This window comes from Nyctibius grandis, chromosome 2 (genome assembly GCF_013368605.1).
Source record: "Nyctibius grandis isolate bNycGra1 chromosome 2, bNycGra1.pri, whole genome shotgun sequence".
NCBI lineage: Eukaryota > Metazoa > Chordata > Aves > Nyctibiiformes > Nyctibiidae > Nyctibius > Nyctibius grandis.
The window spans coordinates 24243988-24388166 of NC_090659.1; the positions used below are offsets into that span (position 1 = coordinate 24243988).

At 43.0% G+C, this 144179-nt stretch overlaps 3 protein-coding genes and 1 long non-coding RNA gene across 4 annotated transcripts in view; 3 read left to right on the top strand and 1 right to left on the bottom strand.

Annotated features, from left to right (window-relative positions):
- Positions 1-660: 660 nt before the first annotated feature.
- Positions 661-25455, bottom strand: ZBTB21 (zinc finger and BTB domain containing 21). The gene is made up of 2 exons (XM_068395180.1): positions 25345-25455; positions 661-8922 (listed from the first exon to the last, which is right to left on the bottom strand). Exons 1-2 carry the CDS (start codon positions 25437-25439, stop codon positions 5733-5735), a joined length of 3285 nt encoding a protein of 1094 aa, XP_068251281.1. The 5' UTR covers positions 25440-25455; the 3' UTR covers positions 661-5732.
- A 52-nt stretch (positions 25456-25507) lies between these two features.
- LOC137660350 (uncharacterized) lies at positions 25508-26380 on the top strand. Its single transcript, XR_011047672.1, has 2 exons — positions 25508-25619; positions 26079-26380. It is a non-coding gene; the product is annotated as an uncharacterized lncRNA (long non-coding RNA).
- A 24708-nt stretch (positions 26381-51088) lies between these two features.
- Positions 51089-106055, top strand: UMODL1 (uromodulin like 1). Its single transcript, XM_068425499.1, is given in 21 exon segments — positions 51089-51164; positions 56011-56253; positions 63827-63988; positions 64389-64495; positions 66507-66696; positions 67631-67771; positions 68566-68685; positions 70440-70694; positions 72130-72242; positions 74374-74593; positions 79763-79900; positions 80456-81190; positions 83641-83753; positions 90978-91191; positions 92731-92868; positions 94508-94965; positions 95685-95827; positions 96979-97215; positions 98076-98235; positions 100907-100991; positions 105868-106055. Coding segments are annotated over 21 exon segments (4236 nt in total).
- Positions 106056-143769: 37714 nt separating this feature from the next.
- The window catches only part of LOC137675645 (pneumococcal serine-rich repeat protein-like), a 17405-nt gene continuing 16995 nt past the window's right edge, over positions 143770-144179 (top strand). Inside the window, exon 1 of the mRNA XM_068421831.1 lies at positions 143770-144179. This exon is cut by the window's right edge and continues 16766 nt beyond it. Coding sequence (XP_068277932.1) covers positions 143770-144179 — 410 coding nt within the window.

Here is a 144179-nt window from a genome sequence, read left to right on the forward strand (position 1 = left end):
TGTGAGTGAAATTGGTCAATGGGTTCAACCAAACTGCACAAATTAAAAATGTCAAAGGACATCAAGTGTGGTCCAAGAAGCTGAGAAAACTGACCTAAGAGTTTTCAAAGATAGGTCTTATCTACTTTGAAAAGAGGACCCTAGTAAACCCTGTTCCCAAAAGACAGATCATTTTCTGCATCATGGGAATCCACACACTACATTTCCACACAAGGGTTTTTGAGGAGGGAAATACACGCAGCAAAACTGCTTTTGATGAGAGCACTGCAAAATACCATAAACATTCCTGACAGTGTATTTTCAAACATCTGGTTCAACCCAGTTTTAGATGAAAGAGATACTCGGTTGATGTAGCCTTGCTTTCACTGAGTCCCATTTTTAATCACCGATGGCACAGAAAGCAGAATGTGGGCTGTGCTCAAGTTTTTAAGAGATTGTCTAGAGCAGTTGGTTTTCTTGTATTTTCCTGTAAAAGATTCAGTGCGGCACTTAATAAAACCAACCAAAAGCCATTATTTTGGTAATGTAAAAACTATCATTTACATCCAACAAATAGATCAAAAGATGATCTTTTATAAACAAAATTCCCATCCCACAGACACAACGGTATGTACAATAACATCACACTTTGCCAAGAGATTCTAGTATAAGACACAGTAATTCAAAAGAAACAAAGTATAAGTTTATTGGACGCCAACATTTCTTAGTCAAGATCTAAGTAAAGAAAACACACAGTAGAAAAAGTTGTACAAAGCAGCAACAGATTTACATTACATTAAAGAAGCCTAAGCTATTAAGTCTCAGTCCTAAAAAAAAGTAAAAACCCATCCTTAATCAAAATTCAGCACAGGTGTATTGAACTGATATACAATGACTATAAGGTATACAGGATTATAAAACCAGCTTCTTTTGTCTTACCTCTATAATCCTTTAAAATGACAAGTGATTTTGTGTAACTAATTGGAAAATTCTATAGCAAATAATTGGATAATTCCAATTTCTAGAAACTGTAGGAAACTATTCCCCTCTACCGAAGCACTAAATGTGATCCCATTTTCCTGCTTTTTAAAAAGGGACACTGTCAAGAATAAGCCTTAAAATGTGTACTTTATATGTATTTTGCATGTTACATTGCAAAAGATAGTTTGTTCTGGTTTTATGTACATAAAGCTTGTCTTTAAAAGGTAATGACTATGGCTGAGAAACTGGAAAAGAAGAAATGGATTGAGTCCTTTATTCTGGAATAGTGAGAGAAAAAGCAACATGAAAAGTAAGCTCAGCCCACATCAGATACGTTTTCCAGACATCCTTGTGACAATTGAGGATGCCCTTAATAGGTATTTTCATGCCCAAGCAGCTCAAGTGTTGTGACTCAATTCATGTTTTTAAATTCTTTGATTTTATTAATATCAAGTATTCTTAATACAGATAAGTACATTTACTGTATGCAACCTTTCTCTTGATAGTGTCCCTTTATGTACAACAGTTAATAGTACAGTTTTTCACAAGTCATTTTAAACAAACAAGAATCAATGACATTAAAAAATACTATCAGGCTGTGTTCAACAAAAACAAAAAGAAGAGTTTAATACTGATTCATTAACAGCAACATTAAAAAAAAAAAACAACAAACCCTAAGCTTGCTTTGATTTTAATCTAAATCTTCTGGTAGGAAAATGTAAACAATTTTACTGAACAGTATAGGCACATGCCAGATTACAGGCTCATGCCATGTATTTGCACCCTCACTGTTAGTGCCAAGAAGGTAGGCATAGTCCGTTCTTATCCCATGTGAGGAACTTCTAGTTTTGTCACTGGAAGCTTGGAACAAAAACAGAGCACATGCAGCTTCAGACCAAACCCGCATGCCCTACTTGGGAGGAAAACAAACAACATCAGAGAAAAAAATCTGCTGGATGTCACTAGAAGGCCTGCCTAAATAGGAAATGCAGGAACAAGTCTCTTACAGCTGTGTTTTGGTTCACGGAGAAGGCTACATCTCCAATCTGAAATATGCAAGACAAACTCTAGTGTCACCTACTGCTCCAGCAGGTTATATCTGCTCAATTAACTGTCACAGGGTGTTTCACTCCCCCTTATCAGAAAAAAAAAAGCGCAGATACAAGAAGTAGAGACGGTATTATTACTGCTTCTCGTCCTTTGTTTTCGTAAAACCACAGAATTATACCCTAGCTGTATATGCAGTTTTTAGGTAGAGGAAAATTAATTTTAACTTTTGGTTCTGGGACTTAAAAAAAAAAATCTGTATGTATTTTTCTGCCATTGCTCACTTTCAAGGTTGATCATGGTCCCAATTTAGCAAAGAACTTAAGCACATGTTTAAAAAAAATTAAGGCTGGTCTTAATGGAACTTAACCATAGGCTTAGACGCTTTGCCAACACAGTGCCCGAAAGGAAAAAAAGTCCCAAAACAAAATACATTACATGGCTCAACCCTGATCCTCTTAAATGGAACAGAAGTGTATTTCCACTGAAGCAGGATAGTTCTCTGAGGTTTATCTGACAGATCATAAAAATAGCAAAAAAAAGAAAGAATTAAAGATTCTAATCTATATATTAAAACATCTGCACATTCCTGTCACAAATTTTCAGAAAAAAAATGCAAAACACTTTTTATATTTTAACAAGACCTCTAACTTTAGTACACAGCTACAAAATTAAACAAAATATCATGAAGACAGGCTTTTGTATCAATAAATTTGCCTTTTATTTTGGCTGTGGCCAAACTAGACACTCTTCAAAAAGACCTTTATTTATAAACAAGCAACTAACATTTTTTCCATAATTTAACTTTTTAAACATATATTAAAGTTATATAAGTGGAAGCATATTTATTCCGTATCCTCCAAAATAAACACCTCTATCAAAGGCTTTTTAAGATACTGTATAAAAGCTAATAGAAAACCAGCACTGCTATATAAACATCTCATATTTAAACTTCAGAGATCCTGAATTCCCTTACTAAACAACAGGAACTAAATTTTTTAAAAAAAAAAACACAGAACACACTCAAAGTTAAAAACAAAACTTAACTTAAAAAAACCCAAAAACAACTAAAGAAAAACTTAGAAGGCGGCTATTTAGACCAAAAATATTTTATGGATTTTTTATAATACATAGTATACTAGGAAAAAGGTCAAGGTTTCTTCAAAGATGTTGCACAAAGTTTTGAGTGTGGAATTTGTCATCGTATCACATAGCAGAATCCCAGTTGGAAGTTAGATGACTATGACATAGCTGAACTAGTTGCCGTCTTCCTTTAGAAAGCACACCGATTTTTAAAAAGCTACAGATGAACTTTCAGACTGTTGCGTAGAGGTATCATTGGTGAAAACTTAGGAAACATTTTACAAAAAGATGTTCATATTTTATACGTACAGATTTCGTAAATAGTTTTAAAGGATACTTAGCGAAGCTTTATGTTTTTCTGATTTTGCTAAACCAGGTTAAGTGCAATAACCATTTTATTTTTAAGTTGTTTCTGGTAAGAAAGAAATCTAGTCTTATTAGGTGGAATAAAAAAGTCAGTAACTAGAAAAGACACTATTAAAACAAGTACCTTGTTTTAATTGCAATGTCACCAAAAGAGTTTAACTGATATTCTAACCAATTAGCATAATCACATTCAGCTACAATTTGCCTGAAAGAGGACAAAAAAACCCCACATGTTACTATCAGAAGTGTTTAGTAACAATTTTAGGTTTGAATCAAAAATGAAACAGAAGAGGCTTGAAACTAACATTGCAATTTTTTTTGGTAGCTGAAAAAAAGTCTGGGGTCCAACCTGAGCCAATTCTTTTAAACTTAACTTACAGGAAAAATAATTAAAAAAAAAAATCTGTTGGAAAAAAATGGTGGCACACCTGGGCTTTCACTGAGAAAAATCTATTCCTGCGTGTACCTAACTAAGGATGCCCATCCTCAGATTCTTAGGAGTTACACTTGTGCTTAATTTTGCCAAATCTCGGTGTCAGCTTGCAATTCTTCTTACTTTTGAGTTTGGGATGCTGGAAAAAAAATCATGGTTACATACAGAATTAAAACCTCGCTCCTGCTCCCCCTGAAATTGGTGACCAAACTCCTGTTGCTTTCAGTGAACACAGACTGGGCTCTGACTACGTAGTGTGGAATGCAATCCTCCTCTCCCAACCCACACAGGGTAAAGTTGGTCAGGATCATAAATACTGTTTGCATCATTTACGTTCACTTTAATCCATCACCACTCTATTAAGTTTAAATTCTAGCAGAAGAATTTTTCACTGTTAGTTTACAACCTTCTTCTGGGTAAATATTTCTTTTAGCTACAGGATAATTTTGGACCCTTACCATAGCTTCTGGTAAATATCTATGATCCTACTTACGCTAAATGCTCCAGTTGTGATTTGAGGTGAAATAACGGAACCGCACAGAATATCTGCAGCCCGTTACTACCACAATTTTCAAGAAATTAGAAAATTGCAACACAGTATCACATATGACAGAAAGCAGCAGAAAGAAATACTCTGTGCATCATATTCAGAAAATGCAGTGATTGTAGTGTGATGTTTTTTCCTCTGCTTTGAGCTGGATATGTATGCTTAATACAAATTTCAAATACATACTTCTTCATTTATACAGGTGTCTATATAAATATTTACATTTTTAGTTTTTGTTAAAATGTATCTTTGTACTCATGGCCAAGCTTATTTCTGTGTGTAGGAACACAACTCATCTTCTGTCCCTTAATGAGCTCTCTTTTGATTTAATAGTTATACATTCCTTTGTAGTTAGAATTACAAACAGTTGTACAAATAGTGGAAACAAAATTACGAAACTTGTCTGACATCCATTCAGTCTTAGTTCATATTATAAACAGTACCATTTGCATTATGATGGCTGTTAATACAATGACTTTAGCTACTGAAGTATCTATAGTAAATTAGTCTTTGGGACATTATATAAAGCAAAGTACCCTCTCCCCCAATTTTCCTTAGAAACTTATAATTAAATGGCTGAAAGCAGGCTTGCTGCTACTTTTCATATAAAATCTTAGTAATAATATTGCTGACTTTAGATTCTATTTTAATTTGCACAAGAGTTCCATATAACAACAAAACAATTCTATGTTCCCTTAAAATATCAAACATTCGTATCCAATAACATCAGGATTACTCAAACTTGAGGTTTATTTGTTATTGCTAAAGGTTTTCAAGACCTAAGTCAATACAGCAAGACACTCCATCCACTTCCTTCCTAACTGCAAGTGCATGGCAACTATTCATATGGAGCTTCTGTGTTGGTTCTTTTAAAAAAAAAATTAATGAAGTTGGTTACAGTATTTCACTACTATAAACTCACAGTTAGAATCCAAATTGTTGTTGCTCTTTCATTTAATATATAACTTTATATATAATACACACACACACACCAACATCACAGGATGAAGATCCATGCATACAATCCAGATGTGATCGTATTTCAGTGTTAAACGAAATAAAAATTACTCTGTTACTATTAGATCCCAGACCACAGTATTTTAAATTACTCTGCTTTCCACCTACTAACCAAGTTAGTTTACCTTAATCTTCAAATCCAAGCAGCATCACAAATTCCAAATTTGTCATCATCGTCATCATTGTTTTGATCCTCTTAGATTTCTAGTTTATATGGCATACATCTGAGACCCTGAACACAGCCTCCACTGAACCAGCTTTTTAAGGTATCTGTTAAAGCTAATTGTGTGTCTGTTCATGGCTCCAAAGACTAAAAGCTGTCTTGAAAGTCCTATGACAGAGTTTACACATATATTGTCTCTTGAATGTGATTGCTGAGAGTGGTGGAGCATGATAGAAAAGTGTATCTGACTCCTGTGGTACAAATAATTTTTCAGTAGTAGTGGAGCTTTCAGACAAGCCTGTCGGACTATCTGGCTCCAAAGGCTGGATTTTGGGGAGGGGTGGGGGTGGAGGTAAGGGTGGTGGAGATGGGGAATTAGCTGGTGGACATATCTCAGGCTCCTTATTTGTGGACTCCTCTGCAGCCTGTGACATATGAGACTGGAAGTGACTCCACAGCCGGAAATTGGTTCGGAAAGCCTTGTTACACACATGACAAATAAATGGCTTCACAGAGCATAAGAGCTCTTGGTGACGCTCCAGCTGTTTGCGTAGGGTGAAAATCTTCCCACACTTTTCACAGGGCCACAAACCAGCATCTTTGTTGGAGACTACTTCCTTAGGTTCTCTGCTCGTTTCAGTGACCTCATCCTCTATATCATCTGCGGGCTCTTCTTTGATCTGAACTTTAAACTGCTTGGAAACACTTAAGTCTTCAGGTAAGCATGAGGAATCTTCAGAATCAAAATTTATTTGTTCTGATGAATCACTGAATACACCATCTTCCTTTGAAGCAACAAAATTGTTCATTTTATTGGATTCTGACTGAGAAGGCAATCTTGACGAACTAGTTATTTCTCCGTTGTGATCCACGATAGGTAAAGAAAAGTCCTCTGATGGAGCCATTGTGTTTTGATTGTGAACTTCCACTTGATGACGCCAAATACTAAAGGATGATTTAAAGGTACGCATACACTCAAGACAAGTAAGCTTCTTGTATTCACACTTGCTTTCATGCTCATGCGTGAGCTCTGGAGAAGAAAATCTAAGGCTGCAGTAAGGACAGAGAGTAGCCTTTCTACAGAGTCGCTCATGATTTCCCTGTTCAATAAGTGAAGAGAGCTTAGCATTGCAGAGACGGCACTGATAAACCTCTTTGTTTTCTACTGGACTTTCAATATGAATATGATCTTTCTGCTTAGGAGCCTTATTTCCTCCAATTGGTTTCTCCCCTGGGTGCATTTTTATATGCTGTTTAAATTGCGAGAGGAAACGATAAGCTTTCCCACAGTAAGTACAAATATAGGCTCCTTTGGTTCTCGATCTTAAGTTCCTTTTGATGGCTTGTTGTGCTTGTGAAGCGGACTGTCCCTGAAAAACCTGCTTGCCACGTCTTAGTTTAACAATTAGAGCTTTTTTAATTTCTCTCTCTCTCACTATATCGATCAGTTTTCTTTGGAATTTTTCATCCAAAACAGCATGCGAACTGGAGGCTGGTGAGGGATTCTTCACAATTCCATGTTGTGTCTGGCAGTGCGTCCACACTTTGAAATTTGTGTGAAATCTCTTGTGGCATATGTCACAAGCATAGGGCTTCTCTGGATTATGATACATGTTAACATGACGATGAAGACCTGCTGTTGATCTGAAAATTTTAAGGCAGTGTTTGCATTTAAATTTTTTATTTGGTCTTGCTTCTTCCATCTCGCTGTATTCATCTTTACTGACATCAGAATCAGGAAAATCACCATCAAAGTGCGTAGGGCTTGAGCCTTCCTCAAAGTTGTCTTCTGACCCAGGTGAACCCTGCTCATCGGCCTTCAGTTTCTTAAATGGTAGTCTTCTGTCAGCTTGAAATTTCCTTTTTGCTGGAAGTCTATTTGGCTCCTTATGATCATCCTCAGTTTTAAAAGGAAAGTCTTTATTTGTCGACGCTGAAGCATCACCCACTGTAACTCTTATTATTTCGGCAGGATCTGAAAGTGGACTGCTAGGTTCAGTTTTTATTCGCACCTCTGTGAGAGGGGAAGCAACCTCCCTATCAGTTGACTGAGAGGCACTGAAAGACCTAAGGCGATGTGGGTGTATTACCTGTGGTTTTTCATCTAAGACTAACTTCTCTGATGACTCTTTCAAGGATGACTTCTGAGATACAACATTAAATGTCTTCTGGGAATCATTAGTTCCCGATGAAGAGGATGATGATACCTGTGAAGGTTTTAGGTCAACAGAAGGTGAGTAAATAGGAACCTGGCTGTCCATGGACAGTGACCTTCGAAGGAGACTTTTTACAAGTGGCCCACTTCTGTCAATACTTTGGTTTTCCGGACCAGATCCACTAGATGGGATTACTAGCCCTAACTTTGAGTAGTATAGCAAATTCCTGTCTTCACCTTGACCATTTCCTTTTCCTGCCTCTTGCAACAAAAATGTAGATTCTGATGTGCCATGCAGAGACAAGACTGGTGGACGCGGTCTTTTTAATGACATCTCTACGGCCTTTCCTCTTAAAAGCTGACCACTGCTTCCTGGTTCATCACTTGCAATTTCTTTCTCTGCTAAAGGCATTTGAGGCAGTACTGTGTTCCTTTTCACTAAACCACCTCTGCTCTGATCCTCCACAGTTCCAGAAGTTTCATGAACCTTGGTATAGCTTACAGGGCTTTCTTTCAGCCATCTCCTTTCAGTCAGTGGTAAGTTGTGAAGGGTTTCAGTTGGTTTTGTTACTTGTGGTCTACTGCTAGTTTTGACAGCAACAGAGGGTGAAGGTTTAGAAGTATGGCTTAAATCATGTTGTGTTTGATTTACACTTTTCGCTTGTGCTTCAATTCTGTTCTGACAGACAATGACACTTCTCTTCTGAGAACTACTTTCGTCTTCATCTTGATACAGTATTTTCTTAATAGGGCAAGCTGGAAAAGGAGCCTGAGGACTCTTAGAAACAATGTTTGTAAGAAAGGATATTCCAAGACTGTAGCCCAGTTCTTGCACAGCTGCAAGACTGCCTTTCTCAATGAACAAGGATGAAGAATAAATGTAGTTTAACACATTATCAAAAGCATCTGGCTCACAAAAGTCGAGTTGAAACACTGACTGAGACTCATTCTCCTTATTCGTGAACAGCGTCTGGAAGTATTCACTGCTGGCAGCCAGAATGTTTTTATGAGCTCGAAATTTCTGATCTCCTACTATAAGAACAACGTCACACAGCTGTCCCTTTAGACGCTCCTCATTCAGTGCGCTTAGAAGTGAAATGGCATGTGCTGGATTTATGTAATGCAAGAGCCCCTCCATGATTCTGATGTTTCTGAAAAAGAACAACAACAACAAAAAGTTGTAGGTTGCCTTATGTGAACTGTTGTTAGAGATAAAGTAAACACACCTAATCCCTCTGTACTCCATAAACTGGCTAAACCACCATCAACTGTGCTGAAGAAAACAGCTTGTTTGGAGGAATGGTATGGGAATTAAAACAACACTGTCAGCTACAACAGATGCACAGGCATGAGAAGAACCCGCTCATGTGTCTACTTTCAAATACACTGTTAATCGCTGATTTTACACCAAGAATATTACACATAACTAACGAGGTGCGTGGGGGCTGTGTTTTCTTCCTGCAATACACCTGTCCACATGAAGGAACAGTTCAGTCATTTTACTCTTGATCATCCTTTTTCTCAGCTTTATCTTTATGAAGATCTATCTTGACAACTGCATTGATAAACTTTTGAATCAGATATCAAAAGCTTAGTTATGCCAAGTCACCTTTCTGAGGGTAAGCAACCCTGGCAGTTTCCTGCTGACTAAACAAATTAACAGTTTTGTTGTCATTTTTAATAGGATGATGGAAAGGGCATTAATACTGAGAAGGGAGAAGGAAGCAGGATTATTGTCTGTAACCTAGATTAATTCACCATGTTTGCTTATGCTCAGTAAGTGCTGTTAATATATACTTCTAGCTATCAAATATATGTCACTTATAACTGCACTGACAGGATCTGGTTTCTTGGAAATGTCACAATTATAACTGAAGTATCCCTGCATTGCTTTGTTCTAGCTTAAAAGCAATCAGAGAACTGAACTCCCCATTTTACTCATTAGCATAAGAGCACTTTATGCTCACAACCCATATACTTGAGGAACAGTTACCCTCGGATGCATCCAAGAGTACAATAAGCACAAATTAAACTGCAGTGCAGAAATCTCCCATGTTCCATATGCTTCAACACAGAGCCCGCTCTGTACCGCAGGATGTCTCAATAACTCAATAGGCTGCTCCTGATCAGATCTTAACAAAATAAGAGAATCAGGTTTTAAGTTAGTTTAAACAAAGAACTTCTGTGGCATGAATTGAAATGTATACATCTGTGCACATGCACACACACAGAGAAATCAGCAATATCCGATTTTCTTCTTTTTCATGGACACTCTTACAATTTTGTTCCAAGTTAACCTGTAAGAATTTTACACTACCTTCCTCCATGGTGGTAGTCAAACAAGTCAATGATGTGTCTGTTAAAAGCAATTGTCTTCTTTTCACAGCTGATTTAAGAAACTACTCTTTAGTTTATAATTCATACATGATGTATGCTACTACAACAAAAAGGTTTCTTTATTGTTGTGGTTTAACCCGGCAGGCAGCTAAAAACCACTGGCTCGATTCACCTTCTCCTTGAGCAGTTTCTGCAACTTGTTGTATAGGACTCCATACAGCAGCCTTCCAGCTCCGATGCTTTCCTACGATACGACAGGACCATCAGTGAACAGGGTTTGTTCTTATTATTGTTTCTTATTTTCTGGTAGTTTATTATATAGTGGGGCCTCTTCAGCACGCGCCACCTCCTCCTCTGGCGATAGTCCGAAATCTTTGCCTTCTGGCCAGTCCATGATCACTTCCAAGGTTCCTGGATGAGTGGGGTTTCCTGTTCGAGCCTGTTGTGTGATCAGTGCCACCCACTTACTCCACATAGTATCAGTTGCATGATGCGTAGAGGGGACCCTTTGTTTGAACATCCAGCCTAGTACTGGTAATTGGGGTGCCAAGAGGAGCTGTGCTTCAGTACCAACCACTTCCGAAGCAGCTCTAACTCCTCCATATGCCACCAATATCTCTTTTTCAGTTGGAGTATAGCAGGCCTCAGAAGGATTTGGACAATTTTCTTCCCTTTCTCAAAAACCTCTTCTGCTGTGTTGCCCCATACGATGATGTCATCAATGCATTGCAGGTGTTGTGGAGCTCCACCCCTCTCCAGTGCAGTCTGGATCAGTCCATGGCAAATGGTAGGGCTGGGTTTCCACCCCTGGGGCGGTTGATTCCAGGGGTACTGGACATCCCTCCAAGTAAAAGCAAACTGTGGCCTGCACTCTGCTGCCAAAGGGACTGAGAAAAACACATTAGCGATATCATTTGTGGTGTACCACTCGGCTGCCTTTGACTCCAGTTCATATTGAAGTTCTATCACGTCCAGCATTGCAGCACTCAGGGCCAGCGTGACTTCATTCAGGCCACAATAGTCTACTGAATCTCCACTCCCCATCAGACTTTTGCACTGGCCATATGGGACTATTAAAGGGTGAGTGAGTCTTGCTGATCACTCCTTGGCTCTCCAGTTGATGAATCAGCTTATGGATGGGAATCAAGGAGTCTCGGTTGGTGTGATATTGCCATAAGTGCACCGTTGTGGTAGTGATTGGCACCCATTGTTCTTTGACCCTCAGCAACCCCACAACAGAAGGGTCCTCCAAGAGACCAGGCAAGGCAGACAGCTGTTTAATTTCCTCTGTCTTTAAAGCAGCTATACCAAAAGCCCACCGGTACTTCAAATACCCTCTCCTGAGGTAGTCTATGCCAAGGATGCAGGGAGCCTCTGGGCCAGTCACAATGGGGTGCTTCTGCCACTCATTCCTAGTTAGGCTCACTCTGGCCTCCAATATAGTTAGCTGTTGGGATCCCCCTGTCGCTCCAGAAATACAGATGGGTTCTGCTCCTTTATAGCTTGATGGCACTAGGGTACACTGCACCAGTGTCCACTAGCGCCTTATACTCCTGTGGGTCTGATGTGCCCGGCCATCGAATTTACAAAGTCCAATAAACCCATTGTCTCCTTCCTCCCCTGGCTAGAGGCAGGGCGCCTCTAGTCCTGGTCATAGTATTCGTTACTCACTTCCTGTAAATATGAATCAGAAGTCCCTTTATTAAGATCAGAAGTAAGATCAGCCCTTCTACTCTATCTGGGGAACTGCCCACTGGAAACTGGGGCAGCAATTTTCCTGGAAGAACCCCCTTTTGTGATTGTTTTTCCTTGTAACTCACATACCCATGCCTCTAGGGTCGAGGTAGATTTTTCCATCCCACTTCCTGATGTCTCTCTGTGGTCATGCAGGTAAAACCACAGGGGGTACGCACTACATCCTCTCTCTTGAGCAGAGGAACGCTTACTCCTAATAGCTGAGATACTGGTCCGTTCAGGCGGGGAGTTGGACATATCCTCTTTGAATTGCTGAAACTCCCGGGACAGTTTCTCCACAGCCGAGACATAGGCCTGTAGGGAGGAAGAGAGACTTTCTTCATATTGCCGGAGTTAGTCAGCCAATTCATCCACTGTTTGTCCCTCTCTGTCTTTCCGGGACATTACTGCCAATGAGTTGGCATACGACGATAGCGCACTCCATACAAACTTCCACCACATGGGTGATGTGCACTTGACTTCATCTGATCTTTGCATAATTGCTCGTTGTCCAGGTCATCATAAATCACCTCCAGCACGGCTAATTCCCTCAGGTACTGGATACCTCTCTCCGTGGTGGTCCACTTGCCTGCGTGACATATAACATCTTCCTTGAAGGGATACCTTTCCTTCATGCCTGACAGGAGTCACCTCCAGAGGCTGATGGCTTGTGCCCCTTTTCCAATCGCTTTATCAATGCCCCCTTCCCTAGAAAGGGATCCCAGCTGCTTGGCTTCCCTATCCTCTAATTCCAGGCTACTGGCCTGGTTATCCCAGCATCGGAGCAGCCAGGTGACAATGTGCTCGCCTGGGCAACCGCTGAAATCTTCTCGCATATCTTGCAGCTCACTCAGGGATAGGGATCAAGTGGTTACCACCTCGTTTATGAGTTCTGTCTCTTCCTCCTCCTCTTCTCGTGATGGCCCTGCTTTGGAGTAGCCTGCCTCATCCACTCCTTCCTCCTTCCCCTTCCTAGTACGAGTTTCTTCCCTTACTAAACAAGCTGACTTTCACATCCAATATTTCTTCTTGTGTATAGGGGTGACCAGCAAGTTGAGAGAGGTGATTCTGCCCCTCCGCTATCGTGAGACTCCACCTGGAGTACTGCATGCAGCTCTGGGGCCCCCAACATAGGAAGGACATGGAGCTGTTGGAACGAGTCCAGAGGAGGGCCACGAAGATAGGAAGGACATGGAGCTTTTGGAACGAGTCCAGAGGAGGGCCACGAAGATGATCAGAGGGCTGGAGCACCTCTCCTATGAAGACAGACTGAGAGAGTTGGGGCTGTTCAGTCTGGAGAAGAGAAGGCTCCGGGGAGACCTTCTAGCAGCCTTCCAGTACCTGAAGGGGGCCTACAGGAAAGCTGGAGAGGGACTTTGTACAAGGGTATGTAGTGACAGGACGAGGGGGAATGGTTTTAAACTGAAAGAGGGTAGATTTAGATTAGATCTTAGGAAGAAATTCTTTACTGTGAGAGTGGTGAGACACTGGCACAGATTGCCCAGAGAAGTTGCGGCTGCCCCCTCCCTGGCGGTGTTTAAGGCCAGGTTGGATGGGGCTTTGAGCAACCTGGTCTAGTGGAAAGGTGTCCCTGTTTATGGCAGGGGGGTTGGAACTAGATGATCTTTAAGGTCCCTTCCAACCCAAACCATTCTATGATTCTATGATGACTGATACCAGCACAGGTTGGTTCTCTGGTTCAGCTGCAGTGCCTGTTGCAGAGGTTGGAGTAGCCACAGTTCCTGTCACTGGGGCTGGTATAGCCGCAGTGCCTATCGCCAGGGTTGGCGTAGCCGCAGTGCCTGTCATTTTGTCGTCAGATCCAGAGACTTTCTCTTCCCCTTGAGGGTACTGAATTGTGTTGAACAGGGCTCGGTTAGGCACGGGCTAGGCCCCGGCACATTGCAGTGATTTGTGTATCTCTGGAATTGCCAGGGTGACACCATACTTTTTCCAAATATTTTACTAGTTCTTCACGATTCTGCACTTTTTCAGGGGTGAAGTTCCATTGGAGGTGCCCACTGTCCTAGGTACTTGCCCATACTATCCCACACACCCTACCACTCATAACTGTCCAGCTTCAGGGCAGATCTCTGGGTATTATTCTTAAATAGCTGTTTAAATTTAAACAAGACCTGAAACACATTCAGGAGACATACCAATAGGAATATGATGGTTTGGACATCCCAAGGATATTCAAAATTCTCAAGACCTATTGTAACTAGCCTGGAGGAGAAGGGGAAGGGGAAGGAGTGGGAGAAAGTGTCCCCTCTTGACTTCTCCATAGACTGTCTCTCCGAGGAGAAAAGATAAAGAGTAATTATTAATAGTTTCCAAGATACGGTTCCCGAAGTACGGAGATAACAGCGGTGCTGAGTACAAATACCAGATTAGCCTCACAACCAGTAATTTTATCAGATCATAAGCCAGTGTTACACAGTACAGCAAAATGATAACCTTAATCCAGCCCCCAGAGGTGATGAACAGCGCAGCAGGGAGCACATACAGCAAGTAAGGCATTACACAGCACAACTCTGAGAGCAAGCACAACAACTCTGAGAGCGAATAAATCAACACTGTGACCAGCGACTATTAAACTAATATAATGAATGCTTATAACAAATTTGTTTTAACACGCTCTGGTCAGATCTGTCATTATCTCAACCCTTCATGCCCCACGTTGGACACCAAAAGGACTGTTGTGGTTTAACCTGGCAGCTAAACACCACACAGCTGTTTGCTCACTCGCCCCAAGTGGGATGTGGGACAGAATCGGAAAAAAGGTAAAAACTTGTGAGTTGAGATAAAGACATTTTAATAGGACAGAAAAGGAAGGGAAAATAATAATAATGATAAAAGATTATACAAAACAAGTGATGCACAATGTAATTGCTCACCATCTGCTGACCAATGCCCAGCCAGTCCCCGAGCAGCCACCGCTGCCCCCCAGCCAACTCCCCCCAGTTTTGTTGTTCAGCGTGATGTTGTGTGGTATGGAATATCCCTTTGACCAGTTTGGATCAGCTGTTCTGGCTGTGTCCCCTCCCAGCTTCTTGTGTACCCCGGCCCCCTCACTGGTGGGGTGGTGCGAGAACCTGAAAAGTCCTTGACTTAGTGTAAGCACTGCTGGGCAACAACTAAAACATCAGTGTGTTATCAACATTATTCTCATTCTAAATCCAAACCACAGTATTATACCAGCTACTAGGAAGAAAATTAATTCTATTCCAGCCAAAACCAGGACAACTATTCATCAGCTTACAGGCAAAACTGAAAAGCTTATAAAAAAACCCACCAATATTAAGAAGCTGTAACCCCATGATTAATAAATGAGGGTAGTAAATCTTACAACTAATGGATACAAATAAGTAATCAAACTCTAAACTGGTATTATTGAGAAATGACTTAAGGGGTGCCGCATACAGTGTCTCAGGGCATTGATCATATCATAGGACTGAGCTACCACTTCTACATCTGAAACTACCAAATGAATTAATAGTGTCATGGCAATAGTAAAAGCAGAATTCTGTTTCCTCACCAGATCCGTCTTTACTGAGTGTTTCAGTGTCTTGCAGTGTCGTTTCATAAACACTAACTTATCCTTAATTCACCTCAGATAGTTATAATTCATAATCCCCCTACACCTCCATCTAAAAAGAACAAAGCAGTCAAGCTTCTATGAATTTGAGAAACGAATCTGTTTTGGTTTGATTTCTATGTTTTGCTTAAAAGTACTGTCTGGGATCGGGGGGCGGGGGCACGCTACCCATCTCCTTTGTGGATGCCACTGCAATTTAAAGTGGTGGAGATGAACTGGCCCTATTCCAGTCTTGTGGTCTGAGCACCCATTAACACTTGGAGTGTTATTTGAACAAGTGTTCCAGGAATTCATCTTTTCCTTTAGCTTTATCTGAAGGAATTTCAGTTTGCAAACTCAAGTGATTCATCTGAGATACAAGTTGCAGCATGGTATTTGGAGGTAACAGATCCAACAATGTGCTTATGAAGGAAACTTGAACTATAAGAGTGTTGTAGAGACACCCAACAGAAGTTGCTGCAGAACTCATACTTCAAGGACACAGTGGGAAAGGAGTATATTAGTCAAATATTTTGAAATATTTTCAAAGCTTTCATTTTATCCTGCTTTACCCAGGCCTTGTGTTTTGTGTAAGTCACTCACAAAATAAACACCATGTAATTACTATGTGTTCCTTTGTCCATCGTAACACAGTAACGCTGTTAGTAGAGATGGGTGTAAAATCCTCACAGCTAAAGCAAAACCCAATAGGCACTCATCCTTCTTTCCAAGTTCTCCTTTTTAATTCATAGAACACCATCAATTTATTACATTAAACAAAACAGAGATAAGCATCCCACTACAATCATCCCTTTCATTCTCAGAGCAGAGTCTCCTCTGCAGTGACAGAGGCAAAGCTCTTTGGTGCAATGTAACTCTGTCACTTTAACAGTAACCAAGGCTGCAACATACACAAAGGGCAAGAGACCAAATTAATCCTGCAGAGGCAGCTTTAATCCTCGTATTTCCTAATTCAAGTGCTTGACTTCCAGCTTAATAGCCTTTAAACACAACAGTCAGAAACAAAACAAGCTATGATACATTAAGACACAAAACCAGAACTGCTTTGCAGAACCATTTTAAGACATTTGCACAGATCATCCGAAAGCCTGAAATACTTAGATGTCAAAAACCCCCAAAGATTACCAGAGTAAATGTACAATGCATTAAAATTTCACTACATGAACACTTTTCAGTATCAAAGTTGATCCAAGACATTCCTGCTCTCTTTTGTTTATTTTATCTGCACACTGCAGTTCACTCCTCCTTTAGCTGTGCCAGTACAAATATTTGCAGGCCTGTGTTACACAGATAAGACAATAAGTAAAAAACAAGTAATATTTTCTCTTCAAATGCTGGTCAGTTTTTATACTAAACCACAGTCTCAAGAATGATTGCATTGGCATAACTGAAGAGGCAGCAATCGGTGGCAGCAGAGCAGCTGTAAGACAAGAACTCCTTACAACAGTTTGTCATCAAAGCCAACGCTTGGCTCACCGTGCTCAGCCCTGACACAAAAGGTGTGCCCAGCTACTGCGCAGATAACAGAACTATGTCAGTCTCTTGTAATATTAGATTTGATTTCAAGTGTTTGAGGACTCATACTTCCTCAGCTGAAGATTATTTTGCCTTTAACTACCTAAGCTCTTTCCTCCAGATAAGCTGCTTCTATTCTCTCCATTTTTCCCAGACATCTTCACTACTGACTGGAAATAAAACTCTTTCCTCTTTTCTTCCATGATGTTTGGGTGACATAGTAGGAGCATACCAGAAAACCTCCCATTGTCTGTGTTCAGGTGCCACATGCTATAGCAGCTGCGGGTCCTCAGGAGGAACAGTGACAGCAAGACTCCAGACCCAGGAAGGGCAAGTGCAGCTAGAGCACCTGCAGCCTTCCTTCAGGAGGCCAGGAAGAGATTTTAGTGTCAATCTTCAACAGCCCTCTACTGATCTCAGCAAACTAGATTTCAGAAACCTAAGTACCATATTTGGTACAAGATTTATTTTATTTTATTTTTAAACAAGGATAGGAAAAAACACCTCTACTATTTCAAAATTACTTTCTGCAAAAAGGAAATCTCTACTCAGGAAAGCTCTTCACTAGGAAAAGGTGAAAAAGCTTAATCTTTGGCCCAGCAGTTTATTAATCTTCAACAGTTACCTGCCTTTGAAGTGGTAGTTCCCCTTCCTTTCCTCTGTCCCCTCCTCTCACATCTCCTCCTCCCAGCCCTGTGGTACCCTCCTCTTCCTTTCACCTGTTCTGCTGCTCATTTGACCTCCCAGTAAGTTGATTCAGCTCCCTAAAGTGAAGCAGGAAACAAACAAACAAACAAAATCAATCCAGCTTTTTACATCTCTTTGCTATTTTGTAGGTTAGGAGCTTGATCAGCTCACCGAGAGGTCAGATGAGCATGAGTTGCAGCAAGAGAAGCCATGAAACTACCCATTCTTTGTCAGCAAGTTGTTCAATTGGCTTTGCACACCTGAAACTTCACCTTCAGAAACAAGTCACTGATGCTGAAACTTTACAAATAGAATCAGGCAGATATTTGCGTGAACAATTTCAGCAAAACAGTTTACGCTTGCAAATACACAAACAACTATAATAAGATGTTGATGTTGCCTGCTGACTTCCATTATGAAGATATAGCTGTCAGCTAAAGCTATGTTAATATCACGTTGGGGGTGGCAGTGGGAAAGATGATGTTCTGAAACACTTAATGAGATGCAATGTTGCAGCAAGGAGGCGCCAAGGCTGTGAGAAACTGCAGTTAGAAGCAGAGAATACAAGGGAGGAGGAGGAAACACACACAGAGGAGACGGGCAACAAGGGAGACTAAACAGGGGTTTCAACAGGCAAAACATATGTAAGACGTGGTGAGGGCAAACCCAATAAAAAAAAAAACAAAGAAACATGGATTATAAGACTCAGCCAAGAAATACAAGTGACTTCCTTGGGTATCCCCAGGTAAATCCAGGAATGTTGTACTCCTGCTTTACAAAGGATTTGATGACTCTGATAATTCCTGAGCTGTTTTAGACACACGGAGGGAAAAAGGTCCCATTACTCATCAAGAGTCCAGATGCAAAAGAAACCTACACTGATTAAACTTCTACTCGAGGATCCTACGCTGGATTTTATTATTTGAGTTTGACAACAGTTTATCAAATGCCTCTTCTCCCATCAATAGCTTTTGCAATATAGATACTCTCCTACAGTCCATATATATTTACACACACACACCCCTACACACCCCCAAAAGCTACATGTAAAAGCTCTAAACCTGCAGAGCAACATTGTTTGCACTTCTATAATATTTTCCTAACTAGATATTCGAGTAACCTCTTGCTGCAAGCTTGGGGATTCTGTCTTCCTGGATTTAACAAGATGCAATTTCAACTGCTATTGCTGGTTTTCCACTGCAGACAATACTGAAAACTTTCTCCATGAAGACAATTGTTTTTCATTTCTAATAGGTCAGCAGCAAGTAGAGACTCACTGGTATGAAGACAGGCATAAAATCAGATAAATAATATATTTGCTAGTGTGTGAAATTGATGTATTAATTTCCAACTGTTTATCCTCCACAGGTTATACAGAATATACAGGATATACAAAAGCAGAAATTTAGGCAGAGGAAAATAAGGAATTTATAATATTGTGCAGTCTCTCGATTTTGCCCTCCACTAGACACAAATAACTAGCAGTTATCCTGATACAGACTAGAAATTCTCTTAGAAACTATAGGCTATTTTTCACATTCAGATCATACCCGTAGTTTTGCCAATTGACACTCAAAATAGCTCCTCCCGACTTGCAGCAAACTACAAAATGTCAGAGTAACACCACAAAGCTCCACTTGTCCTTCTCATTCTTGTTTACAAACAAGAAGCAGCTAAGGGTGCAACTTCATCTTACTCTCAGTCCAATCTAACTAGGGATTGCTCCTGCAAGGAGCAGTCCACGTCTCCTCCCCCACTAAGGAAGGACTAGCTGGCTGTCAGATCAGTGAACTGATCCAGCTGAGCATGGGATTGCACAACTCTGGGATGTAAGGGAGAGGGCAGGAATGTGCGCTGGCTGTGAGCTGTTCTGATTCTTCTTGAAAGAGTTCATGAAGATTAAAACACATCAAACACAGTTTGATAAAATTTTTGTTCTGGCCTCAATGCTTCGACTGAAAGGTGTGTAACTCATCAACCAAATTGCTGTAAACTAAATCAAGAGACTAAAAAGTTTAAAAATCCCTTTCCCTAAGGCGTTCCTCAGTTTTCATTCTTTTGAGTTTTGTAAAATTGCCATTAAACTCTCTGATGGGACAAGACTCAAAGGCTTGATGGCCATACAATTTAAACACCTACAAAAAACGTCATCCCCAGAAATATTTCGCATGATTTTTGGTACGAGATGCATGAAATCCAGAATCTGAAGAAGATGAGTGTCCTGGTTTCATTGGAATTTTGTTTCATTTTGTGGCCAGCCATGGTGATCAAGGCCCTTAGCAGTTAAATTCAGTGCAGCTGACCCAGGCTGGCCCACAGGTGTATTCTATACCATTGACGTCAAGTTCACTATAAGAGAGGGTTTGCTGAGAAGAGGTGGGGCTCTTTTTGCTCTTCTCTCCTTTTTCCCCCCCCTCTTCCTCATTTCCAATGATTGTAATTCCTGGAGCAATTTGCCAGTGCTCTGTAGACAAGTATAGTTTTGTCTCTTTTTTTGTTGTCATTTATATTGATTTCTTTATTTCATTAAATCGGTTTAACTTCAACATACAAGTCTCCCTCCTTTTCCCAATTCCCTTCCTCATTTGGGGAAAGCGACACTGGGTGATAGAAAAACTGTTTATTGTTTAGCCCTGGGTGCAGGCTAAATGAGGACAGTGAGACACACACCAAATGTGTACACCTGTACTCTTTCTACAGGTTGACTTTATTTCATTGGTAATGCTGAATGCACTTACCAAATCTAATAATATTCAGTCATCTGCTTTACTATATGAGCCACTCTTTCTTTGTTTAACTGGCCCAATTCACAATAAAATCTCATCTACATACTGCTTTGAATTTTGCTAGTATAGTGAAAATGACAAACCCTAATTGTGGGCATATCTCTATTAAAATAAAGGTGCTTTTTACAGGCATAGTACATTTTAGATGGGAAAAGAAGACAATTATACCCATACAGGGTACTTTTCTATCAATAGAACTGTGTTTACACTAAGGTTTCTACAAGAAAACGAGAGATGGGGGAAAAAGTCATGCACTTAATCTAAAACATGCAAAACTAACATAAAAGCTGAGCCTAAAAAATTGCCAAGTGAGAAACTTATGATTCAGGGAATGCAGGTATCTTCTACCCACTGAAGGGATCCAAAGAAAATGCCATTCAGCCATCATTAATTATGGGCAAGGTACTGGGAAGACAATAGAGGATACCATAAAAGGGGAAAGACAATGGCAATTTTACATGAGTTTTACGTAAGAGATTTACAAGGTCATGAATAGCATGTGGAAGATTTTCAGCTTACTCAAAGTCCATGTGCATTTGGAGGTAGGCAATGTCTCACACACTTTTAAAAAAAGAATTTTAAAATCCTCCTCCATGAACAAGAACACTATGTATTTTTAATTTATTCCTTAAAAGGATTTATGAGAAAGGAGCTGGTCCTATTCTTACTGAACTTCCAGGGAATTTGGCCACTGACCTCAATAGCTGAAGGACCGTACTCAAAGTTATGTCCTGGCACAAAATAAACTAATTCCTTTTAGTTGTGACAGGTAGACAAAGTTGTGACAAACAGCAATTGGAAATCACTGTAATTCTGCTGCTTTTCCTTCTGTGTTTCTTAATTTACTTTAAAAGGATTTTTGTGAGGCACATTTACTGTACCAAGTACACTATTTTTGAAAAATTCTTGTAAGATACTCACAAATGTATTCAGACCAGAATGCCAAGTAGTTCACCCCAAAGTAGCTCTAATGTTTTTTAGGTGGTGGGCGCCCACTCCAGTGGGACTACTGGCACGGTCCTAGTTCCAGTGTATTGTGGTGTCAGGCCTGGTGCTGGCCCATGCATGAGTCAGACAGTGCTGGAGAGAAATCAGGGAGTCGGAGGGATGGGGGACGAGGGCGTGGCGGGGACATTCACTGTCCCCAGTATAAGAACTGTCCCTGAGCTAACCACAACTTATCAAAGGGATTACTGAGAATGAATTGCAACCTAAAGATTACTCACACCGTTAAGTGCTGATGTAGGATAAGCCATGGATAAGGAGATTAATGCTCCGAGACAAAGAAGGAAAAAATATTTCTTCCTTTCCTGAAGAATGCAATTTAATTGTTTGCGAATTACTATGAAAGGACAAGTTTCACAACATCATTTGAAATTATCTGGCCAAACAAATGTTTCATGCCTTTTCATTACAGATTGCATGGAAAGATTTTCCACAACAAAGGTGTGGCATTTCACTAAATCTCAGATTGAAAACCCCCTCAACAATCAGGACTATGTGATTTTAAAACTTTATTAGTTTTGATGGGCTGTAAGATTGCTGAACTGATGGTGATAGTGGTGGAGGTGGAATTAGTTTAGGAGGGTAGAAGAGCTGCTCAACACTTTCTTTTCTTGTTCATAAAATATGCCTGAAGTATTCTAGAACAGCATAATACATAAAGCAGCCAAAAATCAAAGACAACAGATGATTTTTTTTTTTATTTCACTGCTGAATGAAAGAAAATATAAGAGAATTGCTGTCTTAAATACTATCATTAAGGAAAAAAATGGAAAAAAGTTTACAGGACATAGACTAATATTAAATCTACAGCATAAGTATTTGGGGAAAGGAACTCCCTCTGCACATAGTATCTATTTTAAAGGAGGGCATATTGCAGTCTTTCTACTTGCAACAAATGATTTTGCTGCCTTTAAAGTTTTTTTTTTTACTTTCCGGGGATCTCAGATCATTAAATGTAGCAGAGTTCATTATGAAACAGCTCACTTGCTCAAAAGTTAAGAATTCCTTTTAATGAGAGCTGGAAACAGCTGCAACTGTAGTGTGTGACTCACAGCATAGTACCTCCCAGTGCAGTACAAACCATTCGGTGGTTACAGCCCAACTTCCTCTCCCCAGCTCCTCCTTCCTCTACCCTGTAAGTCTATACTTGTTTATAGACAGTAGTTATCACTATTTTGCAGATAAACCAACTTTCAAAACCTTGAAAACTATAACATCAAATTATTTGATGTTTTTTACAGTAACCACTTCACAACTACTGAAGTTAAAAAATAACTTCAATACGGTATGAAAGCTCACAGCTTTCTGTAAAATTGTCCTTTTAAACCTAAATGTTGGCATGCCCCTAACTAATTTTAAAGAAAGCATAGTCAGCCATTGCTATGAAGATGATCAGAGCACCAACTATTTAATTCTCTGTGTATCAGTACTCTCTAGCATTACACACAAAAACCATGAGCTCACAAAACCCGATCTCATAGTGATATCAAGCTTCTAGTGATCTGGAGGGTTCTCAGTCTGAGAATGTTGAATTTGAGTCAGCTGACAGATCACCCTGCCACTTGGAACCTACACAGTAGGGGAAAAGGAAGCACAAATGTTATTACACTTGTGTACTGTTAAATGTACAGCGCAAAGAGGACTTTAGGAACTTCTTACAAGCTATCGCCTCTTTTTCTATTAAATAAGAGTGCTAATATGTACTAAAGGATAAGTTACCTTAAGCATTAAAAAACCACCCAACTCATTATGACTTCAATCCTGTTTTGGATCACAGGGAAACACTGAAATTAATGAAGGAGCGAGAGCACCACAGAGAGCAAGAGACATGGTCACCCGCTGTCAGTTCTGATCCCCAGGGGTGATCTTGGCTCCAGCAGGCTCAGAGGAGCTCACAGCTGGAGAAACCCCTGATAAATCCTGGTCTGGCACACATCATTGTAGCTGAAAAACTCCAGAGGTTGTAATCTGTGACATCTCCCTGCGCGTCCCTACTGAGAACATGCAAATGACAGTTCTTTAAATGTCCACAACCCAGTCAGGTTGGGTGGATTTTCTACAGGTAAACCAATGTTCTTAAGAGATTACAACTGTATAGGATGAGGGTAATAAAATCTCTGAGAGAAAGGGATGTCAGATCTGTTCCAGCCAAGAGATGGCCACATAATTTGTTTTTTGCAAACATGGTTTATAAAAACAGTTGCTAAAGTTTGCTCAAAACTTCCCATCAAGAACATCAGCATAACCCCAGTGGAAAATTTTAGTCAAAGCAGTTAGTTTGTCAGTTTGCGCAAAGTCAGAGCAAAACACTGTAACTGGCAGTGTTCAGGCAATAAAGCAGTACTAGGTTTACCTGTAATACATATGTACTACTCCCAATTTAATATCAAAAGCCTTGTTGTAAAAAAATACATTAAAAAAATCTATTTTCATATTAACATTTATCTTAGGATAAAAATATTATCTATAGCTTAACTACAAGATCTTCACTGTATTCATAAAAAGATGTGTGATTATGTAATTCATCACAATCTCTTCTTATACCTACAGCCTACCTACCTCTTACTTCCACTGTGAATCCAACAACAAAGAAACTGAATCACTTTTAAAACAAGTGCCACTTAATTATTAAGAAGAGCTTACTCAGTACACAATGAAATTCCACAGTATTTCCTGTCTCATAATAACTCTTTAGATTAGGTTTCCTGCGGTTCGATACCTTACATGAGCCGCATTCGATCTGGACAAATAATGACAGTTTGGACTTTAAAGAGCATTAAAGTAAAATTCTGACAGCTGTGACGAGGTAAAATACCTTCCACAGCTTTCTGTGAATGCATAGCACATGCTGGTACACAGCACAGAGGATTTTTCCACTAGACTATGAGATGTACTTTTTCCTACTCATGAATAATACAGCCAAAGAGCGCTTGGACCAGTAAAGCTACACTTTAACACGTGCACGTACTTATACGCCGCAGGAACCTTGCTGGATTGCTTTCCGCCCTGAAATCTGCACGCTAGCGCGGCTCTCCCTTCAAGACACACCGGGGAAGGCCCGTGACACTAAGGCACAGCCCTCCCGCATCCTCTGCCGTGTTTCACGGTTCGGATCAGGGCCGGTGTCTGCCCGGGGACCGCTGTGAGCCGCAGCTCCCGCGGAAATAGCCGGTGTCTGCCCAGGGAGAGCCGTGGGCCGCAGCTCCCGCCGCGGGGGAAGCGCCGGTAGCACCGGGGCGCCCCGTCCCTCACGCGGCCGCTGGGGCGGGGCGGGGCGGGGTAACGGCCTCCGGAGGCGGCGCTGTCCCCCCGCCGGGCGCGGCGCAGGTAGGCGCCCACCTGCACGCGGGCGGGCGCGCGCTCCTCCCTGCCACCCCACCCCACCTCGCCCCGCCCGGGGGGGGCTCCGCTCCCCTCCGTCTCCACGCGACGCCGCTCCTGTCCCCGCCCGGCAACGGCGCCGCTCCGCATGCGCCGTGAAGGAGAGCGGCGACAGGCGCTGCCCCCTCCCCGCTCCGGCCGCCGCGCAGGCGCAGTTCGGCGGGATCCCAGGCGGAGGCGGGGGGGGGGCGGGCCACACGCGCACGAAGGACAGCTGAAGCGGCGTGCGGGAGCGGAGCATGCGCAGAAGGCGGCCCGGCAGGTCTATGTGGCGGGTGTGTGGCGGCGCAAGGCGCAGCAGCCATTTCCTCAAAGCAAAGGGAGCATGCGCGGAGGCGAGGGAGACGGGGGTTTCGTAACGGGCGCAGGCGCACTGCGCTGCTCGGGGACCGCAGCCCCGCTCGGTGAGGGGAGGGGAAAAAAAAAAAAACACCTCAGAGTTACGTCAGGAAAAGACGCCTTTGTACACGGGGAGACCCGTACGGCGCGGGCGGCCCCCGAAACGGGCGCGAGACGCGGCCGTTACTCACCGTCTCCGCCGCCAGCCGCGCCCCCCCTGCTGCCCCCCTCGGCGCCTCCTCTCACGGTTCGCCCGCGCGCGCTGCTGCCACCGCCGTGATTCCATCCATCTTGAATTTGACGTCATCCCACACCAGGGATGAGGTCATCGAAGGGAACGCTCGTCACGTGCGCAGCGCTCCGATTGGCCGGCGGGGGAGCGGGGGGCGAGGCGCTGGCGCGGCAGGGCGGGTAGCGGTTAGGGACGGTTACGGGGGATCCCCCACCCGCCGCCCCTCCCCCACAGGTAGCGCGGCGGGCGGGAGCCTCAGGCGCGCGCGGGCTTTCCTCCCGCGCCCGGCGCCGCGTGGCGGGGAGGGCGACACACGGCGGATTCCCCCGACAGGTCCCCGGCTGCCACCCTCACCCCGCCCCCGCCCGTTAACGGCTTGGCGCGCGCGGGAGGGAAACTGAGGCAGCCGCGGGAGGGGGGGGCGGCAGGCAGCTCCCCGTGTCACCCTCCCCGCGCCGAGCACCCCAGCGCTTTGGGGCGGTGTCACCTTGGGGCCGGTGACAGCGGCAGTGGGATTTGTGAGGGTGCCGCTGTGGTAACCCGCACCCCCTCCCTGGCCTGGGCCCCGCGTGCGGCGGGTGGGGGCCTGTGGGGGGTGACCTCTGCAGGCAGCGTTGATCTGCAGTTCTAATCTAATAGCATGTTTTGTTATATATTTTTTTTTATTTTAATCTATGTTTTTTCACAATGTAGGGGGGAAGGTCCAGTGAGGTTGCGAAGAAACTGGGTTTCTAGTGGCATGCACGCCGCATCTTCGCAAGCCAGTCCACCGTTCCCCGGTGTTAGCAGGGAGGCACATGCCCAGGCACTGGTGGAGTTTGGCTCAGACCCTTTGTAACTGCTGTACTCATTCATCTTCATGTGATTTGAAAAATTGTAATGGACGTTATCACTGCTTTAGGCTTGCTTGTCACTGAAATTATCCACTTTGAATTAATACCTGAATAGGACTTTATCTGTCGAAATACAAGTATTAAAATAGAAATTGGAATTATGAGATTTCTCTTGTTTTTGTTGAAAGCTAATCTGGCCCATTATCTTTTCATTAAGGACAGCTCCAATTCTAGAGATTAACATCTAATCCGCATACATGTTTTCCAACACTGCTTTGAGATATTCCACATAAGTCACAAATACTCTGAAGCAACTACTAGAATCTCTCTATCGTGTTCAGTGCTGTGTTTAAACCTTTTTGTCAAGGATTTGTTGCAAATGGGCTAAACCTCGTGTAAGAAAAATGGCAATATGCCTCACTGGGCCCAGCTCCTCTCTCATCTCTCCAAATAGATACTTTTTTTTTGCCATTGTTGGCTCTTTTGGTGGTTTTGCAAACGTGCTAAGCTGCCTGTAAAAGTACTGTTTTATTTTTTTCGTTCACAGACTTGTGCCACTGCCTCTTCTGTCCCAACATGAGTGTGGCTGTGTGATGAGTTGGCACGAAAACCAAACAAGCTGCTTGGTTTCAGCTGAAATGGTTCCCTGATCTGGTTTGTTGCACCAGTATGCAGACAACTGCTCTGGCACAATAGTGGGCCTAGTGTGGTAATGGGAACAAACTAGGAAAGCAGTTGGATCTGTTCGCATGAACCAGTTTATGCAGTGACACGGGCTGTGCTGCCAGGGAAGCATTTGTGAAACTAACCTGAGCTCATAAATCTAGCAAGGCCCTGCTAACTTTTTTCATATGTACTGAGTTATTACTCAGCCAAGCAGAAAAAAACTGGTCTTGTGTGATTATTTTCTCGTCCACAGTTCTCCAGAAGGGCCTGTGTCACAGATGGAGAACCTCCATGTTGGAATTACCCTGCTGAAAAAATTGTGTTTATTAAGGTGCACGCACACACACATATAAGTATGTCTTACTGGGCAGGTATTTATTATTAGTGGTTTTAATTTCTCAGTTTCCCTAGTGAAAGTGCAGCCCGTAGACTAGAGCCTGTGTGGTGGCTTGTATAATATTGGCACCAGACAGCAGTTACTCTCTGTAGTTCTTACCTTAAGCAGATGATTTGAGAAAATTTTGAACGTAATTCTCAAAGATTTTGTGGGTTGAAGGAACATAAGACTCAGTCTTACTGTATGTCATGATTGAGTCTGATTGACTTGATATTATTCACGTTGTATGGATGCCTTAATTCCCTGTAAATCAGATTTTTCTTGATTCTAATGAAATCTAGGCAAGGAATTCATGCTGTAGAACTATTTGGGGTTTAAGTTGTTTCTAAGTAGGTTAATTTTGTCAAATATACTCCTTCACAGTTATTTGAATACTTTCTTGTTCTTCAAGAATAGCTTGTTTATGAACTTTTTTTTCAAACATTTCTAATTTTAAATGCTGTGATGGAGCGCTTAGATTTATATATTTGTGATCTACGTGTGTGTCGTTGCAGCTGTTATTACCAGATGCATGTTGAGTATAAAGTTTGTTTTCTATACAGAGTATCCAGTAGCTGCTCAGGTTAACTTTTGATCATACTTACTAGCAAGTTTAATCACTGGAATTTTGTTAAAAATTGAACCCCTGCAAAATGTAGAATATAAAGCAAACTATTTTAAAAATATGGATGATTATACATGGACTTTTCAAGCAATTGCTAGGGGAAATCCCATGGGACAGGGTACTAGAAGGTAAGGGGGCCCAAGATAGTTGGTTAGCGTTCAAGGACTGCTTCTTCCGAGCTCAAGATCAGAGCATCCCAACAGGTAGGAAGTCAAGGAAGGGTACCAGGAGACCTGCATGGTTGAACAGGGAACTGCTGGGCAAACTCAAGTGGAAGAAGAAGGTGTACAGATCGTGGAAGGTGGCGCTGGCCACTTGGGAGGAATATAAGTCTGTTGTCAGAGGATGTAGGGAGGCAACTAGGAAAGCTAAGGCCTCCTTGGAATTAAACCTTGCAAGAGAGGTCAAGGACAACAGAAAGGGCTTCTTCAAATACATTGCAGGTAAAGCCAACACTAGAGGCAATGTAGGCCCACTGATGAATGAGGTGGGGGTCCTGGAGACAGAGGATAAAAAGAAGGCGGAGTTACTGAATGCCTTCTTTGCCTCTGTCTATACTGTTGGAGGCTGTCCTGAGGAGCCCTGGACCCCTGCGGCCTCAGAAGAAGTCAGGATAGAGGAGGAATCTGTCTTGGTTGATGAGGGCTGGGTCAGGGACCAATTAAGCAACCTGGACGTCCATAAATCCATGGGCCCTGATGGGATGCACCCGCGGGTGCTGAGGGAGCTGGCGGAAGTCATTGCTAGGCCACTCTCCATCATCTTTGCTAAGTCGTGGGCAACGGGAGAGGTGCCTGAGGACTGGAGGAAAGCGAATGTCACTCCAGTCTTCAAAAAGGGCAAGAAGGAGGACCCGGGTAACTATAGACCGGTCAGCCTCACCTCCATCCCCAGAAAGGTGATGGAGCAACTTGTTCTTGGTGCTGTCTCTAGGCACATCAAGGATAGGGGGATCATTAGGGGCACTCAGCATGGCTTCACCAACGGGAAGTCTTGCTCAACCAACTTGATAGCCTTTTATGAGGATGTAACCCGGTGGATAGATGATGGTAAAGCTGTGGATGTGGTCTATCTCGATTCAGTAAAGCGTTTGACACGGTCTCCCACAGCATCCTCGCAGCTAAACTGAGGAAGTGTGGTCTGGATGATCGGGTAGTGAGGTGGATTGTAAACTGGCTGAAGGAAAGAAGCCAGAGAGTAGTGGTCAGTGGGACAGAGTCCAGTTGGAGGTCTGTGTCTAGCGGAGTCCCTCAAGGGTCGGTTCTGGGACCAGTTCTATTCAATATATTCATTAATGACTTGGATGAGGGAATAGAGTGCGCTGTCAGCAAGTTCACTGATGACACAAAACTGGGAGGAGTGGCTGAGATGCCGGAAGGCTGCGCAGCCATTCAGAGAGACCTGGACAGGCTGGAGAGTTGGGCGGGGAGAAATTTAATGAAATATAACAAGGGCAAGTGTAGAGTCCTGCATCTGGGCAAGAACAACCCCATGTACCAGTACAAGTTGGGGACAGAGCTGTTGGAGACCAGCGTAGGGGAAAGGGACCTGGGGGTCCTAGTGGACAGCAGGATGACCATGAGCCAGCAGTGTGCCCTTGTGGCCAAGAAGGCCAATGGCATCCTGGGGTGTATTAGAAGGGGTGTGGTCAGCCGGTCAAGAGAGGTTCTCCTCCCCCTCTACTCTGCCCTGGTGAGGCCACATCTGGAGTATTGTGTCCAGTTCTGGGCCCCTCAGTTCAAGAAGGACAGGGAACTGCTAGAGAGAGTCCAGCGCAGAGCCACAAAGATGATTAAAGGGAGTGGAAACATCTCCTTATGAGGAGAGGCTGAGGGAGCTGGGTCTCTTTAGCTTAGAGAAGAGGAGACTGAGGGGTGACCTCATTAATGTTTATAAATATGTAAAGGGCAAGTTGTCAAGAGGATGAGCCAGGGCTCTTCTCAGTGACATCCCTTGACAGGACAAGGGGCAATGGGTGCAAGCTGGAACACAGGAGGTTCACTTAAATTTGAGGAAAAACTTCTTTACGCAGTGAGGGTGACTGAACACTGGAACAGGCTGCCCAGAGAGGTTGTGGAGTCTCCTTCTCTGGAGACATTCAAAACCCGCCTGGACGCGTTCCTGTGTGATATGGTCTAAGCAATCCTGCCCTGGCAGGGGGATTGGACTAGATGATCTTTCGAGGTCCCTTCCAATCCCTAACATTCTGTGATTCTGTGATTCTGTGACTTTGTGAGAAAATGTACATGTAAAAACTAAAACAGTTGCATTGGTTGTATCTGTAACTATGAGAAGTTACTATTTTTTGTGATTCAAATGATATACTATAGGGCCTAGCTGTCTACTCTGAATAGTTTGGCTTTTTGAATGCTAACATTTGTTTCATTTTCAATATAAAAATATTTGTAATAAAGTCATATCCTAGAGCTAGGCTGTTTTTTTCTAGATCTGTAGTTTCAGCCCTTTTTGATTTATAGACCCCTCAAAATTTTTCAGTGAAGGTTTGGACCTTGTGTGATTAATTTAAAACTAATGACATCAGATGATTTTCTTTTAGAGAGCTTTAGAAGTATCTCAGATACCCTTAGTTAGGCACTCCTATATTAGCAGCTGACAAAGAGTTTTGCAGAGAAAGGCTTGGTTTTGGGGAAGAGAAGGAGGGCGGTTAAAGAACACATCTCAGAAGGAACATCATGCAGTCTGATTTTGCTTCATTTTGGTGGGGGAACCTTGTCTAGGTATAGAAGCTGAAATTTTTCATCTTGGTAAATTTTCTTTGAGTCTTGTGTCCATATGGAGAGGTGCATTCTGTACTTCGATAACTTCAGGAGCATATACTATTGCTGCATCACCTCGTCCGAGGCAGCGTGGCTTTTCAAACTCTAAGGTTCTCCTGTAGCTGCTGTAGTAGCAGAAATGCAGTACCCGAGGGACAGTGTGTTATGCATTTCTTATTTCCCACCAAAACCTCTGGAATTACTATTGCCAAGGACATATTGCAGAGGGAGATAATTAATCTCTAAGAAACTGCCTCCTCTCTCAGTTGGCCCTGAAGTTCTTATCAGTGGAGCAAATGCTAATGCTGCAGGACACGCTATGGCTGTTACCCTGTTCCTTCAGATACCGGCTTCTATCCCAGAGCTTCTGAGAACTGAAGCTCTGTTACTTGTGATCACAGAAAACACTTGAATGAACCTGTTCCTTTCAGCCACTGTTGAATGCAGCAAATGTTTCTGGAAACACCAGAGATATAGCTTTATCGAATCCAAATATTCTGCCAAAACACAGGTAACTTAATGACTTGCCAAAATACAGACACAGAATTTTGTACCAGTTTCTCGTTGCTGACAGCTGTGCATGGAAAAGGGTGCCTGTTTTTTTTTTTTCTTTCCTTTTCTAATATGTTCGTATGAAACCTTCCATAATGACTGCTAGCAGGTAAAAAGAAATCTTACTTTTTATAGTTAAAACCTGTCACTTATCTTGTCACAAAAGTACGGACACTTATCAGTATTCAGAGAGTCAAGCAGGCAGCAAGATGCACAATGAGAATATTACAAAAATCACAGTGTTTCCATAACTGGTGTGAAGCAAAGTACCCAGACAAGGCTCTTTCTGAAGATTAAAATTTCTTACCAGGAAAATAATTACAATACAGTATAATGTAAAACTGTGTTCATTCTTGGTATTGCAGTTTCTGAGTGCCAAGTTTTGAGCTTTTTTAGCTGTCACCCTCATTCTTCTGCAAATAGCACAACCTAGTTAATATTTTCCACTCAGAATCCACATGCCTAATGGCTCGGGCAGTTTCAGATAAACACTGCCAGACAATGGCAAGCTAGATAGTAATATTTACCCTAGAAAATTTCTAAGTAGTAGTAAACACCATACCTACTTAAAAAGGTGATAGTTCCACAGGTCGGAAAATGCTTGAAAGAAAAATATGCTACAGGTACTAAGGCATGCATTCTCTAAGCAGGCAGACGGCCATGCTACTATGATTGTTGTTTGGAAGAACAATGTATCTTCATTTGCAACTAGTAAGCCATTCGTGGGTGCTTTAAAAGAGACATTGATAAAAAGCTGCAGGAGCAACTGGAATACAAAATCTGTCATGGCGCAGCAGATAGGGCGCAATTTCACGTTATCAGTTTTCACAGCTTGATTAATTCAGCTGGAGTTTGGTGTCTGAGTCTTCTAAAAATAAAGGTCCTGAGTATTCTGATTACAGTGGAAGTGTGTAAGACAATATTAAAGAGTGGCTTTGATTTCCAGTTACAAGTGTGTACATCCTGGCTCTTTATTTAGACCAACTGTATGTAAAGAAATTCAGGAAAAAACAAATGGGAAGACAGATGATATGGCAAGCATATTCTATAATTCTGTCCATACGCTAACTCCAAGCAAGGAAAAGCAAAGAAAAATGAAGTGTCTTGTGCTTGTGATAAAAAAAAGGAATGCTCGTGCTTTTGTTCTTGTTTAGCAAAGTTTATTTTCAGGAAGAATAAATGGAATGATAGTGCAAAATTTTGCATTAGTGCAATAATTATGTTTATTGTCCTGTTTTCCTGTAAATGTGGCTTTAGGGATTAAGTTTCTTGGCAGAAAGCACTGTGACTGCAGTCTCAGTTCTTTAGAAGGTTTATGTAAATGAATCAGAGAGAGCAACAAAGAGCTATTAGCGCCAAGGTATATTTTAAAAGTCAGCTTGATGCTTTAATTCCTCATCATCAGTCAGACAGTTTGGCCTCAAACAACAGTCTTCTGGGGTTAGAGGTTACACAGAGATGTATAGCAATTTTCAGAGTTTGCAGCAAGTGCATTTGAGTTTGTGCATTGCTAAGATGCTGGCAAAATATGGTGTCTGTTGAGTAGATTGTTTTTCTTTTCAGAAGATTGCATCCAAACGTTAGAGGTGATTTGTGGTAAGTTCTCATCAAGTGAAAAATGCAAAAGTTAGGAAGTAAACCTATTGGCTTGCTGAAAAATTGTGTCTGCGTTTCTTTGTTTCATCAAACAGTGACAGAAATGTTATTTCTAGATGGTATTTTTTGGTTTATGCAGCCAAAAAGCTATTTTTTGTCTGTGCATGTACTATACCTGAGGGTGTTGTTGTGTCACTAAGTCATTTCGTATGTGATGTTAATGTGCTGGTCCTAAGACTACAAAATGCATATTCTGAAGAGAGCGTGAAATTTATAACAACTTTAAACTTATTCTCATGCCTTTCTGTGCACTATAAAGACATGATCATAATTTGAGATGAGGAACTGAAACTTGCTTTCAGGCCATGAATACAGAAATACTGCCCTGTAATAACTGTGGGTCAACTTTTGCACTTCTATGGCCTGTGCAGTCTTACCGATGTCATCTCTGTACTGATTTATTCATTACTAAGTAAAAAGTTCAAGTGGCATAGCAAAAATAACCAAGATACCGAATTATCCATCTCTTTATGTTTATGCTATTGGCTGAATTTATTATTGTCAATTCTGTACTGTCTAATTACATTCTTTGCATGATGCGTTCAGACCCAAAACAGATTGGGGATTTATTTAGTAAATGTTACTTTATAGTTCTGAAGTACAGAAACAGTGCTGTGGAAGTCTTTTCACCTGACCTGCTTCTCTGTCAATTTGGCGCTCTTCCCTCGAGTTCCCTGGGGCTGTTCATTATATATGAGCCAATTGTATGTGGACAACAGAAAGGCTGATTGCTTCTCCAGTACAAGCGTCTTGCTTGGGGCCTAATTGGCCGTAACGTGTTATATTTGGGACTTTGGTAGGTGCATGTATTTACACAGTGCGATGTATACATGTCATTTTGAATGCTGAATGTGAAGAGGCAAAATTTGGCCATGCAGTTACACAGTTGGCTTCCGCTGCCTCAAATATATGAACATCACTCTCTCCAATGTCATTCTCTTAGTTATGTTGGCAGAAATCAGAGCTCTAGACCGCACATGACCAGTACAACTAGAATACTTACTGGAGAACCACAGGATAAGTGTTTCTGGTTGAAAATTACCCTGCTGGTAAAATCATACACATGAGCTGCACTGCTTTGGTTGCCAGACTCTTCATGGTATGATGACTTCTTACGGCATCTCCCTTGGTGTTGTCATGGGATTTCTTGGAAAAAAAAACAACCCAGCACTTTAAAAAGAAGGGTTTTTAATGGCCATGCTAGCCAGGGTTTTAATCAAAGTTTGAAGACCTAAGGGAGGTCCCTACACAGCTAGCTAAGCAGCAGGTCTCTCGCCAAGAATCCTCACGTGGCATCAGAGTTAGAAAAGGCTGCAGTCAATGAGATGGAAACGATAGGAAGAAAGACCTCAGGCAGTGTACCTCAGTTCTTCAGTCTGAGCTAAGCTTGTATGGTGGTGCAAATGCATGTGGACTGCACATGTCTCAGCACACAGTATCTAAGTGTCCATTTTGCTGAAACTGTGGACTTGCACCTTGCAATTAATCTCCTTGTGGGCAGACTTAAGTGAAGCATCAGCATTATAGTTCATGTGACGTGCATTGCCACAAGACACTGAGTATTGGACATTTTTCTGCACAAATTACGAAGCTAAAGAAAATCATAGCAAAAAGGATGAAGATATGCAGACAAATCTGTCTTTAAACTGTTTTTTATTTTGGTACTTTCTGATGTTTGTGTGTCTGAAGCATTATTGTTTGTACTGCACATATGAGAAGACACTTCACTAACTGTGATATCTGATGGCTCAGGACTAGAGAAATCTTAGCTTGACATTGGGCCCTAGGTTGAAGTTGGCTTTAAGGTTATGCAGGTATATTTCGACACTGGATTAGAAGATGGTGGCATTTATCAGATGGCTAATAAAAGCACAGAAAATAGTGAGAGTCTCAGAGTGGCGTAGAAGGACCTGACCTAGCTATTGCGTTTCAGTGTATGTGGCAGTTCTTTGTTCTCTTAAGGTCTCCTCCTATTTCCAAAGTAGCACAAAGTAGTATTAAAGTTGTCTTCAAATACAAAAGGGAAGTTCCCTGTTGGAGAGAACCTGGTGAAAATACAATTTTCCCTTTGTACGTGAATGATGGAGGTAGTCGAAGTGGGAAAAGGCAGGGAGTGCCATGCTGCCAGGATGGCATATGGGGGAACTGCGGCTGGAACCTGACACACTCACAGGGGAGATTAGTTCAGCATTTTCCAGGCTAGAGGAGAGGGTAGGTTTATATGATTTAGAGCTAGTCTTAAATCCTGACATCCATGGTTGAGGAATCTGAGCCCTGCAGTCTTGTCAATGGATTCTGGAGTTAATGACGGGGCGTATTTGTTCCCAGGAATCTGCAGGAACGTGTGATGTGAAACAGAAATTCTGTCCTCTCCTCTCTGGCAGGCTGCTCAGCTGCCTGGATATAATTTTTTCCCCCTTCATCTGGACATTTTTCGTTTGAATTAGGATTGTAAAAGTTCTGTGAATATGTGCAGGCTCTCTGCGATGGAAACTTTCTTCATTGCTTCAGAACTGCTGTAGACGTACACTGCGATGAGAGTTAGTCTGTGGTCTCATTTTATTTGTAAGTACAACACTGACCTGGTAGAGAGAAAGTGAGAGGGGATTCTGTAATTCATTACATACTTGACATCCTATTTTAAAAAGTTGATAAATTGATCTTTAGATTATTTTGTATCCTTAATTGACGGTGTCACTCTTGGAGACTGGCTGGCATGTGTGGTACTGTGGGTGTTGCCCAGCTTTTGTGTATGAGACCTGCAGAAGGACAGACCTGTCCATTTCAAACTATAGCTTATAAAAGACGAGGTCTCCACTGTACCTGGACAGCTGGGTAACCAACACTGTCTTGTAGTTTCTGTTGGCCAGACATTTTTGAAAGATTATATCTGGAATTATTTTGCTCTTAAAGCTAAAATGACACACTTTCTTCCCTTATATGTTTCAGCACTCCCTCTGTTTTAGGTCAGATGATTCATCTCTGCGTTACTGCTTCTGCATTTCCATTGCCTTAATTGGGTCTTTTGGAGGCATTACAGTCTATATGGAATTGGCAAATGCCATTTCTAGCAACATACAGCTTCCTTCCTTCCTTCCTTCCTCCCTTCCTCACTTCCTCCCTTCCTCCCTTCCTTCCTACCCTCCCTCCCTCCCTCTTCTCTGCTTTCCCTGCTTTCCACTCCTCACCTTTCTCAGTCCCAAGTGGTTTCTTTCTTCTTGTCTTTATGGCACTGCAGCTTTTCAGGGAGTGAGCTGGAAGGTTTCACTCACTCTCCTGCTAAAATGTGGCTTGTTTTCTTTAGCCATGAGTTAGCTCAGATGAAAGTCCTCATGACTTTTCATGTTGTGTTAAGGTACAGCCAGGTATCTACAAAAACCCTTGCAGGCAGAGGATGTCAGGAGATGTCCTGGAAGAGCACATTTGCTGAGTATTTCAGATACTATGTCCGCAGTTTGCTACTTATTTTTCTAGCAGCGAGCCCCAGCGCACGGAGGGTGACATGATTGCTTTTCTCCCCGCTCTGACCTTTTCTCACCAAGGTGTGCCTTCAGCCACCAAGAACACCCCTCCACCCAAGTGCGTACCAACACAAAGGACAGCACTTTCTTCTGTGTACAGTGATTAAAAACTGGACTCAGCCTAATTGCATCTCCATATGTCAGTCGGCTGCAGCTGGTGGGTATGGAGAGGCCGTTGCAAGTGTTGTAGTTAACCATAGTTTAACAGATTACCTCTTGCCAGCTAAGTTGAAAAATCTGGCTGGAAAAGTGTTTTTAGCCAGTGGTGAACAAAAAAAACCCCAAACCAACATTAAAAAGGGGAAAATAAAAGTGTTTAATATTTAAAAATGCCATCTATGATGTCAAATTGTTAACAGATTTGTGTTCAAAAATTAGGAAAGCAAGGAACATTTCCTCTGAAAATGTTTTAAGCAAAAAAGCTAATTAATGTAATAGCAAAAGCCCTAAAAAGTTTCCAGAACTGGAAGCTGTAACTTCAAGAAAGGAGAAAACGGCAGGGTTATTTTAACAGTAAGGATTGTTAACCACTGGAAAAATTTACTGAGGCTTATGATGGCTTTCCTGTCACTAAGACCAGATTCCTGTCTGGAGGTTGTGCCGCCGCCGCCGTGCACGTGCCCAGCACATTCCTGCAGGTGTGGCAGTGTGTCCGGAGCCTGTGGGAAAGCTTCTGCAGGGAACTGGCCCTCACAGGTCTTCCTTCTTAAAGCTCTGAAGGGGGCAGCCTGAAGGGTCATGTTGAGTGGGCATAACCCACTCTTAATTCCTGCTAAACTGCGTACTGATTGTTGTCACTTGATAGCTATATATTTTAGTGAACTAGATTCATTTGTGTTTTTTAATCTGTTGAAATTTCTGGACATCTGTTTAGCTTCAAGTATGGGCTCGTTGGAATAAAACCTAGGCAAAACTTTGCATTGTGTCACCAACGGATGGCCTAAAAATAATAAATTCAGGGCATTCTCTCAAGATATAGCAATCATTTCCTGTTGCCTGGCAGTATCTCCAGCACTGAATAACAGAACTGGGAATTTATTTTATGATGCTGTGCAGAAAAAATTGTTTACAATTTTCAACTGTGATTCCCCCAAGAGGAAGAACTCATGGCTCATACAGAGAGAGCAAATATTAATGACACCTTCTATTCATCTTGGCAAATTTATGACCAAGTTTCTGTTCCTCTTTCTATATTTCCACAAATATTTACTGAAAGACACCCTTGTGTTTTCTCAAGTTCATCTCACTCATTTTCAGTGGGAGTTAGTGTGAACTTACTCTAAAGAACTTACTATAGCATAATTTAAATTTTAATTTATTTTTAAGTACTCTTTTTTTAATAATCCTGTCCACATGGCATGCAAAACTCTTTTCCCTTTGCTTCCAGGAGGACTAAGAATTTTTCTAATGTATGTCTAGATGACATTTTATTACCCATACAGTATGCGTGATTTGGTTTAAAGGGAACCTCATACACCCACAATGTCCTGTGCTTGGTAGAAGAATGTGAAGAGCCTAATTTCATAGTATGCTTCAGGCAAGTAAGCTGCTGCACACCCTCCTTAACAAGAGTATTTACCATCACTTGTAGGACTGGGATATTTTTGTGAGTGAGTTCATCCCACAACAATAAAAAGAACAAGTTGAATGTCTTTGTTCTCCTGGAATATGCTGATAAGAGGAGGACAAAAACCTTTATGATTTCTTGGGCTGGGATAAGTTTTTCCTATGACCTGGGGTGCACCCAGTGTATGCCTCCAATCTGCATTTTTGGGGGAATACATTAACACCAGAAATAGGTGTTATGAAGGAGGTCATGAAATAAATCGTGCAGAGCCATTCTGATGAGAGCCGCGGTGGACCTGTTACACATTTAGAGAACAAATGCGTGCTAAAAGCAACAGTTTGAAATAATTTTAGTTTCTTCTCGCCATTGGTATTTTAACATTTGGTCAATCCCTCTGATAACAGTAAACCCCCAAATCTCCTTTTATGGTAAATTCTATTAGAGTGGATACTGCTGTTGATGGGAGAGCTAATCAAAATTAGGCTTAGCTGGTGATGAGCTCAACTGAGCGAGTAAGGTTTTGGCCTTGTTTTCCTTTTGTTTCCCGTACAAATAAATGTCATGTAGCATAGCTGAGATGTGCTGCCTTTTATTTGCCAGAAGAAGTTGCTAATAATTGAATCACTTGAGCACTGAAATTTGGAGGCAAGACTTTTCAACGAAAAAAATATTAATATGCTACAGGATGAACTTTGTGGCAAGTCAAGACCACCATGTCACACATACCCGCTAAAAATGACTAATTCTTTTGTTCTTATAGGGAAGATGATGAAGTTGTCCAAATCATCAGAATTGACTGTTTGAGTCAGATTTTTTTGCACAATCTCAATGGTTTTAAACATAACCTCAGCAACAGCTTCTTTTCATAGTACAGGTAAATAATTCAGACATCGAAGTGATCCTAAGTCCGTCCATCAAATACTTTTTGAAGAGAACAGATTTTGAACTGATCCTTAGACACGCAAAACCAAAATATGTTTCATTTGTTTTCATAGCAGCTAATTGCATAATGTGATTTAGCTTGAATGCAGAGAGCTGGAAAGAATAAACAAGTTAATAAGGTGCTATGGGACTTGCCTTTATGGTGCGCATGTAAAGACTTGTTAAGGACAGAGGCTTAAACTAAACTGATAGATAAAAGCTTCTATAGGGTGTTTACAACATCCAGCTTAAGCATCCAAGGCACAGGGAGCCATTTCCCTCCTCATTGATTGCACACAGTTGCTGGAGACTGTAATGCAAACTACTGTTTCTATTTCTTTTTTTCTCCTTCGTCTCATCTACCTGTGCCACAAATGGTCCTTCCTTGTCATGATTGCTTTCTGTATAAGTTGTGATAGTTAAAGAGTGTAGTAAATATGGTTGAAAAATGGGTTTTGTAAGATCAAGTTTCAACAGACTGATATAGTTCCATCATTTTTAATTTAAATATTAACACTGTTGAATCAAATAGGATTCCTTTTGCAATGGTTGTATCTTTGCACGTATGTGTATATACACGTATATATGTATGCATGTATGTGTATGTGTTTATATATACATGTGCATATGTTTGTGTGTGAATATAAACATATACGTATATAAAAATAAATGTATACAATGGCAGAGGCATGATAAGAAAAAAACCTAAGCAAAACATTCATCTCTATTTACTATACAGACTAAGAGAAAAGTAAAAGGGGAAAGACAGAAGAGGACCTAAAAATAAATTAGATTTAAAAGACTTTTCTGCTTGGATAATCATTAGTGCTGTTTGTAGAAATGCAGGAAAGATTTTCCTAAGTGGACATTGAGTTATGTGCATAACCCTTACCCTTTTGGCAAAACAGTCTTCCCAAATTTATTTTTACACAACCCTGTATTGAAAAATCAGCCCATTTCGTTAGGGACTAGGTAGTTGCATAATGTAGGCACAGGACTATTCAAAATTCAGATATTTGCTTTTAAAAAAAGAAGCTAGACCTGCCATTTTTGTACTCGGCACAGCAAAAGAAAAGGGAATACCAGTATTGTTGGAATTTGCCTTTGCCTCCTCTTGATCACATCTCCCTTGCAGGGTGTTTCAGCAGCATCTTAAAAGCAAAAATGTTCTGACTCTTCCTTCTTTTCTCTGCCCTAAGGACCAGAGAATTACACAGAGCCCATTTTTCCAGGTCTACATCACCCTTGTGCCAAATGAAACTCCAGACAATTTGCTGAGTTTTGGGGTGCTTTCTGTCACTGCAGCTCTTCAGAGTGCAAAACTGCCTCAGCCATGCCATTTTTGACATGGAAATATTGCTTTAGTTGTGGACCGTACGATAAATGCTTTCTTGCTGGACCCGTGTTATCGTAAAGATATACTTGTTAGCATGTGGATACTTTTCTGTGTCCTTCCACAGCATGAGGTTTTCACCTTGCTGGTAAGGAAACATACTCACCACATCTTGGAGGAAGCATCAAATTCCAGCACTGACATCAGGGTGATTTTCTCAGACTGATGATTAAGGGTCTGCCCATCTGCTGCTGTTTATGAGCCTTCAGGGCTCATCACATAAATGTTTCCAGTGCCCAAAGTTATGTTAAGTATTCTTGTCCCTATTACTTCTGGAAGTACAAGGTCTATCAAAACCAGATCTTTTGCAAGCAGGGAATGACGTTGCCCTTCAATGTTTTTCCCCTCAGGTGCATGATTGCTTAGAATCAGGAGCATATAGGCAAACATTAATTTACTCTTGTCATCAGCTAAGCTTTTGCTTTCTTAAATCCTTTGCAGCTAAGGCAAGGAAGTTTTGTAGACTGTCCTAAAACCTTTTCTGACTTTGCCAGTGGGCCCTGGTCCATCCATCCCATCAGATCTCTGAGAAGAAAAGCACAGCAAAATAAATGAAAATGTGCTAGATGTAATCCTGTTTCATTTGCCTCCCACTTTTTAAGTGCACACATTCTCTTGTCTCTTATTAAACTGATGTAACTAACTGATGCATGTAATTATATCAGCAGTTCTACCTTTTGGGGGAGATTGGCACACCCTTGACTCCCACCTTTCAATGAGAATTTGAGGTATTAGATCAGTTCAAGAGCTCCATCTCTCAAGTAGGACAATGTTTGGTAGGTTTTAGAATATGATAGAAATTAATTGCAAAGATGAAGAGTGGTGGAATATGCGTCCTGATACTTATACTTGGCATTTGAATGATAAATTAGTGTTAATCATGACAACAATCATGTTCTCATTATCCTTCAGTGGTAGCATTATTATTATTGTATCTCTAAACTGAAGGCCCTATCATTTTCAGCAGCAAATAATAAAGAAATACTCCCTGCCCCAGAGCACTTGCAATGCAAATATCAGAGAGGACAGGGTTATATGCCTCCTTAACCAAAGCCAGATGTTTGATTTCAAGGAGGGAATTAAAATCTATTTTCACTAGGGAATTTTTCTCATGCGGAAGGTCAGCATGGGAGAAAGCACGCAGGAAGTTTCCCTACTGGCATTTGTGCTAATTAAGAGTGCAGAACAGATTCAGTAAATAACCCACTGTTTTCACAAGCCAATAAACATTTTGAAAAGCATCTCCTTTTGAGCTTTAAATATCAACTCCCAATATCAGGCAAAATGTGATTTTCTTTTTTTTAGTTAAATAGAGTGAGATAATTTTAGTTGGGGTTTTTGTGGTCTGAAATCTGGAAGGAGAGAAAAATCAAAAAAATTATTTTCCTCCTATTTTACAGTGCATAACCACATATTTCTCTTCACCTGAGTATGCCAAAACCTGGCGTGAAGTCTCTTCGCACTCCAAACATCGAACTTCCTTGCCAGGCATCTCTCCTTTTTCTTGATTAGGTTTGCAAAGAAGGTGATTGATTATTTCTTTTATGGATTACCAAGCCAGTAATGCAATATAATCTTTATTCCAAACCAAGAAGTTAGATTTCTACTTCCCCTTTCAGCACTATGGTATTGTAGAGAAACTGCCAATGTTTATGTCAGCGGTTGATGCTGTTAGGAGGTAGGAATGATTTTCTGAGTCTCTGGAGAAGCAGACGGTGCTATCTAACTGAGGCAGGGGCTGCATGTAGGGTAGGGTGTAGAAAGAGCAGCAGTTTTCCTGGCATCAGAAGTGGAAATATCAGTGCTGAGAAACTCTGCTGAGACGGAGCACAGTTCTTCCTCAATATAATGTAAAACATGCTCTGAGGATGGCGGCTTCCCTCTGACTGCACAGAGTCCTGCACAGTGCCCCCCTTGCAAGAGACCTGTGGGCTAATATTAGACTTCCACTCTTCCATTACTTAATTCACAGGTACTGATGGAATAAATCATCCTGGCATGCTGGAAAACACCATGCAAGCTGGAGCTTTGCTCTCCTCTGTTTAAGCAAAAGCTTGAACTCAACAGATGCTTCAGATGACAGAAGCCACTTGGTGGGCGAAACCATGGCGAATGTATATGTGTTAAAATGCAGTCAGAGCAGGATGCTAATAACCTCCTGCTGAGTAATTCAGAGGGCGGTTTAGCCGTGTAGAGCCTTCTGGGCAAGTCTGAATGTTTGTTCAGACTTGGCTTGGTTCTGACAGGCACCTGGTGCAGGGCTTCTTACATGCAGTTTGTAATCTTTATTTGGGGGGAGGGTATGAGCAAGGGCGTGGAAAACCCGTAGATCCTTTGATTTTACTCACACTGATGATTTAGTATCAATCTCAAAACAGAAATCATTTCAAAACAACAGCTACACTTGACAGCAGGCCAGGATTTTCTTAAAAAAAAAAAAAAAAGATAAGAAAAAAGAAAAGCATTTCCTCACTGTATACAGCGAGATCTTTGAAACTACTGGTGGATTTTCTGTTTGTTCAGATTCCCTCACAGAGACAGATTTGGGTTCATAACTTGTCTGGTCATTATATTTTGGCACAAAGATTGAATCTCTCATTCTTTTTCTTGCAGCCCAAGCTTCCCTTTACCCCAACTTCCACTCCATATTGGCTTTAACCATTTGGTGCTTTAGTAATATGGTGGTTTTCTGCCCGCTTAAAAAACTCCCTGCCTCCTTTGTACTTAGTAATCCAGTGTTTGTCTGGGTTGATCACAATTACAGGTATTAACAGGGGGAAAAGAGAAGCAATACAACTCCCCAAAACAACTTACTGCTTTCCTTGTTCTACACAAATTTATTCAAGCATTTGTACCTTCTAACCAGGTTAAAATGTGCTGGTTTTTTGCAAACCTCTCCTGAAGTCCTTACTCAGTATTCACACAGTAGGAGTGGGGTGCCATGACTTGCCCTGTCTGTATAGTAGGTTCCCTTAATCCAATATCTCTGCTTTGAAAGGCTCCTCTTCCTTCATGGGTGTCTCTGCTTTTAATTGAGCTGGCTCAGGAGCACACGGAAATAATTTTCCTTTAGGTCCTGCAAAGTGAGAATCTTCCTATAAGCATTTAAATATAATGCATCGATAAGCTGTGTTATGCAAACTGTCAAACATTTTCTGGAGTTTGGACTATAGATTAGCTTCTGCAACAATTCAGAAAAATCTTTCATCAGAAACATGTACTTGGGTCTGTGTATGTATCTTTATATCTCTTAGCTGGAAATAAGGGCCATATCTTATGCTGACTAACAGCAAAAAGCAGATTGTATATTTTGGCTGGTTTATTTATGCTTCAAATCTGCTTAAGAGAGGCAGATTTTGCGTGTGTGTGCAAGAGATGGATTCATGAAGGGAATTGCCAGTTGAATGCACAGTTTTCTGTCCTTCCTATCCATATCCTGGCGGTATGTCGGATGGGTTTAGGAAGGATTAAAAGTGAGAAGTCATCCTCCTTTCCGGAGGAGCAGCAGGTGCCTTCAGTAAAAATGAGTTGTAGGCAGCGGCACTGGCACAAACCAGTGAAGCCTGGCCACATCTGTGGGCTGGTCACTGGTGTTTGCAAGACGTTGCCGTTCTTGAGCCCCGTGGTCAGCAAGGAAGTGTGAGATCAGTGTTGGTGCTGTCTTCCTGGCCCTTTGCTGCAGGGAGCCAATGGTCTGGACAGCAAGACAGAGTGCGGAGTGGCTCCTGTCCCATCACCGACTGCTGTTACAGGCCAGGCATGATACTCTTTGCTGAATAGGACCTTCAGGTGGACTTGACCCTTGTACCCCATGGAGGGATGCTGAGCAGGAGACCCTCTGACTTTTCTTCCAAGTAAGCCTTCATAGCAAAGGGCATTACCCACCACCCAGCCTGCTTTCTTTTGAAAACACGGGTTTTTTAGAGTTATAAACAAGAAGCACACTATGAAATGTCTCAGGTGGGACTTAATTCCCTGCAGCACTGCTAAATCATGTATGAGGTGTGATCAAGAGTCTCATCTGGTACCAAACTCAGCATCAGGAATGGGACCATGCCATCAAAGCACTGGAGCAAACAAGAGCTTCTCTGTGCTGAGATTGCTCAATCGGTGCTCAGTCAGAGGAGCAAGGCTAGGCAGAGGTTCAGCATGACCTCCGCCTGACTCACATTTTTCCCTTCTGTTTCCAATAAGAACTTTTTCCTCATGAGTCACTTTAAAACAGTTTGTGCATGTTCAGGGAAAAAAAAACAGAAGATTTTCCTGAGGAACAGTTGGTGAGACAGAACAAATCACTGAATACAGCCAGGGACTGTTCTGCCTGCACAGCTGAGCTAATTAACTCTTAGGGCTTTAAGTGAATGTTTTTTTACTGTCATTTGTGTGTGTCCCTTCATCTTTAATGCATTTTTCTCCAAAACTTATCAAAATAAGCAAGTGTTACTATTCCACTTTTTGGATATGTGTCTGAAGCTCAGGGAAAAAAGGACCCCTTCAAAAAATTGCCAGTGTAGCTGTTGTCTATCCTAACACAGGCCTAGCATATGCTGGCAAAACAGTGCTTTTTCTATTCTACTTTTTTTCTCACGTAACATAAGCAAAGGCATATTTATAGTACAATAGCCATGGCTTTCACAAGGTCTGGAATACTGGGCTTTCTGCCCCGCCATGACTTCATTGCACTGGCAAATTCGACCTGTGTGACTTGCTCGTGGCGGCACAAGAGGTCCATGGTAGGGGCAGGGAATTCAAACGTGGACTAACGTTTTAACTCAGAGCTGAGTAGTTAAAGTGTTTGAGAAGCTCAGTCCTCTGTAGGGAGTAGATATTAAGGTGTCCATTATATGTATTGATTTTCAGAAGCTGGAATAAATTTGTATCCTGATGTCAGGAGTGATTTATTTTGTCTTGTCTTTAGCTGCAAAAAGGTTACTTCTGGCCAAATCAACCTCTTCCTCTCTTCTAACACCTTTTGGCCTTGCTGACCCATTTAAGCAAGTTTGACAGATCAGCTGCAGGCTCAAAGGCAATGAAGTTCCTGCAGGCTTCACAAAGATCAGGAGTGGAGAAGAGGTAAGAAACCTTAGCAATACCCCTCTAAAAGAAAGACTGGTTTGAGCTCAGTCCTTACTAAACATCTGAAATGTCACAGCAGGGACAGGTTTTAAGACTGGCTTGATGGTGAGACAAAATTCCCTGGGAGTCACAGGCACCAGGGAACGCAATTGTGGGGCAGAAATCAGATGGAAATCAGGTCTTATCTGAACTTCTTGTCACCTTCATAGGCAGCTAGCAGCATGGTTTTGCTTTTGCATCCCTGACCTGGATCAGTTTATTTCCACTGTGAGACCCTCAGGACTGGTAGCACCTACATCTATTCCCACAGTTTGCTGTGGCCATAGTCTGGGCTTTCTCAGGCTGACAGGCTGTAATCGGATTGAAATGGTGTGAGTCTGGAAGAGGTATCTGGGAGAAATTTACTGACGGCTGATTTCAAGACGTCAGGTTAAATGATTTAATGGTTCTCAAGCTTTAGGTCCTATACATCTACGGGAAGGCATGCTGGCTTCTGGAGCACAGAACAGCTTCTGTTAGATTCCCATGGAGCCCAAATGCATAGTCCTGTTTCCTGCATGCAAACCAGTCTGTCTTGAAACAACATGACCATTTTGGGCATCTGAAATCACAGAATCACAGAATCACAGAATCACAGAATGTTAGGGATTGGAAGGGACCTCGAAAGATCATCTAGTCCAATCCCCCTGCCGGAGCAGGATTGCCTAGACCATATCACACAGGAACGCATCCAGGCGGGTTTTGAATGTCTCCAGAGAAGGAGACTCCACAACCTCTCTGGGCAACCTGTTCCAGTGTTCGGTCACCCTCACCATAAAGAAGTTTTTCCATATTTACGTGGAACCTCCTGTGTTCCAGCTTGCACCCATTGCCCCTTGTCCTGTCAAGGGATGTCACTGAGAAGAGCCTGGCTCCATCCTCATGACACTTGCCCTTTACATATTTATAAACATTAATGAGGTCACCCCTCAGTCTCCTCTTCTCCAAGCTAAAGAGACCCAGCTCCCTCAGCCTCTCCTCATAAGGGAGATGTTCCACTCCCTTAATCATCTTCGTGACTCTGCGCTGGACTCTCTCTAGCAGTTCCGTGTCCTTCTTGAACTGAGGGGCCCAGAACTGGACACAATATTCCAGATGCGGCCTCACCAGGGCAGAGTAGAGGGGGAGGAGAACCTCTCTCGACCTGCTGACCACACCCCTTCTAATACACCCCAGGATGCCATTGGCCTTCTTGGCCACAAGGGCACACTGCTGGCTCATGGTTATCCTGCTGTCCACTAGGACCCCCAGGTCCCTTTCCCCTATGCTGGTCTCCAACAGGTCTGTCCCCAACTTGTACTGGTACATGGGGTTGTTCTTGCCCAGATGCAGGACTCTACACTTGCCCTTGTTATATTTCATTAAATTTCTCCCCGCCCAACTCCCCAGCCTGTCCAGGTCTCTCTGAATGGCTGCGCAGCCTTCTGTTGTGTCAGCCACTCCTCCCAGTTTTGTGTCATCAGCGAACTTGCTGACAGTGCACTCTATTCCCTCATCCAAGTCATTAATGAATATATTGAATAGTACTGGTCCCAGTACCGACCCTTGAGGGACTCCGCTAGACACAGGCCTCCAACTGGACTCAGTCCCATTGACCACCACTCTCTGGCTTCTTTCCTTCAGCCAGTTCACAATCCACCTCACTACCCGATCATCCAGACCACACTTCCTCAGTTTAGCTGCGAGGATGCTGTGGGAGACCGTGTCAAACGCTTTACTGAAATCGAGATAGACCACATCCACAGCTTTACCATCATCTATCCACCGGGTTATGTCCTCATAAAAGGCTATCAAGTTGGTTAAGCATGACTTCCCGTTGGTGAAGCCATGCTGAGTGCCCCTAATGATCCCCCTATCCTTGATGTGCCTAGAGACAGCACCAAGGACAAGTTGTTCCATCACCTTTCTGGGGATGGAGGTGAGGCTGACCGGTCTATAGTTACCCGGGTCCTCCTTCTTGCCCTTTTTGAAGACTGGAGTGACATTCGCTTTCCTCCAGTCCTCAGGCACCTCTCCCGTTGCCCACGACTTAGCAAAGATGATGGAGAGTGGCCTAGCAATGACTTCCGCCAGCTCCCTCAGCACCCGCGGGTGCATCCCATCAGGGCCCATGGATTTATGGACGTCCAGGTTGCTTAATTGGTCCCTGACCCAGCCCTCATCTACCAAGACAGATTCCTCCTCTATCCTGACTTCTTCTGGGGCCGCAGGGGTCCGGGGCTCCTCAGGACAGCCTCCAGCAGTATAGACAGAGGCAAAGAAGGCATTCAGTAACTCCGCCTTCTTTTTATCCTCTGTCTCCAGGGCCCCCACCTCATTCATCAGTGGGCCTACATTGCCTCTAGTGTTGGCTTTACCTGCAATGTATTTGAAGAAGCCCTTTCTGTTGTCCTTGACCTCTCTTGCAAGGTTTAATTCCAAATTAGTGAAATAGTGATTACTTCATAGATAAGATAAGGCAAAGCAAAAAGAAATGTTCCAGCAACTGACCTTTCTGTGTCAAACTCCTAGCCTAAAAAAGATCAGGATCTTCTAAGTGATTAACTAAATCGAAAGTAAATCCATCCAAATAAATGAATGCCTAAAAAGTATGATGAGAAAGCCTGCTGTCAGCCACAATATTCCATTACTGATTGTACAGTCTAGGAGAGTCAAACCCCATCACTAAAAAGCTGCTTCTTAATTCTGTAAAATTATTCATGCATGGATTTTCATGTGGGTTTTATTGGCCCAGCCCTTCTTTGTATAAATTGCATACTTTAGATCAGTTCAGACATTACAAATGTAACTGCAGAAAATATAAACAACAGAGCCAGGAGAACTGATCAGCTCCAGATGACTGGGCCAGGAGGACTGTGATGAGCTCCCTCCAGAGTGGAGTCCAGCTCACTACCAACACCACACACTCAGGGCTTTTATTCCACTGAACATCTCCTTCGTTCCTCTCTCCATTGGCCTTCCTCACCACCAAAGCAAGAGCGAGCCAATTTTCTACTGGAGTCCTAAGATAATGCCTAGTTGAAAGGAATAAGGGAAAAGAAGACCAAAAATTTATCTATGAAATGCACCAATGGTTATTAAAAATGGAATTATATGTAATCAGCCACGCATGTACAGGTGGTCAGTTTTCCAAAATGATCAATGAATCTCTCTAGTTTCCCTGCAGGAGATGCTGTATTGACTTGTGCTGAGTAAGTGCAACTCATTACAGCAACCGCAGTGATATGAAGAGCACATGCTACTGCCTGGGATGCAGGACATCATCTTAAACTTACTGCAGTTAACGCAGCGCAAGAATATGTCTGGAAGATGTGAAAATGGTTGTACAGGGCATAGGATGCATGCTTAATTGCCTGAGTGGTCTCTTCCAGTATCTCAATTGCTAAAAAGTAAGTTGCTGTGTGCCTAAATGATTGTAACTGAAGAAATAATGCAGATATGAATCAGAACCTCAAAGAATTTGCAAATTACAAGGTAAATGCTGAAATACACATGAATTCTGTATCCGTTTCTTGTTTAGATTAAACACCCACTGACTTTACTTGCAGCTTTGTTTGAAAAGGGTGTTCTGCATATTCTGTGTTTGGGAACCGTTTCATTCACTACTGCAGTGAAGTTGCAACTCCCTGTTAGTTGCCTCACCCTGAACATAAGCCTGCTACAGCTGCCAGCCATAAGACTGAGCTGTTAATATGCAAAGTTTTATCCATGTTTTTTAATAGTTCTAAAGATGAGCATGTATACTTAAGCCTTTTAGAAAGGGGATGTTAGTCCGTTACTGCAATTTGGAGGATTATACTCCAGTCATAGAAGTCCTCAGCAGTGAAGACGGTGACATTTGTTTTATAGCTAACTCTGGAAAGCAGCAACTGTTTAAGACATATGGCAACCCTATCCAGCAATTTAGGATTGTGAGTGAGAGACCCCAGATGCAATCCAATTCAGATGCCAGTCTAGAATTACCTATATTTAAATTTGGCCAGGACATAGGTTTCTTGTAGAAGGTGCCAAGTAATTTCTAAGTTCTATAGATCTTTTTTGTTAATGCTAGCTGAAAAAATTTCAGTCAAGACATTTTTTTCCAGGAAGTTTGGATAGTTTGTTAGAAAAAAAATAAATGTAACAGACCATGAAGAAATATTTCTTTTTGCAAACTGAACTTCACTGACTCAAGTCCTTTTTTTATTAGTGGGGTTTTTGAGTCAGATTGCATCCTCTGTGTAGCCTACAGCCAGGGTCTCCCAGTTGCCTCCCTGTGCTGACAGGAGATATAAATGGTGCACCTGGAGGATACAGCCTGACCACACATCCTTTTGCATGCAGGAGAAGGGTGTTAAGGTACACATTCTCCTTAGGCATAGTAGCAATGTTTCCAAACCAAAATATATTTTGGGATTTTTTTTTGGTTTTTTTTTGGTTGAAATGTTCTCCTCTACCCATTTTCCCATTTTCTCCAAAACCATTTTTCAACTGAAGTTTGGCAAGCCTTCATTTTCCTTTCTTTTTTTTTTTTTTTTTGTTCCTGATGAGCTTGATATTTTATCTTCCAAGCCAGAAGAACAGCCCACAAGTGCCTCCACACTACACAGAGCCCTGGTTCTGCCCTCTGCCAGAGGATCTGAACCATCCAGCAGCTCCCCTCTTGGCCCTACATGTTCTCCAGAGCCCCAGCTCTCTTACCTTGTGAGTGCTAACATGGTGATTCCCTGACAGTGTTTTACAGAAATGATATTACTGATATTCTGAACATACACAAATGACAGAGTTTGCTGTTCTGTTTCCCTTACATCGGGCTCTTTCATCCACAGGAAATTGTCTACAACACTGTAATATGTGTTTAAGTGCTGGTCTGAACATACTGCCTCGGCTCCAAGAACCATACCTGTGGTTTTCCATAGGTCTGTGTCAACTCCTCATAAAATACCATCTTGTGTTTCCTCCTTTTCTTTGCATGAACCAAGTGATGTTGCGCTGAAGTTATTGTTCTGCATTGTAAAGCTGCAGGCACATCTATCTTGGGAACATGCCTTCATGATTTACACAATGAAAAGGAAAGGATTTTGGTTTCTCAAATCTCCTGATTCATGCCCTGCCTAATAAGGTTCTTGTTTGCCTATCATTGCTCTGGTTTATGTGATGCTGAAATCGCAGTGAAATGAGGAGCACAATGACAGCAGCTAGTGAAACAGCTTAAATTCAGGAAAAAATATTGACATAGACATTTGCTTTTACTCTTAGTTTGTTTTCAAAGTATAAAATTAAAGACCTAAAAAATAGTATCGCCTGAAATGTGGACAGAAATGAAATTCAAGATGCATATACCTGACATTCGAGGTATGTAAATCTGGCTCCTAGCTGTCAGGTGTTCAAGGTGCGAGAGGGAATAAGTGCTCAGAAGGATAAACATGGGCTAAACCTGCAATTTTGAAATGCCTTTTTCTCAAAATGAGGCAGGGAGGGGGGGCCAAGCTGAGCAGGTAGAAGAGGCAGGTTCCCTGGGGAGAGCACAAAGGAAAGAGAACAGGCAAAATTCCCACCGGAGCCTCTTTGTTTCTGTTGCCAGTAGTTATCACCAACCTGCAAAAGGTAAAAAAACAGAGCACCTTTTCCCCTAATCCAAAAGCCTGCATGTAAGGACAGTCGAGCTCTACCGCCTTGGAAACGAAGCGATAAGAAGGGCTTATCCAGGATGGGTGATACAATGGCCAGGATCACTCTTATTTCTGTTCTCATCTTCTTGGCAGCCACACAGCAGGGAAGGGGAAATGAAATTACAGGTGAGTGATGCAAACCTGGTCAGAGGACCGTGGCTGTTATGTAGAACAGCTTAGTTTAGACGTGGGATACTTCTTTATTTGAAATAAACTGGTCGAGGTGGCCACTCTCTGGAGAACTGCCAATGTCTCAGTGACCGTTTAAGAATCCTCTGCTGATAATTAAACAAAGAAAATCTAACCAAGCCAAAATACAACCTTTGTCCCCAACTCTTCATCCCCAGGCAAAAGCCTTGTCGTTTGCTTTGTGCCAGAAATGAATGGGCAAGATTGCTGCTTTGTGTTCAGTGATGTGCAAATATTTATGAAAATTGTATTTAAAATAAACTTTTGGAGGAAATTATGTAGTAATGTACCTGGCAAATTCCTAGAGATGCATAAAATGAAGCTGTAGAAGACATGTTTAACTTTCATCTATGGTATGGGCTGTAATTTGGAAAAACCTAAACCAATTGCTAGGTTGTAACTGCTAAATTAAATCCTAATTTGCTCTTCACTTCTGGTTTGATTTATTTAAATGAGAAAAAAATAATGATTTTTGGATGCTTTTTGTTGCATTTTTTTACTTAAGTAGTTTTGCAAGTCTCAGTTAAAATACAAACCATATTTCTTAAAGCCTTGCAGACTTTTCTGTTATTCTGTCAAAGTCACAGCTGAAAGAGTGGTTTCTACACATTGGGAGTCAGCAGAACTCCCATTCTAGTGCCATTTAAAGTCAGTGGTGCTGACTTTAAAAAGAATTTGGAATAACTCAGAAAAATCAAGCTGTTAATCCATTTTTCTTCATGTTTGGGAGCCTTTGCCTTTCAAAGCTGAGTTTGAATCTCCCCTCTGTGAACCTGTTCCAAAGGATTACTTTTAAGGTTACGTCAAGCCAAGAAAGGGGCTTGTCTTTGGCTCTTGCTGTTCTCCAGCAAGAAAAGATTTTGCAGTTCCCAGCTCACAGTGGCTTTTCTGGCACTTGAGCAGTGAAGTTTCCAGAATTGCAGCTAAGTCTGTGGCATAAATGCTATCAAGCATTTTTTTATTTCTGATTTTTTGATCATGCTCTCAGTTCTGATCTGGGTTTGACCTTGAGTAATAAGCAGCCTGCTCCTATGCAGACTTCCCGTTCCTCTCAGTATTAGTTTCTATTAATAAAGTATTTGCTTTAATTGTTTCTGCTCTTGCTTAACATAATAAAATATATACATTCCCTGACAGTGCTGAAAGCTGGTTGTTGCTAAGATAAAAATCTCAAGTCCAGAGATGATAGGCGTAACGTAGCCCTGCCAATGTCAGGTGACTGCCTTCTCCTGCTTTGCAATTGACTTCAGCTTTGTGTTGCGGGAAACAACAGCCAGTGCGTTTTAATTCTGTTTGCTAGTGCCATAATCCCATAGATGGGGGTAATGAGAACAGAAAGCCAATTTGCTAAAGAGCCCGAATTGATCTGAGCCACATTGCTCAGCAGGAAACTGCTATCAGCAAATAATTGAACTCTGTGAGCGTCAAAGCTTGTTTTCAACTATGGAAGTGATGGATGAGGGTAAGGTTGGTGATGCTGCACCTTTCCCTGTCACCTTCGGTCTAACCTCTTCCAGCGAGGGTATCTTTCTGTACCACCATAGCCATATCTCAAACCTTCTCTTTTGGCTTTAGCAGCCTCATTCTATACCTAGTATCAATGTTTAAGTATGAAATATGATTTCACATCTGCTCTGACAGCTGTAGCTTCTAATTATAAACTGTGTCTAATTCTATACCATTTTATTCTCAGTTTCATACTGTATTTATGTCGCACATTGCTGTAGAGCCTAAGCCAGCTCAGCTGACTCTGGAATTTTTGGCTTTCCAGTGCTATGTCCTCGCTGCAGCTGCAGCTCTGCATGGACAACACGAATTTTCAGTGCTCTACGTACTGGATTGTTCTCTTTCAGTGCCTGCTTTGCTCTAGCCATGCTAATACATGAGCTCTGGAGAAATGGAGGGATCATAGTGACGAGCAACCAGGCTGAGCTCTCCTTCCTTACCTGCCCTACCCCCTTCTAATATAATTTTGTACTGTAACACTATGATTCCTTAGTACAATAGTTTCTTTTTCTCGTTTCCATAGAACAAAATTTATCCTGCTCCTCCCATGTTCCCTGATCACCAACAGATGTGTGCTCACTTTCTCCAGATAGAGGCTAGATCCAAAATGATTTAGGTACTCTTTCCACTCCACTTTGGGTATTTAGCCATTCAGGTCCCAAACTAATGAAGAAAAAGAGATGAAACAAGATTTTTTTTTTTTTTTCCCCATGCCTACATGTCTAGAAGCATTTGCTGGCATGGGTATTCTTGGAGCACTCCTAACAAGTGGCAAGGGAATGCTTTGCGAAGTGCAATGACAGCTACCTGTTTCTTGTAAGGCACTTGTGCCTCATGTGAAGTGGCAATTGATTAAATGCATTGGATAAAAAGCAGCCCTTGATCTCTGATTTCTGTTCCAGAACCCACACTTGTTCTCTTTTTCCCTCTCCAAGAGCGATGTCCTAAATTTAACCAGAGGAGGGAGGCCACCTTACTTTCTCTGGCTCACTTCACCTTCAGTTCCCTCCTGCACAGCAACCTACATGCCACGGCTGGGTATGGGTTTTAATGGTCCTGCTCAGACCTCTGTCCCAGCCATTGGGGGTCCTCTCCTGGGTCAGACAGGGTATGGGTTTCAGCTCTTCAGCTTGAGACAGGCTAGGTGTCTTTCTTCCTGCCCCTCATGACCATCTCTTTTCACTCTGTTCTTAAGGACAAAGAACAGCCCTGGTGCTTTTTAGTGATGTGAAGGACTTTCAGCTGCTGTCTCTGGAGCTAGCTTCAGGGACTGGACACAGAGTTGCCCTGCTTGAGGCTGGGGAGGAGGAGGAAGCAGGAAGTGGGATTTCCAGATATACCCTTATTCTTGATATGTTAATACTGACCTGCTCTAAGGAGCAGCACAGGGCTCCCTGGAGTCTCCTGGGAGGTTTCTTGCTCTCACACATACCCTCTATAGCATGCCCTAGCATCAGACTCTGCCTTTTGCTGCAGGATGAAGGCACAGATGGGTTAGGCAGAGCAGGGCTGGACTCCCAGGGACCTGATGCTCTCCCTGGGTCTGGTCAGGCACGAGTTAGTTATAGTCGAGAGGGAAGGCTGGGGGTGGTCCATGACCAGTCCCAGCTACACTCTTCCTCCTGCTCTTCCAAAGTGTCTTTTGTCTGCAGGGAGGTGTCTGTGACTCTGGGAACTGCACCAAGCAAATCCATTTTTCTTCATGGCCTTTTGAATATCTAAGGCAGGGGTTATCTTTCAGGCTGTTCTTATTTGAGCAGTTGCTAGGATTAAGGCGGGTTGAATTCCTTCTGGGTGATTTGGTTGAGCCAGTTTGAGGGGCGTATTGTGGCTTATGCTGTCTATCCCATGCTTTCTTCTGGACTGTCCTTGCACTACAAATGGATCGTCCTGTTGAAAGCTCTTTTACCAGTCCTGATCAAATTGCACATACATCTTTTGTTTACCTGGAAAGATAAACATGATAAAAGCACATGATTCCTAAGAACCTGACAATTTTTTGTTGTTGTTGAATTGTTTTTACGTTTCATCTTTTCAAGTAGGAGATAAGCTGCACAGATAGGATAAGCTGTAAATGTTTTAATTGTATTCTTGTTGTGTATACTGTGTTAGCTTCAGTCTGTCTGTTGACTGGTCCTGTTCCCCTCAGAGCTCTCAGAAATAACAATCCTGCCATACTTGAATCCCTGCAGCTAATTTATATTTATTCTTATTAAAGTTTCTTTTGCTTTGTCTAAAGGATGATATAGGTGTTTTAATTCTGTCCCATCTATTTCCCAAATGGGACACAGGGTGACTCAGCCCCTCTGGCTTCTACAACAACTCATTAGGAGACAGTCTGATGTCTGTGACGTGATTGTAGGTTGCTTACTGCTAATTCTTAAACTCCATCTGGTTTTGTTGTGTTGTTGTTGTTTGTGTTTCTTTGTGGTGGTTTTTTTTTCTTTCCTGCTCCTGCTCAAGTATTTCAGTTTTAAGTAAAGCACGTAACAAGTTCACTCCTCATCATGATTGGTTTCAGAACTCCAGAAACTGAGTCCCATTCCCAGACCTGCATGAAATTATGTAGTTAATGAACTTATTACTGACTTTGTACTGAAGTCAATGAACCACAGCTGCTCTTAAAGGGCCTGGTCCAATATGGTCTGCTACAAATGCAGATAGGCAACATAGGAGCTCCAGGAATACCTTTTGTGTCAAATATCTGAAAGTCCTTCCCAATGATGCATGAGTACCCAGTTTTGGCCGAAGGCGATGTCTAAAGGATGTTTTATTCCAGACATCTACTGTGACTCATCTGCCCATGAGTTCCTTGCCCTTCATTCCCTTTATAGTCAGCGGAGAAATACGAACACTTTGGCAGCGTGAGCCTGGAGTGGACATCTAAAGTGTGACTCTGCCCTAGAAGTGCCTGTTCTGCTCTGCCGTTAATTTCTATTAATGTATATTATTTTCCTTTATGCTTACTTGAGTTAAATTGCCCTTTCTCTATTTTGCACCTGAAAGCACTGAGAACTTTTTGAATTTTCTGCCAATATGCATCCTTTTATGATTGAAGTGATGCCTATGACAACCAGTCACTACTAATTCTTTCTTCTGTCCTTTTTCTGAAGTGATGTTCTTCCTAACATCAGCCTTCCTGGAAATCATTCATCTGTGTTGGTTCTGTCACTGCTTTCTTATAACAGTATTTTTAACTAGATGCTGCAGGGAACTTATGCTCTGGGGTGACAAGTTAGTGCTGATCCCTTTCTTTCCTTTTTTTTTTCCTCCCTAGAAAAAGGCCTCTCTTTGCTAGGGTACCATCTGTGCAACTATAGCCTGACCAAAAATGTGTTTAAAACTGTTGCCTACCAAAAGTCCTATGAGAAAAGCACTTCTTGTGGAGGATGGATACCATGGATGGTGTGTCCCCAGACGTACTATAAAATGCAGTATCATACTGTTGAAGTCCCTGAAACCATCACTTTTACAGATTGCTGTGAAAGATATGAGCAAGTTGGATTCTACTGCTCTTTAGGTAAGTTTTAGTCAGATTAATAGTTGAAATAAATGTCTGATGGAAGAGGATTCACTTAATCAGAGACATGTAAAGGCTTAATTCAGTTCTGGGCAATAGGTTACTGTTCACTGACATCAGTGAGTCTGCAAAAAACTACACTAAACATGGTAAGGAATAGACATGAAAGACTAATGCTCCTGATTCTTGCTCTTTGCCACTCCTAGTCACAAATTCACTAAAGTTCCAGGTGAGCATGAAGAAGGCACCTGCTTCATACCCCTACAAGGGCTCATTTCTTGTCCTGGTTCAGGCCGATATCTGTGTCCAGGTGCAATAACTCATGTAGCCTTGCTTGCTGCTGTGTCTGCTCTGAGCATTCTTGCATTTACAGCAGGAGCTTTCTTCTCAAAAGTAATTCAGGATGCAGTAGGATAACATCTCCTTTGATTTGGAACAGGGTCAGTTCCCAGGATGCAAACCCAGTTTTGGTGTTAATTTAAAACAACCTGTGGCCTCAGGACAAGTTTGTGCAAACGGCTTTCCAATCAAAACTACATTAGGGCCCATTTTCTCAGGGCTTCCTTGGTTACTTAGGGCTATGTTGGAGGACTGCAAACTGGTGAAGTTTTTGGTGGGTCTGATCTAACTTCTGAGTTTTAACAAGACTCTGCTTGGGAAGACTTAATCATCTTTGACTCAAGATGGAAGCTTTTTCCCCTTCCCACATCAGGGCTAACGGTTGTCGAAAAGGAATTTCTAGTTTTTAGCAGAACTCAAGTCATAGGTGGAAGGGATTCCTTAGGAAAAATGAACTTTTTTCTTTTTTTTTTTTTTATGGATAAAGCCACATGCTTTTAAGCTGAACAGGCATCTTAGCTTAGCTAGGTCAGCATTGAACTGTTCCAGCATCCAGAAAAGTTCTGCAGGACATAATTTTGTCTCCTATTTTCAGCATGACATTGCATTTTCTCCATTTCCCCTTTTCAAGTTATCATCCTGGGAATTTACATAGTCTCAACACTGTAACAAAAGATCAAAAAGGAAAGGTCCTGTTGCAGCCCTGGCCCTTGCTTTGAGTCATAAGACTTGGATGACTCAGTTCTATGGGAATGTCCCCAAACCTGCTCCTGCATCGGATCATGCAATGTGAAATGAGAGGGTATGAGCCATATGTCTTGTCATGGATCTGTGAAGAACAATGTGTTCATCTTACTTTTAAGTTGCTTCAGAGCATTGGGAAATGAACCTCCAAACAATTTTTACAAGGTATTTTCTCAACAGTTACTAGCAGAATATTGTGTCTAGCAGGAAAATTCCTTTAACAGAAAGATGGGAACACAGAATTGGTCATTATGTTTTACTTTTTCTTAAAATGATTTGCTAGAGAAAAGGAATGAAAGCATAATTAGATATACGTAATCCCTCATTTGTTGTATCCTGCAATTGTTTGGCTCTGTAGCTGTTGCAGAGTGTCAGCCACAGCAAAATTTGACCTGCAGATTACAGTATATCCAGGCGGCCTTCTCAGACTGGCAATGGACCCGCTCTTGATTGTATGTATTTTCCAAGCAGCAGTTCCACGCTGGGGAAAATCTCCAGTAGATCTAATTAGTGTTGAATAGTCACTTCAGTAAGGTCTTTTTGGTATACATGCACGTGCATACCTGTGTGCACATATGTATCAAATGACAAGGCTGAGAAGAAATTGGAGAAAATTGCTTTTTAATTCTGTAGTACGAGGAAGTAGCTGTGTCAGCCAAATGTTGAAGAGTCACTAGATGGTTATGCTTGTCTCTATTTGCACAAGAAACTGTATGACTGATCAGGATATCCAAGATGTTTCAGAGCCTCTGAAAATCAAGACCATCTTCTTGGGTGGAAAAAAAGGCATCCTGGTAACACTTTAATTTCTTTTTCCCCAATATAATTCTATGCCTTTAAAAAGCATCTCTAGGGATATTTTAGGCTTGAAAGCTGTTGATGAGTTTATTTCATCGAACATTAACAAATCTGTAAATCTCTTGTATACCTTAGCTGCAGAATTTCTGCTCTGCTCTGGCCACATTTTTGATGGATACTCTGGGCAGTTTTGTCCATGAAATACTGTGGTCACCTTGACTCTTCTTCCTGTCAAAGTTAATTTGGGAATATTTTAAACCATAAAAGGATTTGTATGGCTTCTAGGTGATTTCTGTGTTTACATTATTCTGGTATCTTTGCTTTTCAGGGCATTAGTCATAAATTCTGTGAATGGTAATGCACTGTCTAGACACAGTCTTAAATAAATGATGAAAAGAGAAACTGGAACTGCTGAAATTACTGCACAGCATGCTGTTGAACTACTGCTATTTTCTTCTTGACGTTATCCATGCTGGCATGCTCTCCATCCTGCTAGGAGCAGAAAGGTCTCCACGACCTTTCACGGTAACCTGCTCCTGGCCACTCCCCACCTTTTCTTCCTAGAAGGAAACATTTACCCCTGCCTGGGATATAGCAGGCCCCGCTTTTCTTATTTCTTTACTGTTGGGGAAAAAAATGTCAAGATCATTAGTCAAGTTACTTCAGTTGTTCTCACCAGTTGCTCGTCAATCCATTAAGGTGGTGTTACACATGCACACACAAACTACTTTAACTCTTTTTAAATAAAAATTGCAAAGGTAACTATCTAAAAGTTAGGAAGTGCTAGAATAAATTCTAAAGGTAGAACTAAATAAAACCAATCTTTGTTTCCTCTCTTTGTGCCTATGCATGCATATTAGTAAACTCTTTTAATTACCTGATCCGGCTCTGCCTTGCCCCAAGGACCATGTTTCCCTGTGGTGCTCAGGGACGATGGAGCCCCTCTAAGGAGCTTCCCATCAGTGCATCATCCTGGCCTCTGCATTTGGTGTGTGGTATGATGCTCTGCTGAGCCTGTCTCTGAATAGAGAATTATTTATCACCTTTTGAGGTGAATCCTGGTGTGACTCAGAGATAGCAATTTATCTTCACTAAGCCTGCAGGAAGAGAGGGAGATTTTCTGTCTTTCACAGCTGGGCAACTAAACTGCAGAGAAACTGAGATCAAACCATTTTGTGTGCCTACTCTCAGACACCTAGGGTGCGGTTTTAATTTATTTTGATTTTGATTTTGATTTTCAGAGGACTTAGCACTACCTTTAACAACTTGCGTTGTTGGAACACAGAGCCTCATGTCCTCGATGGAGACTGTGAGCAGTCGCCCGATTGCTAAGCAGGTCCCAGGGCTGCAGGTCAGATTCCTGGACATGTGAAACCCATGGCTCTGAAAGGTTGTTGCAAGTTTTTTGTGTGAAACTTTCCCAGCATCTTGCTGGATTTTTTTTTTAGGCAGAGATAAGGTCCAGTTCTCCAGGCTAGTTTCCAGCTGCTTGAATCAGTGGCATGGTTACTTCGCCTGGTAGCTGGTTTCCTGCCTACCTTCCACTTTACTGCATAAGATGAAATCAGAGAGCTATAGGCAAGAGGCTCCTTCCTTATCTGACCTCTAACCCTGCTGGATCCCCAGCTAGGGACCAAAAGAGTTCATCAACATGTGATGAAGGCTGTTTTTTAAGCACATGTATACAAAAATACATTGAAATAAGAAGGTACAGACAACTTTAATCCTGGAGTTTCTTAACTTGAGAGCACTTGATTTGCAATGTTAAGACTACACTTCAATCAGAGTATGCTTTGTGTGTGTACCTTCCTAAGGTTTTCCGAAAAACAACTGTAAAGGTAAAAACCCATTCATTTTAGATGCCCAGGTATCTCCTTAGCAGGGCTGGGACCTTTCAGAGCCTGCGTGCAGATATTTGCATGCTGGATCTGACCAGAGCAGTGGGGAGCTGGAGCACAGCTGTCACCCCTGGTTGGGCTGTCACCAGAAAGCCATGTGGCAGTGGTGTCACTGGGAGCATGCAGGCAGCATTGAGGCATACCCCTGGGGTGGGAAGGTGCCTAAATGCCCTAAGGGGCCTCACCCAGAAGCAGATGTCTCTGGCTGTGCTGCGGTTTGGGTCCCTTGTGTGCCACCAGCAGCTGCAGAACTGGGATTATGGGTGTCGGAGGGTACATCCCTGACTGTTCCCCATGATATCCCTTATGGGCCTGCTGTCTGGGAATTACCTTGTCCCTTTTTGAGCCCACCAAAACTGTCAAACTCCATGCCCTCCTGTGCTGACAAATTGCAGAAGTTCACTCCTGTTTGGGTACAGAAGAGTGTGCTTTTACCCATTTTATTATTGTGGGCTCTGGTGAATACCAGCTCCACTTTCACCTTACCCCTTGCTTTTGGGATTTTGTAAACCTTGATTGCATCCCCCTCAGCCTTCTGCTCTCCACAACGAAAAGTCCCAGCCTTTTTAGTAATCTTGCCTTGCAAGTTATCTGCTCCACTCAGTTACTCATCCTGTGCCTTTCGCGACTGCAGTAACCCCAGGGGGAGCAGGGGTACCCATAGTCACATCCGAGCTGCGGGCTCATCACGGGCCCCTGCCAGCTCTCCACCGATTGCCATTGTGAGCACTGATGGGGCAGAGCATGGCCACTTCGCGGTGCTGCCGCCAGGATGAACCCGTTGGAGGTGGCAGTGGCTAAATTTCATTAAGTTTATTCTGATCATGAGCCTGCATTTGTGCTTTGAATGCCATGTTCCCCTATTGTCCAACAGCTGAGTCCTTGCTGAATTTCAGCCCCTGGCTCCTGAATATGTTCTAGTGAATGATATGGTTTTTCGTAGGGAAAGGTGTTAAATATTTGTCAGATCCTGAACCAGCACATGCCCTCCACCCTAATTAATCCCTGGACAGGCAATCTGGCTATAAAATATCCATCTGAGCAGGTAAAGTCTAGCAATCCTCAAAGACCCTGAAAACAGGGTGATATGATGAAAACTGTCAGTCTGCCTTTGTGACAGGCTTTGCCAGGAGCTCTTTCTATCATATCATAGATTTATCTCTACCTTCTAGTGCTGGAGACGAATGCAGAATTTTTTTGGTCCCTGGCTCTGCCGCAACCTCTGGATGAAACCTGGCCCCTGCAGGTGGAAGGAGGGAGAGGAAGGAGGTTACAGCTGAGCTAATGGCGTCCCTCAGCATCTGTCTCCTGGGAGGTCTCCCCGTCTTGTGGTCGCAGCAGACCCAGGGGCTCTCATGCAGGCAGACTGTTAACTGAGCTTTCGTTGCTAAGCACTGGGTGCTGCATTTCTACTTCTGTATGTCTATGTAAATAACAGAGGAGAAGAACCTATAGTTTATCTGACTGACAGAGGAGTTGGCTGGCTTGCTCCCCAGTGCTAGCAGTGTTGCTTGGTAGGTGACTGTCCCTAAGGTGATTGGAGAGCATAAATTGAATTTTCAAAGTGCATCTGTACAATTAGGCAGAAATAATCCATCTCTGTTTCCACTGATGCGAAAATGATGACCCTTTGATTTTAGACAAATGGCTGGTGTGGCACTCAGCCAGGATTCAGTGGTGTTTTCTGAGATTGCATGTGACTCATTAAATCTTTTACACCACAGTTAAACATGCCAAAAAAAGACCCAGGTGGAAATAGCTGCTTTGAACTTCAAACCTACTTGAACTGCATCTGAAACTCAGAGCTGGAGGGATTTACATGCAAGAGTCCAGCTTATCAGGATCCACCTAGTTTGAATAGTGAGGAGCACTGGTGACATTCTAACAATGGCAAATCCCTTGGTGCTCATGTCTGTGCAAGCTCCTGGTGCAAGAGGCTCCTTAGCCTCCCTGTATAGGAGGCTGGGATGGAGCAATCACATGAGATTGGGAATGTGTGGGGGACTCATCTAAGGGCAACTCAGGCCTTATCACACATCATTGTAGCTTTAGACTAGAAATCAGGAAGAGGCTTTCTTGCAGTAGGGCCCGTTTGGGGGAATGGCCCATAGTGCCAGCCTCAGATCCAGAAGCAGAGGTTCCTGGTCCATGCTGGGAAGCAGAATAGGACTACTGGGGCTTGATGAACCCAGAAGTAACTTGAGTAAGATTGCACAGGGTTGTTTTTTTTCTCAGCCTCCCACTGCAAACCTAGGCCTATGACTCAAAATGAACTTTGGAGGCAGAGTTGGTCCTGAGGAAGATTAAGGAGGGCAAGGTCCCTTGCTTTGCAGGCATGAAGGGACCCACACTAGGCTGCATTAGGTAGCAGGAGAAATCCTGCTCTCTGTAGGTCAGTCAGCCATTCATTGGGGCTGGGGGCAGGGGCAGAGTTTCCTAATTTGCTGCCCAGAGCTCTTGTGGGTCTAATACCAACTCTACTTGAAAGATGCTCATAGCCCTTAATGCCTGTGCTCATTGACTGTGTTCACACAAACTATACGCACACAGTATATCAAATACAATATAAAAGAGTGTGGGAAGTGCTGCCGCATGTGTTCTGCGTGCAAATCTTTAAAATTACACCTGGAGGTAACCTGCATGCTGCTGAGAGGTCTCAACTCAGTGCCTTCCGTGGTCTCCAGCCTATGGGTTTTGACAGGTTTTTCAGTGGAGGTATGGAAGCATACCATCATTAAGGTATGCTTATTTTCCTTAATTACCTTTCAGAGACCCTTGACAAGCTTACTGTGGGCCCCAGAAAAGACACAGACCATAGTCTTAAAACCAAAGGTCTTAGTGGGCTGTTTCTTTATGCAAATATGACTGCATGTCCAGTGGATGACTAATTGCCCAGTAATGGAGCAAGAGTTTGTAGGATCAAGTCCTGTAGGCATGAAATGAATGGGAAAGAGAAATCTTTTAGGTTGATTGGAAAGACCAGAGCTGAGCATTACTTGGAGCTATATTTGAGAGCGTGGGTGAAATTAATGTTTGTAGAGCTTAGAAATATTTTCACTTTTCATCCAGAGAAGACTGCTGGCATTGAGCCAGGACCACTGTCTGCCCTTGTCTTGGGAAGCAGTAACCTTCTGCCTCAGCTGCCCTCTTTGCAGGGCTGTCTGGCGTGGGCCAGCGACCTCCCGGGGTGGCTGGCTGGCTGATACAGAGCGGATGCTGCCAGGCTGCAGACCACGGGCTCAGTTCTGATCTCCTGCCCCTCTCTGTAACCCACTGAACTGTACCCGAGAACAACATTTTGTCTCCCCTCTCGCGTAACACCTTCAATTACTATAACTAAAGATTAACTTTGTCAGAACAAAAGGTTAAATGAAAACTCCCTGTTTCTAGCTTAGACATTACCTGTTTCCTTTGATCATTATATATTGTTTGGATTAGTCATAGCTGACATCAGGCACATTTTCTGTTTTGCAGTGCTTCTATGTCTTCACATTTAGAAAGTATCTATCTATCTATCTATCTATCTGTCTATCCATCCATCCATAATTATTAATGGAAAATTATCAATTCAAAACTTCTATAACAGAAATGTCAGGAACGAGAGAAAGATCTGAGAACATTTACACTGTTGAAATGAAATAATGGTGTTTTAGGCTGCTATTTTCTCCCTATGAAAATCTCAGAACAGGCGCACTTCTAAAATGAGGAGGAGGTGTTTGCTGTAAATTAAATAGCACAATTTCATGGAAACGGTTTTCTATATTTTTGTTCTCAGAAATGTTTTTGTTACTTAGCACTCAATAGGTCCAGTGTATTTGCCTCAAGACCTGGTATTTGTCCAATGGAGAATATGGAAACATCTGATTATCCTTGCACGTTTGATACTGAATGTCCAGGACTTAAAAAATGCTGCAACTCATCCAAAGGAGGAGGCTGTGTGGATCCAATGCCAGAGGGTATGTTACTGATAAATTCAAGACTGCTTCTAATAGAAATATGCTTAATTTTCCCTTCTGAGGCTGGGACTGGTCAGGAAAACTGTTAACATAGCTCTTTATAAAACAAATACGGGAATCTGCCTTGGATCAATTCCAGGATACTCATTTTCAGTACTTGCACCTGTGAGTGCTGAACTGTGGGTGCAGGTCCAGTGGACCTTGCTCAGGTTCTTCTGCTTCACTGGAGCCTCTGACCATGGCACGTAGTGAACGAGGCCATAGCTGATGGCTGTATGTGGGCTCTTCATATTTTCCAAGTTTAAGCTTGCTTCGATTTCTCAGAGCCTTCCTATACCTCTGTTGCTTTCTATAGCATCAGACCTCAGATGACTTGGCTGTTTTATTTTGTACGCTTCAGGAAGAACATTCTGGTACAACGTGACAGTGCTTGTGAAAATGGATTTTGATGAATTAATCAGAGTGGATTCCCACCTTCTGAATCATTCATGCCTTTTGCACTCCATGGTATGTACAAACGTGAACGCTCCCATGTGTTGCTCATTGTGCCCACGTTTCTGTTAGTCAGTAACCACCACTTGCTTCAGCCTGGGAGGGATCTCGTAGTCCTCTGTGCTGGGCATAACAATGCCAGCCAGTCGCTCCCCCTTTGTTCTGCTAGATAATTTTTTTGGGCCCTAATTTATCCCTAGTTGGTGAATGTCAGCCTCATCCTCAAGGAGCTCAAGTAGCATTGATTTATCAGCTTCTTTAGGAAATTTCTCAGGTCTCTTCCAAGGGCAATTTAAAGACATTCTGAAATACAGATTTTTTTTTTCTGCTTCAGTGATTCTTGCTCCAGAGGTCTATCTCAGTTCAGTTTTGAGTCTATGACCATCTGAGTCCAGATTTCAAGACCTGCAAAGCGTGGTGTTTTCTGAAAAGGAATTTTGAGTTAAGCCTTTCAAGAGACAAACCTGATCTACAACACTGGGAAGTACACTGGGAAGTACACAGGTGGACTCAGCAGTGCCAGAAGTTTTGCAGTGAAACTTCAAGGTTATGGCAGGGCACTGTGTCTGGGTTAAGGGTGTTTCGTTGTCATTCTTGCCACAGAAGCAGTACTGAGGGAGACAGCAGGGTGTTGCTTTTGCTGTAGGACCGAGGCTCTGCCTCGTGCATGGATTAGCAGTAGCATTGGCAACAACACGTGCACAGCCACATGACGGCAGCACAGCATGCCTATCCCCATCCCCAACATGGCAGGTAGGAAGAGTCCCACGCAACCAAAAAAACCACAGCCACAACAGAGACATGAAGTGTTTGCCCTGCTGGCACGCTTCCTGAAAGGAGGCTCTGCAGGAAGAATCAGGCTACAAACTAAAGCTATACTCAGATGGGCGGGGGGCTGTCTCTGTCCTCTAAGTGATATTTAGGAAACAGATTGATGAACTAGGACAAAGACCCTCCAGGCCATAATCCTAAAGCATTTCCCTAGTAGATATCACCATGCCATGGAGAAAACCAGGCTTGGATGTGGCCTTTGAAAGGTACCCAAGAGGGCAGGTCCCTATTTCCCTCCATTCTCATTTGTGCTCCTCCCCAGTTTCCAGCTGAGAGTGGGCAAGTAGCAAAGCAAACCCTCCTCCCATCATCAACTAGCACTGACGAGCAGGAGAATAGAAATGGTAGCAGTAGCATGGGGATGTTGTATGAATGTAGTTCTTCTTCCTACCTGAATTCCCCCTTCTCATGTCCTAAAAAAGCAAGAAACCCTGGTGCTGTCACTGTGTAGTAAGGAGTAGGGGGTGAGGATCTACCAGGACTTTTATATCTTGGTCTAAAGCAAGCTATGGCAAAGTCAAACACTCAACAAATAGGAAATATAAACTGAAACTTTGCAATGAGCTGCTACTCAGGGGAATGTTTTCCAGGCCCTGTCTGCTCCACTCACTCGTAATGCTCAACTCACCACCATGTCCCTTCTCTCATTCCTGACTCTCAGTTGTGATGACTTGGTCAGTCCTGGGGTCTCTCTGTGGCTCTTACTCCTAGCCTTCTTCCTCAGTCTATTACCATTCTTCTTTTTCTTTCTATTCCCTTTGCCAGCAGTCTCTTTAGTTGCTCGAAGTAAGAAGTGTTGGACAGCTTTATCAGAGATTAACTGTAATAGCATGTCTAGTGTATATTCTGCCTATTGAGATTTTGGTGTTTAAGCATTACAAGCCAAAGAGCCTTTTCCCATATCTTCCTGGGTTGCATCCTCCTGCCTAAGCATTTGACATCTGACACGCAGCTCCACGCCTCCCTTAGCTTGGCATTACTGTACTGTAACTCTGTTGTAAAATGTGATACTAATAAGAAGACCTCACCTTGCATAAATCCAGAACTAAATGTTACCACTTTGGGATGGTTTCTGCATTGGTGCTTTCTACACTCAGATTATGATGATAATCATTGCATAGGTTATGCCTCATTCGCATACAGTTGTGCTGAGAAAGGAACGAGATGCTGAAGTGTTCGTTCCCCTGTTTTCCAGATTACTGGTGCGTTACAGCCCTTGAATGCCTCTGTGCACCATATCCAGAGTAACCGTGCAGTGTACTCTGGGACGGTGGCCTCTCAGGTCCTTGTTGGGCTTCACCAACCAGCTCTGCTAGCGGAGGTTTCTTCTTCCTTGAAGGACATTGTGAAGCGCGTATATGAAGTGATCGACACAGAAGTGCAAGGTTAATTATTATAATCCTGTCACGGGGGGAGTCTTTTTCAGGGGGTTTTATCCCTCTTCACTTGAAATTTTATCTGTATGACTATCAATTTACTTCCAAACACACTGTGTAGTGAATCTTGTAAACTTTGCAAATATGGCCCTAACCTATCCATTATAGGGTGGAGAGTTGTAGTTAGTTAATAATTATTTTGAAGTAAGTAGTTTAGAGGGGAATACTCCTGCTTCCTTAATTAAATGTATTTTCTCCTCATAGCGTAGCACATCTTCATATGAAAAAGCAAAGGTGTTCAAATTTGTAGCACAATCATTAGTTGTATTAAACAGGCTCCTGAAAGAAGTGTTTTCTTGGGAAGCAGATATGCTCTGCTGTTATGGGTTACTTCCAGTAGTTTGCATGAAACAAGGAGTATTTATAGTCTGTTAAGTACTATAGCATATTCTTATCTACTTTTAAAATGATATGTAAATATTTAAATATATTTGTTTTAAATTATTTTAATCTACTTATTACTGTATAATACTCTGAACATTTTCACTCCTGAAATGCATCCATAAGCACTGTTGTCATCATTTCTTATTCTGTGTTTACTTCTGAAAACTCAGTCCAACATTCAGTAGATCTCCTTCCCCCTGCTGCTGGTGTCTCTTAGGTTTGAGTGTTACCTTGGAACTGTAAGCAAGAGCTGCCACTAACTGTCCTTTTATTCCAAAGAATTGGAGTAAAAAGTGGTGGGTTTATAACTGAATGGGGGCTAGGCTCAGCGAAGGGCAGCTGTCTGATTTTTTTGCACCCATATGCATCCAGAATTGCTTCAGCAGACTTACTGGAGGTTTACACTGAATTTATCATATCCAGAGCCTGGTCTACACACATTGTAGATCAGACTTGATGCTGCTATCAATACCTGTGCAAAGCATGTTCTTCTTCTTAGATGTCAATGAATGTTCCTATGCTGAATTCAACGCTTGTCCTGAGAAACACACTTGTGTAAATCTGGAGGGTTATTACAGCTGCGACCCTCAGCATGAACACGCAGATATCAACCCTCACCAGCTGAGCACAAGAAAGGAAGGTAGGAAATGTAGGTCTCACCTTGGGAAATACTGAGAATGCTTCTGCAAGACTTTGTGATCTATTGCAGGAGTCACCTGCAAGGCAACGATTTCTGGAGCACGCAGTTGCCTCATCCTGTTGGGAGATGCCATATAAGCCAGCTGTTAGCTATTTCTGATTGAAATGCACTGTGTTTATTTCACAGTACCTGGCTGTTTATCCTATCTCACCCTCAGCTGTCCTCACTCACCTGCCAAACCCTCAGCTTCAGACCCTGACTGCTTCTCAGAGCCAGTCAGTCAGTGTCAGTACACCTCTCCAGCCTCCTGGAGCAATACGATTAGTGACGCTATTTGTACATGAACTCTCCTTCCCATTTTGGCTGCGTGACTGGGACTCAGTGGTTGTATAATCCCATCCTGGTTTATACAGGGTCCCATGCTGGAGGCAGATGGAGCTTGGCAATGGGTGAAATAATACTTTGAGGTATCAGTTCAGCAAAATACAGAGGCATGTACTTACAGCCCACAGACATCAATGGGCCTGCTAATAGGCTTAAAGATAATGAAATAAATAAGTGCTTGCAGATTCAGTGCTTTAGATAGATAGAAAACAATTTTACAATCCTTTAATCTCAAAAATTAAGATAATGTATTGCTTTATGCTTTTGTGATATGATAATACATTTATTTTAATTTCTATTTATATTACTTCTATTGCTGCTTTTCAGCTGTAGAAAACATGAATGGTATTATTTTGGATTTGCTTTATTAGGAATGCTTTAACTCTTCGATAATACTATTTTTCCCCCAGGCATGGCAGCAACTACTCCAAGTTCAGTGTTGGATCTCATTAACACTAGCAATAGCTCCCTGTCCATAAGTAATTCAAGCCTCTTGTCCATGACTAACCAATCTACAGATGCTGGGTGCTGTAAGTAACCTTGCATTTGAATTAATATGGTCTTGCTTTTAATTCAGCCACTCTTTGATCCCTTTGTCCTGGAGATGGTTGAGGTACAGGAGGGTGTTCACAGAAGCTGATAATAGTTTGGGAGTGAATCTCCAACTATGGAAATGGAAAGAGAGAGGCTTCCCCAACGGGACATTTGGGTTAGGGGCAGTCGTGCTGTGAAGTGACCACTGGAGAAGCCCCACGGTTATCCCCACAGCTACTGAAGGGAACTGGCCAACTGGAAGTGGAGGTGTCTGTGCTGGGCTTCTTGAACCACTTGCGCCTGGTGAGCCATTTAAGTGCAGGTCCCATTGTAGGTCTTGTGCTGGATAATCCTCCAGCGTGAGAAGCATGCCAGCAAGGGCTGGGCGAGGCCAGCAACACTCACTTGCCCTGGACTCAGCTCACGGCACATCCCAGGCTTGTATGGAATGAGGTATGGGAGGATCTGCTACCAACACCAGGAGCTCCTCCTGGCGATGGCCACAGGGATGTGGGCCTCTTGCTTTTGAGTCCATGAAGGTATTGATGGGGGACATGAGTCAGGGAGGTTGGCCACAGCTACCCTACATTGGAGTTATTCAGCCTTTGTGAATACTCTCCCTGCTATACATGATAACTATCTGAGGGACTATGATGGGAAAAAACCCCAGCAGGTTTGTCTTTATATGGGTGACTTCATCCCTTTCAGGCGAGAGTTATCACAGTCCTTTTAACAACATCCTGTTCTTGTGGGAGGAAATAGCTTTAAGTAGTTCTTTGCCTAGTTCAGAGAGACAGGCTGGATATTCTTGATCTTCATCCACAACTTCTGATCCAAGCTGAAGCTAGGGGAATTAAACTGAAGTCCTTCTAGAGGAAGAGTGGTATGGCTTTGGGGGCGTTTGTCAGCCATATGATTCAGAGGCCTGGAAATAGTTGTGTCCTATTGAAACAATTTAAGAAAACAATTTCTTTTTCTCAGGCTAACCATTAGCATGAAAGAATTGCAGTTGTGGCAGCAGCATGCCATGATCTCTAGGTTAGCGTGGAGGACGATGTTCATCTCACCTGACTCCTGCTGTCTACAGGAGAGGTGTCTAGTCTGGGCTCTCTCTCTAGTTAGTGGAGACAGACAGGCTCTTCTGGAAGGCAATTCATCCTACCCTATTTAGACAACTTCTCCTCCTTCAAGGAGAGGAATCATCTCTGAAGGGTTTTGTCTTTTCCTATTGACATGACAATGATTGCACTGGACTGGAGTGGCATAAATAGGTGAAATGCTGCCCACCGCTCTGCCCGCAGCCTCTAAAAGCTGGCGTCTGCGGGGTTTTTCCAGGCATAAATCAAGGCAGCCTTTGCCTGAAGAGGTGCATTTTGATGATTAAAGTGACAAGAGGCACAGCAGGAGTCAACATATGTATAGTACACAGATTCGCTATTCCAAACTTATTTTTGTTTCTTGAACCTGTAGCTCACTGGCTGATTATTAGTGTTACTAGAGATTCAACCCAAATACGTGCTGTAAAAGGAAATAAAAAGAGTAAGCACCCAGTTAATCACTCTAATGGGATGGTTAATGGACGAGGGGGCCTGGTACTGTGAGAGGGGCAGAATCTGTCCTGACGTAATGTGAAGAGGAGCTTCCCCTACTGATTGTCAAAGTGCTTGCCTATAATGGATTTAGGACAGCGCAATGCTTTAAAGATAAAATGTTGCTTTTTCTGTGATGACTCTTCCTGGGACTGCGATAGATCCCTCTGCAGTTAGAAACCACCGAATCTTCAGCGTTACCAGCAACAGTTTCGAAATGTCCTGGCATGTCACTTCTACTCTGAACCATACTTTCCAAATCTGAGTGTTCAAAGGCAAAGAAATTGTACAAAACCTGAAGACAGAGGAAATGAAAATGGATGTGTCTGGACTGGAAGCAGGAGTGATGTATTCAGTAGAGATCAGCTATGAAATCTGCGGAAAAAACAGCATCTCCCATCAAAAAGTTAAAACAGGTAAATAGCCACTTTAAAATATAAATATATATTTTTTCTCTCTCTCACTCTCTCTTTCTCTCTCCCCTCACTTGCAGTTCAGCTGTTATCCATTTGGTCCTCTCTGAACTCCATTTCCCTCCTCCTTCAGCACTTTTTCTCTCCTCTAACCCAGCATTTATGCAACTTGGACTATCAGGCAGCAGAGCTCTGGCGTTAGTTGATAAAGCAGTGCTGGAGCTGACTCAGACTATTACAGATATCAGGCTAAGCTAGAATACTTTTTTTGTTGTTGGTTTGGGTTTTTTTTTGTGCCTGGCACTGCATTCTGCTGCTACCCGTCTCCCATCAGGCCCCATTTTTCCTAGTTGACGGCTGTGGCCAGTGAGAAACATAGTCAACTGGTTTGTAAAGGGCTCAGCTGAGCTAACAAGAATGCCCAGAAGAAGGCCAGATTCAACTGAATATTTGTGAATTACAAGGATTAAAGGGAATAACAAGGGCTGTGTAAGAAAGCTTGCAGAATACGTGAATAATTTTGTTCTATTAGCTAGTGATGCTAGCTCCACAAGACCCTAGTGTGTTGATCAAACATAATTTTGCTTTTCCATTATCCTTAAATTATTTCCTAAGCCTTCACGCAAATAAAGAAATAAACCTCTCCACATTTTCTTCAAAAAGCAGGCAGTGAACTGTTTAATACTGGCCACAGTGAGAATGCTGCTGTTTATGTTTATTCGTAAGAGCCTTCCCTTTGATCAGATGAGGGATGACTCCAGTTTGGTCAGAAGGAAATTACTCCCTTTACAGAGGGAAAGTGGGAGGTTTAGTGGTTACGGAGACAGGGGACTGAACTTGAGAGCATGAAGCTGGAGCCCTTGAGAAAAATAAAAGTTTTCCAAAGATCAGTCCAAAGAGTAACAGACTCAGATTATTTGTACAGGTTAAAGTGATTAATAGATTCCTTGGCTCTTGGTTTTGTCTCATGTGGTCCATAGGTTACCTCTCAGGGCTTACCAGACAGAGAAGATGTGTGCACTGTTGTTTGTTACTATTTTCAGTTTAAGAATATATTTACTCTCCACACTACCAAGATCAGAAAAAGAATAATAATTGTGACTGGTGGACAGGAGATGAGCTCACAGGCAGTTCAGCCCTGGATGTAACTCAAATGCAGGAATTATGTAGGGTCAGGTCCACAAGGATGTGTGTATACCCAGTTGTAATTAGGCAGCTAAATATCTTTATGGACCTGATGTAAGTGCATCTCCTCAATGTATAGGAAGCTTGTAGCAGAATATTGGCTTTATTTTCTTGGTTCAATACCAAGCTCTCTCAAACTTCTCCTCCCCCTTCTCCCTCCATCATCTGAGATTTTGGTCTGGGTACATCAGTTTTGACTGAATCGTTTCCTCTTCTGCTTTGTCAGTGTGTGTTTTAATATTGTGTCCTACAGAGGCCAAGGTATTTGGTATTACTATGAGGATTCTCAACTACAACTTCACTGATGATTTCCATAATGCCAGCAGCTCAGCATATGAAGAATTTTCAAGACTGTTGCTTACAGAGGTAATTCTAAAATATCTGTGGGTAATCTATTTTTTTTTTTCAATTTAGAATTAATTTCATGTAATAGAGGATTTTATGCCTGCCTGAAATATCCCTTGAAAATCATCATACTGTTTCCTGTGACCTTTCTTTATAATTAAAACAAAATTCAACTGACAGATCAACAGATCAAGCGCTTGGCCTTATTAGCAATGGAGCCAATGAGAATTTTCCCCTACAGAAGGGTAAAGTAATTAAAAATGCAGGCATGCAACAGGCACTCTTTTCCTTGGATCTTTACTTTGGCAATAAGCTCACACTAAATTGACTTGAGGCTTTTTAATGGATTATTGAAATGACATTGCTGGCATTTATTTCAGCACTGTCTTCTCAATAAATGTCTGACTGCTCTCAAAGCTCTTTCTTCTTTAAGGAAAAGTGGCTGGGTCGGACTTTCTTCTCCAGCCCCGTTCTTCACATGCACACATGTAGCCACTATGCATGCTCAGGTGTAATCAGCCATAAACAAAACTTGAGTCATGAAGTCTGTTACCAGCTCTCAGCTTCCCAAACAGGGGGGATGTTTCAGATGCAGCAATCTTACAGTGCTTTTGTAGAAAACAGGGCCCAAACAGAGGAACTGGGATCTCCATCCAAAATGAGACTTTCCCAAAAAAAGGTGGACTCATAAACATACGTGAATATAAATCCGAGGGAGAAAAACAATAAGGGAGCTATACTTTCAAAGGCCACACGAAAGAGGCATTTGCTCATGAGAAATTGCAAGTTGAGCCTCCTGACATGGTTTTATTTCCCATAACTGCAAATGTTCGCTTTTGTTGTGCAGGAGGATTTTTGTGAGTGCACCTCCTCTGAGACTAATGCAGACCTAATTGGCACCATGGGGCTGGGAAGGAAAAGGAGCGTTGCTGATCTGTGTTGCTTCTGCCTCCTTGGGTGCTTGGGAGCACAACATCTCCCTCTCACTTCCCCTCTTTTCCTTGCCTCCCCACCCTGATCTGAACTTACACCAGATGAACAGCTTGTTTGTAGGAGTTTTTGGAGCAAACTCTGGCTGAATGGGAACAAAGCTATGTTGATTTATGGTGCTGCATCGTGTGTTCAAAGGTATGCTTTGTGGTGTTCATAGGAACAAAAGGTTCAAGCATGGAGATGCCCTCTAGAGATGTAAGGCAAAACTGCCAAAACTCCTGCACAGCTCAAATATTGACAGCAGTATGCCAGCTTTAACGTTCAGAGTGACACCATTTGTTTAACTGATGTGTCTGCTTACCGGATTGGTAATCAGCTACAGTGTAATTGTGATATTGCCTTGAAGTTGGGCTGTCTCAAACACATTTCCTTGAGCTTATCCACCCCCATTTTTCTTGTCTCTCACCCTGAGATTTGTCATTGGACTTGGCTGCAGGCTGGACTTGGACTGGTGAGTTTCAAATAATCCCTGGGAACTAAAGCTAGGCCATACTGGTAAATGAAACATTTCCTGAATCGTTCTCTGGCAGTGACACCAGTTGGTACAAACCAGCCTGCATCCATGCAGCTGGGTCTTCCAAATTATGGCGGTCACATTCAGATTGCCTGTTGGGACTGGCCCCTGGCCGATGCTAAGTGTCAAACTCTGCTTGGGTACTGCCTGAGGGACTGCTAGCAGCAGACAAAATCAAGCCAGAGACTGCTCCAGCAACAGTGGAGGTGACCAAGTTCCAGTGTCTGGGAGCACAGAGGTGAATATATGGGAGGCTTGGGACAAAAAGCTTATGTGACATACAGAGCTAACATCAAGGGTCTGATGCATGAAGACTTACCAGGACAATTCAGCTGTGATGCAGGCAAATAGGGGCAAAAGGAATTCTGCTGCCTTGATCCAAAATGAAATTTGGTTTGTATGACCAGTGGCCAGATGGGTACCATTTTCAAGGGTACCTAGGTCCGCCAAGAAGACTTACACTTCTTTGTGCCTCAATAATCTCTGAAAAGTAAGATTTCTGAAACACTTTGAAACTTTTCTTTTTACAACATTTTCTATGCTGTGCATATATAAATCATTAAAATGGTACTACCATAGTTCAGTTTTAAAAGGCACTGTTCCTGTTGGGTTCCTAATTGTCAATGCTTCTCTCCCTTTGCTCAGCTTGAAAATTCCTTTCCACCCAACATTTCTGCTTTATACAAATCTGGGAAACTGAAAGTGCAGACCGAATCCCTGCAAGCTGGAAGCATCATTGTGAGGCTCAGAATAACTGTGCAGGATCCCGAGTTTCCAGTCGATGCCTCCACATTTACCCCAATGCTTTCTTCCCTGCACAACGCCTCTGTGCTTTTGGTGGATCAGCAAAACACTGCAGTAGAAGGTAATTATTTTTTTTTCTGAACAAGAAAACAGGGTTTGTATTTTGATCATACAGTATCACCAGTATTCTTAGAATCACAGAATCATAGAATGGTTTGGGTTGGAAGGGACCTTAAAGATCATCTAGTTCCAACCCCCCTGCCATGGGCAGGGACACCTTTCCACTAGACCAGGTTGCTCAAAGCCTCATCCAACCTGGCCTTCAAGACTTCCAGGGAGGGGGCATCCACAGCTTCTCTGGGCAACCTGTTCTAGTGTCTCACCACCCTCACAGTAAAGAATTTCTTCCTAAGATCTAATCTAAATCTACCCTCTTTCAGTTTAAAACCATTCCCCCTCTTCCAATCACTACATGCCCTTGTAAAAAGCCCCTCTCTGGCTTTCCTGCAGGCTCCCTTCAGGTACTGGAAGGCTGCTAGAAGGTCTCCCCGGAGCCTTCTCTTCTCCAGGCTGAAGAGCCCCAACTCTCTGAGCCTGTCTTCATAGGAGAGGTGCTCCAGCCCTCTGATCATCTTCGTGGCCCTCCTCTGGACTCGTTCCAACAGCTCCATGTCCTTCTTATGTTGGGGGCCCCAGAGCTGGACGCAGTACTGCAGGTGGGGTCTCACGAGAGTGGAGCAGAGGAGCAGAATCACCTCCCTTGACCTGCTGGCCACGCTGCTTTTGATGCAGCCCGGGATACGGTTGGCCTTCTGGGCTGCAAGTGCACATCGCCGGCTCATGTTGAGCTTCTCATCAACCATCATCCCCAAGTCCTTCTCCTCAGGGCTGCTCTCAATCCATTCTCCACCCAGCCTGTATTTGTGCTTGGGATTGCACAAAAAGTACTTTATAGAGAGACACCATGTGTGGTTTTTTTGAGGAAAAACGATGATGTGAGAACTCCTTCATAGGCTTTATCCATAAGCCCGAAAAGGGTCTGATAAAGGAGCGTTGGCTGTCCCCAGGTACCTGCAGGCACTGCTTCCCTCCACTGTGTTTCAGGAGGAGTGGAGCCCTTGGTTTCCATATTAATTTTCTTCCCTCTCCTCTCTGTGAGCAGTTGGAAGTTTGCCAGATCTTTCTCTCACTGAATTGCAGATAGGATTACAGTGGAATATTTGTAGTCTTTAGATACACAAGCCCTCTAGACAGTTTTGTTCTTCAAGGCTGTGGGGCTGTATTTGGGCCAGCATTTAAGAAAAGAAATCTAACATCTTCACTATAGAAATCCAGCCAGAGAAATTCCCAAATGTCCTCTCAGTGAATAGGACTAAAGAAACACGCATGGAATTTATGGTAAACTAGGCCTTTGTTTGATCTTCAGTAATCACCATTTTTATCTTCCAAAGGCTCAGTTCTGTCTTCAGGTTCCCCAGCTGGCAGAGCCAGATGGAGTTCAGGGAGTTGCCAAAGCTAACAGAACAGGTTATTCTTCTTTCCCAGTGTACTGAGCCCTTAAAAGCTTATTTACTGTGTTCACGGAAAGCTCCCTTTGGAGTGGAGGAAGAAGGCGAGAGCTCTAGACTGTTACTTTAATTTCAGAAAAGCAAGTGGCTTCCAGTAGCACCACTCTTAGCCAGGAGCACATCCAACTTAGGGGTAGAGCAAAGTGGTCTATTTCTTAGCTCTGCCCAAACAAGCATTTGCTTGACATGAGTTTCCTAAAGTCAAATGTGGAAAATAAGGTGAAGGAGTACAGCACATGAAGGAAAGATTTGTATAATGGGCTCTTTTGCTTCCTGACCCCCGAGAGCCCTGGGATGTGCCCTTTGACAGTAAGCTTGCACAGATCCTCTTTCACCAGTGGAGCAATGCTACCTGTATCCTCTGTGGAGCCTGGCCACCAAAAGGCTGTGTGCTTAGTTTAGTGACAGTGGCAGAGCAGGGAATTCAAGGATGAGAAGCAAGAAGATGAAGCAAGAAGATGAGAAGCAAGAAGAGTCCAGTAGGAGGCCTGTGTCTAGCGGAGTCCCTCAAGGGTCGGTACTGGGACCAGTTCTATTCAATATATTCATTAATGACTTGGATGAGGGAATAGAGTGCACTGTCAGCAAGTTCGCTGATGACACAAAACTGGGAGGAGTGGCGGACACACGGGAAGGCTGCGCAGCCATTCAGAGGGACCTAGACAGGCTGGAGAGTTGGGCGGGGAGAAATTTAATGAAATATAACAAGGGCAAGTGTAGAGTCCTGCATCTGGGCAAGAACAACCCCATGTACCAGTACAAGTTGGGGACAGAGCTGTTGGAGACCAGCATAGGGGAAAGGGACCTGGGGGTCCTAGTGGACAACAGGATAACCATGAGCCAGCAGTGTGCCCTTGTGGCCAAGAAGGCCAATGGCATCCTGGGGTGTATTAGAAGGGGTGTGGTTAGCAGGTCAAGAGAGGTTCTCCTCTCCCTCTACTCTGCCCTGGTGAGGCCGCATCTGGAATATTGTGTCCAGTTCTGGGCCCCTCAGTTCAAGAAGGACACGGAACTGCTAGAGAGAGTCCAGCACAGAGCCACGAAGATGATTGAGGGAGTGGAACATCTCCCTTATGAGGAGAGGCTGAGGGAGCTGGGTCCCTTTAGCTTAGAGAAGAGGAGACTGAGGGGTGACCTCATTAATGTTTATAAATATGTAAAGGGCAAGTGTCATGAGGATGGAGCCAGGCTCTTCTCAGTGACATCCCTTGACAGGACAAGGGGCAATGGGTGCAAGCTGGAACACAGGAGGTTCCACATAAATATGAGGAAAAACTTCTTTATGGTGAGGGTGACCAAACACTGGAACAGGCTGCCCAGAGAGGTTGTGGAGTCTCCTTCTCTGGAGACATTCAAAACCCGCCTGGATGCGTTCCTGTGTGATATGGTCTGGGCAATCCTGCTCCGGCAGGGGGATTGGACTAGATGATCTTTCGAGGTCCCTTCCAATCCCTAACATTCTGTGGTTCTGTGATTCTGTGAAGAATGAGCAGTCAGAAGGGATAGCACAACTGAAGGGAGTGGAGCAATTACATCTCTCTTTGAAGACTCATAAATTAAGTTTACTGCCATGATGAATAGAGACACTAAAATGTCTGTCTGTTCTGTGAGGCATGGTAAGAAAAGTGAAAGGGACTTGTGCTGTGTCACACCCAAGACCCGTCTAGCACAATATCATGTCTTCAGTAGCAGCCAGGAGCCAATTCCTGGACAAGCGTAAGAGTACAGCAAGTGTAGATGATGCCTCTCACTAACACTCTCTTAGCCACCAACTGTTTTCAGCTCCAGGAGTCCCTGAATCCAAAGTGATTTCTTTGGGTTTATCCTCCATGGGTTTCCCACGAAGTGATGCAAACCTTTAACTCTGCAACATCATTAGGCGAGGAATTTCACAGATTTTTTACCCATTGCATGTACCTCTTACAGGTATAATAGGTAATCAGAGCGAACACAAAGGTGTTTTTATAATTTTTGGAGTAGGACTATTGGTTGAGGGGTGTGTGTGGGGAAGGCACTTGCCAAACGTGAAAGGCCAGAGAGATGCCAAGAGTGTGAAAAGAGAGCACAGAGCACACCGTGGCAGAGAGGCAATGGTTATAGAGGAAAAAAGTGCAGTGTGTGTGTGTGTGTGTATGTATGTGCACGAGTGATGTACTAGGGCCAGTGAACACTGAGAAGAGAACACAAGTGTTTTGGCATGATGTGTGACTGAATGTGGCCATTAGAGGTGAAGGAATTTGCTTAAAAAGCCACGCTAAGTGACGAGAAAGGAAATCGTCTGAGACAATGGAGCCAGTGAATGTAAGTTGTTTGGCAATTAGCACGGGAGCATCTCTCAGATGGTGTTTGAAGCCATCAAGAGTCACAATTACTTCATAGCATAGTAAGGCATTAATGAGAGCACTTTCGTTGCTGGTGCTTCAGTCAATCCTGCACACTTCTGTATTCCCTCTAAGTGGCTTAGGCTGTAACATAATAGGCAGATGCTGGCCATAGGCACATGAAATTGTCTAATGGAAACAATCATGGATACAACAATTATCTAATGAGGAAGAAAGGAAAAAGAATTGCAATATTAGCTGGAAGGAAAAGGGGAAGTCTGTCTGCAAGCAGAAAGATGAACACATATATGTGCATGCACACACTGGCTCCACGCTTTCTGTTTCTAGAATGGGACTTTCCTTTATTTCAGAGAAATAATCACAGTGATTAATCTTGGCATGTCTGCAGAACAAGCACTTACGATAATGCATTGTTCAAAACAATTTTCTAGCCTCTGATCAGATTTATTTGTCCCAAGACAGTTTTCAGTCTGGTTTTCTGCCCTCCCTCACTTACAGCCCTGAGGCAGTGAAGGTGTATGCACAAGGGAGTGCACTCAGGGAGGGCTCACAGGGGATTCACTGAGATTATTGATGTCCAAAGCATTAACTCAGCCTTTGCATGCTTGCTGGAACAGGGTGCGAATGGTAATATAAAGCTCCAGATCTAAATCCCTCAAGAGTGAAGAGACTCAGCAATAAAATAGGTCTATAACTCCATGAAAGCAGCATCTCATTCAGAGCAGCTGAAATTAGACATAAGGAACACCCTTAGAGCATATTCACGCCTTGATGAACCAGGATCTCTTTTCTGAGACTACCAGAAAGGTCACAGTTTTATAGTATTACCCGTGAGAAGACATCTGTTATAAAAAGAGGTTTTGCCCTTAGCACTTCCTCTGTTAAGAACTGAAGAGTGCTTCTCATGGGAGCTACTTGCATTTACCTTTTGTTTGAAGCAGAAAATTATTTGGATTAAATCTCTGTTTAATATTCTATCTAGTGGCAGCTTGTGATAAGAGATCTATTCATTATCTGATGTATCTGGAGGTACTGTACACAGAACTTGGTATAATGTATGCTTTTGATATAGCTATAGTACAAACCTACAATATTTTTTCACTTCAAATAAAAGTTTACTTAAAAAAAAATATTAAAAAAATCTTTACCCAGAGAAAATATTTTTCAGAGTACAAGGACAAAGTTGATTTTTATGTGAAAGAATAAAACCACAGATAACGTTCTGCATCACTCAGAGATTGTCTGTCAGGTAAACGATGAAAAATGAAGACCACATTCATAGATTCAAAAACTGAAGAAAGGACTGCTTTGTGATTATTTCTAGCTTAATGCAGTCAGAAGGGAGGCTGTCTGACTGGTGTTCTGGTTTTGGTCTTACAGACTGGGATGAATGTGCTTCTCTCACCGAGAATGACTGCTCTGTGTTTGCAGAGTGTATCAATTTGATGGGCTCATACCTGTGCAGATGCAAGACAACCATGGATACCAATCCTTCCCGACCTGGAAGAAACTGTGAGGGTGAGCAAAAGACTGGCACGTAGTTTCTTTTTGCCATGAAAGGTTGGAATAATTTGTGGGTTTTTTACCTCTGCTTTTATAGCAACTGTTTATATAGCACACAACGAGTATACGGATGCACCTTTGCAGTCTCTGGCTGAAGGAGCATATATGCTCTGTCTCTGAACATTAAGGTGAATCTTATATATATATCTTCAGATGAAATCTCTCTGAGATCCTCCTTGATTAGCCTAATAACTGACTGCTGAGCAACATGTGGCATACTTTTTCCTCTTTTGGTATGTCTGTGGCTAATTTCCTCCCACTGATCCATGACCTGCCAACCAGAAGAGGAGACCCAGGAGTCAAATCTTCTTCTCTGTGTAGGCACAAACCAGATTCAACACCATAAAAATAATATGTATGCTACAGTGTGTTAATGAAATATCCAAGACTTGTTTCTGTAACTCTATTACATGTGGCTGAGTGGTCTCAGTCCCATATTTTCAGGTCAGACCCTGGTGCCTCCTCATCCAGTTTGAGGTCCCGTTTCAATGTGCATTTACTGTGTTGCAGGCAAGATTGTGGACCCTGTCACTGAAACGATGGCTCCTGAAATAACAAACAGCACAGAGTTTGCTCCTGAAGAAGTAAGCCCTGCAGGCGCTGCTTCCCCTGCCACCACTGAGATGGTGGCTGCTGTAGCCTCCGAGATGAGCATCGCCGTACATCTCCCTGCTACTCTACCCCTGGGTGACAAGCAAGTGCCCCACGGTCATTCTCCCACCAGCTCTCCTCCAGCCCCTTGGAGAAAGGGCCTGGCACCACAGATGGACTTTGGCGGGGACAACAGTTCCACGGCCATGGGGGTCACAGCCAGCAAGGAACTGGCCATGAGTGCAGAGTGGCGGGCAGCTGTAAGTCCATCACAGCAAAGCTGTGTGGCAGAGTCTTCCCCTGGTGCCTCGCAGCGAGCGGCTGCTTTCACAAATGCGCCCATGGACACAGCTGGGCAAGAGAAACTCAATTTACCGCTGCTGGTGGTGTCTAATCAAACAGCCTCTGCTACCACCAGAAGCCACACCACTTTTGATGTGCCTCAAGCCAACTCTCAAGCTGGCCCCGGTACAGCTCTGCCAGCCACAGGACATGCTGGTGTTCTGACCCTCAACGCCACTCTCGGAGCACATGTAGAGATGGGAGGAGAGAACAGCTCTTGGTCCGAGAAATACACTGGAGCCCTGGGCTCACCAGCGTTGCCAGGTGCCTCTTCAGCTCCCAGCCCGACGCCAGGCCCAGCCACGGACCGCAGTGAGTATGTGTTCGGTGGAGGCCTGCACTCGTGATAATTCGGCTCCATGAGAAGCAAAGCCTCACTCAGAGTCAGGAAAGATGCACAGCTCGAATCAATGGTCTGGGATAAAGGCATCTGAAACAAGTTTTTCTATGTCAAAATTATTTTCTTGCAGGAATCAGCACTTTTTTCTAAATCAGCATATCAAAATATTTTCTCTTTCTGGTAATTTGGCAGCGAGTTTTATCGATGTTACATTCCTTCATCTCAAAGCAGATGAAGCAAATCATACAGTGCACTGAGCGTGGCTCATCGAAACATATGCTGCTTGTCCTTTTGCCACACATCTTCATTTCTCCTGCATGCTCTGGCACCAGGGTGCTGCAGCAGCAGCCGCCTATGGAGTTACCTTAGAGACCCGGGAAGGCAAACGACCTGCCTGGTGTGGGTGAGACATGGGAACAGAGCCAGGCAAATAACGGATTTGGGGCCTTGGTGGCCAAATGGAAGAAACAAATAATTTTGGACCAAACAACATGTTGACCTGAATTGAAAAGCTCCATTTACTGCTTTACTTTGTGTTCCCTCTGCCCCCTTTCAATGCAGGGAACAGAGAAAAAATGCATGTGTGTTTTTTTTTTTTTTTTAATGAAAACAAAAAATGTTCATTTTTAAAAAAACACCAAAATAGCTAATTTTAACTAACAAAAAAATAAAGGTCATTTTATTCCGGCTGGAAAACAGTTTGAAGAATTCTACACAAACAAGTTCAGTTTATAAAAACTTGTTTTCTTTTCCTGATGAATCAAATATTCAGCCAAGTGCTTTTGCTGGGAAAGAAGCTTGTGAAGGGATTATGCCTGGGGAACAAGAGGAAGAGCCACCATAGTGGTATCTCACTAGCCCAGGGCAGGAAATTCAGAGGGCAAAAATCCATGTTTGGTGAAGTTTAATATGTAGTTCCTCCTTGTTGCAACATCTCTGACCTGGAGGGCCAACCTCAGCCAACTCTTCATAGTCTGTCATGTCTTTTAAATACTGATTTTTTTTTTCATTCTAAAATTGTTCAGAACATTTTCCCCTCTCACCATCAGATAACTGAATGTGGTTTATCTCCTAAATACCTATGTTCACACGACAGGACAAGCCACAGCAAAAAGCAAGCCCAAATCCTTTGGCAGTACTGAGGGTTACTTTGGGATCAGAAGTATGCTGGGATAAAGGAAGCCTGCTTCGGTGGTTTGCTTTAAGCAGGCACGACTTTCTTCTCTCCCCTTCAAAGCTTTACTTGATGACTATTTTCTTTCCTCTACTACCTGTCCCAGTTCAAAGGATTATTGTCCCCAATGTGACTAGAACCAACTTTGATGTAACACAGTCCACAGAGTTTATGCAGAGCCTTGCTTTTCAATTCTTACTGCTTCAGAAAGAGTGGCTAATATGGGAGACTAAAACTCAGTATAGGAGTCTGACAGTCTCAGAGCTGGAACCTGGTGCCTTATATACTGTCGAAATCAGGACAGATGTGTGTAGGGAGGAAAGCAAGCTGGTACACCAGAAAGTAAAGACTGGTAACTTGATTCAGAAACAATTTTAAACTGAATCTTTAGCCAGATGATGGAGTTCTTCAAGTCTTTGGTGAAGACTATCCTATATTCATATAAAACATTGAAATGTTAGGTCTTGGTATGTTAGGAGTGACGAACTGTTAGCAGCTGGAAGGCAGTGTGAAGACAATTGGCTGGCAATGGTCACGGTGTTGGGTGATGGCAGTCAGCTTGCCTGGATAGCCGCTAAAAGGATGCTAGGGGTATAAATAATGTCTTGAGAAGTCCTTCCTCTTCTGCTTGTGATCACCTTCTGTGTCTGTAGTAACAATGCCAAAACCAGTGATATCGAGAAACAACCTAAAACATTTGAGACTGCCTTAATGTGGTTCAGCAGATGCAACTTCAGGGAGGAAGCGTACACCCTGTTGGGGTTCATCTTGTCTTACAATAGCTGTCTAAAGTGTAGATGTCTAATCTCAGGCAGCTGTCTAGCCTTCCTCTGAGTTTGTAGGGAAGACCTTGGTGATGCCATGATTTGCCCTCCGGAGGGACTGGTGTCACCCCGTTGCGTGTAGAGGGAGCTGGGACAGCTAGCTGAGACGAGGAGAGCAATTCTGGTGCCTGAACATAGCCATAGAGCAACATTTCAGATGCCCCAGAGCATCCAAGACAGAGCTGACAGATATAAGACCTGCAGGAGCTCTGTACCCTTCTTGAGAGTCATCTGGGGGTCAGAGAGGGCAGGTGCCTATGTTTAGGCATTTGGAGTTTTGGCTACATTTCAGAGGGCTGGCCTTCTGCTGTTATGAGTTGGTGCATATCCTGTGTGGCCAGGCATGCCAGTGACTGTCACACACTTGTCCACGGACTATAGTCCATGGAACATGCATTTAAATTGTCTTTTTCTTACTTTGCAGCTGTCCAGAAACTTAGTGACACGGTGCGGATAACAAACGTGAAATACTCTCCGGGCTTTAGCAACACAAGCAGCGAGGAATACCAAACCTTTGCACAGCTCTTTGTTGATGAAGTAAGTGGCTAAGAAGGATGCGACCTGTTACTGGTCTCAATGAAACCACGTATACGATCTTTTTCCCATGAAGGCTGTATGCCACGTGTGCGTCCCTTGACTCACCTGTAAGCTCCAAGTTCCCCTATCTGAGACTGCAGGATGAGTGTGCAGCTGTGTTTTAGAGTGAGATCAGGATTTGGGGATTCTCTGGTGCCTCCATTTCCTCTGCTTCTTATACCTGGTTATACTGGCTTATTGATTTCCTCCAGGGGTGTGGTGAAAAGTTAATGGATATTTGCAAAGTGCTCTGATATCCTTGCCCTGCACAGCAGTACATTAATGAACTGTGTGATTGTTGTTACGCTTAGTCACAGTACCTTAAAGCTGACATTTCTTACAGTCATCCTTGGTTTTGTAGCCCTGTATCGGGAAGGGGAGTGGTTTCTTGATAAGTCACTTCTGCCCTCACTTCTAATTAGAGCGCAGTATATCAAAGCACCTTGCAATATCAGCTGTGTCTTTAACGCTCTCATGATTCTCAAGCATTGCCTTTGGCAGTACCACTCTCCCATTTCCTTAATGAATTTATCAGAAGTTTGTTCCTGCTAGTATTTACTCAAACACACCTGTGCTTGGAAAACCACTGGTTATGCTGGGCTGCTTTATTGCCTTCCTTCTCTCCCCTTAACTGTCTGTGTTTTTAGAGACCTTGATAACTATGATGATAAATCCATCGCTGACAATTGTATGAATTTTCAAAGCCTGCAGAGGCCTCCCCAAACTCTCACTGTGTGCAGAGTTACAGCCTGTCACTGAACTACAGCTGCCCGCAGCGGGTGTACTGACAGAGGCGTGCGTTCGGGCAGAGGTCAGGCCAGTGTGGGGTTAGAGACAACTGCAAGGAGGGAACAACGTGATCCATTTAGCTGTGCATGATGTTTTCTTGGATATCAAATAAGTTTCCCACTGGTTGTTACTGGTTTGCACCTTTCTGGACGTGTCAGTGGAGCACAGCTTTCTCAGAGTTGTTTTGGCTCCCAGCTGTCACATCAGAAAAACAGTCACAAAATGAGAGTGATGTGATTAGCAAAATGAAAAGGGAGCAATTCTCCACTGACCTCACTCTCATTCAGCATCACTTTCTGCCTGAGGCTATTTTGGAATAGCATCATATTAAAATGGACTAAAATACATTTATTTTCTTCATTCAGTCAGATACCTTAATCCAGAAAATCACAGATACAAATATATTTAGAAAATTTGTGAAACAATTGCATAAAGGAATTAAAGTAAGTTTTGTGTCAGTTTTACCTGGTTGTCAAAGTTTCAGGCAGAAAATAATCACCTGTGATTGTAAGGAACTAAGTCCTTTTTCCAGCACATTGTTTTTGTGGATCAGCTGACAAGATGTGTTAGTGTTGATTCCATCTACCTCTGAGCCACTGTATATAGGCTATAGTTGCATAGCTACTGTATATAGCAAAATATGTTGTGAGTGTTTTATTACAAACTTTGTGTTTCTAGATGCCAAAGAAAAGGAAGTTTAGGGAAACAGAAACATCTGCATGTTTTCTTTTCAGGTTATAAGGACCAGAAATTGATCCTTTAAAGTAAGTGAGGAAAATTTTATGGGTTTTAAAAGCACTGTCAGGTTTCAGTTAAATAAACTTTGCCAGAGATTTTTTTTATACCTCTTTCGAGACATCATCTGCAATTCAGGGGATTTATAAATCCTAACGTGTATAATGTTCTTTAGCGTAGAGCTGCCCCAGCACTTAAGTGCCATGTGGTTAAATTGGCAGCACAGCAAATGGAAATACCATCCTTTAAATAATGTGTAGATGAGAATGAGGTAAAAACTTGATGTGACAACTTGCACTGTCATTGTCCAGGCTAGTTTCACCATCCTCCTTGCAATGCAACTGAAAAACAACATAGCTAAGGGCGTGAGAGTATTTTAGTCATCTTGGGTTTTGCTCAGCCTGTCTTTTGCAACAGCCAAGAATAATATTGTGGCAGCTAGGGCTTGTCCTCAAGAAAACGAATCAGGAAAACAAAAGGTTTGAATTGAAAATGCATTCACTGAGGTGTGTTAAATTCCTGAGTGGAAAGGTTGTTTTGAATTTGTGTGTCTTAAACTTACCTGATTGACAAAAAATGTGAAACGAATAAATAATATTGCCTTATGAAGGTGACCTCCTCATTTGGAAGTGACATAGCCTTTGTTTGGTGTAGTGTAATGCACTTAAAATGATTGAAGTTAAAGCTACCTGAATGTGGAATAAGTGTAGATACAGGGATTAGGGCAGTTTCATTATACTAGTGCAATTTCACCGCTTTTGTTTATTTGAGTTTATCCGCAGTTTGTGACACCCTTAAAGCTGCTGGTGATGGTGGCTGGGCAGATGTGTGCTTTCGTACCTTCTCTCTGAGGGTGTAGCCAAAGCACGGACGTGGGGAGGGTTTTTTTTTTCTCTGAGTGAAAAAAACAGACTTCATGCAGGGTTCTGTTCAAATCAATGTACCTTTTACTTACTTATTTCCAGTTTCCAGACTGTCAGTGCATTCCCTGCTCTGCCGGCCTCGCAGGGTCCTGTGCAGGTACCCACAACAGCTCCGACAAGCTGCCGACATTTTGCCTGAGACCTATGGTTGGGTGGTCCCAGACAACCCACCAAACATGCCACAGCTACCCATGGGGTGAGCCTGGCTGCCTGGGTCTGCCACTTTCCTTTTGCTCAAAAAACCTGTTGGCCTTTGCCATCCTGTTAAATTTGTTTTAGATGTAGTCTATCTAGACTTCACTAAGGCATTCGACACTGTCTCCCACAGCATCCTCCTAGACAAATTGGCTGCCCGGGGCTTGGATGGGTGGACTCTTCAATGGGTTAAAAACTGGCTGGATGGCCGAGCCCAGAGAGTGGTGGTGAATGGGGCAAAGTCCAACTGGCGGCTGGTCACTAGCGGTGTTCCCCAGGGCTCAGTTCTGGGGCCGGTGCTGTTCAATATCTTTATAGATGATCTAGACGTAGGGATTGAGTGCACCCTCAGTAAATTTGCAGATGACACCAAGCTGGGTGGGAGTGTCGATCTGCTGGAGGGTAGGAAGGCCCTACAGAGGGATTTGGACAGGTTAGATAGATGGGCAAAGACCAACAGCATGAGGTTCAACAAGAACAAGTGCCGGGTCTTACACTTGGGCCACAACAACCCCATGCAGCGCTACAGGCTGGGGGAAGAGTGGTTAGAAAGCAGCCCGGCAGAAAGAGACCTGAGGGTGCTGATCGACAGCCAGCTAAACATGAGCCAGCAGTGTGCCCAGGTGGCCAAGAAGGCCAATGGCATCCTGGCCACTATTAAGATTGGTGTAGCCAGCCAGTCTAGGGAAGTGATCGTCCCTCTCTACTCGGCACTGGTGAGGCTGCACCTCGAATACTGTGTCCACTTCTGGGCCCCGCACTTCAAGAAAGATGTTGAGGTGTTGGAGTGAGTCCAGAGGAGGGCGACCAAGCTGGTGAAGGGTCTGGAGGGTATGACCTATGAGGAACGGCTGAGGGAGCTGGGGTTGTTTAGCCTGGAGAAGAGGAGGCTCAGAGGTGACCTTATTGCAGTCTAAAACTACCTGAAGGGAGGTTGTAGTGGATTGGGAGTCGGCTTCTTCTCCCAGACAGCTAGCAATAGGACAAGAGGACATAGCCTCAAGCTTCGCCAGGGGAGGTTCAGGTTGGGCATTAGGAAGAATTTCTTCTCAGAAAGGGTTATTAGACATTGGAATGGGCTGCCCAGGGAGGTGGTGGAGTCACCATCTCTGGATGTGTTTAAGAAAAGACTGGATGTGGCACTTAGTGCCATGGTCTAGTTGACATGGTGGTGTCAGGGCAATGGTTGGACTCGATGATCCCAGAGGTCTCTTCCAACCTGATTGATTCTGTGATTCTGTGATTCTGTCTGGCCCTGAACTTGGACTTTATCTGCCTCCTTTTTTTCTTGCCTGAGCAAGGGACATTCCCTTCCCTTGATGCTGATGTTAATTGTGCTCATGTTCTCTCCCTTTCTTGTAGCTCTTCTTCTGGCATACTGATTTCTCCTGGTCTGGCATTGCTCATGTTTCCTTTGTGTGCTACAGAAATTGTAGATACAATGATGGATCCCAAGACAATTTATTTGTCTAGTAAGAAAACCTCATACTCAAGAGTATTATATATCGAATATTTCCTTCTAAAAAGTTCACTCTTTCTTTTCCTTTTTTTCTAGCCCCATTTTATCAACCATTATTTTGATAACCTGGGGTGTGGTACCTACTGTGAAATCGTGTAGCCTTCTGGATAAAGGGTTTTGTAGTGTCACCTAGTGGCTAAATACAAATACAGTGAATGTCCCCCTGACACTTTTCTAGCTGAGTCCTGCTTTGTGAGGAAAAATATGAATAAGGACAGAAACAAACCAAACAAGCAAACAAAAAAAAACAGACAAAAAAATTCCCAAGCCTAAGGTAAAAGGAAGCACCGATAAAATAAAATCTTCAGGATAGATGAGAAAGGAATACAGGTGAAATAGGGGATGGGCTAAGAGGATGTCACAGGTGTGTGTGTTTAATGTACAGAAGTTCAGAAAAAAACTTTGAAAGATGAAAACTGAGGGTTGACCACCAACTTTTCAGTACATGCTTGTGAAACAGCAGAAAGAGAGAGGAGAGGGGGCCCAAGAGCCCCCTGGCTTGGTGAAATGGGAGATTTTGGGGCTGACAAGGACAGCCTACAGCCTGCTCAGGCTTTCGTAGGGAAGTTAGCTCTTCCCATCCTCCTGGCTCTGCCTGCGTGCCCCATGGGGCACTACAAGCTTTGCTGTGTGGGACTTCCAGGCGTGTGGGAGCCCTTTCCAGGTGCACGCAGGGGGTTTGCTCCGTGCAATGTTACCTTGCCACCAACCGCATGCAAAGCACGTCAGCTCTGACTACTCAGAAAAGGGCTGCAGCATGTCTGCAAAATCTGGGGCCATCTGCAGGGCTGAGTAGTACATAGCGGGCAAGTAAGTCAGGGCTGGATAACACACAGCAGGCAGGTAACTCAGTCTTGACATGTAGGTGTGCAAAAGCTGTGATCACCTGGGAGAATCCAGCACAAAAATGCACAAGCTCTGTGCATGGGTGCAAGAGAAGCAAGGCTGCTTCTCCCATTGATTCCCACCACTGACCCTTGCCTTGCCTCTTCCCTGGGCTCTCCCTGGTAGGAGTCACTGCCTGGACCCTTGAGCATTACACAGCTGCCATAAGCTCTGCCTTAAACTCATGGCTGAACTCCAGCCCTGCAGCCTCAGGTATTTCCTGCAGAAGATGTGTGAAAGAAGAAGGGGTTGGAGGTGACCACAACGTAACCTCCACCTGCCCCCTTAATTCTCTGGAAATTTGAACTAGGGAAGGAAGTGAGTGATGTACCCTAAAGAGAGGGCCTAAAGCAAAGCGAGGTGCTGGGAAAGAGGTGTGACTCTCCTGTGCAGGGCAGCGATGTGCCAGCTCTCACTTGGGTCAAGCACTGCTTGTCTGGCATTTATGGTGCAGTTGCTCTGCTGCTCTGTGCCTGCCTCTCTGCTGGCATCTCCTGGGAGCCTGACACCCACGGGAGGGCAAAGGTAAAGAGAGGTATGCTGAGAAATCACAAAAATTTAGGTGTTTCTGTGGCTGTTTCCATCTCTCTGTGTTCTGCATTGAAGCTAGTGGCTGCGCTGTACAAGGAAGCTGTGTGTATCCCAGGCTCAGGAGGAATGACAGGGATGGCATGGGATTTGTCCTTCACATGCTGCTGCGAGCTGCTCACTTACTGTGGACAGTCTCCTGTTGCACTATTGCTGGCAGTTTCTAAGTGCAATTTTAATATCAATAGCTCAGAACAGCCTGTACTACCTGCCTGATGCAGGCTTAAAAGTTATGTCATGTCCCACGCTTTCTGTTGCTGCACTTTCTATTTGTAAGCGTGGAAGAATGTAAAAAGACTTCACAGACACATGTGAGAGATATTAAGAAACACAGAGAATCTGTGAGCATCTCCTGGAGAAAGGGAGAGAAGAAAATATACAATTCTAATGGAAAAATTCAGGACATTGATGGATGGTATCACACAGCCTGGGCTTACCCTGGCGTCTGGTCTTCAGGCATGCGCTCTGCCTGCATTGTGGATAGATGTTGGGGCAAGACCTGGCATGCAAACCTGTGTGTGTGCACGCCCTGCTTTCCCTTGGGACGTGCAGGTAGGCAGAGAGTCTGGTGTAGTGTTATCGGACCCCTTGTCTGGGCAACTAGAGGGAAAGAACTGAGGGGAGCACTTGTGGATGTTTACCAGTTTATCTTTGTGGTGAGTTTCTCAGAAATAGGCTGTATTTCTGTGTATAATGTTTTCTCAATGTGTCCTTTAAAGCTGAATTAATATTAACTTTGTGTCTTGTCTGGGGTTGGTCCTGTGAGATGATGCCATCTGACCTGTCTCTGCTCCTCCTGTGGCTGGTGCTGGGCCTGGAGATGACCAGGAATGGTGCTGGAAATGCAAATGCTGTTGTACGTCCCCCCGCAGGGCTCCTGCATGTGTCCAGGTGCTTCATGGACTGCTCTCCTGTGGGAGGATGGGGAGATGTTCCCACGGGTGACTGCCCTCCGGAGGTACCACCCAGCCTTGGAGGGTGAAAAGGGAAGGGGTTGAACATACTGATCCAGTGTGTTTAGTTCTTTGAGAGGGGTTGGTGCCTCCAGCTGAGCTGGATGGTGGAGAGGCTGAGGAGCCCAGCTGACACAAGCCTCACACAGGGCTGTGTTTTCCCATCCCACAGAAAGCAGATCACCCTGCTCTCCAGTGTGGTAAAACAGGCGGCTTCTGGGGCTATCATGACTAAGGCTCAGTGTGCTTTGAAAAAGGTGGCATTTTCTTTCTTAGGCCACTAGTGAAGTCCGAGGTTACTGTGTATAGCAGTCTCCTCCCTCTCTTGCTGTTACCAGAGACAAGGACCTGTGTCAAATGACAGACGAGGTATCAAAATCACTTAGCTTGTTTAGTATTCATGGTTAAATATATACCATATCCTTCAGCTGCTGTAGAGTGGAAACATTATAAAGAAAAAGGTCATTTTTCTGCTGCTTCCCTCCAGAGCATGAAGCACAAGTGTAATGCATAATGCTCTCCTCTGGGCAGTGTACGAAGCCTAAAAAGTAATTGCTTCTATCTGTCCATCTCCGCATGCATTTTGTTTTTATTCCAGGTACATAAATCTCTGCCCCTTGAGGTTCTTCAGCAGATGAATGCTGGTCTGATTAAAGTGTTGATAACGAATATTACTAATGGGAGCACAGTGGTAAGTTTCAATTTACTGATTGCAGAAGATGTGGATATCTACGACATCATCACAACTTTTCGTGATGCCTTTGAACATAGCTCCTATTTCACAGTCGACAAGAGCAGTCTCTCCATAAAAGGTAAGCAGCAGCTTGTATCCCAATAGTTCTTCAGAACTAGAAAGATGATAAAGCCTATTATTAATATGTATTTTTTGAAGTGAAAGTATCTGTAAAACAGATGGATGAAAAGCCATTCTCTCTCCCTATATTGCTCCTGCTTATCCATCCAATAAGCTTTTTCAGAGAACATCAAAAGATGAAACCAGAAGTGAGATACTCCTGATCTAAAAGGACAACAGGAACTGGTCTTTTTCTCTATAGCTAGCATTAATTTTATGGAGAAGAAGATACAGAGACCTTAGAGAAAGTGGTCACAGAATGAGGGTTTTATAAGCTACCACTGGAAGCAGGTCCTTGTACACAGATGTAACTAGCTCTGTTTAATATAATTTTGAAGCACATTACCCTCTGCTTTGCGCTGATAATTTTGCATGGGATAGAAGCCCCAAGAAACAAATAAAAGAACACGTGAACTCTTCTGCACTGGGAGTATGTGTTTTCCTCACACACCTGTGGGTCGGGTGTTCAAATGAAATTCCACGCTTTACCAAGACCAGCACAATGGCTGATTGTACAACTTCTTTTCCTTTATATGTAATTTAAGTTGGTAACAAGAAATATTAGTCTCCTGACTAACTGCTGTTGAATTCTGTGTCACAAGTTGATGTGTCATCTCTGAAAAAAATACCAAATTCTGTATCTTTAACATGATACATTTGTCCAAAGAATATTGTTACAAGCTGTCAATTAGAATCTCACACAAAATGACTTCAGAAACATGTATGTGGTCTGCCCTGTACATTCTCTTTGCCTGTTACCCTTACAGCTGTGAATCTGGAAAGTTACATATCCTGTTAATTAGTAAGATCATGACTACCTCATGGTAGTGCTGTGTAGAGTGTCTGCCCCCCTCAAACCTGTGCTAAAACAAATGGTTTGTTTCAGGGACAGGTCCCCATAAAGTAGGTGGTTAGTGCTGCTTTCTGAGTCCCACCTATGGAGGTACGTCCTTATTTGCACAGTTACAGTTAGACCTTGGGAAGAGAAAGGGAAGTAAAGCATATTTTTCCTTTCAAAAGTGAAAATTTTGGCCAGGTAAAAATTAAGAAAACAACTAGACTGCAGCTTGGACCAGTCACACAACCCTCCTGCTTCACTCATGCTGGGCATTTACTAACCATCTCCTCAGGAGTGTGAAACGGGAAGCCCCTGGGGCTAGAAGTGTCGCCTTTGGCTGCTGGTCAGTTTAGGAGGATAGGAGCTCTACAGCAGGGCGTCTACGTTTCAATGAGTATCTGCTGAGCATCATTGGTAACACAGCTCCTGGAGGGTTTTGTCAGAACCTTGCAGTTAGCCTTCTAGGCTATGCTTCCAGTATCCCACCTCTTCTAGACCCAGCAGCTGCCTGATCAGGTGTACTCTCCGTAGAGTATCACACCTGAGAGGTGTAATCCCACCGCGATATCATGATGACACAACCGTGCTCCAGTTTCATAACTATCACATTTTCGTTTATACAATCTCCACCTTTGCCTTCTGCTTAAATATATCCAACAGATTACGATGAGTGCGAAAGCGAAGAAGATGACTGCTCCCCGGATGCATCGTGCCATAACACACTTGGGTTTTACCAGTGCAGCTGCAATGAAGGATTTGCTGATGTGCATCCAGAAAGGCCTGGAAGAAGCTGTGAAGGCAAAAAATTTTTTTATTATCTAATGGCTAACTGAATGCTTAGTGACATGATCTTTACTAGATCATGGTCAAACTTGACACAGGTCTTGAAATTTTGCCAGGGATAAATTTGGTTCATTGTTTTCAGCTGGATCCTAATGGGAAAAGTCTTGCAGCGGACTTTAAGTATTTCTGACTGTAATACTCTGTCATGAGAGTTTACTATATTAATATTTAATGCTGTCTTCGTAAGGTTCTTTTAACAGTCCTGTTTTCTCATATTTGCCATTAAAATTAGATAGGATTGTCAAGATGGTTAGTTATTTTCATTAGCAGTAGCAGAGGGGACAGCAGAGACAATAGAGAAGGTAACAGAAAGCACTAGGTACATGGCTTGACCTCTGTATGGCAGCAGGGATGAAACGTTGGTATTACAAACTACTTTTTTGTATGAGTCAATTCATTTAGCTTCTCTCTTTCCTTAAATTGTTTGTTAGCTGACGTATGATTGGTCTTTCCGTTCCTAAATTCTTTTAGGCTTCTTCAGTAATTTATATTTGTTTTTGTAACCACAGTGATAAGCTACTCTGGCTGAAGTCACAGGAATTTGTCAACTGATACCAACCTTTGCTCCGTTTTGTTTTACCAAGATATTTAGCATTATGATAATGAGCTTTTGAGAAATTCAGCTCTGAAAGAGCTCAGACTTTTCTTTTTCTTCCTCTTATGTTCAAATCAGCAACTTTTTAATTTGGGGCATTTCCGAAAGCTGGGGAGTTCCAGAAGGAGATATATATATGTACAGATTTTATATGTTGCTTGGGAAATAGATGCTGTTTGTATGTGCAACCCATTAAAATTATTTAAGAGAATTTTTGTGCAATGAGACACAACCTTTGTGTTTCTCTGCAAATGGAGTTTATTATCTTGGTGCTCTCTAAGTCATTAGTGGATGAATATTTAGGTTGTTTCTACCAGCGAAGAGTCACGGGGCAACCCCTGAGCCTGTGCTGGATGTTGGGTGTTCGACAAACATACACACTGATCTCAACCTGTGCTTCCCCCTTCCCCCTGCTTGCTTTCTTCCTGAAACCATTAAAGATTGCTACTAACACATTTGTTCAAGTCCCCACTGTGTCTCTCAGGACACATGTGCAATGTGGGCCTGCTGCATGAGGTTTGTCCCGCACTTCCCGCAAAATGGATTTTCCAAATTGGGTACCAACTGGTCACAAATAGGGCCAGGTTTTTTAAACAAACTCTGCTCCTGTTTATAACCCACATCCAGAAGTGTGCAGTCTCCTACTGTACTAGGCAAAACCACATGAACACTTGCTGAGCAACTTACAGTTGGGGATCTCTTGCAAGCACTGGTCTTCCAAAAGATCTGTCTATGTGTTTTACTTGAGCACAATAATTATTGCAGCTCTCGGGAAATAAAGCACTTCAGCTTTTCTCACAGGCACTTTATGTATCTCTTGGGCTTTTTCTTAAAAAAAAAGCCACAGCTTTGGCAGTAAGTAGAGCAGGTTAAAAAAACAAAAGAGCCTAGTTTCCTGCCAGTAACTGTGAGTTTCCTCATCAGAGTTTGCTTTTACCTTATGAAATCAGTCTGAACCTGTAAATTACAACAGTACCTTTATTTTTTGGCACTCTTCAGCGTTTCCTATCAGCCAGAAGGCAACGGTGACCGATAAGAAACCTGTACACAACACAGTTTTACCTGTGACATCTTTGCAAACTTCAGCTCGTGTTTCTTCCCCTGCTTCATTGAACTTCTCTACTACCGAGCACAAAGCTCTGGAGGACACCACATTCTCCAGTGTGGTACTGCCTCCTCTCACCATCGTTCCTGTGTCAACTCCCGATGTTTCTTCTCAAGCCTCGCCTGTCCCCCTCGTTAAATCTGCCCAGGAAGTTTCCATTAAAGATGCAGTGAGTGTGTTTTGTGAAATTGAGAAGATCGTCCTTGCCATCCAGAAGAGATTTTTACAGCAGGAGTCTATCCCTGAAACCTCCCTGTACCTGGGAGAGCCTCTCTGCAACGTGAGCAGCAGCAATGGCACTCACGTTGTGCTGCAGGCAGGCTGGAGTGAGTGTGGCACTGAAGTTGAGACCGTAAGTCCCCTGAGCCGGTGAACGCTAAGAAGCCCTGGAGCTTTTTTTTCTCTTGGGGGGTGTGTGTGTGTGTGAGGGGAGGGGCAATGGCAGATCCTTAGCTATGAGTACAGTCTATTAGTTGCTGAAATGTTGGACTAAGAAATTTCTTTGGAGAAAGAAACCCCCCTCCTGTGATGGAAAGTTACCTCTCTGTTTGGGGCGGAAAGTTACCTCTCTGTATGGGACAAGGGGCAAGCAAGAAGGACAATGGGGAATCTATGAGGACAGGCAGCAAAACTTAAGGGCCTCTCCAAACTGAGAGTCACTTCCCACGCCTCTCTGGGTTCCCTTTGCAGCTGTCAGAAGCTTCTCTTTTCTTAAAAGCAATTTCATCATTGTATTTAGACAAATACTCCAATTGCTACCAGTAGTGGGGACAAAAAATGATGGCTATCTCTTTGGATCCCAAACCAAAGGCTGTGCTCAGGCCACGTCAAAGTACAGAAATTCCCTTGTGGAGCAATGATCGTTGCAGACTTAGGAAGAGGAGGAAGGCTGGTGGATTTTCATTGTCTCACTGTGCAGCAACTAAGATACTAGAGGTTTGATCTGTTTGACTTTTGCAGCCAGGAGAACAGAGAATACCTAAGCACTTGAAGATGGTAAGCCTGTAGCTCTGCTATATCCCTAGAAACACTGATGTTCACAAGTTGTGCTTTCTTCTTTCTGTGTTGCAGAACATGACTAATACCGTAGTGAAAACCATCTTTCGGAATGACGTTTCTGGTCAGGGAGTAATCCACCACTTAAAAGTTGCCAGTCCCATTCACTGTGTGTTTCAAAACAATCTCTTGACTTCCTCTGGATACACTGCAGAAGGGTAAGTAACAACTCTCTCTGCTTTGACATGCTGTTGTGTGGCTGAGTGCTGCTGCATTGGAAAAATCCCCAGGGGCCTTAGCTGTATCCAGTGACAGTACCTGCTATGCCAAGTAGTCTGCCATCCTGTGAGTCCTGTGCTCAGGTGATCCCTGATATGTGCTTCTCTCCTACTCCATCTAATGTGTCAATAGATCCAACGGTCTACAAGCTTGGCCATTGCCTGGCTAAACCATAGATGAAAATAAACCTTTGGGAGCTGCTGGTGCATGTTTGGGAGCCAGAATTCCTGACTTCTCTTTGCCTTCCTGGGCAATCATGTGTAGCAATAACAGTATTTTCCTGCTTTTGGAACGTAACAATGATGTATCTTTTCAACTGAGACAGGCATGCAGACTGCTATGTGGGTGCTGAGGATGGCAATTTTTAACCCCCACAAATCCTTATTTGATCAACTTGGAAAAAAGAGAAGATAGGTAATGCAGATACTTTTTTATGTAATGTCCTGTCTTCAAGTAAAATGGAATAAAATCCGCTGTTCACAGAAAATCAAACCCATGCTCACAGAAAAGGTGGCAGCACAAGCAGTGAATGATCTCCCTTCATACAAGTGCACCTCCTCTCTCTTGCCTAGCACCACACTTAAGCTATCATCACCAAATCCACTTTTTGTTTTCTAACCCTCCAGACATTGTATTTTCCTTTCTATTCCCCCTGCAAAGTCTTTGCCAGGCCCCTTCTCTCTGAGCTCTATAATTTTCTCATGTCCCTCACTCACTGTTCAGATTTGTCCCTTTTTCTTAATTTTTTTGGCTCTTCTTCACTAAGCTTTTACTCTCCTTATTTTGAACTTTAAGACAGCTCACAGTCTTGTTCCCCTTCAGCTCCACTGAAATCTCTCTCTCTCCCCTCTATTTGTATTGCCAAGGCATTCCACTCTGGATTTTTCCCACTTGCATTTCCATGCTCCCTAGCTTCACAACTAAAAACTCCATAGATTTTCACCTTTTCCTCTGGAACAGTGTCCTAACATCCTGGACTGCAAATAACTCTTCACCACTTAAATGCACAAGAGGTGGAGAAACAAGCACTAATTTATAGAAACACACAGTCAAATTTGTGGTCTTTAAAGGAGGTTAATTGTTGTTTCAGACTTTACACCATCTTTGAGGATTTGCATGGATCTGGACACTTCAGAACAGAAATGCAGTTGTTTATTGGAGACTCCCGAATACCAAAAAACTTCAGTGTCTCTGCTAGTGATGATGTACTGATTGAAGTGGGGATCCAGAGAGCAAACAGCAAGCTCAAGGTGGTCCTCACTGACTGCTGGGCAACTCCAACCAATAATTCAGTGGATCCCCTCTCATTTGCTTTTATCAGCAACAGGTACAGCAATGCCACTTGCAAATAGCATGTGCCATACCTTGGATCTTCCAGTGGCACTGACTACTAATGTGTTAGATTTTAAATGCCTTTTATGTATGTTCTCATAATTCATATACACAGTCCCTTACCATTGTGACTGGTCACACCTTCTTTGAACAAGGAAGGTAGGTATGAAGATAAAATGTTTTCAAAGGGTAATGTGGTAGTTGTTTGAGTTTGGTTGTCTTCCCCGTAGTTTTGTAAAGGAATTGTACTTTTGACCTGAAGAAATAGGTGGTTTTGGCAGTCAGTAGTGAAAGAACATGAAAAAGTGTGTGTTTTATCTATTTCTCTGTGGTCCAGATGTTACCAAGAGCTTATGTGACTCTCATCAATGAAAGTGTAGGTTAGTTGATTCCTATGTGTTGTGACTCACAGACAATATTAATGCAGTTTCTGGTAAAAGAGGAGGTTGGTTCCTCTCTGGATCCCTGATCTCACCCTGGTGTCATATTCCCTGGGCTTACCCGCCACCTTAAAATACAAGATAGTCCTTTTGCTCAGTAACAAAAGCTATTCCTTTTAATATGGTGTTCTTTCATTTTGTGTTTGGTGAGGCCAAGTTTAAAGCCTTCTTTCTGTCACACTTTCCCTTCTTTTCCAACTCTCCAACCACTTCTCAAATCTCCTATTCTATTTGGATACTGTGAGAAAAAAGCAGCAAATATCCCCTCATCAGCCCTGCACTGATGGAGAGTTGCTTCATGGTGGGTCTCGCTGCAGCTTTCTAAAGGACCCTTACAACCTGAGTTATGTGCTATAACCACAACATGCCTTCTATAGCCTTAGCTGCTATGTATGACTTTTCTCTTCCTTTTCAGCTGTCCCATCCCAAATACATATACCACACTGCTAGAGAATGGGAATTCAAGCAAAGCACAGTTTAAGATGAAAATTTTTTCATTCATCAACAATTCTGTGGTTTACTTACACTGCAAAATTCGTATTTGTATGGAGACACCAGGCAGCACCTGCAGGACGGTAAGGATTTTGGTTCGATATGCTGTTTTTCTCCGACATGCCATGTGCAGTCCTGCTATGGAATTGAGGGAGTTATGTTTCCAAACAGGGTTTAAAATAGCTCTTGAAGTTTTCCTTCATTCTCTGCTGAGAGCAGGGAGGAGTGGGGAAGGACTACAACTATATGGAAGTGTCTGCCTTTCTTCCCGTTCCTCATCCTTGTAGCTAAAAACATGGAGCTTGCACAGAAAGGGGTATCATCAAAGTGGGGGAACCTGAGAACTGAACCTTTTGTCTCTGCTTAGAGGTGGCTAGAAGGCAATGAACAGAAGTTACAATGAGGTAGGCTGTTCAGAAATGTGTCAGCTCAGATGAACATGTCACAAAAAAGCAAGGACCTTTATTGGCCGTGTCAGCAGCAAAGTCTGAGTAAATTGATTTGGGATGTTTTTCTGTCCTTTTTTTCCCCCTAGAGATCTGCTTCTCCAGGTGAGAGTTCAGGTGCCAGGAAAGGAAGCTCAGAGGCATTAAGTTTCTAGGGCCATGAAGCTAACAGGGTTTATTGTAGCTTTTTAAAGCCCTATTTATTTTTAAAGCAGTAAACCGAACAATGTTCTGATAACAACTTCAGTTTATAATTGTGCTCCAAAGCATTGCTCTGTTTCTTTTTAGTTATAAGTAAGTGATACACACTGCTTCATCTAAAAATGCGTTGCTACTATAGAAATAAGAAAAAGTAGGTTTTGCTGATGGAGTGCTTTGTTTTCTTTTTTTTTTTTCTCCTTACAGCAGACACATAGGAATTCTCTCCCTCTACCAGCCTTCCTGGCTTTTTTTCTATCATGGATGTTTTCATTAGCATTTTGGTGTTCCTCCATTGTTTAACACTTTCCTCTAGCTCTAAATAACTCAGTTTAAGCCCATTATAAAGCAAACAATCTCTTCCTAAAAGATTGAAAATGGCTAGCAGAAGGTACTTGTTTCCCTTCTCAAAGTATAAAGCTTCCTCCAGATTAAAAAAAAAAAAAAGAAGTAGGGACAGGAAACATGACTGACAAATGGAAAGATGGCTCCTGGTTTCACAGCTGAATTCCTGTGTTATAAATCAGTGCTTCAGTAATCCCCAGCCTAAGCCATCCCTTGGAGGTAGTGGTGCCCTCCCCAAGTTCACTGTGTGTCCTGCACAGCTGAGGAGGGACATGGTGGTGGGTGCAAGGCAGGGCAATAAGAGGGATGGGCAGGACAGGGCTTGTGTGAGCTGGTATGGCTGCTGTAAGGAATCAAACAGTTGCTTTGCTAGGAGCCGCTGGCTTTGCTGTTAGAGCAGGCTTTAGCTGTATGGATTAGAGTCTAGGAACACAGTTAACTAAAGGACTGGCATTGATCTGAATTACAGGGGTCTGTGAAGCAGATTTGCTTCAGCTCTTTGCCCACAAAATTGAGACTTACATCTTGTATTATATCTTCTTATCCAGTCTTTTTATTCCTTGTTTTCTTGGTGAAAGAAAGTAAGGTACTTTAAAGTTTAGAGTAGAAAAATATAGACAGGCTGAGGAGCAATGTAGTAGGAAATGAGTAAGAAGCATGACCTTGAATGAGAAGAGGAGCGATGTGCCATCACCATGCATGTGTTTGGTAGAATGTGGCTGCTCCATGGCCACGTGGAACCAAAAAATCATTGACACCAGGGAGCAGCTATGTAACCGTATTCTCTAATGGGTCCGCCTAGCTGGGAAAGCTATTCAATGATAGGCCAAAGTTGCAGCTACATGGGTATTTTTATGGGCGCTGACCCAGCTAAAGACACTGTTGCTGACAGTGGATTGTAGAAGTTTTTCAGTGTAGTCAGGCTGGTAACACTGGTGAGACATTCTTGTGTAGACAATCTGGTAAGACACCCTTGCACTTCCCTGCTTTCTTTTGCTGATTATAGTATGGTACTGCAGTTTCTGTGTTTTTATGTGCACTTCTAGGAGAGCCACAGTTTCTTTTGAATAACCTCAACAGGCTACGGTTCCCATCAAAGACCTTCAGGTTGCAACTTAAAACAAAAAGGTAGCAAACAAACTGAACAGTGCTACTGAGGAAGTGTGCAGAAGATGATGTGCTGTATATTCTGCAAGTGTTGCTCATGCAAAGCTGAAGCAGCTAATCCCCAACATTTCACAGACCAGGGCTTTCAAACTAGTAGTTCCCAGATTAGTAGTTCACATGACACTGAAGAATTGTGCGTTGCTTCAAAATGACGCACAGCTTGGCAGGGGCTGAAAGTTGCCACTGCTTTTGCTGATGCTGGTTGTAGTATCTGCTGTGCCTGCCATGTGCAGCAGAAACATCCAAACAAAAATGTTTGCAAAACCCTGGCATATACAAATGGTGAGAAGTTTATTCTCCCATAAAGATTTTCTAAAACAAACAGAAAGTTAATGAAAAGAAATTGTCTGTGTGAAAGGTCTGTTCACAGCAATGTTTTCCAGTATGACTAATTACAGGTTTTATACTGATGTTTCCCTAATGCCATTTCTTTTGAACTTTCATTTGGTGCTCATTTCAGCTTCACAAAATATAATGTTAAGAAACAAAAACTCCTATGAGTGAAAATGGCACTGGGCTTTCACATACTCATCAGAAGGCTTTGTAATTTTAGTTAGTAAGCCGTATTACTTGTTGGAGTTTAAATTGATTGTTGCAGAGATGCCATGCAGTTCGATCCCTGAAGACTGGTGAAACCATCGCTATACACAGAACATCCTGGGGACCCCTATGTAAATCGGCTGGTGAGTTATGAATAGAGGCTTACAAAAAGGGGACACAAAGTAACCACCGTTTTAAGATTCTTTTTCACTGGCAAAGGAACCCAAAAACCTGTAATACAAGGTTTCATGCCCCTCTGCATATTTTTCTGGGGAGCAGGTGTTCTTACTGAAGCCCTGTGGCAGTGTGGAAAAGCATGTGCTCTCCTCCATGAAGTGACTGTCAGATTGTTAAGGGAATGTAAAAAGGAAGAGGGTAAAGTGCTTCATGTAGCTATTTGCACAGGGTAGAGAGTACAACAGCCACAAAATCAAACAGTCATTACAATTGTAAAGTGTGAAAGCAGCTGCGATCTTTTAGATTGCAATCAGTTTTTCAAGTGTTTACACTGTTGTTAGACCACAATTATATTGTGCGCTGAAGTCTAAAATCGGAGGAGATAAGAGATTGCATTGCCATGTTTCCTTAGACTCCCTGGTGTTGACTTCATTACTACCATGAGGGAAGGTGGCAGAGCCTAGATGATGCACGGCACCTTGGTTAATCTGGTGGAGTGGTACAGTACAGGTTAATAGAGAGCCAGCACCAGCGCTGTGTACAAGCAAAGTCTAATTTGTTATGCATCTGTCTCCTCTGCATTTACCCCGAGTGATGTTCTCAAGAGCAACTGTGGCCTCTAACATTTTCAGTCATTTGTCTTCCTCCAGCCACTTGCATTCATATCTTACTAGTGTAAAACACTCATTGGGAGTGTTTGTACACACCAACATCAGAGTTTTAACACATGGCCACTGTGAACAGACAGAAGTCACCCCCTTTCCTCCTGCTGGTTGCCTGTTTTCCCAGTCACTTAATGCTTTTCTGACTGTGGAGGCAAGTTAATGCTGGACTGTTAATGGATTCAGGGTATTTTTTCTCCTCTGCTGTGATGGTCACATGTTCTTTTGGAACTTGAAACAGGCTCTGACTTAGCATATTGTATTTTCCTCCTATTTTATGAAAGTTTCAGTCTGTTAGAATACGCCTTCAGTGTTCATTTCTGAATTAATACTTTTTTAAAAACTTAGCAATTAAGACAGCTTTCTTTGTACAGTACTTACATCAAGTAGATCTCACTCCCACTTTCACTGGAGACCCTGATACATTTCTAATATTGAAAAATGGTCATTAGTGGACCGAGTCCCTTGGCAATCGGTCCTGAAGGGCAAAGGAGTCCAGGAAGGCTGGACATACATCAAAAGGGAATTGCTAAATATTCAGGAGCGGGCTGCCCCAGTCTGCAGGAAGACAAGCCGTTGGGGAAAAAGACCAGCCTGGTTAAACAGAGAACTTAGACTAGAACTTAAGGAAAAAAAGAGAGCCTACTTGCTCTGGAAGAAGGGTCGGGTAACTTGGGAGGTCTATAGGGACGTGGCCAGGTTGTGTAGGGAGAAGATTAGAAGGGCCAAAGCTCAATTAGAGCTTGATTTGGCTGCTACAGTCAAAGACAACAAAAAAAGCTTCTACAAATACATTAACAGCAAAAGGAGGGTCAAGGAGAGCCTCCACCACTTGCTGAATGAGGAGGGTAGTGTAGTGTCAGGGGATGAGGAAAAGGCAGAGGTGCTCAATGCCTTCTTTGCCTCAGTCTTTAATGTCAAGACCGGTTGTCCTCAGGAGACTCAGCCCCCAGAGCCTGAAGTTAGGGACAGGGGGCTGTGTGAACCTCCCGTAATCCAGGAGGAGACGGTTAGTGACCTGCTGTGCCAGTTGGACACCCACAAGGCTATGGGCCCGGATGGGATTCACCCCAGAGTAAGGAAGGAACTGGCAAACGAACTTGCCAAACCACTCTCAATTATCTACCGGCAGTCTTGGTTAACTGGAGAAGTTCCAGCTGACTGGAAATTAGCAAACGTAACGCCCATCTACAAGAACGGTCAGAAGGACGATCCAGGGAACTATAGGCCTGTCAGCCTGACCTCGGTGCCAGGCAAGGTGATGGAACAGATCATCCTGAGTGCCATTACACGGCACATGCAGGCCAATCGGGGCATCGGGGCCAGCCAACATGGATTCATGAAAGGCAGGTCCTGCTCGACCAACCTGGTCTCCTTCTATGACCAAGTGACCCGCTTAGTAGATGAGGGCAGGGCTGTGGATGTAGTCTATCTAGACTTCAGTAAGGCATTCGACACTGTCTCCCACAGCATCCTCCTAGACAAACTGGCTGCCCGGGGCTTGGATGGGTGGACTCTTCAATGGGTTAAAAACTGGCTGGATGGCCGAGCCCAGAGAGTGGTGGTGAATGGGGCAAAGTCCAACTGGCGGCCAGTCACTAGCGGTGTTCCCCAGGGCTCAGTTCTGGGGCCGGTGCTGTTCAATATCTTTATAGATGATCTAACGTAGGGATTGAGTGCACCCTCAGCAAATTTGCAGATGACACCAAGCTGGGTGGGAGTGTCAATCTGCTGGAGGGTAGGAAGGCCCTACAGAGAGATCTGGACAGGTTAGATAGATGGCCGAGACCAACGGCATGAGGTTCAACAAGAACAAGTGCCGGGTCTTACACTTGGACCACAACAACCCCATGCAGCGCTACAGGCTGGGGGAAGAGTGGTTAGAAAGCAGCCCGGCAGAAAGAGACCTGAGGGTGCTGATCGACAGCCAGCTAAACGTGAGCCAGCAGTGTGCCCAGGTGGCCAAGAAGGCCAATGGCATCCTGGCCTCTATTAGGAATAGTGTAGCCAGCCGGTCTAGGGAAGTGATCGTCCCTCTCTACTCGGCACTGGTGAGGCCGCATCTTGAGTACTGTGTTCAGTTCTGGGCCCCGCACTTCAAGAAAGATGTTGAGGTGTTGGAGTGAGTCCAGAGGAGGGCGACCAAGCTGGTGAAGGGTCTGGAGGGTATGACCTATGAGGAACGGCTGAGGGAGCTGGGATTGTTTAGCCTGGAGAAGAGGAGGCTCAGAGGTGACCTTATTGCAGTCTAAAACTACCTGAAGGGAGGTTGTAGAGAAGTGGGAGTTGGCCTCTTCTCCCGGGCAACTAACGATAGAACAAGAGGACACAGCCTCAAGCTTCGCCAGGGGAGGTTCAGGTTGGACATTAGGAAGAATTTCTTTACCGAAAGGGTTATTAGACATTGGAATGGGCTGCCCAGGGAGGTGGTGGAGTCACCATCTCTGGATGTGTTTAAGAAAAGACTGGACATGGCACTTAGTGCCATGGTCTAGTTGACATGGTGGTGTCAGGGCAACGGTTGGACTCAATGATCCCTGAGGTCTCTTCCAACCTGGATGATTCTGTGATTCTGTGATTCTGTGATTAGACAAAAGGAACTCTGGTGAGAGGAGCTTTATTTGTGTTGTACTACATCAATTCCTAGGCAAAGGTAGCATTACTAGATGTTGTCTCCTATTTCCAATTCGGATACTCGCATTGAGTTTTAAGTGTAAGGCTAGACCTAGACAGTGATATGCATCTCTGTGTTGAAGGAGACAACGTGAATTATTATGTCAGGTAAGCTGCTGCCATGAAACATGAAAAAAGCTTTAACTGCTCTGCCTATACTGCTTGGCCACATGCCAAGCAAAGACCACTGATACATGTCCTCAGGAAGGCCTGTTCTGTCTATGTCTGGATACAGGCTGCCATTTCCACTGTGCATCTTCTTTTTTATTCCTTTGTTTCATACTGAAATTCAGAAATAAGCCTAAATATATTATGCAACACTGCTTTGGCCTGTCTCGGAATGATGCCCTGGACGTTACGTAGCTTGGACACCACTGTTGCGTACCTCTGTGGCTGCCAGCAGTGCCCTTTGGCCAAAGATCTTGTCCCTAATTACAGGCATGCATGCATTAGTATGTGTCTTCTGTGCACCTCAGGTACTGAACAAGTCCTTGGCTAAATAAGTGCTGTCCTGAAAATGTATGCAGATAAATAGATGTTTTTGTAGGTGCATCAAGCATTTACAAGAATGAATTAGAAGTGTGCAAGAGTAGATGTACAAACATGAATAGAGGCATAATGTTAAAGGGAGAGGGGATTCTGCTAGCAGATTTGGACAAATACATGGAAGTGTCTACATGTGAATGAGAAGAACACATTCTGTTGATGGTCAGTGGAGCCTAGGGAGGCAGCTGGCAACAAGGGACTTGACTCTTGCCCACACATAGGCATTTAGTGCTCATGACCCATGGTCCCCCCTTCTTTCCTTCCCCTCAGTGTCTGGATGCTATCCCAAAAGACTGCAGGTCTCCTGCAGGTCCCATGCCATGTCTGCCAGACCTGTGCAGACATTGTAGACACCCTTGGGCTTCTCAGATGGCACAAGGTGCCTGTGCTCAGGCTGCAGAGTTGAGCCCACGGTGACCACTTCAGCATGACTCACTTACCTGCTTCCACTGATGCACTAGCCAGATCTCTGCTGAATGGAATGGGAGCTTACAGACCCAGCACACATGGAGAATCCTTCCCTAAATACTTTGTGTTTAAAGAAGCGTTACATATGGGATAAAAGCAAATCAAGTGGTTTTTAATAATCATAGGTGAATGGGGAAAAGATTGAGATGGGAGAATGCTTCACCTTCAGGGTCATTCTGAAAGTAAGGCAGCTTTTCAGAAAGTCACCAGTGCTGATCCTTTAATTCTTATTTTAACAGAAAATTGTAGAGTCAAATTCCTAAGACACATCACACTCATGCCTGCAGGGACTCTCCACTTGTACGTAAAAAGCTTGGACTGTGGCTGACAGACCTTTCCATGAGAATCACCCTCCCCAAAAGGCTGATTCACTTCTGTATCACAGCTCTGTGCTTCAACATGCATGTTGGCTAATTTGTTGGCAAGGCTGGTTTCTTACCCCAGGAAAAGATTTAGGAATTTCAGGAATTTTCTTTCACATCTTTTTGTTTAGCATCTGATTTGAAGAGAGAGAAGGAGGCTGGAATGGGAGTTGGATACATCATCCTCATTGTCTTTGCTGTCTTTGGTTTTGTGCTGGGAGTTGTGAGCCTTCTCATTTTCCAGTACCAGCGAAAGATGGGAAGATACAACTTCAGAATCAAGTCTGACAACTTCAGCTACCAAGTGTTCTATGATTAGCAATTTCCAGATTACCAGATGTAAGTACTGAATCATGATCTGTTCCTTTTTTTTAACTGTCTATCTCTTCCTGAAATGTTTAAATACTTGCAGATGAGCATCCTCTGTTTAAGGGTATTTGAACTTCCTGTCCTGTTTGCTGGGAGTGAAGGTCATATAGAAGTAAAAATGAAATTCCTAATATTCTTGCCTGTTTTCAACTGCTGCAGACTACAGAGGAGGAAGACAGCCTTCTCCATCTTCCTTCACAGCTTTGGTCTCAGCAGGGTAAATGACACACCACTTTAGATGAACACCAATAACCATTTCCACAAAAAGCATATCACTTTTGGTTTTGGATCATGGGTTAGTATAATAAAGGAGAGAAACTTTACCACTCTCCTTATAAATCTGCTTCAGAAGCTAATTTGCTTCAGAAGTTATCCCTTTCTGCATAAGCTTGGGCTTAATTTTTTTTTCTTTGGAGAGGGTGTTTTTCAAGAAGATAGTGGGATGTTAGACATAAAGAGCTTAAAATATTGATAATGCATAAGCAGTGCATTATTACAAGTATCTGCAGAGAATCTGAAAAGACAGCTCTGAGAAGAGTTAACCACTACCACATGTTCTGCCTCTGCAACTTGTGAGTTTAACACTTTTCCAGAACACCATAGGATTCAGCACTTTTTCTGTAAAATGAGTGTGTTCTAGCTGCTCACCACCGTTTGTATGTTTGTCCCTTTAAGGGGAGGGGAGAGAGGTGAGAAAGCTGGCTTGCTGAAAAAGAACACCTAACTTTGCTTCACAGCTCAAGGATGTTTACTGCGAATCTGATCGAATTCTGTTCCTGGGAACAGCCCTATTTGACGTTGTTACTAGAGTTAGTCAGTAACTCTTTCCTGATGGAGGCCTCATACATGACAATGCAGCTGCCACAACAAATTCACCACAGCAAATTTACTAGACTTATCATGATGATACTTGCAGATAATTTAGTTTGCTTCACTAAGTACAATAAGGCTTAACACGTATCACAGAGAAAGGACAGGGAAGGCTGTATCCCAGCTACCTGCTTGTAAAGTCTTGGATAGTCACTATTAGCTCTATTTCCCCTAGTCTAACATTACAGAGACCACCCTCTGTAGTCACCTGTGGGCAGCTCCTGAGAGATCGCTGTAGGTGAGGGTGATGCTTTGATTGCTTCACAAAGGCTGGGCAGGGCTGCCTGTTGGGAGCCCAAAGAGAAGGTACCCAGGGCTCCTTGGTACAGCTCCAGCAGCTGTATAGTTCCATCAGTGGTACAGGTCCCACTAGGAAGCCATAACCCAGCATAAAGAGTCCAAATGGACTATATCTAGGTCCATTAAATTAAAACCTATATATGAAGTCTCTGAGACTCTCCACAGAGAGAAGAATGGCTTGTCTTCATTCATCATTCTGCTCTCATGAGTGATCACGGGTGATTGCAACACTTGATAGTAATGGGAATTCTGGAGTTGTGCAATGAGGTTGTAGCATAAAGGATATTGTCAGGCTCATAATGCGTATATGTAATCAGCATGTTGGAGTCTCAGATAACGGCTTCTTTCAGATATTGAAAATACTCAGCTCTTCTTTTGCTTTCTTTGGAAGGTAGTTATGACCTTTCTCAATCATGATTAGTTTGTTTTTTATTGTTTCTAGTTGGACCATGTCTCATCACATGGAGAACCGAAGATTGTCTTCACTCAGCGTTTGGCTTTCATTACTCTTCGTGATGGTGGCCATGACTGGCTGCAACACTGACTTTTCCAAATTAATGTTACATACGAAAGGCTTCTGTATCCCTCCTTTTTTTTTTTTTCTTTTTATTTTTTGGCAGTCTGGTTCTTCCGTAGTGTTCTAAGAAGTATTTGTGACTGCAGCTGCAGGTTGAAGTAAATTTTGGCAGTTTTTATGTGGATAAAATAGAATGGAAAAAAGAAAGACTTCATAGTGCTCTATTCAAGTTCCAATGTTTGGCTCTCCCACTGTGCCACGTTGCTTTGTGCCCATCTTAGCACCACTTGTGCCATTACTATTGACAAGCTGCATGTTTCTATAAATATTCCAGGAAGTAGATCAGCAAACCCTTAGAGAGATCTCCTTTTCAGTTTGTAATTCACTGTTTACTTAAGGTGAGGCTCAAACTCTGAGCTGTAGCAATGTTGAAGACCTAATTGTGCAACACCTTAAGTATACTGAAGCTGGAGAACAAGTATTGGATTTGCCACCAAATAAAGAAAAGGCACCATGAATCTGAGGCTTAACCTACTCAGACTGTTCTTCAGCATAAGTTTTGAGATTCGATTGTAAATTCTTTAATCGAGAAGGACTCAAAAAAAAAAAGAAAAAAGAAACATTTTTTGCTACTGGCAGCCCATGTTTTTCCAGATAAGTCACTTGGTACCTATGTATTCTGTTTAATTAGACCACAATGATTGTGCAGTTGAGCCACAGAGTCTGCTGCCCACCTAAGTGAGAGCACTCCAACTGCAACAGAATAGTAATAAATTTGAGCTGAATTTGGCTGGCTGCAAGACCCTACCATTAGTGCAGCAGCGAAGGTTTAACTTACATGCTCCATTGGATGCAAGAACAGTCTGTTCAGCTGGATAAACTGGAACAAAAACCTTTTCCACACAGTAAGCGTCTCCTGCAGGACTCTTTCCTGGGGTGCTCTTCTTCACTCTGCTGCCCTAAACCTCCACTTCAGTGAGTGTGCTAGAGGATGGGAGAGTAAAGCGGTGTGGTAACTTGTCCCCATCACCCCTTGGTTCTGATTGCTGCATGCACTCCTCCTTATACAGTGATAGTGTCTGCTGTGTCCAGGCCACATGTAATTCAATAATTTACAGTGAACAAGCTATTTCCTGTTTAAGCTCAATGGACACCATTATAAGTAACTCTTCAGTGGAAATTTGTCATGAACTTGACCTTACAAATACTCTTAGTAGCCACAGCATTTAGGTACTGATATTTGCTACAGAACAGCATTGGAAAACTGCTTTTCTGTCCTCCTAGTCCAATTTCTGATAGGTAATAAGATTACTGGGTAAAAGACTTCTACATTTTGCAAAAGGTCATACTGATTGATCTTAGACGTTATATATACACCTTTTAAATACATCAATAAGTTTCAGAATAATCAAAAGCATTCTGCTTTTGATTCAAGTGAACCTATAAGGAGTAAAAGTCTTTGACTTGTCTTTTCCTTGCTGAAGTATCAGTTACCAGATCCTGATACAAAAAAAGATGAATTTGATTGCAATTCATTAGTGAAACAGCAAATTATCTTTGCAATCTTAGTCTGATGAACATAATCATTAGCTTTTTATTATGTATGAGTCTCTTAACTTTTGCTCAATTTTCTCTCAAATATATAATGTGTTTACCTTCTGCACACAGTGAAGGATAAGCTATTTTACTACAAATATTTTTCTAGTGTTTAGTACTTACAATCGTGAACTGCTTGAAAGTGGCAGGACTAGAGATTTGCCTATTGATTTCAGTGGAGCTATGCCATTTACAAAAGCTGAGCATTTGTCTTCAGGATGAAATGCAAAACAGTAGCCTGTATTTGATACCTTGCATGCTCGGCAGAAACTGCTATTGGGACTATCTGAGTCTGTTTAGTGGAGTTTTGGTGTCTTAATAAAAGCACTCTTGTAACTGATTGTTGACTTTTGTACTGTTATATTTTTCTTTTATGATTTAGTCACAGGTATTAAGACATGCATTGTGTGGATGTGGCAGCTTCTGAAGAAGTGTTCAAGTGTAAGTATAATGTTAAAACATCACTCAAAACACAATACATGACCTTATCCAAACACCAGTGGACTGTAATTACCAACAATTACATACGTGCACTTACTAAGGGTCTATTTCTTCAACATTACAAAGGGCAAACGTATTATTAGTTTCATGCTTTGCAGCAAAGACAACCAAAAGAGTATTCAACATTCACAGTCCAATAATATTGTTGCAGCAACATGGTGATCTACTCTGAAACTAGCATCACACCAGCCTCCCTGGGCATTTGATTTGTACAGTTCTGACAGCTGCTCCAAAAGCAGCATATTCAGAGCTTACCCTCACTGAAGCTTACCCTGAGGGCATTAATGGACTTGTCTGGACCCGAGTGTGAAAAGCAGGGAAGAGCACCAGCACTTGCTTCCTTTCTCATTTCTGTGCAAAAGTGTTGCACAGCTGCCACCCATTTTCTTTATGTCTTTTTTTTCTGTGCCATGTTTCAGTGGCTAGCAGTCACTGTTTTCTCGGTGCTGTGTCCCTTTGTGTCTCTTTTTCATGCTGAGGCACAGAACAGATTATTCAGTTGAGGTATCACAGAATCACAGAATGGTTTGTTTTGGAAGGGATCATTAAAGATCATTTAGTCCAACACCCTGCCATAAGCAGGGACATCTTTCGCTAGATCAGGTTGCTCAAAGCCCCATCTAACCTGACCTTAAACACTTCCAATGATGAGGTATCCACAACTTCTCTGGGCAACCTGTTCTTGTGGTTCACCACCCTCATCATAAAAAATTTCTTCCTTATATTCAGTCTAACTCAGCTCTCAGTTTAAAACCATTGTGCCTTGTCCTGTCACTACAGGCCCCACCAAAATGTCTCTCTCTGTCTTTCTTATAAGTGCCCTTCATATATAGAAAGGCTGCAACAAGGTCTACCCAAAGCCTTGTCTTTTCCAGGCTGAACAACCACAGCTCTCTCAGCCTTTCTTTATAGGAGAGGTGTTCCAGCCCACTGATCATTTTTGTGGCCCACCTCTGGACCCACTCTAACAGGTCCATGTCTTTCCTGCGCTGGGGACCCCAGAACAGAATGGAGTACTCCAGGCAGGGTCTCATGAGAGTAGAGGAGAGCGCCAGAAGCACCTCCTTCCACCTGCTGGCCATACTTCTTTTGATGCAGCCCAGAATACAATTGACTTTCTGGGCCACAAGCACAAGTTGCCGACTCATATCCAATTTTTCATCCACCAATATTCCTAGGTCCTTCTCTGCAGGGCTGCTCTCAATCCTTTCATACCCCAGTCTGTATTGATACTGGGGATTGTCCTGGCCCAGGTGTAGGAGCTTGCACTTGGCCTTGTTGGACTTCATGAGGTTCACATGGGCCCGCTGCTCAAGCCTGTCAAGGTTTCTCTGAATGGCATCCCTTCCCTCTAGTGAATCAACCGCACCACTCAGCTTCATGTCATCTGCAAACTTGCTGAGGGTGCCTTCAATCCCACTATCTGTGTCACTGATGAAAAAATTAAATGGTCCCACTACTGATGCTTGAAAGACACCACCCGTTACTGGTTTCCACTCAGACATTGAGCCATTGACTGTAACTCATTGGACATGGCCATCCAGCCAATTCCTTATCCATCTAACAGTCCATCTGTCAAACCCATATCTCGCCAATTTAGCGGTAAGAATATTGTGGGGGACAGTATTAAAGGCCTTACAGAAGTCCAGATAGATCACATCTGTAGCTCTTTCCTTGTCCACTGATGCAACCACTCCATTGTAGAAGGCCACTAGATTAGTCAGCCATAATTTGCCTTTGGTGAAGCCATGTTGGCTGTCCCCAGCTGTACCTTAGCTTTTCTGATCCCATCCCTACACATCCAGGCAGCACCCCTATACTCTTTGCAGGATACATGTCCCTGGTTCCACTGCCTGTGCATTTCCTTCTTACACTTTAGTTTGACCAGGAGGTCCTTAGTCAGCCATACTGATCTCTTGCCTTCCTTTCCTGATTTCTTGCGCATGGGGATCGAGAGCTCTTGTGCTCTAAGAAATAGGTCCTTAAAGAGCTGCCAGCTGTGTTCAGCACCTTTATCGCTGAAGGCAGTTTCCCAGGGGTTGCCGTCCACTAATTCCCTAAACAACTGAAAGTTTGCAGTGTCCTGACCCTACTCTTCACCTGGCCCATATACCTCAAGACTGTGAATTCCACCAGGGCATGATCACTGCAGACTAGGCTGCTGCCAATCTTGACACCTCTATTTAGTTCATCCATGTTCATAAACAGCAGGTATAGTTACACTTCTCCTTTGGTTGGGGTATCTATCACTTGGATTAAGAAGTTATCCTCAGTGCACTCCAAGAGTCTTCTGGATTGCTTACAGCTTGCTGTGCTGCTTTTCCAGCAGATGTCAGGGTGATTGAAGTCTCCCAGCACGATCAGACCCTGCAAGTGTGAAGTAAGAATGCTTCGTCAACAGACTGCCCTTGACTGGGCAGTCTGTAGTGAACACCAGCCACAAGGTTTCCTTTGTTGGCTTGGTCCCTAATTTTTACACTTAAGCTCTCAACCTGTTCATTGCTGTTTTTCAAAGGCAGCTCTGTGCAGTCAATCATTTTTTTTTACAGAGAAGGCAACTCCCTCACCCCTCCTTCCTTGCTGGTCCCTTCTGAACATTTTATAGCCATCGATTGCAGTGCTCCAGTCATGCAATTCATTCCACCATGTTTCAGTGACAGGGATTAGATCATAGCTTGCTAGCTGCACAGTGACTTCCAAATCCTCCTGTTTGTTACCCATGCTGTGTGCATTGGTATAGAGGCACATAAGTTGGGCTATCGACCATGTCACCTTTTTAGAGGAACACACCCTAATTCCTTTGAGGCATTTCACAGGTGTTTCCTGTGAATGAGGAAATGTATGAGGTGCAGTAGGATCCCTCTGTCCCTACCCTTTCACCCCATCTGCGGCTCAGACAAAGTTTGTTGGCTTTGGAGGGCTCATTTTAGACTGTTGTGGTCAGTTCCCCACATCAGTGATCAGGCTATTTCACCAAACAAGTAGTTCTGAGACCAAAGAGAAATCTTCTAGAGGAGCAGCACTAACCATCTCCACTTCCCATTCTGATGTTGATCACCTTTTCTTCTGTTAATAAAGCACTGACTCTAGATAATTATTTGAGACAATGACTGAAAAATGTGTAATAATTCAGAAATTAAATCTAAAGGTTTGGTTTTGACCTCTTACATTGTTTCCTAAGAACTTCGAACACTGGCATGCACGCCTAATGTCCCTATTGTTCACAGAGAACACACCACCGCTGACACCTGGTGCAAAACACTCATCGTTACTCCTTTCTCTGCTATTACAATGTTGACAAACTTTGGTCCCAGCAGGGCTGGGAAAAAGCTGAGATAATTGGAAAATTTTCTTGTCCAATAAAATATAAAGAGCTGACTTTTTAATGCCTGTTTGGAAAGATTTCTTGTAGTCTGCGGAAGGAAACAAGTTAAAGGAACTGAAGATGTTTAACTGCAATTGATCTGAAAACATGATGTTGGCTACAATCTGGTAGAAAGCCTAGAGCACAGAGCCGCCTAATGGCCTCTTTGATTTGCTCCGTAACATCTACTCTGCCCAGGGTTCTGTCCTGCAGGGCTTGTAGCAAACGTACAACTAAGTAGTATCCTTTCTGTAGAGGTACTACCTTTCTTCAAGACCCCTCTCTTTTTCTTTGCAGATTTCTCTTCTTTCCTTGCTATCTCCTGATCCTAGCAGGCCCACTGCAGACAGTACTTCAGCCTAGAGTTTTCTGGGAATCTCTCCCTGTTTCTTCAACTCACCTCCCTCTGGCTGTGTGGTCAGCTACCACCTTGTGCTAAAGACACTCTTGGGTACATAGTCTGGATGTGACACTGTCTGTCAGTGGGTAACACAGGAGACTTGTCAATGCAGCACCTTTCCACATGCAGCAAATTCCCCTGAAAGTGCTCTCTGCATCTCCTGCCTTTCTTTCCCAAAACGGAGATTTTTTCCTCTGAAATCCACAGAAAGAAGAGTTTCAGAGACTTAACACAGACACAAGACTTGTACACTAAAAACAATCTCCAAATCCACTCAGGAAATGTCTGGCTTTGCCTCTTGTGCAGCCTAGAGGTTTGATATGAAATGCTGGCCCCAAACAATGCTCCCATTTATTAGCTGCTTTTGGCATGTGGCAATTTGAAAGGATGAAGGAAGTGCTTCACATCAATATTTTGAACAAATATGACTATTACTAGTACATGGAGGTAGAAGGACCTTGTGTTTGTTTTAGTGCCAGCCTTGAGAGACTAATTGCTGAGTGTTATATATGAATAGCTTTCTTAAGCTTAGTTTAGCATATTTAATTGTGTACTGTATCATACCTGCTCAGTGAGAACATAACGTCGTCCACTGGGTTACTCAGCAAAGAATGTGGAGATATGGCTGAATTGGAATTTGGAATGGGATGGTTACTGAATCCAACTTTAATTTTTACAGAACAACTTTTGCAGAGTACAGGACCAAACCAAATGCCACAGCTCTTGTCTGTGTCAGTAAGGCGTAATTCAGGAGTAGCAGTTGAACAGGATGCTATTGGCTTCTGGAGATGAAAGATTCCCAGAAAGATTTTCAGCTGATAGGTTGCTTGGGGCTACATTTTGCAATCTATTTAAAAATCAGCTGACTTATTCTCAGGAGGTACTAGATACTGCTGCCAATTTCCTGAGTTTCTCAGCATTTATTTGACTACCTGTTCTCCTCCTTTTCACTTGTTTGGCTACAGCTGTGACATCTTATTCTAAACAGGAGGAAGGCACTTCTGTTGTCTTACGAGGTTATGAAAGCACCACCTTGTAAAGTTTAGTCTCTCCCCTGAAATGACATCTAACTCTCACCTGACTTCTATGAAAGCCAAAGTCACTATGCCAGGATGTCCAGGCTGTGGTCCTTGTCCTATATTCTGGATGTCCTATATCCTGGACTGCTTGTATGAGACAGTACTACTGTCTCATACGTACTGAAGACGACATACTATCCCTCTTCTGGTACTCCCTAATACAGACCATTGGAGGCTGCATGATCTCCCTGGGAAGATACATGTTTAGTAGCTTCCAGGTTTGTTACTTCTAGCACTTTCTACAAAATTTGTTTCTTAGCCTGGTGTTGGTGTTGTCATGGAGTAAAGCCATACACATCAGAGAAAGGAACACCTGAGATGGCCTACGCTATTGACTTACTGCCTGCCTTTGTTGTAACCACAAATGGCAGTGTCTTCCCATTGATAAGAGCAACCGATATTTGTACCATGTCTTGCTATAGTGCATCATTGCTTTTACTGCTTTCAATTCCCCAGTAAAGCAACTGTGCCATTTGTATTCATTCAACTGCTGCGACTGCCTCAGCTAATTGTCACTGTGAGCAAAATGTGACATACATTGCCTCACAGAAACCTTCGTTCAGGCCTATGCAGTCATCTGCTCAATTATTTCATGGGGGCAAATGAAATCTGAAATTAAGAGTAAGAAATGCAGTTGAACTTAATGTGATGGTGACTCAGCTTTTTGAAAGTGAGGTTCTGAGTAAAAACACAACCTCCTTCTGTGCAAGTTCCTGATATTTGCGGTAAGTCTGCATGTCAGCTTCTCACTGGAGTTCCTGCTGCATTTGGCAGATGATGGATGAAGCAGGAGATCTGGTAAAGGATGGAACAAGCCCTTAAATTCTTTCTGTGATTGTATGGCTTATTTTTCCTTTGTTAAGAAACACGTGTTAGCGACTGTCAGCTAAACAAGATGTATCTGTGCTCTAAGCATGCTTGCTAGAAGGTTGTTTTCTTCCCTAGTCCCCATAAAGATACAAACAGAACTGCCTTTTATTTTAGAGCTTCCTTGGGAGTAAGATGGACCCTGCTAACCTACTTCTGACAGAATCACTTACCTACACTCTGCACATTTAGTGACACAGGTTTAGTTACTTGCATGTATATAGTTACTGTCGCGGTTTAACCCCAGCCGGCAACTAAGCTCCACACAGCCGCTCACTCACTCCCCACCGGTGGGATGGGGGAGAGAATCGGAAGAGCAAAAATAAGAAAACTCATGGGTTGAGATAGAGACAGTTTAATAGGAAAAGCAAAAGCTGTGCACACAAGCAAAGCAAAACAAGGAATTAATTCACCACTTCCCACAGGCAGGCAGGTGTTCAGCCATCTCCAGGAAAGCAGGGCTCCGTCTCGCGTGACAGTTACATAGGAAGACAAATGCCATCATTCTGAACATCCCCCTTTCCTTCTTCTTCCCCCAGTTTATATGCTGAGCATGATGCCATATGGTGTGGAATATCCCCGTGGTCAGTTGGGGTCAGCTGTCCCAGCTGTGTCCCCTCCCAGCTTCTTGTGCACCCCCAGCCTCCTCGGTGGTGGGGTGGTGTGAGAAGCAGAAAAGGCCTTGACTCGGTGTAAGCACTGCTCAGCAGTAACAAAAACATCCCTGTATTCACAGAATCACAGAATCACAGAATGTTAGGGATTGGAAGGGACCTCGAAAGATCATCTAGTCCAATCCCCCTGCCGGAGCCAGGGGTGATGACTATGAGCATATCACACAGGAACGCGTCCAGGCGGGTTTTGAATGTCTCCAGAGAAGGAGACTCCACAACCTCTCTGGGCAGCCTGTTCCAGTGTTCGGTCACCCTCACCGTAAAGAAGTTTTTCCTCATATTTACGTGGAACCTCCTGTGTTCCAGCTTGCACCCATTGCCCCTTGTCCTGTCAAGGGATGTCACTGAGAAGAGCCTGGCTCCATCCTCATGACACTTGCCCTTTACATATTTATAAACATTAATGAGGTCACCCCTCAGTCTCCTCTTCTCTAAGCTAAAGAGACCCAGCTCCCTCAGCCTCTCCTCATAAGGGAGATGTTCCACCCCCTTAATCATCTTCATGGCTCTGCCTGTTTTCAGCACAAATCAACCTGTTTTCAGCACAAATCCAAAACATGGCCCCATACTAGCTACTGTGAAGAAAATTAACTCCATCCCAGCCTGTCCTGGTATGGCCTAAACCAGACCAATTTTCCTTTCAGTGATTTTTACCTCAGCTAAGTCTCTTCTACGTAACTGCACATTCTGCAACTAACTGCATGTTTTGCAGACAGTGTCTGCTTCTGGGACTGGTAACGCTCGAAGTTTGTAGTTATCACTGAGGCACCGGTAGGGATGTTATGCAGAAAGGCTCTTGCTGTACTTAGTCTTAGCGAAACCAAGGTCACTGCCAAATTCCTCACTGATTACGAGTGAAGAGCTGCAGAAGGGTCGCACCTGCAGGGAGGAGCAGACAGGACAGGTGACCCAAAATTGACCATCGAGGTATTCCATCCCATACACGTCATTCTCAGTATAAATCGGCGGGATCACGGGGGTCTCTCCTCTTCTTCTCCCTTCTCGCTCTTTCTGCTATGGCTGGTGTCCGAAGAGGACTCTCACCGTTTTCCTGCTGCCCCTGATCCTAATCCGTGCACCCCTGAATCCAGTTCCCGTCCATTGCTGAGCCCTGCCTGGGCCTTCCTGGAGCCTGCCCTGCAGTGCCGGTGGTGACGTGACTGACATTGGGGGAGCTCGATCTTGGTTTTGTGTATATTTGTATATATTATTATCATTATTATTATTATATTCTTATTCTTATTCTTCTTATTGTTATTATACTCTTTTACTTTGTTATAGTTTATTAAAACTGTTTTAACTTTCCAACCCGTAAGTCTCTCTCCCTTTTCCCTTTCCCTTTCCCTTCTGGGGCAGGGAAGAGGGTTAACAGAGAGCATCTGCCACCGGTTTAATAGCCGTCCCAGCTTTAAACTGTGACACAGCCAAAACCAGCACAGTTACACACAAAATCTGTGATTACAGCTGCTGTAGTTAAGTGCTTCATGGTGCCCTGGAAAACCAACCTTACACAGTCAGCAGAACTGGGTGAGTTAATGTTTTGTACTAGTTTCCCCTTTCTCTGTGCTCTCTCCCAGGAACACGTGGTGGTGCCTTTGGCCTCTGCTTTGCTAGAAGACAAATTCACAGGGTCATGAGAAGCAGCTCCTCACAGCTGTACAGTTGTATGCACCTGTTTTGAATGTAAAATACACATAGGGATTTGAACAGGCATAGACCAGGAGTCAGGCAGCTGATACAACTTCTTGCTCTGAAAATGGGGGGAGAAAACTCCGATTTGCTTTACAGAGCAGCACCTTGCCAGACAAGCTGAATGGTTTGGTGCCAGTCACTGGGCACAAAGCAGAAGGACAAGGAAACCGGCTGACAGGTGTTTGCCTGATGTGGGCCATACCCTGGCCGGGCCAGCCAAGTGGCTGCTCCCCCTCACCGCTGGGTCTGGATGAAAGCCAGGGACTGGCACTGGCAGATGATTCACACCATGCTGGTGTCCCTGCCTGTGGCCTCACTCCAACCTGTTCCCCACCCTGAAGCCAACCCTGGCAGTGGCACAGATGCCCTCCTGCCTCCTCAGCCCCTCCTGGCCTTCTGGCCCTGCCTGGTGTGCTGACGGCTGTCAATGGCCCTGGGGTCCAGCCCTGAGCCTGGGGTGATCCATCCTTGTCAGATGCTGCAGGAGGTGTCTTAACCTGCCAAGGGACCCTCATGACAGCAGCAGGGGAGCAGGGGCCAGTGTCCCTGCTGAGCTCTGCCCTTGGGCTGTTCGCCTCAGGTGACCAACCATAGGGCCTGCTGCAGGGGCTGGGACTGTTGCCTCCTTCCCAGCCTGGGACTCAGGGGCTGCTCCAGCCTCCTGGACATCCTCTAGTTGAGGGTCAGCAATTCAGTCCCTGCCTGCACTCAGCTCAGTGAGTGGATGCTCCTGCTGAAGGGAGAGGGCAACCCCTCCTCTGCCTTCTCACATGGATGTTTTTTTCCCTCCTGCCAGCTGCATTGGGTTTGTTTTTTTCGCCTGAGTCCTGCCATTGCTTTGCCGTGTGTTGGTGGAAGCAGTGGGGGAGCACCCAAGGAGGGTAGAGAGGGGGGGTGAGCCGCTGGGGAGGCTGAGGCATGGCCAGGTCGCTCTGCCGGGTGGCTGGGAGGGTGTCCGCTTGCTGCTTGCCATGGTGGGGAGGTGGATGGTAAGCACCTGTCTCCACAGGTATGAGATGTGAGGGGGCTGCTGGCCTGGGGCAGGACAGACATGAAAGGGTCTTTTTTTGTCTCCCCTCTGAGGACCTGGGAGATGTTTTTGGGGACCTTCCCCCTTGCAAGAGACAGGGCCAATGGAGGAGAAGTGTAGTGAGGGTTTTGTAGCAGGAATGGCCTGGCTCCCTGAGAGGCAAGGACGGGGCAAGGCCTGAGACCACGGGCAGGGTGGAGGCAGCTGTGGAGATCTGTGAGGTTCCTGATGGAGTCAAGGGTTTCTCTTTTCAACCACCTGCTCCACCATGAATGCTGCACCCTGTCAGGGCCATGTCCACAGAGATGTGAAATTTACAGTATGGGATTCAGTGTGGGATTTTGTATCTTACATCCCCTTACTTTGGTATCAAAGTCTTCATTCCAGGAACAGATTTTACCAGTGTTCATTATGATGTAGCAGAAGATGTGGACTGCCCAGGTGTTTGGCATTGTTGGCACAAGCCCTAAAATATATGTATGCATCCCTGGCAGCATAAATTGCACCATACCACCTCTGGCAGGTCTTAATCACCCTCTGCAGTCCCTTTAGAGGAAAATGGAGGAAGGTGATATGCTGAGCAGGGCCTAGAGCCTGCAGTCAAGTAACGTGAAGAAACTGGTATAGCTCCTGCCCTTCTCTGCAGCTTGGTTGTCTGTGTTAGTGCTCTGTATGAGGATCCTCTGTCCACTCAGCATGCAGACCCTGGAGTCTTTAATTGAAGCTAGGCACCTCTAATCTGACTGTGCTGTTTTTCATAGAAAGTGGCCAGACAAGGAGGAAGAGATGGTGATGATGTTTCTAATCACTGTGACTGATCCCAGTTGCAGGATAGCCTAATAAGCATATTTAAAAGAAGTTAGCAAAGGGACATCTCTGAGGCTGCATCAACCCAAAGCTGTAGTTAAAGATTGGTGGGGCTGTTAACACTGCTGAAAACACTGTTTTCAGCACAAATCCAAAACTTGGCCCCATACTAGCTGCCACGAAGAAAATGAACTCTATCCCAGCCAAAACCAGCACAGTTGTGAACACGTTTAATATTTTCAGTACAAGCTACTTAAACTATTATATTTTCTGGCATATTTTAAAGCTTAATGACTTGCTATGTCTTGACAAGGTGCATTTATTACTGCATACTATATGTCATATTCTTTTGTACCACAGATATATGTAAATTCTCAATGTGTGGTTTTAGCTGTCAAAGGGATTTGCAGAGCCATGCACAAGAAACTCATTATTGATAATCCATGTGTGATAAAAGAGGTCACACACAAAACATGTAAAGAGCTTTTTCCCTAGCTGCCTGATCTGTAACTACCTTTTAGGTCTATGCCGGTAGTTCTGACCTCAGCAAAGAATTTTCTCACTCATTCCCCTACACATTTCTCAACATCTCCCTTTAAAATAGTAATAGATATCATAATTCAGTTTGCAGTTTGTTGCTGCTTGCTGTGTACTTTCATCTGATAAATACACAATGCCCATTATGGCTCTCTCCTTTTTTGCTTTGTGGCAAATGACACATTCTATACAATGCCATACAGATCAAAGACCATATAGATTCTTTACAGAACTGGATACTGAGTCATTTCTATGCTTCTTCAAATGGAAATGGCTTCTGTAATATAGATCCTGTTCTATAGTTTTAAGTTACCCAAATAACTCTTCTCTTACTGCAGCCAGTGGTATGGTTTGAGCATTTATGGTCGTATGGGTTGAAATCAAAGAGGAAATGCATCCCTCTGTAGTAGACAGTATGATCTCTGGTAGAAGTGAAGGCACAAATTTTGGACGGCAGGAGTAGTGTGGGCCTTCCTTCATGCAGCTTTGCCTCTGCTGTGCTCTTGAATGTATTTCCTGCTCATCTGTCCATGACCTCTCTGGAGAGCATCCCATGGCCTAAAGAGGGTTTGAGGCCTGATGCGCGTATGCAATATTTTAGCTCTTCCAACTACTGCATTCACGTTTGTGGATGCACATGTATTTTGCACGTTCCCTTTTTTATATGCAACAAAATATTTATTTGTCACTGATCTTTAGAGATGACAAAATGACTCATTTTATAGTTCCACTTCCCTGTTGATAACCATCGGGCAAAGCTGTTAACTGTCTACTCACATTGTTACTCACATTGTTAGCGGTCTCGCAATTACAGGGCCTGGTTGTCATGGGGGATTTCAACTACCCTGATATTTGCTGGGAGGCCTACTCAGCCAGCCATCCTCTGTCCAGGAGGTTCCTCCAGTGCATTGATGATAACTTTCTGATGCAAATGGTGGATGAGCCAACTAGGAGAGGAGCGCTGCTGGATCTTATCCTTACTAACAAGGAGGGTCTGGTTGAAGAGGTGAAGGTTGAGGGCAGCCTTGGTTGTAGTGACCATGAGATGGTAGAGTTCAGGATCTCATGTGGCAGGAACAGAATAGCTAGCAGAATCACAACCCTGAACTTCAGGAGGGCCAACTTTGGCCTTTTCAAGCAATTACTAGGGGAAATCCCATGGGACAGGGTACTAGAAGGTAAGGGGGCCCAAGATAGTTGGTTAGAATTCAAGGACTGCTTCTTCCGAGCTCAAGATCAGAGCATCCCAGCAGGTAGGAAGTCAAGGAAGGGTACCAGGAGACCTGCATGGCTAAACAGGGAACTGCTGGGCAAACTCAAGTGGAAGAACAGGGTGTACAGATCATGGAAGGAGGGGCTGGCCACTTGGGAGGAATAGAAGTCTGTTGTCAGAGGATGTAGGGAGGCAACTAGGAAAGCTAAGGCCTCCTTGGAATTAAACCTTGCAAGAGAGGTCAAGGACAACAGAAAGGGCTTCTTCAAATACATTGCAGGTAAAGCCAACACTAGAGGCAATGTAGGCCCACTGATGAATGAGGTGGGGGCCCTGGAGACAGAGGATAAAAAGAAGGTGGAGTTACTGAATGCCTTCTTTGCCTCTGTCTATACTGCTGGAGGCTGTCCTGAAGAGCCCCGGACCCCTGCGGCCCCAGAAGAAGTCAGGATAGAGGAGGAATCTGTCTTGGTAGATGAGGGCTGGGTCAGGGACCAATTAAGCAATCTGGACGTCCATAAATCCATGGGCCCTGATGGGATGCACCCGCGGGTGCTGAGGGAGCTGGCGGAAGTCATTGCTAGGCCACTCTCCATCATCTTTGCTAAGTCGTGGGCAACGGGAGAGGTGCCTGAGGACTGGAGGAAAGCGAATGTCACTCCAGTCTTCAAAAAGGGCAAGAAGGAGGACCCGGGTAACTATAGACCAGTCAGCCTCACCTCCATCCCCGGAAAGGTGATGGAACAACTTGTCCTTGGTGCTGTCTCTAGGCACATCAAGGATAGGGAGATCATTAGGGGCACTCAGCATGGCTTCACCAACGGGAAGTCATGCTTAACCAACTTGATAGCCTTTTATGAGGACATAACCCGGTGGATAGATGATGGTAAAGCTGTGGATGTGGTCTATCTCGATTTCAGTAAAGCGTTTGACACGGTCTCCCACAGCATCCTCGCAGCTAAACTGAGGAAGTGTGGTCTGGATGATCGGGTAGTGAGGTGGATTGTGAACTGGCTGAAGGAAAGAAGCCAGAGAGTGGTGGTCAATGGGACTGAGTCCAGTTGGAGGCCTGTGTCTAGCAGAGTCCCTCAAGGGTTGGTACTGGGACCAGTACTATTCAATATATTCATTAATGACTTGGATGAGGGAATAGAGTGCACTGTCAGCAAGTTCGCTGATGACACAAAACTGGGAGGAGTGGCTGACACAACAGAAGGCTGCGCAGCCATTCAGAGAGACCTGGACAGGCTGGGGAGTTGGGCGGGGAGAAATTTAATGAAATATAACAAGGGCAAGTGTAGAGTCCTGCATCTGGGCAAGAACAACCCCATGTACCAGTACAAGTTAGGGGCAGACCTGTTGGAGACCAGCGTAGGGGAAAGGGACCTGGGGGTCCTAGTGGACAACAGGATGACCATGAGCCAGCAGTTTGCCCTTGTGGCCAAGAAGGCCAATGGCATCCTGGGGTGTATTAGAAGGGGTGTGGTTAGCAGGTCGAGAGAGGTTCTCCTCCCCCTCTACTCTGCCCTGGTGAGGCCGCATCTGGAATATTGTGTCCAGTTCTGGGCCCCTCAGTTCAAGAAGGACAGGGAACTGCTAGAGAGAGTCCAGCGCAGAGTCACGAAGATGATTGAGGGAGTGGAACATCTCCCTTATGAGGAGAGGCTGAGGGAGCTGGGTCTCTTTAGCTTAGAGAAGAGGAGACTGAGGGGTGACCTCATTAATGTTTATAAATATGTAAAGGGCAAGTGTCATGAGGATGGAGCCAGGCTCTTCTCAGTGACATCCCTTGACAGGAAAAGGGGCAATGGGTGCAAGCTGGAACACAGGAGGTTCCACATGAATATGGAAAAACTTCTTTACGGTGAGGGTGACCGAACACTGGAACAGGTTGCCCAGAGAGGTTGTGGAGTCTCCTTCTCTGGAGACATTCAAAACCCACCTGGATGCATTCCTGTGTGATATGGTCTAGGTAATCCTGCTCCGGCAGGGGGATTGGACTAGATGATCTTTCGAGGTCCCTTCCAATCCCTAACATTCTGTGATTCTGTGATTCTGTGAATTTCCCCAGGTTAGGAGAACAAGTCAAGGAGAGGTATAAGTGAGCCAACATCAAGATTAGGTGTGTCATTAGTTTTGTCCTACACCTGTTCATTTTTTTTTCCAGTTTTGACAAGCTAGAAGGTGAGCAGAAACTTTCCTAATTAAAACTGGAATGCATTTATAGTTCTACCTTTTTGAGGTATTTTGCCATGTGAGTGCATGACTATTGAGAACTGCTTTTTCATTCCTCATTCAAAGCTCTCCCTTTTCCCCTCTTCCCCATTTTCTCCTGGGGTGGAAAGACTCCTCTCCCCTTTGAGCCAACAATAGTTTGGCTGAAAATACTTTAAAAAACTAGAATACTGAGCTTCTGGCAAGGCTGGAGTCTAGCATGCAAATTCACCACACCAGCCAAATGAATCCACCCATGGTGGTAAGAGACCACAGTTACCACAGTTTGGGTGGTAAATCTCATCAGAACCCTCCATGGTTTTGTTCTCTCGTCTGCAGAGAGAAGCTTGGAGAAGCGAAGATTTTACTTACTCGGAGAAAGGGGAAAAAACTTTGGGACGTTAAGGGAGTTTGGGGAGCCAACCAAAATGAGTCAAATCTTAGGCTTCATGGCATAAGAGTGGGTCCTTTCTGGGATCCTATGAGAGGATGTCTTTGAATGAATAACTTAGCAGAGAGAAAGAAAACAGGATTTTACAGTCATAAAATGAACCTCTAACCTCCCCCACCCCTCATTTCTGGATTGGCAGCAATATTAATAACTATTAATTCCAAGTGACATGAGTCAAATATGGTTTGGGTAAGTGCTGCTTCCCAGTGCTAGTATGCAGGAAACAAGCAAAACCAGAAGCCTGGCTATAGGTATAGACAGATAATCGTCCTGTAAAGAATAAATTTATATGCAAACAGGAACACAAATCATCAGGGACTAAGCAGGGCCAGTGTGGATTAAGCTATCCGTTTTAACACACCAAATCAAACAGACAGTTTCTGAACAAATAAAGAAGAAATATGAGTACCTATTTATAAGTTCGGTTCATGCATCCTCTGACTGATCCAGAAAAATAGACATTTTTTTTGCTGGGTCATACCTAATCTTTGTGCTGTTGACATCTCACAGGCTCTTTGTGCGAGTAGGTATGACTTCCACTCTGATGTCGGTCGCAGGCAAACACAGGGGATCAGGGAGGAAGGAAGGGTGAGTGGATTTCACAAAAACATGTCCAGTTGGAGAGTAATGGTGTCTGGGAAACAGTAGAGGCCACAAGGTTGTTTCTGAATAGCAATCACATTTTTTCTCAGAACTTTTGATGGTCTTAGTGAAGATACCCACTAAGGCTCCCTGCCTTCCCTGAACACAAAAATGCCCCTTTTCTGTACATTAATATTATCATCTATCTTTGTATTGGAGTAGCAAAAGGAGAAGCCCCCTGTCCAGGATGCACTCAGACTAGAATTACTGAGCTGGGTGGGAAAGGGCAGAAGCTTTTCCAGCTTAAGGCACCTTCATGTTAATCTAACCACACTTGCACTGTAGACTATCCAAGTACATCTCTCTTGGTTAAAAAAGGGACACCTTGAGCTGACAACCTTTGTCAGTACAAGAACAAAGCACAGACCAGGCCAATGTCTTTCAGCAGCACAGGATGACACAGTTTCCATCTCCCTTTCCCTGCTTGAAGCACCCAAACCAAAGCACTGTCTACAGAGCTGTGGGAAAAGCACTCTGGGATAGTGTGTGAACATATTCTACTCAGAACTAACATATTGGGAGACTGTTGAGGACTCTCTTTTGTGCCTATTGACCAGGGACATTCTCAAGCTCCAAAATGTCATGTGCACAGCCTTTTAACTTACTTGGTAACCCTTTGCTGGACTTGCTTCAGTCTCACAATATTTTTTTGTACTGGGAGTTCCAAAACTGAACACCAAGACTTACTGGGCCTCACAATTTCCAATCAGAGGAAACAGTTGCTTGTCTTGACCCATCCAGCCCATACATCCCCAGGCTGGACACAAGGACTTTGTGAGAGAAATTGTCAAAAGGCTTGCTAAGTCCCAGGTTAATGACATCTGCTCTTCTGTCCCTGTCCACAGAGCCAGACATTTCATTGCAGACGGCATTCAGGCTGGTCAGACACAGTTTGTGATCAGTAAATCCATGCTGGCTGTTCCAAATTACTTTCTTTTCCTTCATATGCCTGGAAGAAAAGATTTCCAGGGGGTCTTGCTCCATAAACTTCCCAGGACTGAAATACAGCTGACCAACCTGAAGTTCTCTGGATCCTCTTTCTTGCTGTTTTTGGAAAAGGAGCTTCACGTTTGTGGTTTTAAGTCTTGGCAGTTCAAAACTGCTTATCTCGGACTGCCCAAAATCCCCCTTCATCTGCCCTTTTTACGTAATTAATTGGATGAACTAGGACAGTAACAACAGCACACTGCAATCTGCTACTGTCAAAGGAGTATTACATTATGGAAGGTAAAGGCACTGTGCAGGCACAGAATATCAGGTAACTCAACTCCTCTTCCAAAGAACCCATATCTGAAGGACTGGTGATGCATTAGGGCAGGGAAAGGACAGGGAGATAAAATATTGATGAAGTTGGTCCAGGACACTGAAGTTGGACCTGGAATGATCATTCAGCAAAGGTGTGTGTGAACCCATAGTATAGTCCAGTCCAGTCACTGTCTCCAGTGAGGTTTCTACTCACTAAGAGAGGTTGCTATACAGGTTTGAGACTTCTAAGGCAAGTGCTGAAGTTTGTGTGTATGTCAGCCCAGACCACAATATGACTAGCATGCAGACTTCTGTTCCAGAGAGTTGCAGACCTCATTCCTAAATGCTTGGTCCACAGAGCCTCTTTGCCAACCTGATCTCGTGGAGGCCTACTGTGCTGCTTACTTAAGCCTAGAGATTGTTTTTCCCTGCTTACCAAGAGATCTGCTAGTCCTCGGAACTGATCTGGTTGCCTGTCCTCTGCAACCAGCTGTGACAGTGACCCAAAGCACAACTTCCTGCCTGCACATGGAGCAATGAGGAGAAGGGGTTTTACAGAGCAACATTTTGGAGAGGGAAAGGATGCTTTTAAGTGTCTGAACATCAGAGTACAAAGCAAAGTGCTTATAATGTGACTAGAGCAAAGACAAATTTTAGAACTCAGACATAGCTTCAAGTTTTGTCCTAGTACAGTGCTGTCATACCTTTTAGCCTGGTGACTGGTCTCTGGTAACACTTAGAGGGAAGAGGTAGAGAATGACTTGGTCTTGCTCGATATCACTTTCTAGAGAACACACTTCATCTGAACATGCCAGTGGGGCATGTTTTGTCCCTACTCGAGATCTACCCTCTTGTGCTTGGAGGAGCTGGGCTATGACTGAGCCATGGTTTCTTCCCAAACTTCCTCTCAGGTAATGTAGTCTTGGTCCTCTCCTTCCTCCCTCATGTACCTTGTGCCAACAAAGAGCCACAACATGCCACCATAGTAATGGATGATGGGAAAAGCCCTCAACAATCCTGCTGTCAAGCTATGCCATGAGGCACTTACACATGTCTCAGCTCCAGGAGCAAGCAGAAAAGAATGTACTGAAGAAAAAAACCCCACAGATCTGCAATGATAAGATCAGAATTGGCACCTATGTTTTTTTCTCCTTAAATTAATGCAGGTTCTGACCTTTGTAGGTTCATTTTATAGATTTGACATTTTATAGATTTGACATTAACTTTCAGGTGACGTTGCTTATTTGGACAGCACCTATAGTGAAGATTGGAGTCAGGTTTATAAAAATGCTCTCATTCAGCCAGCAAATCCTTCAATTCACTAAGAAACCTATAAAGAAGTATACTTCAAGAGTACTTGTATTATTGTATTTCTTTAAATACCTCAGGTGTGTACTTTTCTTTTACACTTGTATATAAATCTTTCCCTGTAATTTTTTTTCACATGCTGTTTGAGTCACTAACAGGATAAGCGGAGGTTAGAAGGCTGTTTTCACCTCACTGTTAGCACTGCAAAGTGAGGTGTGCCCTCAGGATTATACAATGAAGGAAAGGCTCCTTCCTTGGCTTGTGTCCCCATTCTCTATCACCTCGCCCACCAGTGTAATTTTCCTCACCCTTGCTACTTAGGAGAGCTGAACAGAGAGCTGTCAGCAGCTTGTTGCAAGACTAATTCAGAATCATCTGGTTTGTGCAGCCATTTTTCACTTCTTGAGACTGAGTTCACAGTTTCTATTGTGTCTTCAACAGTAACTAGAAGAAAAGGTTGATAGAAATGCTGAGTAAATATTTTTACTAAGTTGCAGTAGAGCAAGAAGGCCAGATTGGCTGTGGAGTCACTGTGCTTGGTACTGGCACTTTGTAGGACATGACTGTCCCTTCTCCAAAGAGGTTTCAGTGTAAAAAGTGACAGTGGAAGAAATAAACATTATACGAAATAGCCAGTTGCTGATCTAAGAAAGATTTATATTTATTTTTAAGCCACACAGTAATATGTCTCCCATACAGTGCTATGTGTCACATCATAGAAAAGTAAGTTACTTATTGACAGCTAGTGTTCTTTGTGGTTTATATTTCATATATGCATATATTTATATATTTCCTATGTACATATATACTGTAAAGACACATATGCCATAAAAACCTTAGCACTGAGGCTTTTTCATTTCAACAACTCCTGGGCCCACCTCCCTTTACGTTCCACACAAAGGGGCATACACCACCTTCATTCCAATCTATTTAACACACTGTGGTTTCTGTTCATCTGCAGAAACCTGTTGATTGGAGAGACAGATGGTGGACAATGAGTAATAAATGTATATATAGACAATGCATCTCGAAGTACAGTAGGTAACCTTTTCTTCCTTTCTTGAGGGAGCATTTATGGTTCATTCACCCTGTAGGTACAGCACTCCCTTTTTAATCCATCTGGAGAGGAGGGGTTCATCTCAGAGTCTTTAGTGAAAGGCAGTTGTGAGAACTTTCTATCAAATATTAAGTCACATTGACATAGCTCTGAAATGATGCACCACTGGGTAAGGTGAACTAAAAGTCTAAACATCTGTGCTACACTTGTACATGGTTGTGAGCTTCTATGGGGAGGCCACAGAAGTATCCTGACCTCTTCTGCAATGTGCCATTCATACCAGACGGTTTAGTAAAAGTAGGCCTCAAAACAGGCCCTAAAAGGCCTACTCTGTGTAACCTTTAGACTGAATCAACTTTTCTTTCAGCAATTTTCCTTTCGGCTAAAATAACAGTATGTTCTGAAGCTAACGGCATGTTTTGAAGACAGGGTCTGCTTCTGGGACTGATAACGCTTAGAGTTATAGTTATCACTGATTCTTGCTTGCACTTAGTCTTAGAGAATCCAAGGTCTCTGTTAAATTCCTCACTAATTTCAACAAAGGGCCAGAGATAAGCACGACAGTGAACAACACCTTTGTAGTGTCTTAAATGACTTGATTCACAGCTCTGGCTCCAGAGGTAGAGATAAATCCTGTAAGAATCAGAACAGGATCTTCTCCTTGGAGCCACCTGCATGTGTCAACAGAAAGGCCTCGACCAGGCTTGCGCAGAAGCCGGGTTATGCAGCGGACAGCATCACTATGGGGGGATTACGACCACTAGAGACCCCCAGAGACCACCCAAGACCCCTTCCCCAATTTAGTACGCATGCGCAAAGACAATTACATAATATATTAGCATATGCATAAGTTTCTTGGAATAGGTGGGATTTACTCGGAATTTTATGCATATTCATTTTTCTATAATGTATATAACGAGTGTGCTTTTGTCCTTGGGTGTGCATGCTAGGAGGAGAGATCCCCCATGCACCCAGCACTGCAATAAACCAATGTTGGCTTTCTAAACTATCATTTGGTTTAGAGAGTTTTCTTGATTACTATTTTCTGGTAACACCATGATTGCTGATTACTGATCCAGCTTAGTGATTTTACAGTCAGTAAGCCTATCATTCAGTTTGATAGTCTGAATATAGAGATTAGTATCAGCATAGACACAAACAGCCATGAAGATCCTCAAGTGGGTTTCTGTTGTGTGACCAAAGGACAGTGCTCTTCTGATGTCCAGGACCTGCAGTGATGCCCTGGTTCTGGATGCACAAACCAGTGAACAGTCTGGCTCAGGTGCAACTTTTGGGACTTGAAGGGGCTAGTCAAGGAAACCTTGTCTTGGAAGTTGACTGTTAGAGGCATCTGCCATCAATATCTGGATTTTCCCTACTTTCCTTGCTGTAGAAATAAATGCCAGAAAACCTACTCCATTAAGAGAAAAAAAAAAAACACAATTCAAGAGTGGCTAAGTGTTCTTTGAAAGCTAGGAGCTCTCATTTTAATCCCATCTTACTATTACCCTTTGGGAAGACTTTGCTGAGAGTCAACCAATGTCAGACACTTCAGTGATCAGTCTTCCTGCACAGGGGCAGAGCCCACATACTGCTAGCTTTGTTATGGTATCATCCATTGTAATCTGATAATGGGAGTCTAGGGGCTTGTCTCTACCCATATCTGATCAGTTAGAAACTGTGGGGTCTTGAGTGAAATTTGTATGTCAGGCAATGCCCTGCAAAGAATTCCTCTGGCTGCTCTTAGTGCAACAGGATGCCTGCAGAGCCAAGGTTCATACCAGGACTAACACGAATATCAGCCTCATCTTACATAAAATATCTGAGAGAAACAGATTTTAGTACATACTGTAACACAATTTCTGTGTTGTCAGTTATTTAATGAAACGTCCAAGACTCGAATTCATTCAGTGGAATGGCTGGTTTCACACCATGACTCTAACACATAAATCATAAAGAAGTGTTGCGGCTTTCTTCTCAAAAACAAAAAGGGGATTTTCTTAATATAGGAATATAGTATGATTCCTAAAGCTTCTCTATTTCTGTTCACCTATGCCATAGTAAGAATTTCTACCTACAGCTCTCCCCAACTTATATTTCTATTGCAGAAGTGAATAAACAGGATACATATCCTCACATTGTTTAATCGCTTACATTTATTTGGCTTTTAAGCTTTCTTCAGGGAAATAGAAGGTTTTCCAAGTGTTTGAAATTTCAACATATCATTTCTCCACCTCTTGTAGTACCAATTGCTCTGCTGCACTCATTCACTTGAAAGGTATCCTTGGCAGGAGTGGACAGCCTCTAAGTAGTGGTACTCACCGTCTTCAGGAACTTTTTTGTGTAAGAACTTTGAGCCAGATATCTAACCACTCACTTTCTCTGTTAATAAAATGAGGGAAATGAAGCTTAGATAGACCCTTGGAGCAAAAGCATTAGGAAATGTACCCAAATAATGTTTGTAAACTGTTCTGAAAATCTCAAATGGCAGATGCTATAGAGATGCAAACTTTAAGGTTATGTTTCATAATCCTTAGGCATTGAAGTCAAATGACTTTGCCAATGTCAGCACTGGCTTGGAGGGCCTGGAGCTTGCTCTGCTAATTATTAATATTTGTAATGATTTTAATATTGTTTTATTTGCTAGTGATCATACATACTCTTGTTATCCTGTGCACTCTACACTTGAAATGTTTTCCTAACTCAGCTCTGTGTTGTCAAGCAGTACCTGCTTGATTGTAAACGTGCTTATGGCCTTTCCTCCTTACCTAAACAGTCCAGTGCCTTGCTAAGCTGTGATCCTCACTATCAGCAATGTGTTGCCATGCAGGTTATCTAGATCCCTGAAGTGGCTACGGCATTATCAGTAAACTGGTATGACTTTTCAAAGTCATAGCGATAGCAGTGACCACAGGGCATTCAGTATTTCTGCTAAACTACCAGTGTTTCAAGAAGCAGCAAAACGCTTCAATACTTGAGGAATTCAAGAGGAGGTCTGTAGCCATAACTAGATTCAAAAACACAATCTGAAGAAAAGTTTCAGGTCTTGTGTCTGATGTTTGGTTGACACTTTCTCAGGCTTATTTCCTTTGCAGGGCTCATATAGGAATTGGCAGAAATTTTTTGAAAGAAGTGATGCTTTAGAGAGGATCATTAGCTAAATTTGATTAGCATAAGATCCCTTTACTTCATCAGCCTTTTCTGGGAATATCCTTGCTAGATAAAGATGCCAGCTTATTATGTGTCTATTTTGAAAGCTATGGACAGATAAAGCTGGTGGAGGAGAAGGTCTCCGAAGTCAGAAGGTAGGCTAGAAATTTATTAAATTAATATTCCTCTGGAGAGCAAATCAGACCAAATTAAAGAAAGTGAGGAAATAAAAGAGCATTCTAAAGAACTGAGACACAAAGAAATAACAGCAGGGGACAAATTTTAGTCGTTGATCTCCCGCTGGAGTCTGCAGAGGAAGGCAATAACAAGGAAACAAAGCCTCCCATTATATTCAATCCTGAAACTCAACAAAACAAGAATATGGGTCTCATCCTCCTCCAATTAATCCTGGCAGTCCCCAGAAGAGTAATTTGCATTCCAGCTAAGTCCTTGCTGTTGTCATATCTGACTTGCAAAATCGTTCCTCCCAAATAATGTTGGAACAGGCATGGATAGCTGAAGCCTAGCTGCCCTTGCCTTGCAGTTATATTAACCTAGAAAGGACCTTGATGGCTTTGAGTTGCCCCGGAGCAACATCACAGGCAAATCAAAAGTCATTCCTTAAGCTAAATTGTCCTTCACAAACTTATGCAGAGCACTAAAAAATTGGCTATCCCTGTTGGGATGGTAGCAAGCCAAGGCTGTTTAAGCTATCTGTACCCTGGTCACAAATATTGCTGGCTTCTCGTTCCCAGAGCTGTGTTGCAGAAGGTCATTTTTTGTGTAGCTCTGCAATACAAAAAGGGATTGTGCTGCCATGCCAGGTACATTAGGCAGTCATTACAGGCAATTAATTTTTTTTGAAATCCACAAAGCTTGGGACTGTTATTTCATAGGGAGTAACAAGCAGCTGGAAGCATTCAATAGTCCACATACTCATGGAATTAACTTTGTCACTAATTATAGTAATTGGCATTGAGATTCTGTTGTGGTACTGAGGATAAGCAGAGGGATGGGAGAGTTATATCGTATATTTATATAGATGTTGTGCACACCTTCAGGGTAATATGTGTGCTATAATGCATATCATATTTATATTTTTATAATTATATGAATCACTTATTATCTCATTTTTGCATATGCTCACTCCTTTGAAGATGTTAATTATGTTGTCATTTACCTGATCTATGCCTTCATTTACTTACTGTATTTAAGGAAGAAAGGACACAGACTTTCCCTGGGATGATTTCTGTATAAGGGCTACCTGTCTAGAAAAAAAAATGCTATAGCTGTCTGGTTGCCACTGAGCAAAAGTAATAATTCTTTGTAAAAGAAAAATTAAACTAGCGAAAGGAAATTTAAACTAACAGCCTGTGTGTTCCTTTACAGGCTGGACTAGTGAGAAATACTGTGTCAGTCACTCTACCTGAATGTTTAGCAGGGAGCAGCTCCATGTAGCTATCTGTGCGGGCGAATCCAACCCAGACTGTAAGAACTCAGATGAATTCCAAGGGTGTTCAAACAGGGAATATTTAGCTGCTACACACCGTTGGTTAAGCCAAAGGTATAGAGTGATTTCTTGGAAAGAAATCGCTTATGTAACACAGCAACTAATTAGTGTTCAGCATTTAGTCCTCAGGCAAAAGAGATCCCCACACACCCTTAGCATAAATATCTTTTATTCTTGATGGTCTCATCTTCTGATTCTGGTCCTGAAATCTTCTAGATCTTGCACATGTCAGTGAGACAATGAAAAAGGCATGATTGGAGCCTTTCCCTGCAAAAATCAGAGAAAATCTTCTACAGATTTCTTCTCTGAACAAAAAGAGAGAACACATTCTCACCAATGATATCTATGCTTCTAAATAAAAAGTGTGCCAGGGAGAAAGTTGACTCACTAAACCTCTGATCTTTGACAGTGCTTAACTGTTAGCTCACTCCCTGGTTCTCTCCAAGACAAACCCGCTTTAGAGGGATGAGCTCTAAGCAGTGTGATTTTGAGCCAGCTGTTGTCTCTGGCCTTGGAGTCCAGGAGCAGTCCATAGCTTCTATTTAGCAATATTTGTGTTGATGGTGATCTTTTGGCACCTCCTTTTCTTTTTTGCTTCCCATTTCTAGAAAAACAGACTCCTTTTCTGTAAAACCTTGACCTTGTGCCTTCTGTGCAGCCACACGAAGCTAATCACAGCTCTTTAGGAAAAAGGCAATGGAAGGCTGGAATCCTGATCCTGGCTGTGGTGGTATTCTCTGCATTGTTTTGTAGCAGAGCTAATGCTTCTAATGAAAGGTGTGTAGGTATGAAAAAGGGTAACCTAAGATGGAGCAAGGTTTTCTTGCATTGTCTTTACCTAAGTTATGTAAAAGAAAATGATCAGTGCAGAGGGGTCCCTGGCAAAAATACTGCTCCATGGAAAGGTCTTTCTTTAACTTTTTTTTTGCTGGCTTGAGAACAGAACTGTTGAAAAAAAAAATGTTTACGTGAAAAGAAACTCTCCCTGAGAAGTGCACTGATTTCGGTGAAATTACCAGGGAGAAGTTATCATAACACTTCTTTCCAAAATACTGTCAAATATGTTTTATTTTGCCTTCATATTTTTGCATTTTAGATAACATTGCAATTTAATACAGTTGGGAAATCAAAGTGTTTAAACTCAGAGAAGAGTCAAAACAAGACCATTCAGCCTCAACTGTAATCAAAAGTTTCCTTAAGACTGAAATATTTTTTTCAGAACACTTTGTAGCACAAGTTCTCTAGAGAGAGGTAACATTTGAGTCCTGAATCAGTCTGAGGTAGAAGTTTCAGAAATGCTGAGCCCAAAGAATTTTCAAAATTGTGTGGCTAACTTCTATGGACTAAGGCTGGTAAGAGGAGAAAGTGAGTTGTAAAATACCATTCTTAAAAACATTATGAAACACTATCTGTAGCAAAAAGGTCCTTATTGAAAGAGTTCTTTGTTTCACTATGCAGTAGGTGAAACAAAATAATTGATTATGGGGGTGGATATAGAGTTTCAGAGTTCTGATTTTGGACTATATTGGTGGAACAATTAGAACTTGCTCAAAATGTTTCTGCACAGTTGCTGGTTTTTCACCAAGATTTGTTTCAAAGAAGATGCTGAAGCTGCAACAAGACATGACAGCCCTACCAATCTAACACCTGGCAGCTGCTGAGAAGGGCCATCCCACCCTCTTCTCTAGCCATATGCCCTATGTGCCCAGCAGTTGGTTTGAATTCCATGACTCTGTGGTCTCATGGAGAGTCAGTTCATCTGGCAGATACTACTAAAATAGATCCTTCAAAAAAGATGAAAAAATCATTGAAAAGAGCTTTCTGATAGATCAACTAACTTGGTCAACTCCCTCTTGTGGCTGCATTATTCAACCAATGCAAAACCAGACAGCAGGGCAGCATACAGCCCCTTTCAGCAGCAGTTTCAGCTTTGCTATAGCATCAAACCACATGCTGAATGTAAGCAATCTCCTCTCTGTTTGTTATCTTAGCAGCATAACACAACTGCCTTCCAACAAGCGGTAAGCCACAAGCTTAGGATGTATACATGTTCATGCGTGTAAGCAGTAGTCCTAGCAGCTATCTTTTCTTCAAAGAACACCAATTTAAATAGCCCATATAAAGAAAGTAATGCTTCATTTTGCAGATAGTGGATGGGACCATATGTTCAGGGTCTCAAAAGATGGTTATGGCAGACCTGTAAAATGACCTCATTTCAGAAGCCTGGTTTGATGTTTTAATCAAGAGGTTCTTCTGAGATTCTCCATGTCAGCTATGTCTCTGCATCAACAGGAGGTTTGACATGTTACATAGAGTTACAACTGTTATGCTACAGAATGTAGATCTTCTTTTACACATGGGAAACATCTCAGTGATGCTAGGAAGTCCCATTTTGGAGAAAAAAGAAAACATTTCAGAATTAGGAGAATTAAACGTGAAGAGGGAAATAGAGCCGTCGGAGCAATGGGTCAGAACCGTATTGACAGCAGCCTGATCTCTCTGTCTACCATCATATTTCTGTTAGTTTGTGAGAAAGGCATTAGAACCCATGCAGCAAGCCTCCAAGACAGGAGGGTCTTCCTTGAGAGTCACTGTTTTGGTTTTGGATGCCTGCCCTATGTGATGAAGTTATATTGTTATTGTTGGCAATAATCCCTAGCTGAGTACTGTCTTTTGAATTCTGCCCTGGAACCCACAGTTAATTTCTTAATTTTCGTCTGTAGTTTATGATTAACATGAATATTTGTTCTCTGGCAGTGGGGTATTTGAATATGTTTCTGAAGCAGATGCTGTGTCAGTGATGCTGTTTGGTGGAGAACTGGACTTTCCTGTTTGAAGTAATCTTCTCTTCTTCCCTTTCCTGTCGAAACCTATGGGGACAATTTTTCTACACAGCTTTATGCAGTGCTGTGTTAGAAACTCCCTGATATAGCTATAACCAAACTGATGCATCTGCACAGTACAGAAGAAAGTCAAGAAAAGTTGCTAATGAAGTCATAGAAGCAGCATAGTCTCATTAGTATTACAGTGCTACCTTTTAATTCAGGACTAATTACCTGTAGTCAAACATCAAGATCAGTTGGGCTTTCCTGATTCTGGTTCTAGAGCTACCTTGGCTGGTCCTATCTCAGGGATCTCTCTGTGGAGTCCTGCTGGGTGGGGTAGACATATTCTCTGATGATGGTGTGCTTTTGTTTTTGTGCCCTGCCCAAATGCAGAACATACCTCCCCTCCCCCAGAAGACATACCTCCTCTTCTTCACAGAAAGATTCTATTTTCTGCTATGTGTCTTTCCAGAGTAGAGCATTTTGACAAATCCATGAGATGTCTGTTTGGAAGCTGCAGAGTTTCCAAGTTAGATTGTGAACTCTGGGTATCAATTTGTTTCAGCTGTATCGCTGATTCTTTATCTGTGCTCTTTGCTATTGTCCTGGTATTTTGTACTTCCTTTCTCTTCCATTTGCTCTTTCCAGGATAATGCAACGCAAGTCTGGGAAGGAAAATGTGGTCTCGTCTCATCAGAGCTAGTTAAGACACACTCATTACCTCTGCGGCTCTCTACTCAGCACCATGCCTCATTAGCCCTCCACAAAAGCGACTATGCTTTGCCAACTTTAAAAAGGAATGGTTTCTAGGAAACCCATTTTCTTTCATTGCAAGCCTGGCACTACTTGTTTGATGACACTTGGGTTTTTTAAAGCTTCAAGCTCCCATAGGAACATAGGGCTTCAGCATTCCTAGTTCTTCTGTTCTAATTTTCCAGTCATTATAATGCAACAAAATGTATCTCAACATGAACTTCAAAGTTCCCCAAATCTAGGAAGCAAATAGAGGTACCTCTTGCCCTTGTTTGTTTTCTGTTTGTTTCTCTCATTTTTTTCAAGTCAAGATTGTGACTTTCTTAGCCTGATTGGGCTGAGCTTTGGATAGTTAGGTATGAGAAGATAGAAGCTGAAAAAGTTCAAGGCTCCTATGAATTGTTTCTCTGAATTATGTAATTTTTTTGGTGATTTTGTGGTCAGGGAGTCACAAAAGTGTCATAGCCACCTGGGAGTGTCCTTCCCCTTCCCTCCTTCCTATTGCACTGAGCCCCAAACAGCCAAGATGCGTGCAATATGCTGCTTTTTAGTGGGTCTTTGTTCTCACAAAGCATACTTCAGAATTGTCCCGCTATCTATGTAATATGGACGTGGGCTGTGCATAAAGCCCACCGTGATTCATTGTCAAGGAGTATTGACTGATCATTTCAGAAATGGTATCATGGTTTATGGTCTGAGAGCTCATAAACGACTTTGTTTTCTGTAGTTCCTGCACACACGAACAGGAGGACAGCAGGCCCAGGCATGTCTTTAGTGAAGTATAGGTGAGCTTTAGTGAACAGGAACCTTCTAAAGGTATCTGGAAGTCCTATGTAGCAGAAGGGAAAAATTTCTTTCATTCTTGTTAACTGGATTGTAGGGGGGCCTGCCAGTTAGAACATTTTTATCTATCTTAATCATGCTGTGAGTAAATAAATGCCCTCAGCCCTCAATTTGTCCATATATAAGAGAGGTCTCACAACACATAGTTCACATGGTGTGCTAAAAAGCAAGTAGTTTCTCAGAGTTATCTCAGTACCCATGTGCATGATATCTATAGTGGGGGAGCTACATGGCTCCTATATTCCATGAAATGTCCCCTGTACACTGATTTCCTACTGAGGCGAGGGACAGGAATACTCCTGCACCTCCCTCAGATTGCTTTCTCACCAAGTGTTAAGGGCAAGGGGGAAACCCAGCTTGTTTCAACCAGGTCTTCAGTATGGATGATGTGGGAGCCAGGACCCGGTTGGAACATGGTGTGCTGTTTAGGTCTCTCGCCAGGACAGCTTATACTCTTGGAATGCCTAGCGCTAATATAATCTAATTTCCTTATACCTGATTAACTTCTAATGCTCCTCAACATTATTTTTTCTCTGGAACACTTTAAATCCTCATGGCCAATAAGTTTTGAGTGCACATTTAAACCTGTGCACTTTGAATTTTTTTGGACTTTTGTGACCAGTAGAAAATATATATAATAACTGTGCTATTTGGAATCACACCGAATTAGAAATGCATGAATCAGTTGCAAATAGGAGAGTTGTTGAAAAAAAATCCAGTCTCTCTGACACTGAAATTACAAAATGAGAAGGTAGTTGTTCTGGAAGCAGTTTTCGACAAGGAAGAACCTCACTTCTGATTAATGAGAAGGCAAACATAAAATAAAAATCTAAGAGATAGTCCTAAGTTAATATATAATAGTTTGATATTGGAACAAACTCAGTGATTTCCACTGAATAATGCAGCTTTACATTGTTCAGGTGGGCTAAACTCTCTGAAATGAGGTTCACACATTAAGTAATTGAAGAGAAAATTCAGTGATAAGGCACTTCTTATACAAGTGCAGTTGTAAATGATACAGAATGTCAGCTGGAAATGTCACTGACCCACAGCTAGTATTAAAAAAATAATAATAATCTATCCCTCCAGGAAAAGCCTCTTGAGTCAACGTAGAAGGCTGCAGGGTTTGAGTGTCTGAAATCCATATTGCAGCTGCACTTTGTAACAGTGCAGGTACATCCTGCTTCTAACTAAGGCTGTTTCAATTATAGGCGTTACTGTATGGGAACAGGTTGATTACACAGCTCCTTTTGTGTTATTCTAAGAAGATGGTGGAACAGATTTTGATTTTTAACAATGATGACGGTTATGTGGCTTCACAGACATTCTTATACATGTGGAAAGTACAGTTCCTAACTGAAACACGCTTTTTCTTTCACTCCCAACACCCACAGAGCAATATACATCCTCACTGACAGTACTGATATGTTTTTGGAGGTTCTTGGATATGTTAGTTTGGTACTATAACATGATAAAAGAAGATAAAAACAGTATTATCCTCTTCCTCTGAATTGTGATTTCCCCAAGAAATTCCATCTTTGACTAACAAATGGGCAAGTGAGAGTCTGGAAGTGTTTGGTGATGGCTGGCAGCAGGCAGCACTAGAAAACTGAGTACCTCAAAATGGGTTGTTTGTCTTTCAGCTGTGAAATAACTAGCATTTCTCCTCAATATTTGCTGCCTGTGATTCAAGTTGGCTGAGGAGCTTAGATGCCCACAAGAGTGTTGTTTTTCTCCCCATTGTAGTCTTTGACTTAATAAAAGATATTACCTTTGCCAGTTCAGCTGCCCTCTGTATTACTTTCAGATTTGTCCTTTTTTTTTGAGAAGCTAAGGCCTTGGTAAAGATGGGCTTTTAACAACATATTCTTAAGCAGATGGAAATTAATATCTTAAGGGGTTTTTTGCAATGTAAAGTCCAGAGTCTCTGAACATCCCAAAGGAATGCCAAGGTTTTAACAAGTGAACTGTATGGTATTTCAATCTTGTTATTTCCTTTTGTGTCTTCACCTCCTACCTCCAGGTGTAACCTGAGTTTCCTCACAAGCTTTGAAAGATATGTGTAAGAAGTAGGTGGTCAGTCAAATCTTGCGTTTATAGGTTGGTGAGATGAGTCAAAAGGCATTTTAAAAATTTGAAAAGGGTCACCAGTTTGACACTGGAAACTCTCATATCTTTAAGGCATGTGGTAAAACTTGTTCTGCATTTGACAGAAAGCAACTTTTATGGTAAAATATATGGCAAACTGAATTAGAAGTTAGTTTGCTTTTGGGGCGTAAATTGTCACAGGTGTAGAAAGAGAAACTGTGGAATCGAGGCTGCCTAACAGAGAGGCTTACCTGAACCTCAGCTCTAGCAACAGGCTGTAGTGAAACAACCAGCCACCCTACTGTATCTATTCCCCTGAAAAAAGTGAAGCCTTTTTTTTTTTTAAGTTAATATGTCATCTTCTGTGGCTTATACTATAAATCTGAACTTGGTTTGTGCTTTTGGTTCATAAAGGACTTTCTTTCATACAAGTTAACTGTCATTGTACACTAAAAAACAGTAGTGCTTCTTTTAAGGTAGTTAAAAACCTGACTTAATAGATTTTGCAGCCAATTTTCTATGGCTGTCATTTCATAGAAGATGATCCTGGTTAAGAAAGGCAGGGAGTGGCATATCCTGCCCTTTCCTTGATAGGGACAGAAGGTTCTGGTTTGCAAGAGCACTGATGCTCGTACATTGTTCGCAGATGTGTAGGATCTGCAGAGGTCATGGGAAGGTATTAGGTCCAAACACTGCCCTCATGTGTGGAATGGTACCACCATAAGTGCCCAAGCTGATTATGAATTAAAGACTGGTGTTAGGCTAATGGGAGTCTAAGAGAGAGAGAAGCCTGAAGACATTGACCTCCTGAGTAAAAGGAAGATGGGTTTTCCAATGATTTATGCAAGAGGAAATAGCTCATATGCATTCTTCAAGCATTTCAGTTAACGCTGTAAACAAGTGATTGCTAAGAAAACATCTAAATGCGTCAGGAGTTCCTACATCAAACAAGGCACAAAGCTGAAATCTGCTACCTCATACTAGACAACAATGAAAATGAAACTAGTTTTAGAAAATATAACTGCAAAATTCTAGAATTCATGTAGTTACAGATATGCCAGGTCTTTGCATATCTATAAAAAACTTGAAAAAAGTTCAAATAATGGTCTTCCTTCTTCAGGCCTTACTCTGCTCCACTCCACTCCACCCCCCCTCCGCTCCAGACAGAGAGTGCAGGAAATGTAAGTACATTCACTGCTCTTGCTGTGCCAGCACTGGTAGCATCCCCCAGAGAGGCAGGTATTAACTCCCGGTGTGCTGCAGAGTAAGAGGGAGCCCTTTCCCTTTGCAAAGGACCAGAAGTTCTCTGTCTGTTTAGCAGCATTCCTCTGCACACAGCATGGGTGAAAAAAGAATCTCACTGAAAATGATTTAATGAAGGCTTTTATCAGCATAAACACACAGGAAAGGGTATTAAAAACACGACATAATGTCAATGTTTAAGTCATTGATGAGCCCACAGGCACACAGAGACCTGGGGTTTCTATAACAATTTGTCACTGAAGAGGTGAAGTAGCAGAGATTTACAACCACTCCAGCCTCTTCACAGTACTGGAGTACCAAAGGCTGACATCTGTTTGGTGCATTTCAAGCAATTTGCCATTCTAATACAATAAAAATACAAGTTAGAACTGAATACTTAAACATTTATTCCTAAATAATTAAAAACACAGGAAAACGTGGAGGAAAAAAGCTGTATCTCCTGATTAGGACAAGACTTTCAGACTCAAGACTCCTCAGTTTTGTATCTTAGTCATGCATTGCCCAGGCCCAAGGTTGTTAAAATATTCTGCTTATTGAATATCCTGAAAAAAAGATGTTCAACTGTGGTGCACTGCTCACTGAATTCTGTCTGTCTTTCCATTTGACTCACTAGACTTTGGATCACATTCAGACTTTGTCCATTAAAGAAAAGCAAGCATACTTCAACAGAAAACTTTGGAATTTATTATAGTACAGGTCAGGTGTGAGAATTTCATTACATTGGCTGTGATCCCACTTGTGTGAGGGCTTAGCTGAGGCTGAGACGTAACAATGCAGCCTCACCCCTGTTTAAATTACTGAAGTCTTCAATTTAAAATGTCAGTTTCACAAATAGGAAGAGTACTGCAAGGAGGTGAAAACTCAACATGGGGACTTGGAAATACCTTTGGCATTTCATTCTCTCTTTTTTTCTGTGTAAGTTAAAATCTGTTTGATTATTTACCATTGCTATAAATTTAGAGGATGTCCTTGAGATACATTTGAAATTATAATCTGGGTGTGTGTGTGTGTGTGTGCTGGATGACTAAAAATCATTATAAAATGCAATAACATGCCATATTTACAGTTAATTTTTTTTGTTTTAAATTTCTCTTGAGTGTGTAGTATTTCCGGTATTTTAGTAGGGACATAAAGCTCTAAGTAGATAAAAGAATGAGAGCAAAGTATTTGGAAAACTCTCATCTACAAGAAGAAACATACAGTGTCTGACCAGATTTTATGACTTTTTTTAGCCTTAAGCTTAGTTATGAGACCAATGAATAATCTATGTTGCCAAATTTTCTCCCCTAAGAGACTCTTTATGAAAAGGCTCATAAGAAAGTATGGAGTAGGTTGTATTAATTATGCTGTGTTCTCACTGTACTGCAAGAGTTTTTTGAAATAACATCTAGAAACTCAGAGGGCTGCATTACTTTATTCTTACTGTCTAGTTTCATGTCTTTCAATGCAGATGAGTATAAGTTTCTTGAGTGATTAGTACTTGCTGTTAATAATCCAAGGGATACAAACTCAGGGTCTTACAATTCAAGCTATATTGGGATGCAGAAAACATGTAAGTCTGTAGGAGGATTTTGCAAAATATGTATTGTTACATTACAAGCTTTTATGTACACAACAAATGATATGAAAATACCACTTTGGTTTTATAGGTAAGTAGAGACAAAAGAAGTTAATTAATGTGGTTCTTAAGAATTTGATAGAGCTACTCCAGTATACTCTCTCTGAGAATCCTTTAAGTTTTATGCAGCCAAAACCAAAGACTCAGGATAATAACTAAGTATTGCTAAGGAGTAATATTAACATGAGACAGATGACTGTGCCTGTGTTTTTAGTAGGAACAAAACCACTCCTAAAAATCAAGGTTAAATTACTTGACCATGTAAATGAAATGAGCCCAAATTGGCCTATTTAATCACAACAGAAAACGGCTTTGCTTTTCCCTTTAAAGAAATTTTGAGAGCGTTAGAAATGTTGTCATCTTCATACTTGGAACTAAAGTAGTTACTATTTATTCATAGTTAGAGAAAAACAGGGAAGCAATGAATTTTCTCCCATGATTATTATGATTTATGACATCAACATAAAGATATGCACAGAAAAATCTTTCTTTGCTGCCTGACAGGTGGTAAATAAAAAAGATATAATTGTCTTCAAAAATAAAGAAATGGAAATAATAAAATATACACAAAGAGCTAAGGAAAGTATAGTGTTAAAAAATGCGTACGTTCATTATAATTTTCCTTGTTAATTCTCTAGACATTTTAATTTAGAGAGATCATAGAATCATAGAAGCATTTAGGTCGCAAAAGACCTTTAAGATTATCAAGTCCAACAGTAAACCTAACACTGTCAAGGCCACCACAAACACACACCTCTAAGTGTACAAGAAACAAAGTTTAGACGAAGAAAAGAACATAAAAAATTAAAGAATATGAGGAACAGCAACAGCAAAATATATATAAAAATGTAAATTAAATCTCTAAAATGAAACAGAATAAAAATTTATCAGGAAATAAGTAAGGTAAAGAGCTTCATAAATATAAGGAAATGTAAAACAAAATAGAACAGAAATCCCATGGTACTTAAGGAATAGCAAAGAAACCATGTAACTAAAAATTAGGAAGGAAATGAAAAAAAATGAAGATGCGAAAGATGAAAGAAATCTTTACAAAAGCAAAAAATTATACTTGGTAGATTATTAACGTACAGCACTTAATTACAGGGCAAATATACATAATCCACGCGTCACAAATGGATACTGTAACAGAGACTAAAAGTACATTGACAAAAGAAAAAACCATACCAAATAACACCTCTGAGAACCACACAAAAGAGAGATCTGTTGGCGTGTCAGCTGGGAGCGAGGCGATGAACTCCACCTTCCCAACGACAAGGCCCGACACCACTGCCACCAGCATGGGCACAGCGAGTGGCAGTGCTGCCTCCCTGTCTCTCAAACCCAACTCGGCAGCGACAAGCCACTCCTCCTCCTCCTCTCCTACGGGCTCCTCAGCTGCAACTCCCAGCCCACAACAGAGCAGCACCAGTGGCACCACTGAGGCGGGCTTGGCCGCCACATCCCTCCCAGCCACGGCACTGGGGGTCTCCACTCCTTCATCCGCTCCTAGCGTCACGAGCATCAACTCAGGAGATGCGATGGCAGAGGCCACGACACACAGCCCAGCTCCCAGCACGTCCAGGCCCAGGCCATCAGCATCCACCTCCGGCACATCCCCTGCCTCACATAACACCAAGTCCATCCTTTCGTCCACACTGGC

Bases quoted from the DNA above. Each gene is read 5' to 3' on its own strand.
- ZBTB21 (XM_068395180.1), bottom strand. From the start codon at position 25,439: ATGGAATCACGGCGGTGGCAGCAGCGCGCGCGGGCGAACCGTGAGAGG. The intron at 8,923-25,344 runs GTGAGTAACGGC...GTTCTTTTTCAG, and splicing joins CGCGGCTGGCGGCGGAGACG to AAACATCAGAATCATGGAGG.